At 45.0% G+C, this 144,179-nt stretch overlaps 2 protein-coding genes across 5 annotated transcripts in view; one reads left to right on the forward strand and one right to left on the reverse strand.

Annotated features, from left to right (window-relative positions):
* Window positions 1–20,289: 20,289 nt before the first annotated feature.
* On the forward strand, window positions 20,290–83,187 carry MTMR4 (myotubularin related protein 4). 2 transcript variants are annotated; one of them, XM_066599789.1, is made up of 19 exons: window positions 20,290–20,435; window positions 24,213–24,244; window positions 43,764–43,850; window positions 50,117–50,233; window positions 52,590–52,672; window positions 61,818–61,984; window positions 63,004–63,100; window positions 65,436–65,549; window positions 67,050–67,249; window positions 67,769–67,897; window positions 69,054–69,165; window positions 70,020–70,215; window positions 70,292–70,477; window positions 70,734–70,904; window positions 71,228–71,382; window positions 72,949–74,029; window positions 75,023–75,133; window positions 79,091–79,179; window positions 80,696–83,187. In XM_066599789.1, the coding sequence occupies exons 2-19, from the start codon at window positions 24,242–24,244 to the stop codon at window positions 80,871–80,873; spliced, it is 3,276 nt and encodes a 1,091-aa protein (XP_066455886.1). In that variant the 5' UTR covers window positions 20,290–20,435; window positions 24,213–24,241; the 3' UTR covers window positions 80,874–83,187. The 2 variants fall into 2 exon arrangements, with proteins under 2 accessions (XP_066455886.1, XP_066455885.1); XM_066599788.1 differs by lacking the exons at window positions 20,290–20,435; window positions 24,213–24,244 and adding an exon at window positions 40,659–40,817.
* Window positions 83,188–128,147: 44,960 nt separating this feature from the next.
* The window catches only part of RPS6KA3 (ribosomal protein S6 kinase A3), a 134,289-nt gene continuing 118,257 nt past the window's right edge, over window positions 128,148–144,179 (reverse strand). For all 3 annotated transcript variants that reach the window (XM_066599792.1, XM_066599791.1, XM_066599793.1), the window contains 6 exons: window positions 143,478–143,636; window positions 140,446–140,607; window positions 133,747–133,823; window positions 133,498–133,615; window positions 133,081–133,221; window positions 128,148–131,618 (listed from right to left, as the gene is read on the reverse strand). In XM_066599792.1, the coding sequence (XP_066455889.1) occupies window positions 131,493–131,618; window positions 133,081–133,221; window positions 133,498–133,615; window positions 133,747–133,823; window positions 140,446–140,607; window positions 143,478–143,636 (783 nt within the window). In that variant the 3' untranslated portion in view covers window positions 128,148–131,492. The remainder of the gene's footprint in view (window positions 131,619–133,080; window positions 133,222–133,497; window positions 133,616–133,746; window positions 133,824–140,445; window positions 140,608–143,477; window positions 143,637–144,179) is intronic.

A 144,179-nucleotide genomic window follows, 5' to 3' on the forward strand; every position in this document is an offset into this window, starting at 1 on the left:
AGGGAGAGCGTTAGGAGTGATTTTAGGCTTCAAGAACCCCAACGGTCCTTCTTAGGCCATAGAAATCACAGATCGCACCTATGTGCGATCTGCGATTTCTGTTCTCTTCTCTATATGCGCTCAATGGGGCCGGCGGCAGCAGCGCCGACCCCATTGAGAACATATAGAAGACAAATCATTCTTCTCTGCCACAGCTGTAACAGCTGTGGCAGAGAAGAACGATGTTTGCCCATTGAATTCAATGGAGCCGGCAATACAGCAGGTTCCACTGAAAGCAATGGGCTGCCGGCGATCGCGGTATGAATTGTCGGGAAGGGCTTAAATATATAAGCCCTTCCCTGCAATTCATCCAGAAATGTGTTGCAATAAAAATATATACCGGCGTATAAGGCGACGGGGCGTATAAGACGACCCCCCAACTGTCACCTTATACGCCGGGAATACAGTGGAGCAAAGAATAAAAATCATTACTCACTTCTCCTGGCGTTCTGCGCCGCTGCTGCAGGCTGTCGCTCCCTCCTGGTTCCCGGCAGAGCATTGCTTTCTCTACGAAGGGCTTTAAATCCCCGCCTCCAGAAACACACGTGCCTTCAGCCAATCACAGCCAATGACAATGATGTCATTGAATGGCTGTGATTGGCTGAAGGCACGTGTGTTTCTGGAGGCGGGGATTTCAACCACTGCGTCCAGAAAGCAATGCTCTGCCGGGGACCAGGAGGGAGCGACAGCCTGCAGCAGCGCCGCAGAACACCAGGAGAAGTGAGTAATGATTTTTATTCTTTGCTCCACTGTATTGCCGGCGTATAAGGTCGCCGGCAGCCCATTGCTTTCAGTGGAACCTGCTGTATTGCCGGCTCCATTGAATTCAATGGGCAAACATCGTTCTTCTCTGCCACAGCTGTTACAGCTATGGCAGAGGAGAACGATCTTTATGCTGACAGTGGGGGGGGGGGCACTCTTGCCGCTATTGTGGCTTAATAGTGGGACCTGTGAACTTGAGATGCAGCCCAACATGTAGCCCCTCGTCTGCCCTATCCGTTTCTGTGTCGTTCCCATCACTTTCTTGAATTGCCCAGATTTTCACAAATGAAAACCTTAGCGAGCATCGGCGATATACAAAAATGCTCGGGTCGCCCATTGACTTCAATGGGGTTCGTTACTCGAAACGAACCCTCGAGCATCGCGAAAAGTTCGTCCCGAGTAACGAGCACCCGAGCATTTTGGTGCTCGCTCATCTCTAATCTTTTTTAATGTCCGTATTACATCTGTATTCACCGCATTTTTCACGTGCACAAAAAAAAAACTAAACGCAAGAAGACCCAACTGATGCCCCTTTGTTATAACTTGAGGAAGAAGTCATTGAGCTCAGCGAAGCCCATCGTTCCATCGCCTGATTCGGTGAAGAAAGACCTCCATGGGAAGAAGCGATCCAAGAAGAGGCATCTGGGTTCTTCAGTGGGAGAAAAGGACCCACCTGAAAAGATACAGAAAGAAGACCCGGGAGGCTCAGGTACAGCTGGACAACTGGAAAGGTTTGGGTACAGATCTGCTCCAAAATCCACATGATTAGTGCTGCAGATTTTGGTGTTGATCTGTGCCGAAATTTGTGTCAAAATCTGAACCCTATGGTGTCGTTTTGGATGTGGATTTTGACACTGATCTGCAGCAGATTTCACCTTTTCAGTTGCAGGGATAAGTTCACCAATGGGGAGAATGTTTACTTAAATATTGGTGCAAAACGTGACACAGAAAATCTGCAGTAAATCTGCTACATGTGGACACATCCTACTTAGTGAGCCTGCTCGGATCACTAAGCAGTTACTCGAGAAGAGCGATGCTTGCTCGAGTAACTGCCTTACCGAGTGAGCTTGCTCATCTCTAATTGTAATAAATTGTACTTATTTACATTGTATAATATGAAATGTTACTGATTTATAGGTATTCTGGTTAAATGTACAGTTTTCTGGTTGTCTACTCCCAATTCAAGGACAAAAACAGACAGCTGTATGCACAGCTATGCTCGCCACTAGGGGGTGTAGTTGCACATGAGCATTTTTTTTTCTTTTACTTTCTCCATGCCATAGAGCAAGAGTTTCAGAAAGACTGCAGCAAAATGGGTCCTGCTCCATCTTTCCTGTATGTAGTTAATACTATATATAGGTTCTATCTTTTCTCTTCTGTACTATTAACGGGTGGGAATACCGCTTATGATAATGGAACCATTGAAATCAAAGGTTTTGTTTTGTCTCGTTATACCGCCGCATAATGGGACAAAATCACATCCATGAGTTTAAGCCCTTAGGCCTCATGTCCACGGGGAAAATCAGGCCCGCTACAGATTCTCCATGGAGAATCCATAGCGGGTCCCTCCTGCCCCGCGTACATGAGCGCTGAAAATAAGAATAAACTCACCTCTCGCCCGCTCCGGATCCTTCCTTTGCCGCGGCGTCATCTTCTCTGCGTCGCGGCCGGATCTTCTTTCTTCGGCCCGGCGGATGCGCAGGATGATGTCGGTGACGTGCCCCGCGCATGCGCCGGCCCGAAGAAAAAAGATCTGGCCACGACGGAGAGAAGATGGCGCCGCGGCAAAGGGGAGAACCGGAGCGGGTGAGTAAATTCCGATTTTGGTCTCCCGCGGATCCAGACGGCTTCCATAGGCTTCAATAGAAGCCCGCGGGAGCCATCCCCGCGGGAGACCCGCACGAAAATGGAGCATGGTCCAGATTTTTTCATGCTCCATTTTTAAAAAAATCCCTTTTATTGACCATCTGCGGGTATTTATCTACCCCACGGGTGGTCAATGCATCCCTATGGGGTGCGGATCCGCATGCGGGAGAAGAGTTGAAATCCGCTGCGGATTTTAATTCTTCTTTTGCCCGTGGACATGAGGCCTTAGGGTGTCAGGAATATGGAGCAGTTCATTTATCGGGGTCCTCCACCAACTCCAAAGATAAAGAAGTTGCTTACATGTTATGGCCTCATTCCGGTGGTCTCTTTTCAGATAATGATTAGACGCAGCATTTTTTGCCACAAAAATTCGATAAAAGTGCCAACATTACAGTCACCAAGAAACTGATGTTTTTGAAAATAGCCTATGGGGCAGATTTACAACGGGCAGCAGGAGGGCTCAGCGGGTTGGACTGATGACTTTCAGCACTGGGGTCCGGGGGTTCATATCTGTGTGATCATGGGCTTTCTCTAAAAAACAGCCCTGTAGCTGAATATAGATTGTGAGCCCCCATGGGGACAAAGCCCAATGTAACTGATGACAAACTGTACAGCGCTGTGGAATATGTAAGTGATATATAAATGTGTGCAATAAATAAAAACATTTACTCCGGAGTGTTTTATCTGCTGTAGAAGTCTAATGTGCCCGTAATTTATGTATGTTAATAAAGTACATCTCTGACCGTGCCACAACGCTGAGATAGAGTTCCACTATCACTTACGCCACTTTCTGCTATAAACTATGGTAAGTGTGACGCCCCCTACTGGTGAACCCACACACCTTTTTAAAAAAAGGATGAGGGTGGTGTCTAAACAGTCTAAATTTTTTATACAAATATGACAAATGCCAAAATGTAATTATTCTTTTTTTTTTTTTTTTACACAAAAATCGCAACACTCGTGTTAGCGTGGCCTAAGGCTAGTTTCACATGGGCGATCGCAATTTTGCCGCGAAAAAATCATGACGATTTTTGAGCGTCAGTGATGTTTTTTTTTGTTTAGGAAAATGAAATTCGGGAGCCCGGACTTTATGAAGAAATCCTATATGCCTTTATTCAGTGCTTGTTACAAACATTAAAATCCATAACGTGGAGTACGCGCTTCAGCTTATATGCAAAGCCTTGTTCACCTCATTCATCTGTTGTTACCCCCGTCCTTATAAGCATTGCTCATTAAGGACCATCTTATCTTTAACCCCTTCTTGTTATATAACAATTTTGTTCAAATGCTGTTTCACTCTTGCTCCCTATGGGGAAGCCTCATTATTGTACGTTGTTAATAAACTTTTGCAGATTGTTCAATAGATTCATATATGTATGTCATAACATTCATTATAATAGAACAATATTTCGTATGTTCCAGTTATTATTAAAACAGAAAAAAAAAATTAGTTTTTTTAAAAATATTTCAGCAACAGAAACTTTTATCAAAAAACGGGTTTTGCCATAATATATAATAATGTTAGGCTCTATCTAGAGTGGGGGAAAAAAAAAATTTTTTCATTTACTATATACTTTTTTACTAGAGATGAGCGAACGTACTCGGATAAGCACTACTCGTCCGAGTAATGTGCCTTATCCGAGTACCGCTGTACTTGTGCTGAAAGATTCGGGGCGCTCCGCTGCTGACAGGTGAGTCGCAGCGGGGAGCGGGGCAGAGCGGCCGGGAGAGAAGGAGAGAAAGATCTCCCCTCCGTTCCTCCCCGCTCTCCCCTGCAGCTCCCCGCTCCGCAGCGCGCCCCGAATCTTTCAGCACGAGTACAGCGGTACTCGGATAAGGCACATTACTCGGACGAGTAGTGCTTATCTGAGTACGTTCGCTCATCTCTATTTTTTACCCTTTCTCTTTCAGTAGACATACAGCAAGTCAGTTTTTTTGCTTGGACCATCGGGAAACCGTGTGCCTAAGGGCGCATTCAGACAATCATATATCGGCTGGGTTTTCATGCCCAGCCGATATACGGTGTCCCTCCCTGCAGGGGGAGGAGGCTGGAAGAGTTGGGAGCAGTGCTCTGAGCTCCCGCCTCCTCTCATCCCCCTCTCCACCCCTCGCCACTATTTGCAATGGGAGGGGTGGAGAGGATGTGGGAGCTCAGTGCACTGCTCCTGGCTCTTTCAGCTTCCTTCCCCTACAGAGAGGGATGCCGTATATCGTCAGGGCTTGAAAACCCAGCCGATATACGGCCTGTACTTGAACTTTTCTGTTAATTACCTTTTCAATTCCATAATAAATGAAGTTATCCAGCTTTTTTGCATGATGTTCTATAAAATGTTTAGTGGCTCCCGAATGGTTGCTGTTAGAGTTTTTTACATGTCTGATGTGCTCTGGGATTCTAGTTCTCAATTGTTGTTGTGCATCCTATGTAGTACTGATTGCACAAAGTGCAACAGATGACATATACTATGTTCTCTGAATCGCAATTTATATATCTGTTTATGTGGAATTCCTTTATTCCTTTGTCATCAGTGAACTTGGTGCATTTTTTTGCTAGATAGCACGTGCTGCATCGTGTGTTGCCACATTTGGAAAAACCTTTATGTGGCAACCATTGTGCTTTATTGGATTGGCTGGAAAAATAACTGGGAGACAATAAATTGCCAAGGCTAGCCCCCTTTCTGGCTACCATCAATAATCCTTCATTTAAGGGCGCATTCAGACAACCGTATATTGGCTGGGTTTTCACGCACAGCCGATATACGGCGTCCCTCTCTGCAGGGGGAGGAAGTTGGAAGAGTCGGGAGCAGTGCTCTGAGCTCCCGCCCCCTCTCCAAGCCCTCTCCGCCCCTCACCACTATTTGCAATGGGAAGGCGGGAGCGGAGCTAAGTTCCCAGGCGTAGCTCTGCCCCCACCCCCTCCCATTGCAAATAGTGGCGAGGGGTGGAGAGGGGTTGGAGAGGGGGCGGGAGCTCAGAGCACTGCTCCTGGCTCTTCCATCTTCTTCCCCCTGCAGAGAGGGACGCCGTATATTGGCTGGGCGTGAAAACCCAGCCGATATACGGTCGTCTGAATGCACCCTAAGATGGTATCCGTTACTGTAGCTTGTCGCAGGACTGGTATGTATTTATAAAATAATTTTTTGATTCCATCATAATTATCACTGAACCTTGTTGAAAACACTATATTCTTTCTTTGTCTGATGGAAGTCGTTTTTTTACCTTCTATGAGTGCGTTTCTATTAATTTCCTCCACCTTTTTAACCGAATTTTTCCATACAAATTTGTTATAGCCTCTTTCCATTAACCCCTTAATGACATGGCCTATTTTGGCGTTGAGGACCAAGCGATTTTTTGGTATTTTTCCATCTCCATTTTTCAAAAGCCATAACTTTTTTATTTTTCCGTGGACGCGGCCGTGTAAGGGCTTGTTTTTTGCGTGGCGAGCTGTAGTTTTTATCGGTGCCACTTTTGGGTATATAGACAATATCGTAAATTTTTTATTTATTTTTTTTAATGATAACAGGGAGAGAAAACGCATCAATTCTGCCATAGATTTTTTTTTTTTTTTTACAGCGTTAATCATGCAGCATAAATGACACACTAAAATTTTTCTGCGGGTCGGTACGGTAACAACGATACCAAAATTGTTATATTTTTTTTAGGTTTTTACACTTTTTTGCAATAAAACCCCCTTTTTTTGGAAATCTTTTTTTTTTCTCTATAGCTGCATTCAAAGTCCTGTAACTTTTTTATTTTTCTATGTACGGAGCTCTTTAAGGGCTTATTTTTTGCGAGACGAGCTGTAGTTTTTATTGGTACCATTTTGGGAAATGTACGGCTTTTTTGATCACTTTTATTGCATTTTTTGTGAGGCAAAATGCTAAAAATTAGCATTTTGCCTCTGTTTTTTAGCGTTTTTTTTTACGCTTTTTGTCGTACAAAATAAAAAGCGTGTTCAACTTTTTGTACACGTCGTTACGGACGCGTCAATACCCAATATGTGGGGTTTTATTTTTTTTTCCCTTTTTTTATGCTAATATTAGAAAAAGCATAAAAAAGGGGTTTTTTACATTTTTTTTTTTACATTTTTCTTTTTTTTACACTTTTCTTTTCTTTTTTTTTATACTATTTGAGTCCCTCTGAGGGACTTACATCACTGTGCCTATGATCGCTGTCATAAGGCATGGCAGAGCTACTGCTCTGCCATGCCTTATCGCTTGTACAGCGATTATAGGCACAGGCAATACAGGACGCCAGTGTCTGGCGTCCTGTTGCCATGGTGACAGGCCGGGCTCTCGCGATAACATCGCGAGTTCCGGCCGGAGACACACAGGGATCGCGATCCCTCTGTGAACTCTTTCCCTGCCGCGATCTACTTAGATCGCGGCAGGGAAGAGGTTAACAGCGGCGGGCGCATCTCCGATGTCCCCCCGCTGTTGGAGCGGGACGCCGGCTGTGACTGACAGCCGGCTCCCGCTGCGGGATAGCGCGGGATCACATGTGATCCCGTGCTATCTCCAGGACGTACCAGGTACGTCATGTTGCGGGAAGTACCAGGCTGCCATGACGTACCAGGTACGTCCAGGAGCGGGAAGGAGTTAATCTCATTTTTATTTCTTCTTTCGTGTTGTTATAATCATTTTGGTGGTGCATGCTCGTTTTGCTCTTATTTTTTTTTTTTTTATTAATCTTGCATCGCATCGCTGGCGCCCGTGATAAAATCACGCAATAAAAACGCACAATTTTTTTATTGCGAAAGTCAATCGGACTTTCGAATGTTAAAATCGCATTGCATCGCAATGCAAGTTTGTTGTGTTGCAATGTGATAAAAAAGGTGCTAGAGATGTTATAGAGAAAGATGGGTATTAAAAAAAGGGCAAAATGCAGAAAGATAGAGCAGGCCATGATTTTTTTTCTCTCGAGTGAAAACATTGCTGATGGGAAAGAAATCATTGGATCCAATAATCTACTTTTTTACTGACTCTTGCAACAGGCAAAAATCAAGTGAAAATCACGAGAATTTCTCACCCGTGTGGTAGCATATATTAAAAACGGCGGCCGATATATAATCATGTGAAAGAAGCCCTAAGGTGTGTTTTGACCGGCTGCATTGCGGCTCAAAAACGCATAAACAAGAGATAGTCGCGACCACGTCATGGCTAAATATTGTGTATTCTAGCCCATTGACACGGCTGGGGTGGAGTATAGACGCTGCAGCCTGGAATTCTTTCGGCCAGCATAAATCTTCAGCATGGCTCAGTAGAGCTAGCTGACATGGTTTAGCAGTGCTAATTGCTGTTAAACTCACTCCCTTTGCCAGTAACTCCCATAGAAGTCTACAGGAACCACCAGCTGATCACGGGAAAGATAGGGGAAGACCTATCTTTTCCGGCCACGCTGTCCTATTATTGCAGTTGTGATATTTTGATGTGACTAAAAAGCAGCCATCTGAATGAATGCATTGGAATCCAAGGCTTCATATGGTTGCCATTTTCGGGCGATGTTTAATCGCAGCATAATAGCCGCAATAAAATGGCCGTGTGAATAAGGCCTAAATATCTGTGCTAATTATGGCTCTTACCCAATGGCGATAGACTTTTTAGCGATGCGAGAGCGAATTAAAATGCATGATAATGAAACCAATGATTTTCAATGGTTTCATTCTCATTCGCGATGTCTTCACTCCAGCCTCGAAGCACTAAAAAAAATCTGAGATAGTGCTGGCCCCATTGAAATCAACAGGAGAAGATCGAGAAGCAGCCTAGAAATTCCCCCAGAGAGAGGAGAGAGAGGGAGGTGGAGCTACAGGGGATCTTTGACATATCTTCCCATATTTGGAGAGATAGGGGGCGGGGCTAATTAGCTTTCCGGAGAGGGGACGGGGATAGAGGGGTTATCATAGTGATCCCTCTCTAGCCAAGTGAGGGGACAGGGCTAGTGGGATCCGCCTGCTAGCCCTACCCCCTAACTTGACTAGAGCGGGATCACTATGATAACCCCTCTAGCCCCGCCCCCTCACAAGCCCCACCCATGCTCTCAGGAAAGCCCCCTATCTCTCCAAATATGGGGAGATATGTCAGAGATCCCCTGTAGTTCTGCCCCCCTCTGTCTGGGGGATTCCTAGCCTGCTTTGTGATCTTCTCCTATTGATATTAACAATGGGCGATAGCGCAGATTTTTCTAAGCGCTGTTAGGCTGGAGTGAGGACATCGTAATTGAGAATGAAACCATTGAAGATGATTGTTGTCATTATCATGCGTTTTCACTCACTCTTGCATTGCTAGAAAGTCTATCACCAGTGGGTATGAGCCTTTGTTGTGCAAAATACAACATGGTGGGTCTGTACCCCGGATGTGTGAGGACTGTAGCGGTACGTGCGCGGGTGTCTGCAAACCCCATTCAGGTGAATGATCTTCAGTAGCAGAAATTTCACCAACAAATCTGCAATGCGCCAAAAAGTGAGTGCCTTTATTATAATGTACTGCAGAAAATAATTCCAATATACATGGGACGTGTGAAAATAGTTCAGGCTCCCTCTAATTCAACCTTGCAAGGTTATTCACCTCTACGGTGCAGATCCCAGAGGTGGCCAGCGCCCCCATGAGGCAGGTTGAGATAATCAGGCCCAGCGGACAGCACACAGCAGGGCAGCAGGTGTAACAAGTATAATATGTAAAGGAGCTATAGTGCCCAACTATTAATTATGAATTGTTCCAAATCAGCAGAATTCCTTTAATTGTGTAACACATATTAGATATATCATCACTTCTGCTATTATGTTCCCTGTTAGGAGGACCCAGCGGTGTTCGGCCAACTGGCTCCGGTAGCACCGTCTCTACGATTATCAGAGATAGACTGCGGTTCTGTCATGTGCTCGGCCAAGGAGCCTACGGGAGTGTCGTGCTGGCAGGGGACACCGCCATCCGCCAGCAATATGTCGTGAAGATCATCTGCAAGAGCGGCCTGCTAGCTGAAATCGATTTGCGAGATGTGATGGTGGAGAACCGCATGTTGCAGCTAACAGCTGGCAGTCCCGTCCTTGTCCAAGGACGCTTTGCATTTCAGACCAAGGTATAGTTATCACATGTCACCAAACTCCACCGCTATGTGCACTGTAGATGTGGACTGTAATATTATAATGTTATAATGTCATATTAACCAACCTCCTTATCGGTCTCTTCTGTATTACAGATGCACGTTCTGCTTGGACTTGAGTATCTCAGCTGCGGGGACTTTGACAACTTCTTGCAGTTAAACGAGCCCCCTGACATCACAAGTGCAAGGTGAATATTGGAAGTGGTTTGATACGGGCAGATGATTGCTAGTATGGGGAGGAACGGTCGTTATCATGATCCTTCATCCACATATAGATAGCATTCGTTAGCAGCACATCCCGCTGTTTACACGAGTAGATGTGCTGCCGATGAGCCAACACTTTTATCCCCGCATAAAAGATCTGATTGCCCAACAAACGAGCATTTATATCTTGTTGCTCCTCATGACATTAAATTGACTCATTTTCTTTCTGACAGATTCTACTCTGCGGAGATGGTGTGCGGCATCCAACATCTCCATGCCAAGGGGATCGTCCACAGAGACCTGAAGCCCGAGAACATCTTGGTGGCTGAGACGGGGCATCTGAAGATCACCAATTTCGGTCTCGCCTTGGACAACATGCATGGAGACCGAACCGCCACCGACTATGCTGCAAGTGAAGGATATGTCGCTCCTGAGGTGCGAGGAAAAGAATCGGTCCAACATTTGTTGGGTTGTGGATCGCGGGAGTTTTCAATGATGTAAAACTTATTTATGAACTGTTTTCTCTCTATGGCAGATTATGGCTGAGGAGGAATACAATGCTGGAGTGGATTGGTATTCGTTCGGTGTCATCGTTAACTAAATGATAACTGGAGAGTGTAAGTACCACCCAACACTCTTCCATCGGTCCACGCTCAGCGCAATAGTCAGCATCATACAGGTAAGTGCGACACTTTTACTTTTTGTGTAAGTAATTTTGTAAAAATCACTTCTAATGATTTTGTCTTTTTAGTCAGTTTCTTGTGATTATAGTCAATAAATAATAAATACACTTCTCATTTCAGCTCCTCCAGAGAGATCCGGCCAAGCGCTTAGGAGTCCATGGTAACATCCAACAGCACTGCTTCTTCCAGCCTATAGATTGGGACTCTGTGGAAACCCTGAGGATGGCCTCACTGCACATCCTTGCACCATCTAAGCCAGAATTCCATCAGCAATTCAACTTGGACACCATGGAAGCAGATGAGGCCAAGCAATTCCCACTGTCACCAGAAGACCAGGCCAAGTTCAGAGGGTTTTCATTTTCCAACGTGAAAACCCTCTAAGACGCCGGCTCTAAGACCAACTGAGCGAGCGGCCCTCCTGAGCCCCTGCAGCAACATCTCGGGGAAGGATAGCGAGGGGCCCCTGAGGAGAGAGCCAGCAGTACGACCCAGCTGGAGATAAGTACAGGCGCCAAGACATTTGCGCCCCATATGCTCATAGACATGTGCTATATCTAAAAAATTTTTGTTTTCTTACAAGTAAATGGATTTCCAGCAACCAATGACAGTAGCAGCTGATGGTGCTGCCATGGGTGGGGAGAAATACATTGGTGCACGATGGCCGGCTATTAAGGGGTGGAAGGAGGCCGGATTTTTTTTTTACTTTATGACATCTTAGCACAGGTCTATGATAACATTTACTGGTAATTGCATTTCCTCACACATATAACAGTATTTTAAAGGGGTTGTCCCGCGCCGAAACTGGTTTTTTTTTTTTTTCAAACCCCCCCCCGTTCGGCGCGAGACAACCCCGATGCAGGGGTTAAAAAGAACACCGGACAGCGCTTACCTGAATCCCCGCGCTCCGGTGACTTCTTACTTACCCGGTGAAGATGGCCGCCGGCATCTTCTCCCTCGGTGGACCGCAGGGCTTCTGTGCGGTCCGTTGCCGATTCCAGCCTCCTGATTGGCTGGAATCGGCACGTGACGGGGCGGAGCTACACGGAGCCCCATTGAGAAAAGCAGAAGACCCGGACTGCGCAAGCGCGTCTAATTTGGCCATTAGACGGCGAAAATTAGACGGCAACCATGGAGACGAGGACGCCAGCAACGGAACAGGTAAGTGAATAACTTTTGATAACTTCTGTATGGCTCATAATTAATGCACAATGTACATTACAAAGTGCATTAATATGGCCATACAGAAGTGTATAGACCCACTTGCTGCCGCGGGACAACCCCTTTAATGAGCGCTGGGGAAATGAGGTGTGTAATGGCTGGCTATTAAGGGGTGGAGGCCGGATTTCTTTTTTTTTTAACACATGTGCATATCTGCTGGACATGTATGGTGGGTGTGCAATGGGGTTTGTATGAAGCGGGCTTGGAAGCCAGGCCCACTCCACACACTAAGGACACTTTCACATGGCCGAGAAAATTGCGCCAGATTTGTGCTTTTTGGGACACACAAATCTCGCACAAATATGAACCCCATTCTTTTGAATCGGGTCATATACATGAGCGGTTTATTCTCCCACATGGCATCGCAATGCGGGAAAAAAAATTGCGGCATGTCCTATCTTTGGGCATTCTGTTGGAACTGCTTGCCCATTGTTTTCAATAGAACCAGAAAACACATCGCACGGCATGCGAGACACGCAAGGTTATCCATTGAATTCAATTTTACTGAAGTGATAGGAGACATATTTAACAGAAAAATGCCTCCCATCCGCGGGGACATCGCACGTATCACAGTATATTGCAATATATTGTATCACAGTATATTGTATAAGTGATCATAAAGTTCAAGTCCCCTTGGACGAATAATAGTTTTTTTTTAATAATTAGAAAAAATATCAAAAGTTAAAAAAAAAAGCCTTTTCCCATATTTATAATAAAAATCGAAACAAAGAACATATTTGATATTGTCACGCCTATAAAATTCCAATTTATTGAAATAAGGCATTATTTAACCAACACAGTGATGTAGTCGGTAAAATAATATGCAGCGCCAGAATTTACTTTTTTTAGTCACTGCATCTCCAAGAAAAAATGTAATAAAAAGCAATCAAAAATAGTATGTACCCCAAAATAGTACCAATAGAAATAATATATGGCATTGCCATTATATATATATATATGAATCAATACCTCTGCTTGCTCCTTCTGAAAGATATTTCATTTTTTAAAAATAGTACAACAAAAAATACTATACAAATTTGATACCAACGTTATCGTACCGACCCACAGAATAAAGTTATCGTGTCATTTTTGCCACAATATGTGAGAACAAACCCCCCAGAAATCGCACAATTTCATTTTTTCCCCATTTCACTCCATTAATACATTTTTTAAAGTCTTTCAGTACATTATGTGGTATATTAAATCGTACCATTGCAAAATGCAACTGAAATCCTCAGACAGCTACATCATTGGAAAAATGTCTTGTGCCTTAGACCCCAAGCATCAATTACACCAGAATGTACCAAATATATCAGAACATTATGATGCACTCCTCATAAAAATCTAGCACCCCCTGAAGCCCTCCTCTTGTACCTCATTGACTGTTGTCCCACATTCAACAGCGAAAACCTAAAGGGATTAGCCCAGCAGGCCTAAAGAGAGGTTAGTGTAGTGTAGGTCCCATCTACAAGAGGTCACCTTGACGTGGCAGATGGGCTCACATGTTTTGATCAAAATGTGTGCTAAGAACCTCACATCTTCATATGTCAGTAGATATGACAAGAATGTAATATAAATTCAGCTATTAAATACACATATACATCCACTGGTCTAGTCCACCCTGGATTACCTTAGGGACAGGACAGTAAACGGGTTATTCAAAGCATATCACACCCTACATGTTCCCATACATATTCTTGGATTACATTAGACACGCTACCTTTATATTCTTGCATTCCGCATTCGATAGCTATACAGGCAGTAAAACTTTACTGTTACGATCATGTGGGCAAAATTAAGCACGGGGCCCACACGATCGTACCCAAAGAGGACTGGGTACGCACACAGGTTGCACACGGGTTTCAGGCAACTGACCCTGTGCTACCGGGAGGTTGACCTGGCCCTACCTAAGCGGGGACATTGCCCCAATAAGGGCAGCCCAGCGGTCTTCGAATCTGGGCCCTAGCTGATCGTAGGAGCCACGCACCAGAACAGGACGCATTCACATGCCACATAACAGGGACTGAACAACAGGACACACAGCATACAGCAGCCAAAATGCAACCACTAGTAACAGATGATAAGCTGAATATAAATACCAGGTATTAGTTGACATTTTATACAAAACGTGAAAGTTAGCTGGCCACTTCACGGCTCCTGGTTATACCGCTAGTCCCTATACCAAGCAGGAGTCCAGCAGCACCAGACACAGTTCACACAGCAAGCTGCAACAGGACAGGTCACACAGTAAGCTTACACAAAACTGACAGAATATAAACGAACAAACGGACATGAACCAGCAATACACAGATCACACAGCAAGCTGCAACACAACAGAGAACAAGTAACAGGACACATGTCACAGATACATCCAAACAGTACAAGACCAGCTTCAGACTGACCAGGAGCTGGGTTTATATGTGAGCCCAGACCCAGGGGATTGGCTAGCAGGAAGAACCACACCAAGCCAGCTCAATCGTTAACCCTGAGAGGGCTGTGCTGCTAGGAAGCCTAGAACTACAGATCCCAGCAGCACACGTAATATTCACCTGTTAAATTTACTGGATCTAATAAAGAAACCTGCAAATTTATCGTTTCAACGACATTCTTCATAATTATTTCAGGTTTAATTGCACTTTTTATTCACAAATCCAGGGATCCCCAATGAGCTCAAAATTTACACCATCCCAATTTTAGTTATGGCCTATTGGGAAGAGACATAATTCTTTCCTACATCTGATCCATATGATTCTGTAGCACTGCTGCTCTGCAGAGCTGGAGGTCCAACTCTGACCGAGGGCAACATCTGGATGAGCTTTTTATGTTTTCTTTGGGTTTTTTCTCTCATCCAGAGCAGCAGGCACAAGTGTGGTGGCTTAGTTGTTAGCACTGCTGCTTTGCAATCCTGCGCTGTAGGCTTAAATCTGACTGAGGGCAACATCTGAAGGAGTTTTCAAAGTCCATGCAGATATTATCCTTGGTAGTGGTATTTGAACCTAAGACTCCGGCACTGAAAGGCAAGAGTGCTAGAAACTCAGTAACATTCATAGAAGGTATAATGTCCAGGGCTTAAACCAGATGCCCCCTGCCTGGCATTAGGCAGAGCGAGACAGCCACCATCTTACAGACCAACACTACTGTTATAGGAAGGATGTAGGCGTCTATAATAGGCTTTATTCACTCAAGCAAATATCAGCCGCCGTTTTCATGGCCAGCCGATATACGCTACCATCTGATGCATTGGATTCCAAGGCATCAGAACAGGCGGGCGATTTTCCGCCACGTAAAAGCACCCGGACGGTCAAGATAGTGCATTTGGGCTAGGTGCTTGTACGCCAACCAAGAAAGATAGTCCTGGAACAATTTTCCTAGCCAGAATACAGCGGCAGCTCCCATAGACTCCTATGGAAGCCTATGACAGCAGCCGGGGAGAAAGGAAGTGGGAGGGAGTTTAGCAACGGGACCACTAAACTCCCAACCCCTTCCCTCCTCCCCTCTGCCCCTTGCTGGCTGTATGCAATGGGGGAGGGCGGAATGGGGCGGATTTGCATTGTGAAATTCGGAGCGGGATTCCACCTCCGGATTATGCAGCAAATCCAGCCCATAGTATGCTATGGCAAAACGCGATTTCCTGCCCACAAGCGGAAATCGATTTGCAATTTTCCACTTGCAAGGAAGAAATCACAGCATGTGGGCTACGCTCAGCCGGCTTCCATTGAAGTCAATGGAAGCCGTCCGTCCCGTGGCCATTCTGCAATCCTCATTGCAGAATGGTCGCGGCAGCCGCGTTATCGCCATAGAGACTGCGTAGCATCCTCTGTACTACGTATGTGCGTCCGCCAACACATCAGCAGCAGAGGAGAAGGCGCCGGACAGGTAAGCAGGGTTCACCGGTCGGGTACTGGGTGGAATTCTGCTGCGGGAATCCTGCATGCAGGGTCCAACCGCCTGTATGCGGATAGCCTTAGACCGGCTTTGCACGAGCGTATGAACATTTGTACGCGCATGAGCACAACATTTTGGTGGAACAAACGTAGCTTTTCTGTGCATGCTGCAAGGCATGTTCATTTGTGTGCTGCAAACAAGGCTGCACCAATTAAAATGGCTAATTAGTCTTAATGCATTTCAGTGTTCTTTTTCCAGTGGAATCACGCAGTGTTTCACGCATCTCCTTGCGTATTGTGCGCACATTTGTGCACCTCCCCACCATTTACTTTTATGGGGACCTTTGGTGCGCAAATATGCCTAAGGCCACTCTCCCACATGCGTTCAGAAAACGTAGCTCAATATCACGGCATTTTACCATGATTTCGAACAGCGTTTGACAGCGCTTGTATAGTGTTTGACAGCGCTTGTATAGTGTTTGACAGCGCTTGTATAGTGTTTGACAGCGCTTTTTAACACACCCCATCATTGTGATGGGTGATGAGGTGTGTTAAAAAATGCGCAAAAATAGAATAAATAGCGCTAGAAAATTGAAGCATTAGAGTGCAGGTCTATGATTGGTGCATCCAGCGCTGGCTGTGCTGGCTCAGCCAATCAGAGCAATCTCTTGCTGGAGGCGGGGTCTTCAACCCCCGTCACTAGCAAAAGATGCTCTCTCGGCAAAGACTAGTGCCCAGGGCTCTGGAGAACAGGAGCAGGGACCCGGACAGCGCCAGCTAGGTGAGTACTGATTTTTTTTTTTTAGGTAGTGCAGCTAGTGCTTGTCTTTACCGCTGTTAAAAACGCAGTACCAAGTTGTGCCACGTTTCAGAAGCGTTGAAACCGCTGCTCATGTATTTCAATGGGCGACACAGGGCTAAAAACGGCCAAAGATAGAACATGCATCACTGTCAAAGCGCAGCATCTTGACGCTTGTGTGACCAGCCTCATTGAAATGAATGGGAGTGCTGTACAGAGTTTAGTGCACATATATACTATATTCTGCTAGTCAGTTGAAAGAGCCAGTTCAGTGCAGAACTGCATAGCTGTCCAGTGATGTACAATCCCCTACTACCCCTAGGAACCCACATGCAGCACCATAGACAGCGCCCCGGCAGTCTAGTTTCTTCCCTTGTCCTATAACTGCTAGGGTTGGCATCCAACAGATGTAACATGACAGGTCCTAGTTGAATAGCCTGGTCCATACACTATTAACCCCTTAAGGACCAGGCTTTTGTGTACCTTAAGGACCAGACACTTTTTAGGGATTTTACTCATGTGGTGGTTTTACTGCCCTATTTTTTTTTTCTTCAACTGCCAAAATGATTTTTGCTGTATTTCTTTTCCTTGACATACAGGGCTATTTTTTAATATCTTTTTACTGACTTTTTTCCCATTTTTCAGTTTTATTGGGGGTAAAAAGCTAAAAAAAGTTTTTTTAATTTATAGTTTATTTTTAAAATGAGTATATTTAGGCTTAAGTATGGGAACAGGTTCCTCATTTTATTTTGGATGTTTTGATATGTATAGTTTTGGATTACAGGGCGTGTATGGTGATGGTTTTGGTTGGCGTTGAGTCATTTTTTTTTTTTTATATATATATTTTTATTTTATTCTGTAATTTTTTCTAACTTATTTTTGTAACATTTATGTCCCCCATGACCACATATAAGACCTCTTGGGGGTCATTCACATTGTTTTTTATTTCATACTTTTCCACTGTAGCTGGGGCATCAATAGGAGCCCCAGTTATAGGGGCAAACATCCCCCTGTAGTGACAATTGTCACTGGCAGAGCTGATCAGGGTCGCCTAAGGCCCTGCAGCTCTGCTGTAACAGGGGACACCCAGTGGTCACGCGAACGCCAGATCACATAGCTACCCCTTCCACAAGATTTACCCGTACCTTGAGTGTTTAAATCTCTCTGCTCCGCGTAAGACCCTGTCTGACACTTCCATTATTTACAGCTGGTTGCCCTCATTGATACCCCCATTTTTTTAAATCTAAATAGGAAGCAGATCACTTGGCCGGACCTCTAATTCTTCTCGATACTAGGAAATGAATTAGAAGTTGCTCATCTGGTGGTACGTGGTCCTGGTGGTTCTGAACAAGATGTTCCCTGGGGTTTCACCCCTATGTTGGAGAAGAGCCTGACACCCTCCTTCATGGTTCCTGGACTTTCCCCCTGCTTTCTCCCGTCTGGGAGGAGGTTCCTCGCGTTACCTCTGATATTATTGGCCGGTCTCTGACCTGGGATGTAGGGTTTTTTTTCATCCATCAATTAAAAGCGCTCTCTATTGAAGCTTCTCTTGAATGCAGCCAAAACCAGTGTAACCCACCTTTAGAAGTGTTCTACCCCGCCTACAAGTGGATAAGATTAGGAGGCTGGAATATCCGACTGGCTTTGGGAAGAAACACATGGACATGGTGGAAGGACTTTTCAGAAAACACTGCTGAGTACTATTGACTCTGGGGTTCCCAAATTTGATGCCCCCCTCCGTTTTTCCCCCTTCTTACTTTCTTTTCTCCTTCACTCTTTACTCTTAAGCTACATTTAATCTTTTGCCCTGCTGAATATATACTGGTTTAGTGTTTTGCCTAATTGTTAGTTCGCTTTGTACATGACTGCCAGTCAATCTCCCACATCATGACCAGAATATACCCTGTGAGAAAAAACACCACAAAACAATCCGTACTGTTTGTAGTGCGTTTCGTAATTCTCTACTGAGCTACAGCTGACATCTGGGCATTTTTTGCTACCAAAAGAAAAAAAAGGTATCAAAATCTCTGAAATCGCTGTTTAAAAAAACAAAAAAAACCCAAACAATTCTCAAACGTATTATTAACGAGCGAGAATACCGCCAGTGAAAACGAAACCCTTGAAATCAATGGTTTTATCCCGTAATGCGGCCAGGATTTTCACAGCCGCATGAGGGAACAAAATCACGCCCATCTGGTTAAAGGGGTTGTCCCGCGCCGAAACGTTTTTTTTTTTTTTTCAATAGCCCCCCCGTTCGGCGCGAGACAAACCCGATGCAGGGGTTTAAAAAAAAAAACAGATAGTACTTAACCCGAATCCCCGCGCTGCGGTGACTTCTTACTTACCTTGCTAAGATGGCCGCCGGGATCTTCACCCACGATGCACCGCGGGTCTTCTCCCATGGTGCACCGTGGGCTCTGTGCGTTCCATTGCCGATTCCAGCCTCCTGATTGGCTGTAATCGGTACACGTGACGGGGCGGAGCTACGAGGACCAGCTCTCCGGCACGAGCGGCCCCATTCAGAAGGGAGAAGACCGGACTGTGCAAGCGCGTCTAATCGGGCGATTAGACGCTGAAATTAGACGGCACCATGGAGACGAGGACGCTAGCAACGGAACAGGTAAGTGAATAACTTCTGTATGGCTCATAATTAATGCACAATGTACATTACAAAGTCCATTAATATGGCCATACAGAAGTGTATAACCCCACTTGCTTTCGCGGGACAACCCCTTTAAGCCTGTAGACACGAACATTTTTACACGGACTGGTGATCTGAGTCGCAGCATGTCCTATTTTCATCCATTTCTCGGACAAGAATAGAACATACAGTGTTTAATGCCTGCGGGGCTCGGAGACAGTCCGCCGCGAGTCGCGCCATCACACGCACGTGTATATAAGCCTCTAACGCTGTGTTTATTTTACAGACATACTTACAATTATTATCTAAAGCTTCCTATCATTACGTGGCAGCAATCTGCGTTGTAACAACAGAGGATTAAGGCGGCCTCACATGGGCGTATTTGCGCATGCAATACGCAGAGAATAGAAGCCATCGATTTGAATGGGTTGCTTCACATTTTCGTATTTTGCGTACGCATTTCGGTTGTTCAAAAACAATGGAACATGCTCTATTTTTCTGCATATGTGTGCACCAAAGGTCACCGTAGAAGTCAATGGGGTTGCGCAAATGCATGCGCAATTCGCAAAGGAAAGAAAGAGCACAACTGGAACTCATTAGACTAATTTGCTATTTAAATCGGCACGTCTTTGTTTACCGCGTGTACAGTAAAGTATGATGATGCACATGCAAAAAAGCATTGTTCATTCCGTAAATTAACCCTTTAAAACAGCTGGGCTCTAAACCGTGCGTATTACGTGGCGTACTAACTCTCGTGTGAATGAGCCCTAAATATAACGCTTTAGGCTTTGTCGAGAAGGCTGTAACGCAGGCATAAGCCTCCCACTACAAGCACGTCCCTGCCTGCCGCCACCTGTCACACAAATCTTCATGGTTGACAGCTTTCCGTCCTCCATGAACCGCCCTGTTCTCTATTGTACGACATTACAGCAGCTGGTGGACTACATCTCCCACAATCCTCTTCTTCTAGGTCCTGCGGGTTCAGCCAGCGCGGAATTGTGGGGCTTGTAGTTTTTCATGGTAGCGAATGACAGGCAGCCTCCAGAAGTCTTCCATGTTCGGGCGGCCGCGGTGGTACGTGCGGAGTGTCATGGGGAGGTGAGGGGGCGAGGCCTGACTACAACCCGAGCGTCATTGGAGGGCGACTCCATCAGGAAGTGATTAGTGAGAAGTATGCGGAGGAGCTGTCCGGTGATCTGCGCCGAGACATCGTGCAGCCAGCGGGCGGAGTAGTGCTATCCCGGGCGGTAAGTGCTGCGGGGTGTCTGCTGCACCTCTAGGGGGATCCTTCTTATTCTTCACACTCCTACACCCTGCTAATTACTGTGCACCCCCCCAACCTGCATCTGGGGGGGCTGCTGTGCATGCATGTCACTATTAACCCTTGCATATCCGGACAGTAAGAATATGTGCACGCGCTGCAGAGTTTGCATCCGTTTTTGCTTGCAGAAGGTCCACCATGTATTATGCTGCGAGCAGAAGGGATGCGATATTAACAAATCTCATGCACACTGTGGAAAAATGTGTAAATTGGCGAGCGGTGCAAACTTTACATTGCTGCATGACTATTCTTTCTGCATATTTTAAGGATTTAACCCTTTCCAATGAAATCCGTGGCGGGGAAAACGTGCAGATGTTGCAGTGCAATTTGCAGCAAAACCCATAATGATTTTTTTTCCATCCGGTGTGGATGTGGCACGTATTCTGTGTATCCGCCTGGATCTTAGGGGCAAATATGTTGTAGGGTCTGCATACGGCGCTTCTGTAAATCCTGGTATTCCCTATAAAATAACAGTTCTGCAGCATCTCGTCTTAGGATCTGTGTTGTGCTGTTCCTCTGTTGTTCCTCCTGGAAAGATAGGAATACTTTGACAGCTGGGTGTTACCAGTAGGGGGTGTGTCACTACACTGCCAGTCACCGACCTATCAGTGCTGATGTAGGGACACACCTCCGTGATTAGTGGCTGGCTCAGTGAAAGAAAGCAGAGGGGGTTATTAATGGTACATACTCTGATTGATTGGGTCACCATTACTAGTGGGGTACCACGGGCGGCAGTATTACTAGAGGGATAGCACAGGGGGCAGTACTGGGCCCTGTTCTTTATAATATATTTATTAATGATCTGGTAGAAGGATTGTGCAATAATTTGTATCAGTATTTGCAGATGACACAAAACTATGTAAAGTAATTAACACGAGAGGAAAGAATGTGGTTACAAATGGATCTGGATAAGTTGGGGGCAAAAAAGTAGCAAAGAGGTGTAACACTGATAAATATAAGGTTCTGCACATGAGCAGAGGAAATACATGTCACCATTACACACTAAACGGGAAACCCCTGGGGAATACTAACAGGGAAAAGGACTTGGGGATTTTAGTTAACTGTAAACTTAACTGGAGCAACCAGTGTCAGGCAGCTGCTGCCAAGGCAGATAGCACATGACAAGATCATTGTTCTTCCCCGTAACAAGTCACCGGTCAAACCACCCATGGAATATTATATACAGTTTGGGGCAACGGTACCCAAGAAGGACATTTCAGAGCTTGAGCGGGTACAAAGGCGGGCAACTAAAGTAATAAATGGAATGGGCAGACTACAATACCCAGAGAGGCTATCAAAATTGGGATTATTTCGTTTAGAAAAAAGACAGCTGAGTGGTGAACTAATAACTATATATAAATATATCAGAGGACAATACAGAAATCGCTCCCATCATCTACTTATACCCAGGACTGTGACTGTAACAAGGGGGCGCCCTCTACGTCTAGAGGAAAGTAGGTTTCTACACCGACATAGAAGGGGGTTCTTTACTGTAAAAGCAGTGAGACTATGGAACTCTGCCTGAGGACCTGGTGATGGAGAACTCACTAATAGAGTACAAAGGGGTCTGGACGCCTTACTTGAGCGTTACAATATTACATGTTCTAGTCACTGACTACTTCAGAAGGGTGGTGATCGGGGGATTGTTCCAATTGTCAGATTGGAGTCAGGAAAGAGGTTCTTTTTTTTCTTAAATGGGGAAAACTGGCTTCTACTTCATTTGAGTTTGTTTGCCTTCCTCTGGATCAACACTGGGGGGTTATAAGCTGAACTAGATGAACGTGTGTCTTCTTTCAGCCTAAGTTACTATGTCACTATGGTGACACCCACTTGTCAATTTATTGATACATTTCTAGCACAACAGCGGACAGGGCATAAATAGTTTAGTGTCAGAAGACCCCTTGGAGTATAGTCTGTTAGCCCCCAGTTTAATATAAACCCCGCACAGTTGTTATGCAGTTTGGAATATCCCTGGATAGTAGAATCCCCTTTTTAAAAACTCCCTGACTTTATTCCTGCAAACAGTAATTAGCTTCTCGTGCCTTCGTCATGCCACCACTTCCCTGTATGCGGGCTGGCACAGTGGGTGTGGCACTTCTGCCTGAAGAAGTGCGGGTACTGTACGTGCCGAGGTTTTTCCGAGCTTTCTTGACACATTTAGGTAAGATATCCACTTCAGACTGGGGCGGGCTGCTGTAGGACTTATCAGTAAATGTGAGTTCCATTAGGACAGTTTTGGTGGGCTCTGCGGGCGCTGCACGGTCCTGGCGGGCTATGCGGGCGCTGTAGGGTTCTGGTGGGCAGAAAACATTTGATTGCTGGCAGATCCCTACCAGAAACTTTTCTCCGTGAGAACGTCCAGAACTCTAGATCCTTCTCTACACGCCACACTTCTATAGGGCATGCCGCCATACTGCTGTGTGTGTCTGACCACCCTGTTGTCACTTGTATACCTACTATGTATTAGGCATTTGGGTACATACCTTGATGTTTGTGCACCGCGTTGCGGTTTTTAACACCGGTTACGCCAAGGGCAAAATTTTGAATCTGTAACAGAATCCGCCAGCCTTGCGTGCAAATTTGTCATGGATATTCCTGTGGGTTCGCCACGGAATTCACGCCGCTCATTGAGAGAGATGAAATCTGAGGTGACAGTCTTCAACAGATAACGTGCTGCCGATTCTACGTGGATTTTCTTGGATTCTGCGTGGATCTTCACTTTCACAGCACGTGAATGGCATTAACGCTGCTACTGTAACGGTATATTCGCACGGCGGAATTCACTGTGGAAAGATTCCACGTGAATTACGCCTCTAAAATCTGTGTCAAAATACGGGTCTTTTTGACACATTTTCTCGCACGGATCCACATTCGGAGTTTGCCCTTCGAATTGCCTTATTGATGTGGAAATAAATAGAAACAAGATCTTCAACGAGGAAATTCCACATACGGATTGTGAGCATTGATGGGTCACACTTCTTATGTAAATCTGCGCCAAAATCTGAGAGACATGTATTCTAGAGGCAGAATTCACTGGGAATCCTGTAACCCTTATTAATCAGAATATGAGCTTTTATTGTGTGTGCGGGGGGTTAAAAACTAGTTCTTAAAGGGGTTATTCCAAAATCCTTTTTATCACCCGTTCTATGGCTAGGTGATAAGTCTGATTGGTGAGGGTCTTATTGCTGACACCCCCACTGATCTTGAGAACACCCCTATGGTGACCCCGCTCTTCTCCTCACTGAGGGCTCACTGCACACACCCATAGGGAGATGGAATGCAGCAATGGTCATACATGCGGGATGCCACTGCATGCCGTTCAATGGGCTGATGGAAATGGCCAAGTACAAGCACTGCTACGGCAGCCCCATTGGGGATGAATGGAGTGGCACTGCGCATGTCTGACTGTTGCTCCATTCAGAGGGTCCAGTGAGCCCACAGTGAGGAGCAGCGGGGACAGGGGATTCCCACTCTCAGGATTGGAGGGGGTACAATGGTGAGACCCCCCCACCGATCAAACCTATCCTAGGAATGGATGATAAGTCAATTTTGGGATAACTCCTTTAACTCTGAAACTGCCATCATATTGCCATTTAGTAACCTGTCGTACCACCAGTGTCTTGTGCGGAAAGATGGCAATCACATAGAAGTAGGTTGATATTTTGCTTTAGCAGGTTTATTGACTGTGTCCTCTTTCTTGTAGGTTTGAGTTGGATTGACTAAGAGCACATTATGGTGAGTAACCTTCCATCTTCCACACTTTAGTAAAAGCCATTTATCCTGTTGGGGCATGTGGATGCAGTAAAGGTTGGGGTCTTCCTCTCGACATCCATGTATTGGGGTCTGTGCAGGCATTTCGGAAATTTTCAGCAAGGAAATTGTCACATGCAGATTTCGGCCTGCGATCCCTCTCCGTGACATAAATGTATGTCCTAAGGAGTAAAAAACAAGGTTTGGGGGTATTCCATACCAATTACTGTGTAAGTCTGGGCTTTAAAATCTGTTACCCTTTTCACATATGTCAATGATCCTTTGGGAAGTTGTCCTGCCTTAATACGTTGATGACCTGTTTTTGGGATAGCCCATCAATAGTACAAAGGTAATATAGAAAAAGTTGCTTGACAAAGACCTAACAACAACAGAGGTCAAAACGTTGCAACTATGCTTTTGATGGAGGAATAAAGCAATTTTATTTATTTATTTTTGCATCGTGGTGCTGCCGTGGATCTTTTCCTAATAGTACAATTGTAGGTGTCCCTGATGACTTGTGCGATACTGACTGAATCTGGTTTCTACCGGGAGCAGACATCTCTGTTCCCACTGCAGTGGCCCAGTTTGGTATGACATGCAAAGTTTCTATTCACTTCATTGGCAACTTTGCCTGTAATATCAAGCTGGGTCACTAAAGTGGGAACAGAGCTCCGATCAGTGCTGCACATCTGACTGCCGGGGGTCCTGGGTGGCAGATGCCCACCAATTTACTATTGAGGTGCTATTCTGAGAATAGGCCATCAATAGATTAAAGCAACCCTTTGATTTTGGGACCAAATTCTGTCCTCGAATCAGAGGGTATAAGGGATATATTACTTGCAATTGATTTTATCGGCCGCCGTTTGGTTCCACCAGTTTAGAGTCCTATTTCCTGGGCAGTCAAAATCGCCATCGCCATCTCCTAATTACACTATGCACTGGTATAGACCTAATACAACCAATGCACTATGGGCAATTCGATAGTCTAAAGATTTTGGCGGCAGAAAATAGGACCTGAGTCGATGTAACCGAACGACTTCCAATCATATCCACTCTGGGTGATATACACTCTCCAATCCTGGGACAGAATTTTGTCCCCAAACCGGAGGGTCACCTTAAAATTGGACAAACCCTTTAAATAACTAAAAAAAATGACTATTGAGTGAGTGACTATCTGAAGTGTATGGCCGTCTTTCTAGTGACTCCAGGATCGCATTTCACATAAACTCACCAGCTGAACTATTACATAACAGGAGTACAAGGTTAGGAGGCATAATAGAAAAAAAAAGCAAATGCTTCTGACCTTTGTAATAAAAACCGGCAAGCGCCCAAAGGAGACGGGTATTGTAAAATATTAATCATGCTGTCACCTTGATTCGTCAGTCATTAACAAGCAGCGTGCCATACTTTCATCTGACACAATCACGCACAGAGTAAAAATAATACTTATGGGCGCAATGTTTATTCGCCAGCTGAGACATTGTGTCTGTACGGTTGTCCGTGGCGTTCTGTGATCAGCGAATACCTGCAGTACTGTACTACTGTATGTGACAGGATGTTCTGTACGGAGAGGCAGCCTTCTATATTCTCAGGTGGTTCTTTTGGCTCCTCGCACGTACGGACTTGATGTTGGCTTCTAGTTTGTTTACCCCCGGGGCTGCAGAATTTAGCTTTGACGTTTTAAATAGTTTGATGTCCGCTGTGTTTTTGATCACAGATATACTGTACATACGTGTCTGAAAGCTGAGCCGTGACCTGAGATTACAGCTGTCGGGACCCCTGCGGTAGTTTAAGTTAAAGGGACACTAAACGTAGAAGTGAATGACGAATAGGATATAATCGTGCCCCTAGTGTTGTAGTACGCCGCATGTTCCACGTGGTTTGGCCAATTTCACATGAACATTTATGTACCTGTGTCCTGGTCCGACCACGGATCTACTGACCCAACCTCAGAGCGTCGAAGGGGTCTATAATGCTCTATTTCAGGTTAGTTGAGCCGGGACATTCACTGTAATAGACTTGTGTTCAACTGGCCTAAGGGTACCTTCACTCATATTGGTCATGGGAAAAACACTATGTTATTCCGGATGTTTTTTTGTTACTATTTTTTTCACTTGCTGTGTGCTGCAAGTCAATGCAGAATTGAATTGTAGCACACATCAAGTCAATCCTGCATTGACTTGCAGCACACAGCAAGTGTTTCTGGCATGTTCACACAGTATTATGATTTTTAGGCCCATTTACACGAGCAAATAATCGCTCAAAGGACAGTTTGAGTGACAGCTTTGAGCGATTATTTTGCATAAAATGATGTATGCAATATGTATGTTAATGAAGCCTTCGCTCAGCACATGCTAATAGCCCTAGGCTATTACCTGCACTCAGATCCTTTGTTCTCCACGGGGGAAACAATGCTATCAGCACTTCCCCCGTAGAGAACGACTGATAAAACTGATTGCTAAAATCCAGCTCACTTGATTTTAACGATCAGTGAAAAGAGCCCAAAATGCGGGTGCCCCGCGCCCATTTACACGCACCGACTATTGCTGAAGCGATCCCCGATGAGCGAAGTTTTAGCGATAATCATCCAGTGTAAATGCCCTTTACTAGTAGTAGTTTTTCTTTTAAAGTGCCAAGGCGCTGCACATATGAATGTACCATAAAAGTCTGGTATGGGTGGGTCCCAGAACACCCCCCCCCACCCCCAAGGCTCTTGTCCCGCCTGTACATGGCGTCAGAGGGTGGTCGAGATTATAGAAACAAGTTTGCAGGCTTGTCTTGTGCCATGACCATACATCCCATAGAGTGTACCAAGAGTGGTTAAACCATGGACAGACATTCAACAGAAGATCACAAAGCAACAGGCTATGTGTGGTTGGTTCTAGAGGCAAGTGTCTTGTGGCACGTCTGGTATCAGTGATGTGCCACAGTAGACCAACTAACCCAGCAGTATAAATTTCCGCAATGACGATGCATCGTGCTTTGCATCAACTGGGGTTCAACAATTGAAGACCAAGAATGGTCCCCCTGATAACCCACTTTCATTGCCAACAACATCTTGCATGTGCCCAGGAAAGACCTCAGTGTTCCTTTGATACATAGTAGGTCGTCATCTGGAGTGACAAATCCCATTTGCTGTTGAACCATAAGAATACCCGGGTCTCTGGCCTAAACAGCATGAAGATGTTGTCTCATGGGTACACTGTTGGGTTCAACAGACTGCCAGTGGTGGCGTCATGGTCTGGGGAGTGTTTTACTGGCATGACCTACAAGCGGCTGATAGTTGACCATCTGCACCAATATCTACAGGAAGTCTTCCGCAACCCCAGTGCCATCTTTCAACAGGACAACACTCCATGTCATTGAGCTTGGATCACTAGGAAGTGGTTGGAGGAACAGGACAATGAATTCTCCAAACTAACTTGGCCCCCAAACTCACCAGACTGTAACCCTATTGGACAAGTTTAGGATATTTGTATTAAACTCCATAACTTATTAGCATATGTACAAATCAATAGTTTGTAAAGTTCCAAAAGTGCACCTACAAAGGAGAGAACCAAAGTTTGCTTCCAATTCCCTAATTCTCCAGACTTGTACCTTTTCGGAGTGAGCACAATGTGAACGTGCAAGTTTGAGCATGTGTTTTTTTGTTGACAGTCATTGCATGGCCGGATCAGTTTCGTGTAAACGCGCTACGCTGTATATAAAGCAGTAACCTGATCTCACTCCCGTAGTGAATGTACAGTATGTAAACATTCGTGTACATGATGGAACTTGAGAACTTTGGCATTTTATTAACCTCTGCATTGCTGTCCAATCAAACATCATGAGCCGTCCTAAACCTTTTTCCTGCCCTCAATGCCAAGACTGTAGACTGTGCCAATGTGAGCGTTGGGTTGCCTCTAAATTTGTGTAGGCAGAAACAAAACAAACTGCTATTGATAGTTAACATAACGCCTGCCCCGGGTCAGGGTACCAGCTGGTAGAAGGATGGGAAGCTCAAAATATTGCAGGAATGTAGTTCATGTTTATATCTGTAATCTCGATGGGTGTGTATTATCCACTCCGCTTGACCGGAGCCGCCATTGCAGCCAGGTGTTTCTCCAACGCTTCTGCTTTCGGAATCTCGATGCTCACACAATAAGTTTTTACACGTACATGTGTTGGTTTTATGGCCTTATTTTTCTGCCATGACGAGGGTCACCAGTCATATGCCCGGTCGGGTAGAAGAAATGGCACTGCCGCTTCCTCTGTTCACTCCATAGTGCTCATTCTACACCATGTGGGCTGGAAAAGAGAAGTAGAAGTGGTTTAAAACTTCTTTTGTCTTCTACTTGGGTTTGACAGCCAGGCATCGACCTGCTCCAGCTAGACTGCAGAACAAGAAGCTTGAAACCCTCGATGTATATTTATATTGGCACAGGTTTAAAGCCCAGGACCAAGTGCGTATATTTATGGCAGGTAGTCCGAATCAGTTAATATAGTATTCGGTTGCCGCAGTCATGTGAATGCAGAAGAGCATGTGACAGCTGCAGGAGTTTTTGGAAGTCCATCGGGGGAGTAGTTGTCCATTCTGTGCAAGTTTTTGAAAACTCCCTGGAAAAGCCCTTTTAAAATGCCCCTTTTTGCCATAACTCCTGTCTAACTTGCACATCCTATGACTCTTCTATTGTCACAATTAGGTCAAATAGCAACTTATAAATGTGCATCTGCCAAATATCACTTACCAAAATTTGACATTTGACTAGAATATTTTTCCGTGAGACCAAAGAGATCTGTAGTAAAGGATTCATCAGATGCCTGGCACAGATACGTTCTCCCGTGTATTGCTGCCCTCTGGGGTTTTATGACTGTACTGGCTAAAGTCCACAGGGATTGGCTATGTGCTGTTACTAGCGAGCATTGACTTTTACCCACATGAGTTGTTTTACATAAAGAATACATGCCTAGTGGAAGTTCACTTAAAAAAAAAAAAAAAAAAAAAAATTATTTTGTTTTATACATGGCTCTTCAAGTTTTCTTACCAAGGACATGGCCACAAATGGACTCAAGGCAGATCTTACCCATCACTTTACAGGGTTTGACGGGGTAATCGGCTACAAACAAGCAATTTTTTTGAACGGTAATCTTTTTACAATTGCAGAAGCAGATGCTTTGGCCCTTTTGTTAGCAGTCAGTCCTACAAGTTTCTGCAGTCCAGACATATGTCCTCTTCCACAAGGCCACAGTAAGGTGGTATAGGATATGGAACCGTTAATTTATTGGGACCTCCAATTAACTCTGGTCCCTCCAGCAACATCATACAAGATAGACGTCGCTTTCACATTTTAAGCCATATAATTAAGAATATACTGTATAGCTTGAAAGACATGAGACTAATTTACTGATCACATAACCATGTGAGTGCCGCCTAAGGTTCTCATTAGGAAAAAGTCATCTAAGTTATGACCACTTGAACCAGAATAGAAAGGTTTTCTAAGATTCGTATTGCGCTACAACTTAGAGCAATCAGTTCTATGTAATCCATGCTCTATGGTGATCTATGCTTAATTCAGTAGAACTGTATTAAATAAAGCAGACCCTAAAATGTGTCTGCAAAACGGCCTGTTAGGCTCTGTTCACGTCATCTTTATACATAGGTAGTAGTATCACATACGTGTCCATAGGCACCCATCACATACCAGAACCCTGCTCTATTTGTATATGCTGGACCTGTATGTGGAAAACTTATTTTCAACTATGAAGCAAAGCATAGTCTACTACACTTTCCTATGCAAAAAACAAAAATGGATATATTTTATTATTTTGTTAACTTGCAAGCTTATAGATGATGTTTCCCACTAGATGCCTTCCATCCTTCATACATATATCTCTAACGTGGGCTCGAAAAGAGATGTGAACTGAGAGATGTGAACAGAGCCTAAGTCCAGTTCAAGTTCTGAGCTAATCAGACACCGTTACAGAATACATTACTACATCTGGTGGCTTACTTTACAGCGATTTCACGTCTTCTCCAATTGAAAACGCTCTTTCTTTTTCTTCTCCATCTGACCCAGACTAATTGATGATTGCAGAGTTTGCTGCCCAGACTTCTTTGGCTTCTTACTTCTGCAGCCCTCCCCACCCTGTAATACTGCCATCCTGTTTCTACTACCAATATTGTTCTAGTTGCTGCCCCATGTGCCATCATTGCTCTACCTGCAGTACAGCCTGATTCCTCAAATATTTCAGATATAGTAGTGCTTCAGGACTTTGATGAAAATGAAAGTAGGAGCGTAACAACAAAATGATGGGTCTCGGACCAAACCGTAAAATTCAGACCCCTGATCAGACCTCAAAATTAATTCAGACCCCAACCTGCACCCGATGCCAATCTCTTTATTCTCAATACTGGCCCCCACGTTCCTTTCCTCTCTTGCATGCTGCTCCTCATGGCACCCTCCTCTGTGGAGTCAGAGACGAAGTGCGGCCTGAAGTTGCTGCGCCAATGATAATCCAGTCCTGCATGTTCCCTACCTTATTTTGGAGATCTCTTAAGTTTGCAGCGCCCCAGAAGTACCTATTTGCCCATCTGGCAGGTGAAACCCTTTCATAAGGTGTTTGTTTTTAGGTTTAGGGATTCTTAAAGGAGATGTCCCGCGCCGAAACGGGTTTTTTTTTTTTTAAACCCCCCCCCCCCGTTCGGCGCGAGACAACCCCGATGCAGGGGTTAAAAAAACCACCCGCACAGCGCTTACCTGAATCCCGGCGGTCCGGTGACTTCAATACTTACCGCTGAAGATGGCCGCCGGGATCCTCTATCTTCGTGGACCGCAGCTCTTCTGTGCGGTCCACTGCCGATTCCAGCCTCCTGATTGGCTGGAATCGGCACGTGACGGGGCGGAGCTACACGGAGCTACACGGAGCCCCATAGAGAACAGCAGAAGACCCGGACTGCGCAAGCGCGGCTAATTTGGCCATCGGAGGCCAAAAATTAGTCGGCACCATGGAGACGAGGACGCTAGCAACGGAGCAGGTAAGTAAAAAACTTTTTATAACTTCTGTATGGCTCATAATTAATGCACAATGTATATTACAAAGTGCATTATTATGGCCATACAGAAGTGTATAACCCCACTTGCTGCCTCGGGACATCTCCTTTAAACCCGAGAGCGGTTTCGCATTTTGCCTTTTGGAAATTTTTTAACTTTTTAAATAGACTAATTTAGAAGGCGTTGGGGAAGTTATTAGTTATGTGTAATAGCGGAAATAAATAAGAGGAAATTACTTCTGGAAATTCCATCTACTGAAAGCTAAAGTAACTGTATGTGGGAGTGCGTTCTGTAACCATAGATGTGAGACTTCCATCTAATAGACTAGTTATGTGAATCGGCAGTGTACAGAAAGAGTGGAGATCATCATCATACCGGTGTGTGTGATTAATAAATATATAATATATTATAATTATCATTAGTCTAAATAGGTCCTGAGAAAAATTGGTGAGGAGCAGACTTTTCCTGGGGGGCTTCTCAGTACTATACTATGGTCAGCCTGTCCCAAGTGCAGTATGGCTGCTTCTATAGAAAATACTTTGAGTCATGGAATCCATGTCCCAGGCATTGCGACTCGGTGAACTTCTAACTTGTGTGAGCCTTTCACTAATTGTGACTTGATGTCTGGCAGCTACTTATCTTGTATACAATACAGAGATATGGATGAACCTGTTGAAACCAATGGGTTCTATTCTTTGCATATTGGGTGCCTAAATTCTGTGCGTGCAAATACGCCCGTGTGAAGGAGCCCTTACAGACGTGTTTATGGGGGCAGCCACCGAGGATGGCTGTTTTATGTTTTGTGGAATGAAAGCTGAGCTCTGATTGGTTGCTGTAGGCAATAAGGACCATTTTGATAATTGCGGCCTAATTTTGTCTATTCTACAAGCTAGAGAGAACTGGATTACTTCAATACATGTTTAAGTTGTGGATAGTAGCAATTAAAATTAAGTATCATTTAAAAGCTGATGACTGTGGTCTACATAGAAAAGATGGGGCCCCATAGCAAAAACTTATATGGTTCCCCCATTGGGGTGTCCAATTTTGCAATCCAGAACAATCTATTTCCTTTAACCATGGGCCATCAGGGCTGGGGCCCCCTCACTCTACAAGGACCCCATAGCATGGTCTTTTTCTATGGTACGTAGGTCTTTGGCCGGTAAGCATCAGGTTTGTCCCCCTTTCTCCTTGTGGCCTTCGAAAGGAATCCAACAGGAAAGGGAAGAAACTGTTTTGGGGTCATTATTTTAGGGAAGCTGCTATAGGGATGACTGTGATTACTATATGTAGATTCAGACGTTGGAGAGAAGAGGGATGAAGGATGAAGTCTTGACATCAGACGATCAATCATGTCCAGACCGGAGAGCTAGAGCTAGCATCGGCTGCCGCAGCATGGTTTTACTTTGATGGATGTGACCAAAGGCTATGGCTACAGAATACTGTAGCTGTGACTCTTTCGCTCGCACCCTGTTGCATAGAAAAATTCTCCATCTCTAGCATTAGATTTTACAAAATATGTCTTCAAGAATATTATGTTCTTTAATTAGGGAACATATGCCAGTATAAGGAAACATTGTGCAACTAAATTTGCAGAATCTCAGACAAGTTCTACCCAACAACTCTATAACATCATGTTCTAAGTAAGCAAATAAGTGCTATCGGTATACAGGGACCGTTTTAGAAGAGCAAATGTCCTTGGGCTTCTTGATGCCACTAAATCTATTATATTAAATGTAGATTGCTAAACGGTGTCATAAATTGCATTCGTGGCCTGTGCCCTGCTTGGACATCAGTATGACTCTTGGCACGTTGAATATTAGTTGGTGATTCTAGAATATGACTACATTGACACTGAAGGGTTGCTTATAAGTCGTTAATAAGTTTCATTCAATAATTGGTGCATGGATCTCTGTAATAGCAAATATTCACAGAATAGGTCTGTAATGTAATCCCTGCATGTTTTTCATGCACTTGGGGGAGAGAAGTGATCAACCAGTAAAGACCTTCCCCAAGGTTGACTATCCTTTGATGGTCAACCGGTTTTCACTAGTTGGCCATCCATTGGATTTTCTGCCTCTTAATGAGCATTGATTGACCACAGCATGTCGTTCTATGCTTGTTACTGCCTTTTAATATGCAGCAGATCGTCACCGGAATGAATGATCGCTATTGCAATTGTTCATCTGCATGCAGTTTGCAGTTTTCATTTGTTGGCAGCACATCTTCCCATGTAAACAGATAAGCACGGATTTTTTTTCCCCACGTGAACGATTCGATCAGCCTTATTTGTGTGCTGATCGTGAACATGTTTAAGAAGGGCTGATGATCGGGCAAATGGACCAAACTCAATACATAGATACAATACCAGAACCAAGTTCCTAACACAAATACAGTACCAGAACCAAGCTCATAACATAAATACAGTAGCATAACTAAGTAACTGTGTTGCAGAGGCTGAGGGGGTGACGATAACCTCTCAGAATATCACAAGGTAGAAGAGGGAGCCAGGAGGATGAGGATTCATCTAGCTCCAGAAGACACTGTTGAATGGAGGAAGATGATCATCTGGCTGGGTGGACCTAAGGGGAGGGATCACTCCCTGTCTACATTCGCCTGTACAAATCCATGGTTGCATGTAGCGAAGACCAGCCATGATGTTATACATATGGAAGAAATTCTATACCATAGACAAGATAAATTATAGACACTATATCCCATACATAGATTTTTTTTTATCTGGAGGGTACAAAAAGTTGCTGGGATAGGGATAGTACTATAGGTTCTCTTGAAGAACACATTGTCCTTTCTCCTTATCAAAGTGCCGCGGTGTCCTGCCAGAGCTCTATTTTCCGGTTCACAGGGAATAGTTGGCAGTGCAGCCCATTGAGTAGAACAATAGAAATGATCGTTAGAGTTGTTGTGGCTTCCGATTACAACCAAAAATTCTATACTTTTTAGACTAGTCATATAGACAACACTATACACTCTATAAGGGTATTATATTGTACTTTTTTTCACTTTTTTTTTTTTTTTACAAAACTTATAGAGGTTGCAAACCACAGTGATGAATAATGGAGAATGGTAGCAAGCTGACCACATTATCAATATACATTGCAAGTCGGTTATAGCATACATTGATGGTGATTGATATAATCTAGGTGGTGTAGGTTTTTTACGTCTTGCATTAGTGAAGGTTACTCTTGAGGTGTTCCATTTGGAGATATCAAATGTATACTTGAGCTGATGGATAAGAGTACATGGCCATTATGGAAGAAATCAAGGAACCACCAAAGCCAAACTTTAGGAGCACCTCCTTAAGGTGACCCCATGTACAAGGTTGAACGCCTTCTCTGTCCAAAGTAAGAAGGTGTTCCATGGGCTGACATCGGTGTGTGCCGTCAATTGTTTGAGTCCTCTGAAGAATCCTACCTGATCTTTCGCAATTAAATTCGGCATAACTGTTGAGAGCCTGCTTGGCTTTTAGCATATAGTTTGTATCTCCGTATTTAACAGGAAATGGGTCTAAAATTAGGGGGGGTAGTCTGGAGTTTTGTCAGGTTTAGATAGGATAATAATAAGTGCTTCAACATCTCTGGTCGGGCGTATCCTTTGGTGACTATTTCATTAAATGCTTTAGCTAGGTAGGGGGCTAAGGTGAGTCTATGGGCTTTGTAATACTTATTTGGAAGGATCGGGAGAATTATGAGGTTTAAGAGTTTTGATAGCACATCTTCGGCAGAATTAAACGACTAGAATAGGGCATTCTACTCAGCCGAAGATGGTGTGTGTAAATTTAGTTTGTTCAAAACGGAAGATATGTTATTCTGCGTGGGTCGGACAGTAGTTATCATCAGTTAAATTATATAAGGATTTATAGTAGCTCGCTACATCAGAAATGCCTTGGGGATTGAATATGTTATCTTTCGGCGTCGTGAATGAAGGGTTTACGAAGTTTAGCTGCGTGAGTTTTTGCTTTTTTTGCTCATATAGCCCCTGGTTTATTACCGTGCCAATAATATGTCATTTTCAATTTCCTTAAAGCTACATCGTGTTCGTGAATATTAAGCCCTTGAAGTTGCTGATGTATAGCAGATATTACTTTGGTTCTATCTGAGGAGTAAGATGCTTTGTTCAATCTATGTAATATACAGAGTTGTACTTGCAATGATTATAGCAAAGCGTTCCTGTGTTATTTATCATGAGAAGCTTTTTTTTTTTTTTTTGCAAAATGGCCTCTTATTAACTCTTTGAGGGCGCACCACCGAGTAGACCAACAGACTTCACCGTTATCATTGAGTTCAGAACAGTGTAGAAGCGGTTGTAGTGAGTGAGGAGCGTATTTTGGATTTTGCAAGATATAATTAAGACGCCAAATCTTGGTGATTGATTGGTTAAATTGTTCTTGAATTGACATGGTTGTAGGGGCATGGTCTGACCAGGATATAGTGCCTATCATTGTAGAGGTGATACTATTTATAAGGTTTTTATCTATTAGGCTATAGTCAGTTCTACTACATACCTTGTGAGGGTGCGAAAAAGAAGGTATAATTGCGCTCAGATGGGTGTTGTAGTCACCAGTAGAGATGAGCGAGCGTACTCGCTAAGGCAAAAATATGCGAGCGAGTAGTGCCTTATGCGAGTACCTGCCCGCTTGTCTCTAAAGATTCGGGTGCCGGCGGGGGAGAGTGGTGAGTTGCGGGAGTGAGCAGGGAGGAGTGGGGGGGGAGAGAGTGAGAGAGATTCCCGCCCCCACCCGAATCTTTAGAGATGAGCGGGCAGGTACTAGCATAAGGCACTACTTGCTCGAGTAGTCACCAGATGTCGAATAAATTGTTATTAAAAAGGGAGGCAATAGAACTTGGACAATAAACGGGTCCGGTGGTGGATGAACCCATTGAAGGCCAGAAAGTTTTGTTAAACTTGTCTAATATATTAGGTAGCTCACTTTTGGATTGATTATTATTTTAAGTATTTTTTAATAAATGTATGTTGTCTAGAGTTGGGATTATCCACCAAAGCTATCGTGTGGTTAGTGTTACTAATGGAGGAAATCAAACGACCTATCGCCAACTATTATCAACTATCTTTTTTTGAAGAGAGAATGCAACACAGGCTTTTTTGGTAGTTATAGATAATCCACATGTTTTATGCTTTGCAGGGGAGGAAAAAATATGAGGGAATAGTTTATGAACTAGCCTGAAGATATAAGTGCGTTTTTCTTGAATGTATAAGATGTCAGTACCTGTTATACGGGCTTCCTTCCACACCATTGATCTTTTAAAGGGCAAGTTTAGACCCTTGGCATTAGAAGAAATTATTTTAAATACCATAGTGGTGAAGAATAAATCTGTTTAGGCTAGGAAAGAGCCCGAGAGACTCGGGAGGAATCGTCTCCACCTTAGCGGGCTCCCTGGGTTCTCTCTTCACTCCTCCACTCCCCCCCCCCCCATCCCCCCTAGTCAAAAGAAAATTGTATAGATGCGCCCCTGACTAGTTTAGGAGAAGCAACCGTGTACAATCAATAAACCAAACAGTGAGTCTTAAAACAGAGACTGAAGAGGTGAACAGAGTAAATGGTCTGTATATAACCATAGTCCTGTTGGGGACCTGGGTTTACCAGTTTCCAGTGGATTACATGCCAGATATGGCAAATTAGTAAAGAGACAACCCAAATTTGAGCCCTCAGATTTGTAGCAATACTGTTTCACTTTGATATGAAATCAGGTTCACTTCAAGCATCGTTTACCATCGGAGTTTCTTGACCGTTCCTCTCGAAGAGATGGGGGAACTTCTCTTGTGTTTCATCCAAGGTGGCTCTGCAAGATAAGATTCCTCTCTCTGCAGAGTTCTAAGGCTTCCTCCGGACACTGTGCAAGGAATTTCGTTCCATTTTTTGTGATAATAAGCTTCACTGGGAAGCCCTACTTTTATGTGATGCCTTGATCTTGTAGTACCTTGGTACTTGGTGCAAATGCCCTCCTCTGTAAGAGCGTTGCTGTGGATGAATCCGCAAAGAGTGAAATATTTTTGAAATGATCTGTAGTTGCAGTTGATGGTCTAGGGACTTCCATTAACATGTCTTTTATGTGAAAAAAGTGTATGCGGGTAATGACATAAATACAGGGTGAGATTTCAGCTTGGGGAGTCTATGTGCTTGGTCAATTGCTAGGTCGTACTGGGTGGCATTGGGAAGTAGAACTGTAAAGAAACCAGCAAGAAATTCTTAAAGTTTTGACCGACTCGGGAATACCTCTAAGTCTAATATTGTTCCGTCTGGATCTATCTTTAACGTCAGCGAGTTTCAATTTCATGGCCTCCAGTTCATCTTCCATAGAGTTGGCAATATCAACGAGCTCGTTATGAGCCGACGTCAGTTCTGCTATTGTATGTGGAGGTGTAATTTCTATTTGCATTGAGGAAAATGCTTGTTGCATGTCATCTTGTAGAAAGTTTGAGGTCTGTTAGTAAGTGACGCATCATTGTTTCAGTAATGGGTACATTTGATGCAATCTGAGCAGCCATGTGCTTTACTGGAGTATTGCGCCAAAACGGTTTTTTTTTTTTTTAAACCCCCCCCCCCGTTCGGCGCGAGACAACCCCGATGCAGGGGTTAAAAAACCCACCCGCACAGCGCTTACCTGAATCCCGGCGGTCCGGCGTCTTCATACTCACCTGCTGAAGATGGCCGCCGGGATCCTCTTTCTTCGTGGACCGCAGCTCTTCTGTGCGGTCCACTGCCGATTCCAGCCTCCTGATTGGCTGGAATCGGCACGTGACGGGGCGGAGCTACACGGAGCCGCTCTCTGGCACGAGCGGCTCCATAGAAGACTACAGAAGACCCGGACTGCGCAAGCGCGGCTAATTTGGCCATCGGAGGCCGAAAATTAGTCGGCACCATGGAGACGAGGACGCTAGCAACGGAGCAGGTAAGTATAAAACTTTTTATAACTTCTGTATGGCTCATAATTAATGCACAATGTATATTACAAAGTGCATTATTATGGCCATACAGAAGTGTATAACCCCACTTGCTGCCTCGGGACATCTCCTTTAAGATCTCACCCTGCTTTCCCCAGGAGTGTGGGGTATAGGGAAAGGAAGGGGTTAATGCTGCCGAGCTGTGGATATAGGGCGGTTTGGTCAAGAGGTCAGTATCAATAAAGCCTCAGAGGGGATCGTCGGATCACTTACTGCTGGAGAATGTTTATAGGAGGCATCGCTGAAGGAGGAAGTTGCGCAGTATTGATGCTGGCCGGCGCTAAGTTGGGTAGTCTTGCTAGCTGGGAAAAAGTTTCAACGGACTCTTCTTATTCCTGCGCGCAGACCATCGTCACCCTGGGTGTCTGCGCTATCAGGAGAGCAGAAGGTGAGACATAGAGCGGATGGAACGGGTGCCTTTTGTCTTGTATGTGCCGCTTTAGAGCAATCTGTTCTGCCTGGGAGAGATTATGCGCCCTCCGCCATGCGCCACTGGCTACGCCCCCATAAAAAACTAATAATTGAGACTAGAAGACAAATACATCAGTGTTCTCCATATGTCAGACTTATTTTGCTCTTTTCTTATTGCCCCTTTTATGCTTTTGTTTCATTGAGAGCCCCCTACTTTGCTCTTCGTTTCTTAGGGCCTATTTGCACAACCGTATCCACGCAGGTATTTCGACGCATTAAAAAATCGTGCATGCGACGCCTTGGATTTCAATGAAAATCAATGATGAGCATCATAGCCGAGTGTATAATAAAAACAAATGCATCACTCTTGATGCTCCTTTATTCACTCCAGAAGCATATACAACGTTTCAACCCCAGCAGGGGTCTTCGTCAACTTGGATTTCAATCTGTTCATTCAGACAAATTATTTTTGTTTCACCGTGTAAAAAAAAAAAAAAATTGCGCCTCGAAAAATAAGACATATTTTATACATCGCATAAAAAGATAGGTCTTGGCCTGTCTTTTGACGTGATACGCAGCTCGCCCTAATTAGGCATTATTTTTCATTTTGAGTATTTTATAGCGATCGATTGTTTCCATCACTGCAGCGTATTTTTTAACATTCACGCAGCAGCTCCCCGTGCGAATGGCATGAAATACGCAAATAAAAATCGGGACTTAACAGGGTCAAATATTCATTCATGCGAATATACGCTGCGTACAGGCGAACCTAAAAACGCATACGGTTGTGTGAAGGAGGCCTTAGCAAGCTTAATATGCAACGTATTACACGCTGAATAAAGCCCATTAATTTCAACACATTCATTCACCGCTGCGTATTTTTCAAACGCAGCATGTTCTATCTTTGTGCGTAATATGAAATAAGTGGGCATGTGTAAATATGGAGGAAATACATATACAGACATGCAATTTAAAGCGATTTTGCACGTTCTTTTTTTACGCGCACAAATGCGCTGTGCATTTACGTGCGCAAAACGACTACCAATAAACAGAAAAACACAGGGCGACAGCGTATTTCATCCCATGAATATGCTATATATTCACGGACTGCAATATGCATACGCCCGTGTGAGTGCACCTTAATGTCAGTCTCTTATGAATGCGTGTGCTGGCGTGCTGCGCAGCAAGCATGCAATAACATGCGTACTAGCTGTGTGCCACCAATCCCCATGCACATAATCTGCGCCAAAATAATGCATGCCGCGGTTTTTTTACAAATCAATACAATACAAATCAGTGGGCTATTGGCATCGCCTGCTGTACGTGAAAAAATTGCGCTCTGACAATACGCCCATGTGAGACAGAAATGGGTCCTTTCTGTGATTTCCGATCGTTGTGTGCGATTACAGGACGCTCACAGAGTTTTCTTGAGTAGCAAGTTCTTTTGTTTGGACTTGGAAGACAAAAGGAGCTTGTAAGACATTCCAGCTTCCCTCCGGGGAGAAGACTTCGCCTTCTCGCAGTTGATGTACTTGTATCCTCGTGCTAAAAGGCATCTCCGTCCGGATTTAAAATGAATCAAAATGCATTTTTATGTTCTAATTAAGAATAACTGATATTTAAGACTAGATTAAATGAGCTAATTGTTGCATTATCCCTTTATCATGCCTCGAGGGACGGCGCTTGGAAGTAACGAAGGCATGGCGTATTGTTTTGACCTTTAGACGGAGGCGGCAGATGGCATGTAGTACACCGAAGTGAGCGCATTTACTATAAAAGCTCCGGCTTGGGATAAAATGATGAAGCATTTCTCCAGATTCCTGAGCAGCTCCATTTTTGAGCAGCTCTTGGTTGCTGTGCCTGTCGAGGCCTGGCTACCGGCAGATGGGAGGGGGTGTGTGAGTCCATGCCAGGGGAGGGTGCAGACAGCTGAAGCACCTGCTCCTCCCTCCACCTCCTCCCTTTTGCTGTGCGATGGAGAGGCTGCAGTGAGCTGGCTCTGGGTGCAGAAGCTGAAGAGGAGACGCAATGGTTACACCGGCCCAGCCCTTGCGTGCGAGCTGCGGCCGGACTGTGCAACCCTTGCCAGCATGACTGAGCCCTCTCCGCGCCCCCACTGTTCGGTGCTCAGCTGCTTTGTGAGTCTTCGGAGGTGGGAGGGTGGGCTTCTTCTACATGGTAGAGATCAGGGGTGGGGAGGGTGCCGATGGAGACCTGGGCATCTTCTGGGCATGATCTCCCGTTGGGTTTGGCATTTGTTTCGTTATACGGTCGTAAGGGGTCTTAGACTTGGCTGCTAAGACCACCTTGGTGTGTTGTGTAGCGAATAGTTCTGGAAAATCCTTTTTAACCACTCCCTTCCAGGGGAAACCCTGCTTTTAGACGTGTCTTTGTGTGCATGCTATTGTATACATCGGGGATACCCATCGTGACGGGGAGGGGTGTGTGCCAATATGATTGCCCGTAGTCACAGGACACAATAATATTGGAAGTGAGACAAAAGAGGTTTTTATTCCGATTGATCTCTCGCATGTCCGTTCTCAGGAATATTGTGTTCTGCTTGTTCACGATTGACTGAGCTGGGGCAAGTACGTATGGCTTTAGTGGTGCAGCGGTCTTACCTGTCTAGGCCCAGTGACAGCTAACCGCCCGTCTGCCAAGTACATCGTCACTTGGCAGGTTGTGCTGTTTGGATGTGGTCCGGATGGAAACGATTGCACTGCAAAGCCTTCACATTCCCAGTTATTTACGAGTATATTTAACGTTTTATGGTACATTTAGTAGATAAATGTCTTGCTTTGTTTTCCTCCGGGAAAGTGCGGAGGTTAATTTCAGAACTTCATTTTTCTTAAAAGCTTTTGTATCTAGCCAGAAGATTGCCCAGTCCTGGAGGTTTAATTCTTGAGTCTATTGCATAGCCATATAAATTTGCATGTTGTAAATCCATTAAATATCTCTTAAAGTGACCCTCTCCTCCTTACTCTAGGGGTCATATGTAGAGATGAGCGAGCATACTCGCTAAGGACAATTGCTCGATCGAGCATTGTCCTTAGCGAGTACCTCCCCGCTCGGAAGAAAAGGTTTGGCTGCTGGCGCGGGTGACAGGTGAGTTGTGGCAGTCAGCAGGGGGGGGGAGCGGGGGGAAGAGAGGGAGAGAGAGATCTCCCCTCTCTCCCCCGCAGCTCCCCGCTGCTGCCGGCAGCCGAATCTTTGCTCCCCAGCGGGCAGGTACTCACTAAGGGCAATGCTCGATCAAGCAATTGCCCTTAGTGAGTATGCTCGCTCATCTCTAGTCATATCCTTAGTGTATGTGTGGCAATTACCTTATAATCAGCTTTTTCCAATAGGAGAATTGGGGTCCTATTGCACTGGGTGGCTTGTGGGGATCAGATGCCCGACAGGTCGTCCCAACAATAATCGTTCCTGTACCTTTACACAAGAACTAGCATAACGTGAATGGAGGAGGATCATTTCGGCCCACCTGCTCCATGCACAGTAAACAGGCAGTTGTAAACAAATGCCTGTTTACACGGGCAGAAGCAGAATGATGAATGAGAAGCAAACGAATTCTCGTTTGCCGTTCATTCGGGGCATGCATTTACACTCAACGACAATGGTTCCGGTTCTTGCAGGATGTGGGAGTAGGTACTTTCAGTCATTCTAATAGAATGTGCACATATGTATTCAGAGTACAGACATAGTAGAGTAATAGAAATTATTTGGTGTTAACAGAATATAAAAAGATTCTGATATTTTTTCGGCTGTCCATTTGGTTTGTCCAACAGTTGTCTTATGTGTGTGCCAACTGTAGTGTTTCTCATAATCATGCCACCCTAGGAGTGCTATCATGCCAATCCCAGCCTTTAGCCCCTTTCTGTTTCTGACTTTGAGTGAACTGGCTGCAGCAGGATTCCACCCCCCCCCCCCCCCCCCTCTGCTCTATCTGCAGTAAAAGGAAGATTAAAGGGACTATTTCAACAAAAAATTGTTGTTTCACTATCTGGTTGTAATGAATACATTTTCCATTTTTCGAATCTGTTTATATTTTCTGATTGTAGATTTTTTTTATTCTATTGTCCATACGTGACTGAGGTGGTGGCCATCATTCCTAAGCTAGATTTAACAGCATTTAAAGCTTATAGAAGATATGCTTTACAGCAGCCTCATGGGCCATTCACGCAATGGACAGGAGGAGGAGACCCATTGACTTCTATGGGAGGCTGTTCTGGACATGTTCTGTGACCTACACAGAGGTCATTTTGCAAGGAGGGGAGTAGAAAGTCACAGCTTATACCTATGGTGGATCCTGTGTTATCTACATAGAGGTGTTGCCTTTTTAGTGTAATCCTGCCTGTGATGTTTAGGGCCATTTACACGGGACGATTATCGTGCAAAATTCGTTCAAACGAATTAAAATGCGCAATAATTGTTACGTCTAGATGCAAAGCCATCATTTTATTTTCGTTTGTCGCTCACTTTCAACCAGCATAAAAATCAAAGCTGGTTCGCTGACTTCTCGCTGCGTTTTGGCGCTCCCCGCTTAGAGCTTCACATTAAATGAGTGATACTCAGCGATGATCTGCCTGTCTAAACGCTCTGCACAAGTGTGAACAACTAGCGGTGACGTCATTCGCTGGTGCAGATCGTTTAACAGACAGTCGTCCTTTGTAAATGAGGAATTGGTAAGATGGGATTCGGATGTGACAGTGTGGTCAGTGTGGAAAATGCAGATTTTTAAAAAAAAAAATCTAGATTGTAACCGAAAATTTAAAAATCACCAAACATGCTTTTTTAAAAAAAAGGTTTAACGCGTAAATGTGATTTATACAATAGGTAATTTTCTGATGAAAACTCCCCTAAAAGTCCCAAACCTTCAGTCATTCACAAAAGGAAAATGTAAAAGATCAGCAGGGTATTAACCCTGTGTGCGCTGCAGATCTTTACAAGACGGGCAAATGCGGAAAAGGCTTGGGACTGTCACAAACGGGGGATAACAAGTTTAATTTTAGAGGAACGCTAATTGCAAGAAAAAAGTAAAGATCTACAAGAAGTCACTTATATAACATTTGTCTTGCTTTTTTCAGGGTGAAGAGCCCCCCAGTCTGGAATATATCCTAGCGAAGGATCTGTTCCCACCCAGGGAACTGGTGAAAGAGGAGGATAAGTTGCAGGTAAGATCTTGGAGCTGAGGGATGGAAAGAATGTAACATGTATAGCCTGCAGGAAAGAACATAGTGGAAAGCTTTATATATGCTAGAGGTATAAACCCTAGAACAAGGGGGCTCAATCTGAGATTAGTTGGGGTGGGGGGTGGGAGATAAGAAGCAACGTCAGGAAATATTACATTACTGAAAGAGTAGTAGATGCTTGGAGCAAACCCCCAGTAGATATGGTCAATATTTGCAGATGCTAAAAAACTATGTAAAGTAATTAACACGAGAGAACACAAGGCAACACAAGGCGGGTGTAAATGGATCTTTCTTGGGCAGATAGGTAGCAAATGAGGTTTAACACTGATAAATGTAAGGTTCTACACATGGGCAGGGAAATACATGTCACCATTACACACTAAATAGGAAACCACTGGGAAACACTGCCATGGAAAAGGACTTGGGGATGTTAGCTAACTGTAAGCTTAACTGGAGCAACCAGTGTCAGGCAGCTGCTGCTAAGGCAAATAGGATAATGGGGTGCATTAAAAGAGGTCTAGGGGCACATGATGAGAACATTGTTCATCCTCTTTACAAGCCACTGGTCAGACCACACATGGAATATTGTGGACAGTTTCTGGCATCGGTACTCAAGAAGGACATATCGGAGCTTGAGTGGGTTCAAAGGCGGCAACTATAGTAATAAATGGAATGGGCGGACTACAATACCCACAGAGGCTATCAAAATTCGGGCTATTTAGTTTAGAAAAGAGACAGCTGAGAGGTGACCTAATAACCATGTATAAATATATCAGGGGACAATACAGAGATCTCCCCCATCATCTATTCATACCCAGGCCTGTGACTGTAACAAGGGGGCGCCCTCTACACTGACCTAGAAGGGGGTTCTTTACTGTAAGAGCAGTGAGACTGCGGAACTCTCTGCTGGAGGATATGGTGATGGAGAACTCACTAATAGAGTACAAGAGGGGCCATTGGAGTTGGGAAGAAATTTTTTCCCCCTAAAATGAGGAAAATTGGCTTCAGCCTCATCGAGATTTTTTTCCTTCCTTCGGATCAACAGTGGTGGGGTGGGGGGTGGAATTGCTGAACTGGATGGATATGTCTTTTTTCAAACTAAAATACTATGTTAGTATCATTGGAAAATCAACAATAGATGCATTTAAGCTGACTGTTATAAATCTAGATCTATTCTAAGGGAGAAATAAAAAGGAAATAATATAAAGGCAGATTAGATGGACCGGGGGTCTTTCTCTGCCCTCTGTTTTGGCATCGTGCTATGAGTTGTACTAGTCTTGGTACAAATGTTTCAGGAGGCAACACTAAGTAAGGATAGGCTAATGGTCCTTTTACTTGGGCTGATTATCAGGGCATTTGCCCGACAAACAATTGAATTAGTGATTGTTTGTCCTCATCTGTTCTCAGCCTGTGTAAAAAAAAGAAAAAATTTTTTTTTATATATATATATATGAAACAAGCGCTGATCGGCGTTGATTGGCACTCGTTACAGTGGGCTGATGTCTCGGCTGTGTAAAAAGGCCATTACTGTAGATGTAGGTACCAGGTTTCACTATCTTTCTGTTCAGTTCTGGAGACCTCACCTACAAAGACAGTGATGAAATAGAACCCGTACAGACACTGGCTACAAAAATGGTGGTGGGTCTTAAAGGGGTCTTCCCTCCCTCCCCTACTTTCTCCCCTCCCTGCACAATGACCTCTGCAGAGGTCACAGAACATGCCTAGTACAGCCTTCTATTGAAGTCAATGGGTCCCCTCCTGTCCATTGTGTGAATGGCTCACGAGGTTGTTGTATCGCATAGCTCTAAATGCTGCTCAGTAAGACGGCCGCCCACATAGTTATGTACAGACAATAGAATAAAAGAAAATCTACAACCATAAAAAAACAAAAAGGAAAAATGAAAAATGTATCACTGTCTGGTTTTAATTAGCAGGAAAAATAGGTGTTCTAGTCACTTTAAAGAAGCCGATATATGGATAGCCTGGAGGAAAGAAGAGAAAGGGGGACATGATCAAAACCTTTTATATATCTGAAAGTCTTAAATAAGGTTGAGCAGAGTTGTATATAGTCGCTTTATAAGTATTGGATAACTAGTATGTTTGGCTTTTGGCTCTAAGGCGTCACTAGGGTAGGGCGCCCCATATTGCTGTTTTTTTGGTCCTCCAATCTTAAGTCTTGTGTGAAATTAGAAAAACATGGCAGTTTATGGTACAGAATGGTGACCCCTTATTAATGAACTGTGTACGGTATTGCAGTATCACTTTAATGAGACCGAGCTGTTATATCGGGCAGCCCATGGATAAGACTGCCGCTGTTTTTTAGCAGGAAGCAGCTTTTGGTTTTTAACTTTTTCATACAAAGAGGACCTGTCATCGATTGAATCAGTGGAGTTGGCTGTGTGGCTTTGCTGACTCTATCCCAATTGGTTTTTTTTCGCATACTCTCCTGCATTCTACCAGATGGTCTCTTCTTTGCTCCGGGTTCTGACATGGTCAATGTGCCAAGTCTATGGTCCCCACTGCCGATCAAGTTTGACACTTGCCATTGAGAGTCACATTGACAGTGCCAGGAGTCAGACCTAAGAAGAGTCGGTCCAGACAAAGGGAGGTGAATATAGAGAAAAACAATGAGGATAAAGTCAGCAGTTGTGTTGAGACAACTAAACCAGTAGAACCCTGCTTCGGGTCGAATTTTTTAAAAAAATTCAGTTCAGCAAGAACCAGAAGATAATAAAAACCCCTAAAACTAGTATTAAAGACTATCAAAGAGCCTCTAAACCGTCGGTGGTGGTTCTTCTAATGGGTGTGACTCGGAAGTTAACACTGTTGCTTGCAGTGCTGGAACCCTAGGTTCAAATCTGACCTAGGACAACATCTATATGGAGTTTTACCATGTCGATGCAGATGTTGGACTCAACAGTGCTAACCACTGAGCCACATCCATTGAAGAACCACCATCAGGACTCTTAGTCTGCATTCAATACGAGTTTTATAAACTTCTGTTGGGTTTGCACTAATTGTAACCAAACGCATTCACGAAAATCGGTGAAGTGTCTAAACCAAACTATTGAAAAGTTCACTTATTTCTGGTTGGGGTGTGTGGGGTAACGGCTGCAGAGCCATGTAGCCAGCCGCACTTCTACTATCCATTGACTATGATTTGGTCTCTGGTCAGCTGCCCAGCATCTTACGGAAGAAACCATGCTGCGTTCTTTCTTCCGGTATTTTTTGCCGGATCTGTGCGGAGGTTCCATCGCGGATGTGAACCTGACCTAAATGCTGCCAGGTATGTTCTACATAGCAGAGCTGTGTATTCAGTCTTCCTAGTACAATGCTGTGTACAGTGTGACATTATACTCTAGCCATGTTGTTACTGTTGCTCCTATGTCACTGCTGCTTTAATTAAAGTCCTCCTCCTGTGCCATCTTCTATATATATGAAATGTCGCTGTACTTTATGGCCTTGTGCTGTGCATCCTGATGCAACTAAAAGAGGCCAAGCAGAAGTGTATTTTTATTCTTGGCCAGTTTATATGGTTAATTATTCATGAACACAAATGTTTTGCGCTGTGCCCGCACACTGGTGGGGTAATTGCCAACATAAAGATTCTCGCTGACTGTTATAGCTTTCTGGGGTGCTAAAAATGGACACATTAAAGAAATGTATGAAATGGAAAAGTTGAACATCGCACTTTAGGGTCGTTTCACACGGCGGTTTTTCAAAAACAACACATTTATAATTGTGCTTTTCCTCTCTCTGTGTGTTTTTTGTTGTGCAAAACCTAAAAGAGAGAAGAAACAACTCCTTGCGTCTTGTGTGCACATTTGCGCACATTGACTTTTATGCGGACGTTTGGTGTGTGAATATGCAAAAAAATGGAACCCGTTCTAGGTTTCTTTTTTGTGCGCCCGAAATGCACAAGGAAATATGAATGAAATCAATGTGTTCTATGCTCTGCGTATTGCACGCGCAAATACGCCCGTGTGAAGCCGGCCTTACGCTGTGAACAGATGTTAGCGGTAAGTCAGAAGGCAAATATGCAGAGCACTGCAATCGGTGCATTTTTTGGCCACCAGGTGTTTTTCCATAGGCCTCTCATGGGAGATAGAACAACACCTGAAAATAAACATGTCAAAAACATGTAAATTAAAAAAATAAAAATAATAGACACTGGGGGAAAAATGGTGTAATTTAGAAGTAAAAAAAAATCCACAAATAAAAGTGAATTTGAAGGAAGTCTTAAAGGGGTTGTCTTTTTCTAGGAACAGCCCTTGACATTAAAGGGATTGGCCAAGATACCCCACCCCTTTTGAGAATGTTGGCCGGGGTTGATCAGCTGATCATCCCAAGTCCTACTTTCTACATCTCCGTCAAACAGCTGATATTGCTGGGGAAAGCCCCACGGTAAGGAGGAGACGGCATGGAGCTTCAGTCGCCCAAGCGTGCCGCTGCTTCATTCACTTTCAGGGAGCTGCTAGTGTTTAGGTATTCCGTCTGTCCAATTGAAATGAATGGATTGGCAGCCACGCATGCTTAGAAGCAACCCCGCAGTTGCCCCTGTTTGGAGATCGGTGGGAATTTCATCAGGGACACCCCCATCAATCGGCAACCTAGCTATGCTGTGGCTAGGGAATACCTTGTAATCCTGGTACATGGCCTTTAAGGGCATACCTTGTAGAAAACTGTGGATGGTTTCCAATCCTAAATAAGTGTTTATATGTAAATTGCCAAAACTGAACCCCCATGCATGTGATTCTGTAAGTCACTACTCCTGTTTTAGTCTAGTAGGGTTAGAGTACATACTTCCCATTAGTATTGCCCTCTGAATTGCACCTCGGCAGATGATCCTTGTGTATCTGTCTGGAAATTCATCTTGCCTGTTATGCAGGAGAGAAGACGTATATAGTTGTTGCAGAAATCCTCTTTGCAGCCACTAAACACGTAGTGGAAACGTTGGACAGATAATAATTACCTTCATTATGTGATGAAATTGTTCTTTTCTCTTTCCATTGTCCCTCTCGTCCATGTGCGAGCGCTTCTCTACTCCCAGTGTGGAAAGCACAACCCTCTACCATTTATCACTGGGACTGTCTCAGGTGGAACATTAAAGTCCCAAAGCAAGGATTCTTCAGACTGCTTCCATCTGTAAAGAGAGAGCGAACATTTTCTGTATTGATTCTGTGATTTAACGTATCGTAATGGTTGGAATCACCCGCTGATCGTTGATATCACAGGTTACACTGTCGACCACATAACATTTTTCTCCTTATACAAGTTGTAGTCTTTCATACTGTTTTCTGTATGGAAAGTTTGAGAAAATGCCAGTGCCTGAGTGTTCAACAAGTGTTCTAAAATATAACCGCTTCTCCTTACCCGCTCATTTGCTGGTGTTTGCACCCAGTTTCATGTTTGTAAGTTCTGATTTTCAGATGGTCTTGCTGTTTGCAATCCACTTTTCAGGAGGCATGTAGCAAGCCTACTTTTCTGCCAGTAGTTCATTGTCCTGTACTTCCTTTCCCTCACTTCCTACATTGCATTGTTCTGCCTCTGGCCCAAACAGAAGAGAGGCAGTATTCTTGGGATAGGCCATCAATTATTGCCAGGGTTTACTGCCCAGGACCTCTTCATTGGGTGGATGCGCTCATGCGCTAAGCTGATTTTTGCAAGAAGCAGACAGCTCTGTTCCCACTGCATTGGCCAGGCTTGGCATAACACACAACGTTCCCATTCACATCAATGTAAACTCTGTAATACCAACCCTGGCCACTGCAGTTGGAACGGGGCTGTCTGCTTCCTGCAAAAATGTGCTTAGTGTATGAGTACAGTATCCTGGCAAACAACTGATCAGTAGGGGTCATGGGCAACAGTCCACCCGCTGATCTACTATTGATGGCCATCTTGCTGTTGCTGTCAATAACCTATAAAAACTTCAGTAATTGGTCATTTTCTGATGACACATTCCCTTTAAATCTTGAGAAAAGTCTGCAGGGTGAAGGCTATTTATAAATAAAGTACTTTGACGAGATAATACATCAGCAGCCATCATAGAATGTGTCGTTTAGTACAGAACATCAGGATGGTATATGGTTCATGCAAATTAGGACATCGGGAACAGGAGCGTCTCGCATTGAAGATGGACTGTGCAGGAGCTGTAGTACATTATTCATCAACTGAAATTATTTTCCATTGCATTTAATTATGTTTCCCTTTAGAGGTAATCAGTCTTCTCTTTTGTCATCTTCACACAGGTACCCTTCCAAGTGTTGCCGGGCGAGAGCGTGGAGTATTTAGGAAGCGCAAACGATGCTGTCATAGCGGTCTCCAACTATAGGCTGCACATCAAGTTCAAAGACTCTGTCATCAATGTAAGTCGTGGATATAGCGGGGCTGTAAGAGTATATTCACAGACTGCAGAGTTGGTGCAGAAATTACTGCAAACCGATTCCATCCGTCTGAATGGGGCTTTTCTTGCACATAGATTTCTGCAAACTCCCTTCAGATGACTGGGTTTCTGCAGTAAATCTGCCACGTGTGAAGGGTCCATGGCTAAAGTGGACCTTCTGTAAAAGGTGATCAGTCTCTTTCCTAGTTGCTGTTTGATACTTATGTTTTGTATGGAATTCTATGTCTTAAATACAATGGCATTGACTCCTTAGTTTGCGCATGCAGCAAGTGCACAATGACATGTGTACTTGCTCGTGACGCTAATCCCCATACACTATTTTGGCGTGTAATATGAGCCAAGGTAGGACATGCTGAAAAAAAACTTTTCTGTGCAAGTAATACACATGCAAAAAAAATCGCAGGTGTAAGTGGCCCAACAAGCAATGACAATACACCTGTGTGACTCTGCCCTTATTCTGTATCTGAGCTCTATTATAATGAATACTGTAAAAGGGTTTTCCAAGAATTTATGGGCAGTTTAAAACTATGGGACAAATATTAACCCTTTGAGGACTTGGGAACATACATTTTCATACTGGTACGCTGCCTTTTCTTGGTACGCCTGAAGAGTAGCTGCTTGTACTTTCATGCAGTCACAAGACATGGCCCTATCTATCACCGAATCACTATCTAACTTGATCTTTTTAATAGGTTTGTCGCATGAAAAGCACACCTGTCCATATGCTCTATTACGGTATATGGACATGACAGAGGGGTTGCCCACTTAGGACCCCCCTTTAAGAGCCGTCCTCTCTATACAAACAGCTCCTGTCCTGGTGAACTTCAGCAGTCGTTATATTAGATGGTCATGTAATGTATTTCATTGGCCTGTTGGGAGCATAACTCAGACTGATCAGCCGATCACCCAGGTTGTTGTCACCGATGAGACAGTTCTTTCTTTAAGGGTTTTTTCTGGACTAGCACTATTGATCACTTGTCCTTAGAATAGGCGGGCGCCCACCAATCAAGTAATGATGATCTATCCTGAGGATAGGTCATAAATTGTTTTGTGTGGGAAACCCTCTTTTCCATCTCTGCCCTCCTCACCTCATTGCCTGTCACACTCTAGAGGTGTCCTCTGTGTATTCCAGTAATTTTCTTGCTGTGCACCCCCTGTCTGATGCTTATCAGGCACCTTCTTGAAGCTGAGACTTTTTACTTTCAGTTTCACATCAATCTCATGATGCATCAGCACATGATTAGCTGAGGCTGTACCATTGTGCCTACTGAGAGGACAGTTTAATTATCATTACCTTTTGTATTCACCTAAATCAGCTACAGACCAAGGGTGTAACTATAGAGGATGCGGTTGTACCCAGGCTCAGGAGTCTTAGAGGCCCATAAGACCTCTCTTCTCCATACAGGGATCCCAGTACTATGAATAAAGCATTATATTTGGGGCCCCTATTACAGATTTTGCATTGGGGCCCAGAAGAGTCAACGTATGCCTCCGCTACAGACCATAATTATACAGTCAGGAGAATGAGCTGTCATCTCCTCTATTATAGCTGTATGATTGGAGCTGTGTGATCCTCATCGGTACATGTGATATGAATGACTGTGCCCCCTATAGGCGGTTTCTGTGATAGATCCATGTAACAAAATTGCACATATTGATAAATTAATTAAAAAGTAACCTCAAGTGGATCTGAGCTGGTCAGAATTGAGATGGCATGACCAGCTGAGAAAAAAGTGGCTGGAGGTGCAGACAGAAAGAAATAACTAACCAAGTTAATACCAGCCCAATTATATATACTGTTTGGGGAGCAGTTAAGGGGAATCCCCGCGGACGAATGTCTTGGAACAGAACCAATCAGCGCCGAACGGACCCCATTGACCATAAAGTGATCCGTTCGGTTTCCGCTCAGCTGCCCGGCTTTTAGACAGAAGAAAAATCCCTGCATGCAGCACCTTTTCTTTCAGTATTTTGAACCGGATCTGCGACAGAACCTCCGGACGGAGCTTCATACGCAGATGTGAAACCGGCCTTGGTTGTGTTGAGCTATTTAAATTATTCCTGTTTGATTTTTTTTTTTTTTTGCAAACAGCTGAAAGTTTATAAATTTGGCAAACAAACACATTTTGATTGCAACTGTAGTGTAATCTGCTACTCTGACCTATCCAGTATATAAATAGGATCTGGATGGACGATCTATGACTCAGTGAGTTGGGAATGTCGATGTGAAATGGATCATGACTGATCATAAAAAAACAGATGCCATGACATAATTACTGTACAGTTCATTAATACTTACCCTTTTTAAAATGTTTTTGAAGGTGCCTTTAAGGATGATTGAGACTGTGGAGAGCCGTGATATGTTCCAGCTGCAGATTATATGCAAGGACTCCAAAGTAGTCAGGTAGATAGAATTTTGTATTTGCTAGAATTTCTTTGCTTCATTACATAGTCTTCATGTTTGACTTTATATATTATTTGCAAAGCGTGAAGCAACATTTCTGTTGCCTTCAGAAGGCTTTCTTTAACCCGTTAGTGGCCGCCCCAACAGCTTTTTACAACGACTACTAACAGGTAGAGATGAGCGAACGCGTTCGTCCGAGCTTGATATTCGTGCGAATATTAGGGTGTTCGGGATGTTCGTTATTCGTGACGAACACCATGCGGTGTTCTGGTTACTTTCACTTCCTTCCCTGAGACGTTAGCGCGCTTTTCTGGCCAATTGAAAGACAGGGAAGGCATTACAACTTCCCCCTGCAACGTTTAAGCCCTATACCACCCCCCTGCTGTGAGTGGCTGGCGAGATCAGGTGTTCGCCTAATATAAAAGTCGGCCCCTCCCGCGGCTCGCCTCAGATGCGGTGTGAGTTAGATGAGGGACAGTGCTGTTTATACCGGAGCTGCTGTAGGGAAAGAATTGGTAGTTAGTGTAGGCTTCAAGACCCCCCAAAGGTCCTTATTAGGGCCACTGATAGCTGTGTGTTGGCTGCTGTTAGCAGTGGGATTTTTTTTTCTTTCTCAAAATCGCCTCTGCAGACCGTTGCACCTGGCATTAGGGACAGAAGTGCTGCATAGGCAGGGAGAGTGTTAGGAGTGAGTGTAGCCTTCAAGAACCTCAACGGTCCTTTCTAGGGCCATATTTATCCGTGTGCAGTACTGTCCAGGCTGCTGTTGGCTGTGCTGCATTTTTTTTGGGCTTCTCAAAATCGCCTCTGCAGAGCATTGCACCCTCCATTGATACTGCAGGGAAAGAATTGTATAGGCAGGGCCACAACACAGTTATTATTCATAGAATATACGCAGTGCTGCCTGTTGGTGGGAAAAAACTGAAAAGAAATCTATTTGTCCAGCCTGTGTCCGTCCTTACGCCTGTGGAGACGTGTGAGCTGCGTGAAAAACATTGCTAAATCATACGCAGCCAGCTACGCTTTACTGCTGGGTTCGCCATTTGCTTTCCTTAATTGGGGAAAAAAATACCTGCTCTCCAAGAGTTATAATAACTCTGCTACCCTCACGTTCTGTGACACATAAGCAGGGACACAGCGCAGTTATTAAACTTCGCAGGTTCATTGAATATACGCAGTGCTGCCTGTTGGTGGGAAAAAACTGAAAACAAATCTATTTGTCCAGCCTGTGTCCGTCCTTACGCCTGTGGAGACGTGTGAGCTGCGTGAAAAACATTGCTAAATCATACGCAGCCAGCTACGCTTTACTGCTGGGTTCGCCATTTGCTTTCCTTAATTGGGAAAAAAAATACCTGCTCTCCAAGAGTTATAATAACTCTGCTACCCTCACGTTCTGTGACACATAAGCAGGGACACAGCGCAGTTATTAAACTTCGCAGGTTCATTGAATATACGCAGTGCTGCCTGTTGGTGGGAAAAAACTGAAAAGAAATCTATTTGTCCAGCCTGTGTCCGTCCTTACGCCTGTGTAGACGTGTGAGCTGCGTGAAAAACATTGCTAAATCATACGCAGCCAGCTACGCTTTACTGCTGGGTTCGCCATTTGCTTTCCTTAATTGGGGAAAAAAATACCTGCTCTCCAAGAGTTATAATAACTCTGCTACCCTCACGTTCTGTGACACATAAGCAGGGACACAGCGCAGTTATTAAACTTCGCAGGTTCATTGAATATACGCAGTGCTGCCTGTTGGTGGGAAAAAACTGAAAACAAATCTATTTGTCCAGCCTGTGTCCGTCCTTACGCCTGTGTAGACGTGTGAGCTGCGTGAAAAACATTGCTAAATCATACGCAGCCAGCTACGCTTTACTGCTGGGTTCGCCATTTGCTTTCCTTAATTGGGAAAAAAAATACCTGCTCTCCAAGAGTTATAATAACTCTGCTACCCTCACGTTCTGTGACACATAAGCAGGGACACAGCGCAGTTATTAAACTTCGCAGGTTCATTGAATATACGCAGTGCTGCCTGTTGGTGGGAAAAAACTGAAAAGAAATCTATTTGTCCAGCCTGTGTCCGTCCTTACGCCTGTGGAGACGTGTGAGCTGCGTGAAAAACATTGCTAAATCATACGCAGCCAGCTACGCTTTACTGCTGGGTTCGCCATTTGCTTTCCTTAATTGGGAAAAAAAATACCTGCTCTCCAAGAGTTATAATAACTCTGCTACCCTCACGTTCTGTGACACATAAGCAGGGACACAGCGCAGTTATTAAACTTCGCAGGTTCATTGAATATACGCAGTGCTGCCTGTTGGTGGGAAAAAACTGAAAAGAAATCTATTTGTCCAGCCTGTGTCCGTCCTTACGCCTGTGTAGACGTGTGAGCTGCGTGAAAAACATTGCTAAATCATACGCAGCCAGCTACGCTTTACTGCTGGGTTCGCCATTTGCTTTCCTTAATTGGGGAAAAAAATACCTGCTCTCCAAGAGTTATAATAACTCTGCTACCCTCACGTTCTGTGACACATAAGCAGGGACACAGCGCAGTTATTAAACTTCGCAGGTTCATTGAATATACGCAGTGCTGCCTGTTGGTGGGAAAAAACTGAAAACAAATCTATTTGTCCAGCCTGTGTCCGTCCTTACGCCTGTGTAGACGTGTGAGCTGCGTGAAAAACATTGCTAAATCATACGCAGCCAGCTACGCTTTACTGCTGGGTTCGCCATTTGCTTTCCTTAATTGGGAAAAAAAATACCTGCTCTCCAAGAGTTATAATAACTCTGCTACCCTCACGTTCTGTGACACATAAGCAGGGACACAGCGCAGTTATTAAACTTCGCAGGTTCATTGAATATACGCAGTGCTGCCTGTTGGTGGGAAAAAACTGAAAAGAAATCTATTTGTCCAGCCTGTGTCCGTCCTTACGCCTGTGGAGACGTGTGAGCTGCGTGAAAAACATTGCTAAATCATACGCAGCCAGCTACGCTTTACTGCTGGGTTCGCCATTTGCTTTCCTTAATTGGGAAAAAAAATACCTGCTCTGCCACAGTTAATAACTCTGCTACCCTCACGTTCTGTGACACATAAGCAGGGACACAGCACAGTTATTAAACTTAGATAATTCATTCACTAGAGGCAGTGGGGCCTTTCGTTTTCCAAAAAGGGCAAAAATTATATTTGGCCTGCAGTCTTGCGCCAATTTATTTCCTGCCTGGGAAATCTAATCACTGGTAATACAGCATGCTGAGGGGTAGGGGTAAGCCTAGAGGACGTGGACGTGGACGTGGCCGAGGACGCGGAGGGCCAAGTCAGGGTGTGGGCACAGGCCAAGCTCCTGATCCAGGTGTGTCGCAGCCGACTGCTGCGCGATTAGGAGAGAGGCACGTTTCTGGCGTCCCCACATTCATCGCCCAATTAATGGGTCCACGCGGGAGACGGTTATTAGAAAATGAGCAGTGTGAGCAGGTCCTGTCCTGGATGGCAGAAAGTGCTTCGAGCAACCTATCGTCTACCCGCAGTTCTGCGCCGTCCACTGCTGCCAATCCGAATCCTCTGTCTGCTGCTCCTCCTTCCTCCCAGCCTCCTCACTCCACTACAATAACACCTGCTCAGGAGCGGGAGCACTCCCAGGAACTGTTCTCGGGCCCCTGCTTAGATTGGGCAGCAGCGGTTCCTCTCCCACCAGAGGAGTTTATCGTCACTGATGCCCAACCATTCGAAAGTTCCCGGGGTCCGGGGGAAGAGGCTGGGGACTTCCGCCAACTGTCTCAACAACTTTCTGTGGGTGAGGAGGACGATGACGATCAGACACAGTTGTCTTGCAGTGAGGTAGTAGTAAGGGCAGTAAGTCCCAGGGAGCAGCGCACAGAGGATTCGGAGGAAGAGCAGCAGGACGATGAGGTGACTGACCCCACCTGGTGTGCAACGCTTACTCAGGAGGACAGGTCTTCAGAGGGGGAGTCAAGGGCATCAGCAGGGCAGGTTGCAAGAGGCAGTGCAGTGGCCAGGGGTAGAGGCAGGGCCAGACCGAATAATCCACCAAGTGTTTCCCAAAGCGCCCCCTCGCGCCATGCCACCCTGCGGAGGCCGAGGTGCTCTAAGGTCTGGCAGTTTTTCACAGAGACGCCTGACGACCGACGAACAGTGGTGTGCAACCTTTGTCGCGCAAAGCTCAGCCGGGGAGCCAACACCAACAGCCTCACCACCACCAGCATGCGCAGACATATGATGGCCAAGCACCCCACAAGGTGGGACGAAGGCCGTTCACCGCCTCCGGTTTGCACCCCTGCCTCTCCCCCTGTGCCCCAACCTGCCACTGAGATGCAACCCCCCTCTCAGGACACAGGCACTACCGCCTCATGGCCTGCACCCACACCCTCATCTCCGCTGTCCTCGGCCCCATCCAGCAGTGTAGTTCAGCGCACCGTTCAGCCGTCGCTTGCGCAAGTGTTCGAGCGCAAGCGCAAGTACGCCGCCACGCACCCGCACGCTCAAACGTTAACCGTCCGCATCGCAAAATTCATCAGCCTTGAGATGCTGCCGTATAGGGTTGTGGAAACGGAGTCCTTCAAAAGTATCATGGAGGCGGCGGCCCCGCGCTACTCAGTTCCCAGTCGCCACTACTTTTCCCGATGTGCCGTCCCAGCCCTGCACGACCACGTCTCCCGCAACATTGTGCGCGCCCTCACCAACGCGGTTACTGCCACGGTCCACTTAACTACGGACACGTGGACAAGCACAGGCGGGCAGGGCCACTACATCTCCCTGACGGCACATTGGGTGAATTTAGTGGAGGCTGGGACAGAGTCAGAGCCTGGGACCGCTCACGTCCTACCCACCCCCAGAATTGCGGGCCCCAGCTCGGTGCTGGTATCTGCGGAGGTCTATGCTTCCTCCACTAAAGCACCCTCCTCCTCCTCCTCCTCCTCTGTCTCACAATCAAGATGTGTTAGCAGCAGCATGTCGCCAGCAGTCGGTGTCGCGCGGTGTGGCAGCACAGCGGTGGGCAAGCGTCAGCAGGCCGTGCTGAAACTACTCAGCTTAGGCGATAAGAGGCACACGGCCCACGAACTGCTGCAGGGTCTGACACAGCAGACGGACCGCTGGCTTGCGCCGCTGAGCCTCCAACCGGGCATGGTCGTGTGTGACAACGGCCGTAACCTGGTGGCGGCTCTGCAGCTCGGCAGCCTCACGCACGTGCCATGCCTGGCCCACGTATTTAATTTGGTGGTTCAGCGCTTTCTGAAAAGCTACCCACGCTTGTCAGACCTGCTCGTAAAGGCGCGCCGGCTCTGCGCACATTTCCGCAAGTCCCACACGGACGCTGCCACCCTGCGCACCCTGCAACATCACTTTAAGCTGCCAGTGCACCGACTGCTGTGCGACGTGCCCACACGGTGGAACTCTACGCTCCACATGTTGGCCAGGCTCTATGAACAGCGTAGAGCTATAGTCGAATACCAACTCCAACATGGGCGGCGCAGTGGGAGTCAGCCTCCTCAATTCCTTTCAGAAGAGTGGGCCTGGTTGGCAGACATCTGCCATGTCCTTGGTAATTTTGAGGAGTCTACCCAGGTGGTGAGCGGCGATGCTACAATCATTAGCGTCACCATTCCTCTGCTATGCATCTTGAGAAATTCCCTGCAAACCATAAAGGCAGCTGCTTTGCGCTCGGAAACGGGGGCGGGGGAAGACAGTATGCCGCTGGATAGTCAGGGCACCCTCCTGTCTATTTCTCAGCGCGTACAGGAGGAGGAGGAGGAGCATGAGGAGGATGAGGAGGAGGGGGAAGAGACAGCTTGGCCCGCTGCTGACGGTACACCGGCTGATTGCCTGTCATCCTTTCAGCGTGTATGGCCTGAGGAGGAGGAGGAGGAGGAGGAGGATCCTGAAAGTGATCTTCCTAGTGAAGACAGCCATGTGTTGCGTACAGGTACCCTGGCACACATGGCTGACTTCATGTTAGGATGCCTTTCTCGTGACCCTCGCGTTGCACGCATTCTGGCCACTACGGATTACTGGGTGTACACACTGCTCGATCCACGGTATAAGGAGAACCTGCCCACTCTGATTCCCGAAGAGGAAAGGGGTTCGAGAGTGTTGCTATACCACAGGACCCTTGCGGACAAGCTGATGGTAAAATTCCCAGCCGACAGCGCTAGTGGCAGAAGGCGCAGTTCCGAGGGCCATGTTGCAGGGGATGTGCGTAGATCGAGCAGCATGTACATCCCAGGCAGTGCAACAGTCTTTAAGGGCCTGGCCAGCTTTATGGCTCCCCACCAAGACTGTGTCACCGCTCCCCAGTCACGGCTGAGTCGGCGGGAGCACTGCAAAAGGATGGTGAGGGAGTACGTAGCGGATCGCACGACCATCCTTGGTGACGCCTCTGCCCCCTACAACTACTGGGTGTCGAAGCTGGACACGTGGCCTGAACTAGCCCTGTATGCCCTTGAGGTGCTTGCTTGTCCTGCGGCTAGCGTCTTGTCGGAGAGGGTGTTTAGTGCGGCTGGGGGAATCATCACCGATAAGCGTAGCCGCTTGTCAACCGACAGTGCCGACAGGCTAACACTCATCAAGATGAACAAAGGCTGGATTTCCCCAGACTTCTGTTCTCCACCAGCGGACAGCAGCGATACGTAAGCAATACGTAGGCTGCACCCGCGGATGGAAGCTACGTTCTCTCTCACCATCCAAAACGGGGACATTTCTGCTTCATCAATCTGTGTCTAATATTCCTCCTCCTCCTCCTCCTGCTCCTCCTCCTGAAACCTCACGTAATCACGCTGAACGGGCAATTTTTCTTAGGGCCACAAGGCTCACTCAAATAATTTTTCTGAACAATTTTTCTAAGTTTCAATTAGCTTAAAAGCGTTGGAACTTTAACTTGAACCAATTTTTCGTTACACTGGGCTGCCTCCAGGCCTAGTTACCACTTAAGCCACATTAACCAAAGCGATTCACCTGCCATCTTGATTGGGCATGGCCAATTTTTACTGAGGTACATTAGTACTGTTGGTACACCAATTTTTTGGGGCCCTCACCTACAGTGTAATCATAGTAATTTCTATGTTCTTCGCCTGCACTCATGGTACAGAAAGGTGTGTGGGGTTGGCCTACAGTTTAGCTACATAAATGTCACTTGTGCCTTGGCTATACTAAGGCTACTGAAATGGAACGAAGACTGCGCTCCCGCTATACTGCTGCTTCAGAATTGTTACTGGGGCCTGTCTTGAGTGCTACTATTGCTTACATGGAACGAAGACTGCGCTCCCGCTATACTGCTGCTTCAGAATTGTTACTGGGGCCTGTCTTGAGTGCTACTATTGCTTACATGGAACGAAGACTGCGCTCCCGCTATACTGCTGCTTCAGAATTGTTACTGGGGCCTGTCTTGAGTGCTACTATTGCTTACATGGAACGAAGACTGCGCTCCCGCTATACTGCTGCTTCAGAATTGTTACTGGGGCCTGTCTTGAGTGCTACTATTGCTTACATGGAACGAAGACTGCGCTCCCGCTATACTGCTGCTTCAGAATTGTTACTGGGGCCTGTCTTGAGTGCTACTATTGCTTACATGGAACGGACACGTGGAGAGGACACGTAGTGCCTCAAAAACATCCCCCTCCTCCTCCAACAGGGAAAACATTGTTGGCAAATGCCTTTGCATTGGTTCGTCTGGCGGCAGTCCAAGAATTTCACCTTTACCGACACTACTAGAGAGCCCCCCCACCATCCCCCCACCACGGCCCACTTAATCCTGGCCACATTCCGAAAACCAACAAAATACAACCGTGGTACTAGGTCCGCAGTCACCACCACATTACCACCAACGCGGTTACTGTTAAGGTGCATATAACCACGGACACGTGGAGAGGACACGTAGTGCCTCAAAAACATCCCCCTCCTCCTCCAACAGGGAAAACATTCTTGGCAAATGTCTTTGCATTGCTTCGTCTGGTGGCAGTCCAAGAATTTCACCTTTACCGACACAACGAGAGCCCCCACACCATCCCCCCGCCACGGCCCACTTAATCCTGGCCGCATTCCGAAAACCAACAAAATACAACCGTGGTACTAGGTCCGCAGTCACCACCACATTACCACCAACGCGGTTACTGTTAAGGTGCATATAACCAGTCTGACTGGGGCATGCAGACACCTTGACAGAATGAATAGTGTGTGGCACATAGGTTCCCCATTGCTATGCCCACGTGTGCAGCTCCTGATGGCGGTGGCACAGGATTGTATTTCTCATTGCTTCTGTACAGCATTGTGGGCTATCGCCCCGCCCCTATTAAAGAGGGTCGCTACCTAGCCGTGCCAACCCTGTGCAGTGTGTGCCTGCGGTCCCTCGTCGTGGCAGACGCACTTCTAAATAGACGTGAGGGTGGTGTGGCATGAGGGCAGCTGAAGGCTGCGCAGGGACAGTTTGGTGTGCGCTGTGGGGGGGAGGGGGTGCGGTTGGGCAGCATGTAACTCAGGAGAAGTGGCAGTGGAGTGTCATGCAGGCAGTGATTGTGCTTTGTTGGAGGTAGTGTGGTGCTTAGCAAAGGTATGCCATGCTAATGAGCGCTTTTCAGAAGTAAAAGTTGTTGGGAGGGGGGGGGGGCCCACTCTTGCCGCTATTGTGGCTTAATAGTGGGACCTGTGAACTTAGGATGCAGCCCAACATGTAGCCCCTCGCCTGCCCTATCCGTCACTGTGTCATTCCCATCACTTTCCTGAATTGCCCAGATTTTCACACATGAAAACCTTAGCGAGCATCGGCGAAATACAAAAATGTTCCGGTCGCCCATTGACTTCAATGGGGTTCGTTGTTCGAAACGAACCCTCGAGCATCACGGGAAGTTCGTTACGAATAACGAACACCCGAACATTTTGGTGTTCGCTCATCTCTACTAACAGGCTTTCTTCCAAAGCAAGTGCCTTTTACAGTGTTGCATTGAAGGCCTATCATGGGGGTCCTGTGCCGGGAGGAGCGGGGACTCGACCAGGTTTTAACATCATTTTCTGTACCTGTATTGCACTGTACATCACACTGTACCATCCGTTCTGCACCATTCAGCAACTATTATAAGATTATTGCATGACCTGTTTTTTCCTAATATGCCCCTAGCATTCACAACATATTACTTTGCTTTGTTTTTAGATGTTACTTTTCCACATTCAAGCAATGCCAGGAATGGCTGAAGAGACTGAGCAGAGCCTCGGCACGGCCAACCAAGCAGGAAGACTTGTTTGCATTCGCTTACCATGCTTGGTGCCAGGGAATATGCACCGATGATGAAGAACATCATGTTCACCTCTGCGGCCCAGGTAAACTGCATGTGTGCCATTATGGAGTAGACGCTAAATAGACGTGAGCACCGCTGTAACATGCTTATGTATGTAGGGCAACTAAATAGTTTCGGAGCAGGACCCTACCTTACCTTGGAATCTATTAAAGAGGCTATCCAAGGTTTAAGCTTACCATCTGTCCAAAGCATAAGTGTCTGATTGCAGGGAGTCTACGGGCACTTCTACACGGGGCGACCATCAGGCACATAAGCGCCAACAGTCCTCTCAGGATCGTTCAGCGAATGGAGGCAGAGCGGAACAGAAATTGTTCCGGCCGCCACCATCATTCGCAGTCAATAGGCCATCGTTTATAGATGAACGGCTGCCAGGCCAATCGTCATTTAATTTTTATGCCTGCAGAAACTGAAGGACAAACAAATTATCATTCGGCGTTCAGTCGCTGCTGGCATTTACACTAAATGATTATCATTCAAGTTTAGAGAATCTGAGCAATCATCGTTCAATGTAAAAGGACCATTACTGCCGGTACTCCCACCTGTCACCAGACCGGGTAGTCCGAGAATGGAGCAGTGGCAGAGCATGTGTGTTGCTACGCCGCTTCATTCATCTCTATGGAATATCGAAGAAAACTTGAATACAGCACTTCTCTTTCTCCAGTAGTCCCATAGAAATTATTCGTGTGCCCTTGCTCCGTGACCCCTGGAAGACACGGGACTTCCATTGTGGCCGATGAGGGTTCAGTGGTCAGACCCCTGCTAAGAAGACCTTTTAGCCTTTATTTGGTGGATAGCAAATAAGGTTTTAAAACTTGAGACAACCCCTTAATAAAGCTAATGCCAACGCTGGTTGGCATTGAAATCTGAATTCAAGCTGTAATGCCAAATCTTCTAGGCTGTCCTAGCACCTGCTTTAGTAGATGCTGTAATTACAAGACTGCTTTCAGGAGTCCTAGATAAATGTTCTAGACCACTCTATCTATCCATCTTATCCTCCGGGCACGTTACTCATTTACATGGCTGTGACTGCCTTTGTTTCAGGTGACAATGTGAAGGATCGCTTCCAGATGGAGCTGGTGCGGATGGGTTTTGATATGCAGAATGCCTGGCGAGTGTCTGATATCAACCACAACTACAAGTGAGGAACTACAAGCATACATCATACTTTGTCTCCTGTTTTCTCTCTAACTCAATATGTTTTGGCACACATTACGCCAATTTCTTTTGGCGTGCTAACCCCTGTAATTATCATTGGCACCAATGCGGGGAAGGAATGTTCTGCAGGCTCAGGCTCACACATAAAGAGGACATTTAGGAAACATGGTTAAGAGGAAAAGCAACGCTGTGGACCTTGGCAAACAATCAGTTTTCTGCTTGACGTTCAATTAAACATTTTAGTATAAAAATCAGAACCTGATTGTTGCCATATTTTTCCTTTATTGGCACTAGTTGTAGAAATTTCCCTCAGTTAGTAGATACAGGAGTCTTGCTTTTTTACCTTGTCCTATGAATCCTTGAAGATATTGGTTGGGCATATACTGTTGTGACCCTGTATTGGTGTGACTTTGTCCGTTCTAGCTATGACATTCCCAGTATTTCTGCTATTTCTCAAATTTGCCCTGCTTGACAATGGAAAATTAGTCCTTTCCTTGAAACTGTTCTCTCCAGTGAATAACTAAGTGGGAATGCTGGCATCCATGAATTTCACTGAGCACTTCTGAGAGGGACGTGATGACAGCTGGTTGTGTGGGGTCCATAACCTGGTTTCCCGGCAATCATTATGTGATTACTTAGTGAACCTCTAATCATCCATCATGTAATCAAACAGACCCCAACATCCTTTTATTGGATGGGTGCTGATAAGTCCTTGGCTTTGACCACAATAAACTGGCATAGAACAATGAATTTTCTGTTCTACATAGTCCTCTTGGACATCAATGCACTTCTGACTGCGATGTTGCAACTTCTTCAACCCATCTAGATAGAATTTCTTTGGTTGGTTGGCCAACCAGGTGTCATCCGATGCAATTAGGTCAATAGTGGAGGCACATTTGGTTCCCTTGAAGTCCTTCTTCAAATTAGATAACAGATAATAGTCAGAGGGTGCAGATCAGTAGAATAAGGAGGATGATCCAGCACCTCGAAGCCTAGGTCAGCCAGTTTGCTCTGGTTGATGGCTGCTGTGTGGAACAAGGAATCGTTGTGCAAGAACACAACACCTTGGGTCATCTTTCTTTGCCATTTTTACTTCAATGCCTCCTTCAATTTATCAAAAAGTGTTGCGCAATACACGGCCTTAATAATAGACCCGTTCAGACGGTAGCCCACAAGCAGTGTTCCATCATTATTCCAGAAGACCTATGTCCTCACCTTGGATGATCACTTCTGCACGCAACTTCTTTTGGATGCGGGAAACCACTGTCTCCGTTCTTCTGACTGCACTTTTGATTCAGGATTATACATAAAAATCCACATGCCATCAATCATCACTAGTCAAAACAGGAAAGCATCAGCATCCTGCCGAAAACTCTACGGGATTCCCTGGGATACTTACACTTGTGCATACTTTTGATCTGCTGGCGAACATTATGGGACCTACTTGGCAGATGCCTTCCTCCAGATGAATGTGAATTATAGGTCCAACTCTTTTTTTCTGGAAATGTTTAGAGCCTTAACTATTATCTTAACAGAAATTTGCCAGAATCATGTCGCGGATGACGTCTCTGGTTCCTGGAATGGTCACCACTGGAGATCTCTTTGAATAGTCTTAAAATTTGGCACCCAGTTTTTCACTGTGGAGTTCAAAGAGTATGTGTTTGCACCATGTCACCGTCAATGTCTTTGACCGATATCTCTTTCAGAAACAAGAACTTCATCAGGGCTCTGCTCTTCTTTGCAATGAACTCGGCTGCAGGGTCCTCAGTGTTGTCCTCAAACCTGGAGATCATGCGCAAATCTCATGTAGACATTGAGCTTACAAATGATGTAACTTTCATTGCTGTGAAAACTGAAAAACGTAAAGCCAAGGACCTATCAGTACCCCATTATATAATAGTAGATGATTATTATTAGTGCTCTTGCTAATAGAGCGTTGTGACTCAGGAACTCCATGTACCATTACTATGAGTATGTTGCTGCAGTTTCATTCCCTACGTTGAAAGGAAAAATCCGCAGCAGAAATTTAAATGCTGCGAATGTAAAAAATCTGCATTGCAGATTACTTTCTGCATGGATGTACGGTATTCTGCACTGTATGAATGAGATTGATTAAATTCTCATCCACTTTGCCGTTACTACATTTCACTGTGAATTTTCCTTGTATAGTTTTGCACAGAAAATCCTCCGCATTTCAAGTACGTGTGAATGTTCCCTTTTATTCACATAAGTGGCAATAACAAGCAGAGTAGCGTTTTTGTTAATTTTTAGTGTACCATATATTATTTCACTAATAATGAGTTCTGATTACTCCATAGACTGTGTCCAAGTTACCCCCAGAAGCTCCTGGTTCCTGTTTGGATCACCGACAAGGAGCTGGAGAATGTTTCTTCTTTCAGATCGTGGAAGAGGATCCCTGTTGTGGTGTACAGGTAGGACCATGTGTCAGCAACTGTCTTTAGTTCACTTCCTTTTTCTTTATTGTTCTCTCCTCCTTAACAGAGCTCCACCAAACAACCATCTAGGCAAATGTGTGGGGAAAGAATAGTTCTTCACGTGTTAAAATGGTAAATGTATGATGACAGTAGGGTTTTCAATATATTGCCTTAATGATGCAGCCCCCCTTTTTTTCATTTTTGGTTTTTCCTCCCCGCTTTCAAAAAATCTTTTTTTAATAACTTTTTTATTTTGCCATTAATGTAGCTGTATGAGGGCTTGTTTTTTGCGGGATGACTTGTATTTTTCAATGGTACTATTTAATGTACCCTATAATGGACTGAAAAACTTAAAAAAAAAAAATTCTAAGTGAAGTGAGATAGAAAAAAAAAACTGTGTCAGGGCTCATTTTTTGTGGGATGCCCTGTGGTTTCTAATGGTACCATATGACTTTTTGATCGCTTTTTATTAAATTTTTTTCTTGGAGACTGGGTGACCAAAAAAAGCACAATTCTGGCGTTTAATTTTATTTTTTTTCTGACAACGTTCATGGCATGAGATAAATAATGCATTACTTTGATAGATCAGAGTTTTATGGACGAAGCAATGCCAGATATGTGGGTTTTTTGGGTGTTTTTTGATTTTCTGTTTATTATAAATATGGGGGAAAGTTTTAACTTTTTATTACCTTTTTTATTTTCTAGAATAATGAATAAAACTTTTTTTTTTATTTCAAATTCGGGACTTGAACTTGCGATTGTTTAATCACTCATACAGTATAATGCAATACCATAGTATTGCACTTATACGACAATCTACTAAGACTTGCCACAAGCATGTCTTGATAGGCAATCAATCATGGCAGCCTTGTAGGCCTTCAGAAGGCCCAGACTACCATGGCAATCGAACAGTACATTGCAGTCTTTTGGTAGGCGAGCTGTTGGGGACTCCCGTACACTGATTAGTGCATTTAAAGGATTAACAACCGCAATCAGGAAGGATTAACAACCGCGATCAGGATTTACACTGATCACAGCTGTTGTGGGCAGGTGTCGGCTGTCAAAGACAATCAATACCTACTATGGCGTGGGCTGATTCTGCTCCAAACATGCACCGCACACTTAGGATGCCCTGGGGCGTGATGGGGTTAAAGCACTCTTTTTCTTTTGCTGTCCTAATATAGAACCTTAAAGAAAAAACACGGTATATGTGGACTTTTCCATAATTTTCAGTAGTTTTTAAAGTATCATCTGGCTACAGCATTTTTGTCCAAATAATATTTTTAGAAAAGACAACAAAAATTCTGTGTGACTCCGTCGTAAGAAAGGGAATCGTCAGGTAAAATAACTTATCGCTGTGAACCTCTGCTCATGTGAAGATTCTCTTGGTAACTGAACTTGTATAGTTGCACTTCCATAAATTAGGGTAGCATTTTTGTGCAATGTTTTTGATCCTGAGTAGACCTGGATCTCATTCCTTACTCTGCTGTGTTGTAGACATACAAGAACCGGAGCAGTGATCGCACGTTGCAGTCAACCAGAGATCAGCTGGTGGGGTTGGCGCAATGCTGATGATGAGTATTTAGTCACTTCTATTGCAAAGGCCTGTGCACTGAATCCAGGCGGCCGCGCTGCTACCGTTAACTTCAGTAACAGAAGTAGCAGTGATGGAAATGAAAGCGGAGACACGGACTTCGGTAAGACCTTGCATTACGGCACTGTTTGACCTTTAAAGGGAGCCTGTCGGGGTGCATTCACACGGGCGAGTTTTATTCTGCAAGTCCCGTCCGATAGCGATATGAATGGAACTCGCACATGTAAATAGCACATCGATTTCAATGTGTTTTATTCACATGAGCGATTTTTATCTTGCAGCGTCGCAAAGACAGGAAGAATTGCATGTCTTGTCTTTGGGGGATTCTTTGCAAGTGATCGCCTGTTATTTCCTAGATCTTCAAAAAAAAAATCGCACTCGCATGCCATAGGATTCTCATTTTCGTGTGCCACGCTGACACCACGGGAAACAGGGATCGTATGCGCATAAGAAATGTATCGCCTAGCTCCCTGGCACCTCGCCTAACAGCACCATAAGTTAGTTTATGGTGCCGTGGGGACGTGACAGGTTCCCTTTAAATGATAAACAGTAACCTATAATATTCCTTAGTCTTATGGCTATTGTTTTTAGTGAAAGTGACTCTTTTGAATGCCGTCTGCAGACTCTTCTCTAACTGCTTGTCCTGGTATTGAGGGGAGCGGGGCACCTCAGAAACTCTTAATCCTGGATGCTAGATCGTACACGGCTGCTGTTGCAAACAGAGCAAAAGGTGGAGGCTGCGAATGTGAAGGTAACAGAATGTCAAGTCCGAATGAAATCTGTATGATGGATAGGCAGAGAATATTGAAATTCATGGGCTTACCTCTGGATCTCCTACTCACTTGTACGAGATGTGCTTGGCTCCCATTCCTTGCAGCAAGGTCGTCGTCCATGCTAAACCACTTTCAGTAGTTTTATTGTATTTAATTGGGAAAACCCTTCAATATGAAATTAAACCTGTATCTTTCCTACTTGTTTTTTTTTTCATTACAACAAAACATATCAACTTAAAGTAAGCATTAGAGATGAGCGAACGTACTCGGATAAGCACTACTCGTCCGAGTAATGTGCCTTATCCGAGTATCGCTGTACTCGTCTTAAAAGATTCGGGGAGCGCCGCGGAGCGGGGAGCTGCAGGGGAGAGCCGGGAGGAACGGAGGGGAGATCTTTCTCTCCTTCTCTCCCGCCTGCTCTCCCCTGCTCCCTGCTGCAACTCACCTGTCAGCAGCGGCGCTTCCCGACTCTTTCAAGACGAGTACAGCGATACTCGGATAAGACACATTCCTCGGACGAGTAGTGCTTATCCGAGTACGTTCGCTCATCTCTAGTAAGCATGTCTGCAAATAGTGATCAAACCTATAATACTATTTTATAACTACTGCTCCTATGCAGATCTTTGTGAAGCAAGTTGATGCAACTGTTGCTCCATGCAGAGGCGTAACTTGAAGCTCCTGGGCCCCAATGCAAAACCTGTAACAGGCTCCCAGCTATAATGCATTCTTCATAGTACTGGGCTCCCTATATGGAGAATAGAGGCCTTATGGGCCTCCTAAGGCTCCTGGCCCCGGGTGCAACCGCATCCTCTATAGTTACGCCAGTGGCTCCATGGTTGCAGGCTGCGTAGTCAGATTCTGTGGCTGTGTATTCTCTCTTACCTGCTGCTGAGCCCACAACTTCACATGCAGTCATATCAAAGAACTACTGATATGCTTGCTTGGCTGTTTGCGTAACCCTCATAGATCAGAAGGGGGAGGGCTGGGCAGCCCCCTATCTAGTCTTTCTCGATCTGGATGTAGCATTCTGCATCTACGACATAAATACACATGGCATGTCCTTATAATAAGTTGGTAATGACCCTTCTTTAAAAGTATTGCGGTGATTTACTATGTCATTCCTTTCTCCTTTAGAGTACTATCCAAACTGTGAAGTCGCATTTATGGGAATGGCAAATATTCACTCCATCCGGAATAGCTTTCAGTACCTGCGAGCTGTGTGCAACCAAGTGCCTGATCCAGGAAAGTAAGTTCTGTACTTGAACACTGGTTGTAATGTGTTTGCAAAAGTTTTAGCTTCTTTACTTCTATACTATTTTGTTGGGCCAAATGTCTTCTGTACCTTTTTAATTATACTTTAAAGGGGTTTTCCTATTAATAACCTTTCCCGAAGGCTATATCATCAATAGTTTAGTCCTGGAAAACCCCTTTAAGTATTGTGACTTTTTCAGCACTTCTCAGCTAGTAGTTATTAAATTAAGACTTAAACATCAAATCATTGTAAATTGTTTTTCTTAATCCACTTCAATCTATCAACTCTATAAAAGGGCATTTCCATCTTATAAAGTGATGACTTCTGAGACTCCTACCATTGTGGAGAACGAAAGGTACCTAGTTTAACAGTATGTTCCCTTCTAAGTTCTCCTTGCCCGAGGATGTGCCCTGACCGTGCACCAAAAAAGTAGCTGCTCACTATTCACCTAAAGGGGTATTCCAGAGACACAGCTGCAAATTACTGCACAGCTTCAAGACCCCAACTAATACTGACGTTCTACTATATCCTAGTAATATGCCATCACTTTAGAAGGTGGGAAAACCTCTTTTAATAGCCGATTAAATTAACTATAAAACAAATAAATTAAAACATTGTAAATCAGATGTGAAAATTTTTTGGCAACAATCAAAAAGTAAAAATCAGTAAGAAACGGTTAACACAAACTTTATAATATATTTGCATTACTTTCTCTGGGTTTTTCCCCCCTAATGATCCATGGCCTGACCATTTTTTCCATTTCCATCAACTAATGCCATCATGATGATCTTTCTCTCTCAAGATGCCACTTACCTGCCTAGTGGTGAAACCCTTTGTGTGTTTTGTAGCTGGCTATCAGCATTGGAAAGCACTAAGTGGCTGCAGCACCTCTCTGCCATGCTGAAAGCTGCCATTGGTGTGGCCAACGCTGTGGATCGAGAAGAGCGTCCAGTGCTGGTTCACTGCTCCGATGGTTGGGACAGAACCCCACAGATCGTATCCCTTGCAAAGCTTCTCTTGGACCCATATTACCGAACATTGGAGGTAAGCAGTTGGGTCAAAAGAAAGTATTTATTAGCAACCATTTGTGATGGTAATTAGGGCTTTCTTTTTTTTTCAGGGCTTTCAGGTCTTGGTTGAGACAGATTGGCTAGATTATGGCCATAAATTTGGGGATCGCTGTGGTCATCAGGAAAATGCCGAAGATCAAAATGAGCAATGTCCTGTCTTCTTACAGTGGCTTGATTGTGTCCACCAACTTCTCCACCAGTTTCCTTGTCACTTTGAATTCAATCATGCCTTTTTGGTAAAGGATAAGTTGCTCTGTAGTGTCAATAAACATGTGTTGTTGTATTGTTATATTTTCTTAAACCAAAAAGAAGTTGGCGTCTTTTTATCAGTACGCTTAATCTAGTGTCGGCGCTCGAGAAGTATATTGAGAAAAAGAGGGGCCATTTTGAATTACCTAATTTTTAGTTAGAACTTTTTGGGGCAATTTAAATGCCTATCATTGTAAAATATCTTTACGCAATAGACTATAACAGCATGTTATCTATGTGCAGGTGAAGTTAGTGCAGCACACCTATTCATGCCTCTATGGGACTTTCCTCACCAACAACCCATGTGAACGAGAGGCACGAAACATCAACAAAAGAACTTGTTCTGTTTGGTCCCTATTGAGAACTGGTAACAAGAACTTTCACAATCTGCTCTACATGCCGGGTGTTGAGATGGTAAGTCTAATGCAATAACATCTCTTCTGAAATAGAAGGAATGATGAGGCTTCTGTAGCTTTTGGGGGTAAATAATACAAATGTCTACTTAAAAGAATTCTATGGGATTATAAAAAAGTGTTTGACGTAGGGAATATCCAAAAACAAAAAAAGACAAAAAAAAAGCTAAACTCGCCTGTTACATCTGCTTCCATCTCAGTGACCTCCTCATGGTTTACTCTGATAATTGGTAATATCACATTTGAAGGGTGTTTTTGTTATAAAAAGTTTTTTTTTCAGCCTGTTCTTGGTATGACCAAAATGACAGTGCTCTCCTTCTACAGGTTCTACACCCAGTTTGCCATGTTCGGGCTCTACAGTTATGGACCGCTGTATACATTCCTACATCTTCACCTTGTATACCTATTGCTGATGAAATGGAACTGTACCTTCCTCCGGCTTCCCAAGGACCAGACTTTAATTCTCGATCGCTAGACAGGTAGAAAATTTCAACCAGAAACCTTGTTTTTGGACTTGATTTTTTTCCCGCCAATTGTTTTTTCAGTGGTGTTTTTCCTCAGACCTTTTTGTTTTGTTTTTTATCTTTAACTGCCAGACATTTTGTTGGTTTCTCTTTTTTGTTTTGCTCATTCCTGGTTTCCAAGAGCTTTAACTTTTTTATTTTTCCATCACCTAGCTGTGTCAGTACTTGTTTTTTACAGGATGTGCTGTATTTTTTTTAGTGGTATCATTAAATGTACCTTATAATATATTGGAAAATATTCCAAAAATTTTAAGTGGGGGTGAAATGTAAAAATCCGGAAATGCACAATTTTTGAGGGAAGTATTGAATTTGCGATTTTCATGCTGCAGTAAAAATGTATGTTGATTAACATACATCCAACATAACATACATCCAACTTTTTCATCATTTTTTTACTCCATTTTTATTAGAAGATGGGATGACCAGAAAAAAAAAGACTTATTATTATTTTATACAGCCTTCACCTTGTGACATAACTAATGCAATTCTTGACTAGTTTGGATTTTTATGGGCATAGCTATGTCAGTCATGTTTGTTATTTTTTTTGTATTATTGTTTTGTGGGGAAAATGTTTTTTTTCTTTCTATCTTAATTCATTGTAGTTTTTCATTTTTAAAAATTGTATTTAACTTTTTTATATTTTTTAATTGTTTTTAGTCACCTCAGGGGACTTGAACTTGTGACCTTTTTCCACTTCTACAAGATACCTTAGTATTGCAGTGTATTAGATTTTTAACCTTTACATATTATATTAAGGTCTGCCACATACAGGGCTTAATAAGGTTAACTACATGGCAGCCTTGGGCACTTGCACTAGGCCCAGGGCTGCAATGGCAACCATCAACACCCCACAATCTCATCACGGGGAGCTAATAAAAGAATAAAGCCGCAGGACAGCAAGATTTCAATGGTGCAAGACTTTAAAACATCCCAGAGGATGTATATTTATTGCTCACAATCGGGTAATGCAGCGACGTTTCGACTGCTTGCAGCAGTCTTTGTCGAGCTGCCGCCCCTTACATACCGCTGATTGGTGGTGAGTGCCGGCAGGAACTGCTGCTGCTCCCCCAGCTCCACCAATCGGCTTCTTTCCTTCCTCGACCCATACATTAGTGCCGCTGTTTCAGAGCTCTGCTGCTTCTTCAGCTCTGTCGTCCGGTACTATCCCCTGCACTGTCCCTGGTGGAGTTCAGAATATTTTTTACCTATTTTCCACCTCTAAAACGTGGGAGCTTCTTATTGTCGGGGCGTCTTATAGAGCGAAAAATACAGTATTTCATATGCATTGGGCTAATGAAAAATGAGTGGATATTCTTTCACCTGGTCACACATACAGTCATTGAAAGTTCCCACCAGCTGTCTTACCTGATGTTCCCTCTGATGTTTCCCAAATCAATCAGATAAGCAGCCTGATGAATCTGTTGCAACCTAAAGTGGCAGAAATGCCATTGTTATGTAGCTTACTAACATTCTAATTATGCCGTAATCAAACTAGTTTGTTTTTGTTTTTTTTCTCTATAGGTTACCGAAAACCCGTTCAATGGACAATCTTATGACGGCTTGCGACAGTGGGGGAATACTGACACGCACTTCTAGTGACCCTAACTTAAATAATCATCAAGTTAGCTTAGACTCGCGATGCAGTAATGACGACGGCAGTGATACTGAAAGTCAAGGTCCTCACCAGCAAGCCACAGATGTCAAAATCAAGGAAGAAAAGGTGCATGATGATCATAATGCTAGCGGATGTAACGAAGGAAATATGCAAGAAGTCACTGAAGCCCATAATAATAATAATGATGATGAGGAGGAGGAAGTGATGAAACCTTCATCAGATCCTAAAGCCGAATCTCCAGACTTGAAATGCGACAATGTTCAACCTGGCCTGGAGAATGGCAAAGATACACAAGAGCAGACTATTACGATATCTATCACCGATCAGGAACAACAGGATTGTCCTACCTTGACAAAACCTCCTTGCCCAAACTTAGTGGGCGATATGTATGTCAATACATTGTGTAGAGATTTTACCAAATCTGTCAAGATGGCAAAAGAAACATGTAGGACTGATAGGAAAGCAGTCTCCCAAATGCCGAGAAATGATAATTCTTTCCTAACCTCTAACTGGGAGAGTTTATATGGAATGATGAAATCTGTTCCTGTTGGTGAAATTGGACTCCGTCGTCATTTGTCATATGAGTGCCCTACAAGAAGCCTTCACAGTAAGCATGGAAGACATGCAGCTGGTTCATATGTATCTAGAGATGCAGCAAAGATTCCCTACAACTTCCCTGCCTCAATGCACTGTTCTGGACCCTCAACGAAAAGTTATAGAGGGTCCATAGCGTCTCATAACAGGCCTCACTCTGGTAGAGTCTTTCCTTTGGTTTGTCCTTCTCCTGCACCTCTTATATATCAAGATGACGATGGTTTACCTATTCCCAGTGATGTTGTGCAACAACGGTTGAGACAGATGGAAGCTAGCTATAAACAAGAGGTTGACTTGTTGCGAAGGCAGGTGTGGGAATTGCAACTACAGCTGGAAATTCGACAGTATTGTGCTCCACCTCCAGAACCTGAGGCTGATTATGAAGATGATTTTGTGAGTACCTTACGTGAAGCTACACTAAGACCAGATTCAGATGAATGTATTATGAGCACATTTTTGCTCCTGTTTTGAGGCAGAGTTTCCCAGTCTGACCATTAGTCCGCTGACCTGATCTCACAATGTCATAAGTCCCCATGATGCTTTGAGTTCTGTTCAGTAGACCTTGAGCCTAGTGTAGCACAGAGTGTTTAGGCAGCAGAAATGCTCTCACTCACGACCTGAAGCTTGTGGGTTCAATCCCCACGTGGTTCGGCTCAAGTCTTCCATCCTTCCGAGGTCTGTAAAATGATTACCCAGCTCGGGGGTAAAAGATGACTGGGGAAGGCAAACCACCTTGCCAAGAAAATGTCACCCAATGAGTCAGTCATGCGCCTTGGAACTTTACCATACCAGTAGACCTGCAGTCGGCTGGGATACTCTTCCGTAATACTCTCATCTGAAAACGGCCTAAGAAGGTTGAGTCAACATGTGATGGAAAAAGATTTTGTTGATTTTGCTGTACATTAACTGTGAATTACGCCCATTACATTGAAGAGGTAATATCTGCTACATAACGAATATGCTGCAGGTTTGTAAATCCGCAATATGCTTATTTTTCTGCTACTTGTCGATTTTTGGATACTCTAACCACACGCACTGTACTGTAAATTGCTGCAGATTTGCATCTAAATGGACCCAAATTGTTTAGTTTTCATGTCCTCTTTTGTTTATGCAGCATTTTACTTATTGTACTATGTTAGGAAATATTGTGATCCGCCATTATTTCACATCTACTGTAGCCTACGGGTATGTAGTCATTCCCCATCCTGTATGCTGAAGAAGTTCCTTTCTTTTTAAGGACTTTACATGACTGTCTATTGTTTGTAAATAATCTTGACCTGAATGCAGTGCATATAAATACAGGATTTCCTTTTCTACATGGGCAAAAACAAGGACTCCGCCTTTATCAGTGGTATTCGTTTAATATAAAATGTTTTCTGTCAACAGACCTGTGTAAAAGAATCGGACAGCAGCGATATAGATGACCTGTATTCTGATAAAAGCGAGGACTGGCTTTCAGAAACCAGTTGGGAACCAGTGGATAAGAAGGATACGGAGGTAATTATGGTCATGGTTGGTCCCTCTGTACATTTAGTATGAAAACGAATATGAACTAGTAATGTAACAAGTTACATAAATATGTAATTAGTATTTCTATCTGCTGTACTTAGGCCTCATGTCCACGGGCGGGTCGGATTCCACATGCGGAAGCCCATAGCAGAATACGACCCTGCCCATGGTCAAGGACTGTTCTTACCTGTCCGGGTCTACACTGCGGATGTGTGCAGAAACGCGGGCCGCTGCACATGCGCAGTAGAGATTTTAAATTTTTTTTTTTAATTCCCTGCTTTCCCGCGGAAACCGCGGCCCGTCCGCAATTCAATTGACGTCAATGGAAGCAGTCTGTGCAGGAACCGCAGCAAAATGGAGCATGCTGTGATTTTGTTTTCCGGACCAGAAGGTTCGCAGAACAAATCCGTATGCTTTAATTGGGCTGTGAACGCCCATGTCTTCCTATGGGCGCCTTGAATTGTGAATCCCGCAATTCAAATTTGCCCGTGGACATTGGGCCTATCTTTTCTATGGTCACTGCGTTGACGTTAGATGCTGAACGCACGACATGTTGTCTCCTTTTCTGGCCGCGACCTTCGTGCGCTCAGCGCAGCTCTCCATCTGCATGTGGAAATACTTTCATTTAGAAAGCATTGCCCACAGCCATCGCGTTAGATGCAAGCGTTCAGAGCCTGCGTCTAACGCGATGAACAAACGCCTGTGGGTAAGGGGCCGAAGACCCCACTTTTTCTGAGAGTCGTTTTGCCTGGAGCAAACCTTATTGGTGACAAAGAGTCACCTCACACTTTCCAAAAGTTTCTAGAACTTGTTTAGAAGTTCATTAGTGCCTCGAGCAAAACTACACCCTGTGCCAACACAGAGGAAAGGGCAGAACGTAAAGAAGGACAATCTGGTCACCGGGCCACAAGACACGTTTCATCTTTATAAAACTCGATATTACATCGCCTTAAACTATCGATGTTACCGATATATCGGGCATAACAATATCGATGAAAAGTATCGCCAAAGCATTAGTGATATATCGGTTTTCGATGTCCCAACCTTACTCTGCGCCACACGAGGCACAAGAAGAGCTTAGATAGGTGTTCAGCTCTCTGTCCTGATGCAAGACTGTCCTGTGTTTAGCAGTAGAGATGAGCGAGTATACTCGTTTCGAGTAATTACTCGATCGAGCACCGCGATTTTCGAGTACTTCAGTACTCGGGTGAAAGATTTGGGGGGAGGCGTGGAGGCACGGGGGTAGCAGCGGGGAACAGGGGGGAGCCCTCTCTCCCTCTCCCCCCCACTCCTTGCTGCAACCCCCCACTCACCCACGGCGCCCCCCGAATCTTTTCGCCCGAGTACGGAAGTACTCGAAAATCACGTTACTCGGGCAAAAAGGGGGCGTGGCCGAGTAGACTCGCTCATCTCTATTTAGCAGCCATTTCTATTCCCTAATAATGGTCCCCCAGATGAAATGTGCAGTTAGATATAACGATCTATTTATATTACTGAGTACACTGAACTTTTTCGCTATTCTATTTTCTTTCAGTTTCTGATACCATCCCTTTAAGAATGATGGATGGATGAGGGGTTGTTTAAAGAATAGAAATGAACTGATGAATCCATAAGACTTTTAGCAGACATCCTGATTATGGCATGAGACTCAGAACCTGGTTAAATATTACTTTCTGCCATGCTGATGCTTTTGTATAGATCATGCAGATCGTCTCCCTCCCCTCTGCTCTAGCGTCCATCCAGGAGACTACTAGAGTTAGCACTCAAAAGCAGTCTATGAATAGCAGAGGGGAGGGGGTTGGGTGTTTTGTTCCATTCTGCTGCCAAAAAAGGTATATTGGCCCATTGCAGATCAAAACGACACTATTCACTTCCATCAGGTGAATTTGGGACTATGGATACATTTCAGCAAATAAAAACTGATTTCTGTTTGCGCAGGAAAGCAAACAGATACTGGAAACCGTGTGAAAGTAGCCTTACTTTATACTTGGTTCTGCGGTCTGTTAGCTTCCTGAGGACCCTGCACAGTGAAGCGTCAGCCCTGCTTATTAAGAGGGACACACTATAAATCCAGTATAATTTCTGGTTGAAATTATAGCATGTCTTGACAGGCCGCGGCCTGCCCCGTCCTCTACTGCTGGGCCCCACCCACATTGTAAAAAAGTGTTTGGGGGGCAGTGTAAAATATAACGTGTGTCGAAATGTGTAACTTTTTTACACCAGAAAACTGGTGTTTTGCATAGTTTCCCTTCCCCACATATCTGAGTGGATCAGGGCGACGCAGCAACAAGTTTCAGAGAAGTCGTATGACTGACTGTTTCATGTTTGATTTGGCTGCAAAAACAAAGCTGACAAATAGCAAGCGAGTTGTTGTAGTTGAGGGAGCGGAGCGACTTCTATAGACACTGTGGATAGAGGAATTACTCTTCCATGTAGACCCAGGCTAAAGTGCTGCCTGTCCACTGATCGCCAACCGTGTGGTACGGGGCACAGTAATTGGGCTGGAGGAAAATATTGAAAATTGTGGCCTTAGAGGCACAACTCTTGTAATCAGCAGAGTAATTTAACCTGGTTCTTCGTTATTCAATAGTTTTATTAACCCCTTAGTGACCAAGTTGTTTTTTTTTTGTTTTTTTTCGTTCTTCCACTTTCATTCCCCCCCCCCCCCCCCCCCCCCCCCCACACACGCTTAAAAAGAAAAAGTTGTGACTCCTGTATTCATCCATCGACGGAGCTGTTTGAGGGCTTGTTTTTTGCAGGACGAGTTGTATTTTTCAACTTTAATCTGTGGGTCAGTGCGATGACTACAATACCAAATTTATATAGTTTTTTTCCTTTTTTTATTTTTCCTTTTATTTTTATTTTTTTGCAGACATACATTTTTTTAAGAATTTTTTTTTCTGCCACCATCTTCTGCGCGCAATAACTTTTTTATTTGTCTGTCCACTTAGTTGTGCAAGGGTTCCCTTTTTGCCAGACGCCCTGTAATTTGTGTTAGTACCATTGTGGATTACATGTCACTTTTTGATCGCTTTTTATTGCATTTTTTTCTTGCAGGCAGGGTGACCAAAAGAAGCTTATTTCTGGCGTCTTTTTGTTTGTTTCGGATGACATTCAACGTGCAGGATAAATAATGCGTTAGATCGGATTTTTACAGACGTTAAAGGGTTAACAGTCCGATGAGCCGCGTGTATTCTCGGGGCTGCTGGTATCAGCTGTAATAAACAGCCTGTGATGTATAAAGAGAGATCACCCTCCGATCTTTCTTCATATGTAGGCCTCTGATACAGGCTGTCCAAAAGGCGCATCGGCGGTCACAAAGGGGTTAGAACCAGTGAGTATTAACATTTTTTGGGGACCCAGACCTTTCTTCAGAAATGGCTGTGAGATGGCAAAGTTAAAACCGCATAAAAGTAATCCAACATGGAAAGCCCACAAGAAGCTGTGAAAATAAAACTTGTGCTGAGCGAAGGAGGGCTTTCCATGTTGGATAGCTTTTATGCTGTTTTAACTTTGCCATTTCACTTTTCACAGCCATTTCTGAAGAAGGGGCTGCGTCCCCGAAACGCGTTAATATTCAACTTTGCCATTTCACAGTCGTTGATTATAACCGTTGCTCCTCTATGTCCACGATTTTCAATATATTTCCTCCAGCCTGTGCTGGCAAAGACTCATTCGACCTACAACCAAAAGTCCCACAATTGCTTACTTTTTTTTGTGGCGGTTGCATGATCACAATACAACCACACTAATTAAATGTGATGCTGCAGTGCAACCAAGCGTCTAGTCCTAACCTTGAATAGCGTTCTGTCACCTGTAGGAATTTCTTGCAGCGAAAAAAGCAGCAAACCCGATGAAACAGAGTATGATCCTATTTGGAACAGAGCCGTAGACTGAACTAATATAGAACAATCTAAAAAGAATATATTTTTCTTCAATAACCAGGTCACCAGATGGGTCCCGGATCACATGGCTTCACATTGTTTCAACTGTGACTGTGAATTCTGGTTGGCCAAACGGAGGCATCACTGCAGGTAAATTATGATCTGCCCACAGTGCATTACATCATTACTACTATTCCATGTATGTTGAAGCTATAAGCAGACATCATATATTTAATGTCCTCTCCCCTTGCACCCCATTAGTCACAGGGGAGAGGAGTACAAATCACCATCTGTGTGTGTACAGCGTTATCCTGCGTTATCAAGGCCTCCCAACAGTAAAACATAGTTGTTAAATAAAGATGACTCTGCTTATCCTACCCTAATCTATGTGGTAAAGCCGATATGTGAGGTACAGAATAAATAAAATTGCAGTCTAATCTGGTCATTGTGGAAATCCCCCTATTTCAGGATTTTTTATATGAATATTTGCATTAGAAGTACATCTGATATTAGTAATTTTCCCTGGTGTGTATTTCTGTACAATGCCTATTAGGGCAGAAATGATACTTACTGATCCCTATATGGATAAAGAACCCCGTTCAGATTGGCGATGGACGATGAGAGTCAATATACTTCTTATAGGGATTGATAAATATACTATATGCCCTAGTATGGTCTGTATGTCATTTGCACCCTGAGGGTGGCTTCACACGAGCGTGTTTTTGTGCTTCTGTTAGAACCAATGCATTCCCTATGGTATGTTCACATGTCCGTGCTTTACAGGCGTGCATCTGCAAAGATAGGACATGCGTGCACCACAGGGAATGCACACATTGTCTTCAATGGAGCCACAGCTGCTGCCGGCAGCTCCATTGAAGACAATGGTCTGTCGGCACCCTGTAGTTATTTTTCAGGGAAGGGCTTTAAATATAAGCCCTTCCCTGAAAAACAAGGCAAAGTAGTGTAAAAAAAGAAACCTACTCTCCTTCCTTCAGCTGCCAGGGCTCAGCCGCATCTTCTCTGCGTTGTACCCGGCTCTGCAATGCAGTTCTTTGAGCAGGCGGCTAAGTGCCTCAGCCAATCACAATCAGCTCTTTCAGCAGATGGGGATTTTAAATCCCCGCCTGCTCAAAGAACTGCATTGCAGAGCTGCAGACAGCGCAGAGAGGAATGCAGCTCAGCCCTGGCAGCTGCAGAAAGGTGAGTATGTGTTTTTTGTTTTTGTTTTTTTATACTACTTTGCCTTGTTTTTCAGGGAAGGACTTATATTTAAAGGATTTAGAATTCCTTTGCCGCTTTTGTCACAGATGTGACAGGTGCAGCAGGGAATTCTTTATTCTTCATCTTCATCCTTGCGGGGAACGCGGCAGCGACAGACAGGTAAGTAGAGAAGAGCTTATATTTAAAGCCCTTTCCTGAAAACAATCCAGGGGTTCCCAGCAGACCATTGTCTTCAATGGAGCCGCCGGCAGCAACCACGGCTCCATTGAAGGCAATGTGCGGACCTTCATACACCTATTTTTGCACGTATAGGGGTGCACCCATGTACGCACACACTCGTGTGAAGCCACCCTGAGGAATGATAAAAAGTTTTTAAAAATTTCTAAGTCCAGTTTATCTTTTTTTTTTTCCACTGTGTACAAGTAACTCTTTATGATTTCTCTAGAAACTGCGGAAATGTGTTTTGTGCTGGCTGCTGTCACTTGAAGCTTCCAATTCCCGACCAACAACTCTACGATCCTGTTTTGGTTTGCAATACTTGTTACGACAACATCCAAGTCAGCCGAGCTAGGGAACTTATGTCCCAGCAGCTAAAGAAACCCCTGGCTGCAGCGTCAAGCTGAGTCCTGACTAATGTCCGGCTTTAAGCTCCACCTTTAGTTCCTTGCAGCCAAGATGAAGATTTAAGAAACCCGCGTGACTTCTCATATGTAAGCATGTCGGTGAACGCTGTCTTCGGTTGTAAGCACCACACCGGCTTACCTTAGCATTACATTTCTGCACCAGGACAGGGTTGTTCCCCGTGTAAAGTGTAGGATTTGTGATGGTCTTTTTGGGGTCTCCGTAATAATTAAAAGGTTTTGGTATTCGATTCCTCTTGGCATGGTTAGGGTGAAACTCCTTTTGTTGATGAAATTTTTAGGAATGTGGACAGACAATCTGGTTGCACAAGAGCCCAGAAAAGAAATATGACAAGAATTCAAGCTGCATTTTTTTCTGTACATGAATTACTTTATTTTTATTTTTTTTAATTATAGATATTTTTTTTTTTACCTTATCCATTTTTTTAAAGGTCTGAGTGGCTGTATTGTGGTCTGGGTTTTGCCCCCGCTGCCTTTTGTAGTAAACGAAATTCTATGGTTAGAATGTTCTGGATTGGCCCTTTCACCATAATGCGCAGGGTTTACATGTAAATACTAGGGTCAGAGAGTGCTACCAAACTGTGAATATGTAACCCTTTTCTTGGTGGAGGAATTTGCTGCAAATGGTAGTTGGCCTCTTGCTGCTAAGGGTTTAATTGGCGTTCCTCCATTTGTATGTCTTCAGCTTTAGGGCAATTTATACCCTCTACTGGTATTCTCATCTGTGTCTAGACTTCAACTTTTCTTTTTGTTTGTCTTTCTTATCTATGTTTAACTCTTTTTTTGTTGTTTTATTGTCCTTTTAAAACTTGATTCCTGAATGGTTCAAGAGTCTTCTTCAAGTCTTGGCTGTTCTCCGGTTTCTGTTTGAGGGGCTTCATGTTAAATGCTGCTATTTGAATTTTTTGTGCACTTAACCAATATAACCCAGACAAGGGATGAAATGTTGATACCAAAAGGTTTTGCCAGAAATGGATATTTTATTTGTTCTACTGTTAATCTGTAAAGTGCCACTTTGTTACGTAAATCAGCCATGAGGTGTCATACTTTTTTTTTTGCTTAGCATCATTGTAAATACTTGGTTCTCGATAGCTCTTATTTTTTTTTTTTTTTTTTAGTAGTCGTAAAAAGCCAACACCACTTTGGCGTTTGGGCTTGGTTTAAGGAGTGAAACCATTCTCCACTTTGAAAAAGCCAGACAAAGATGTAGCAGCAAGATTGCTGGCTGTGGAGCCCTTTTTACATGAAAGTAGTTTAGATATGAACGCACTATGCTCTTTTGGTGACATCAATTGTGAGGTCATTCCAGAAGCAACTTGTACAATTATTTCTATGCAGCGCCTATCTTACCAATCTGCTTAAACAACCTTGGTACAGTACGGTTCCGTGTAGTAGAATCTTATTAGACAGCATTGTCTCACCCGACTTGCATGGCTGCTTCCTGGGAGGAGATAGATGAATATTCGTACGGTCACCTTTTGAAAGACATATACCATTTTTGATATGGTTTAAAGCACTTAGGTAAGTGTCTCCTCACTAGGAATGGTTATTTTAAGTTTTACATTCTTATCTCATGTGTAGTTTTATCATACATGCAGTAAAGCATAAGCATGTAACGTAGCCCGCACCCCCATGAAAAACTCAACCATTCCTTAGATGTGAATTCAAGTCATAACCTTGACACTTTTCACTAAAAAAGCCGATTATAGGCCTCATGTATAAGGAACCCTTGCCAACAACAATCTAGATTGTGGGTTTAGATTTCCGTCGTAGACATTAGGGTTGGTTCATACCCAACTTATGGTTGCCCCAGAAAACAAACCAGAAATGAGATCAAGTCAATCTTAAAGCACCACTGATTATAATTCTAGGGTTAGATTTTGCCATGTGGACTTAATTTAATCACCCAACCACCAAATCCATTTTCATTTGCAATCCGATTAATGGGAGAATCGATGGAAAAGTTTCCGTTATCGACGCCTCATTTCAGAAGAACGTGTCGCGTTCCCTTCCCAGGATGATATTTTATTGTGATGTGGAAATGTTCATGGAAAAGTATTCCATAACTGTGTACTGTGGAAAAAAATACATTATGTATGTCTCCCTCGTCCCTCAAAACAAGAGTGTTTGGGAAGGGAAGAAGTATAACAGGGATGCACCAAAATTAAAACAATCTAAACCGATGAGTTAATGCAAATAACATGTTAATATTGAATACATCTCTGTAAGATATTATGTGTTCAACCTGATATGTGCTGTGATAATAAGACACTTCAAATAAAATAATTATACCAGACTTTGTCTTTATTCAGATTTTGTGTTCTGTGTTCGCATCAAAATCTCACAGACAAAACATTGGCAATCCACTCAGCTGTTTTCCTTGGAAAACCTCTTTTATCACGTAGACACTTTTTTTTTAACCTATTCTATGGCTGATTGTTCACGTATGAACGGCGTTGTGATCACGAGCACTTGACAATCCCATAGAGATGAATGGAGCAGCAGTATGCATGCTTGACCGCTACTCCATTCAAGCTATCACATTCAGGGCCCCTATCCTCGTGATCGGTGGCAGTTCCAACAGTTGGACCCCAGCAATCATACATTTAGCAGCATAGGAGATAGGCTGTTCTTGGACAACCCCTTTCAGAAATAATCGTTGTGCACTTGGTATGCATACATTGAACCAATGTCACAAATATTTTCAGCATTTTTTGTCGATGAGCCCAGTTGATTAACATAACTCAATGATTTCTGTCTACTCGTACAATCGTACAGTTGCGATTTCTAGACCGATTTCCAAGACAACGGTAGACCTTATAAGCTACTTTACAGGATAACTTGCCAGCATAAGATTTCAGTTAGTTATAGTTTCTTCTTTCTACAGTGGCTATAAAAATCTAAACACCGCTGTTAAAATGCCATGTATTTGTCTTGTTAAAAATAAATATGACAAAGATTAATTTTTTCAGCTTATTTCCACCTTCAGGGTGACTCATAAACTGTACAATTCCATTGAAATCTTTTAGGGTTGAAAGATTAAAAAATAATGTGGTTGCGTAAATATACACACCCTAAAGCTTGTATTTTGTTGATGCACCCTTTGACTTTATGACAGCTTTCAGTCTTTTTGGGTAGGTGTCTATTAGCATGGCATATTTTGACTCGGCAATGTTTGCCCAATTCTTTTTGCAAGAATGCTCTAAATCTGTCAGATTGCGAGGGCATCTGGTGTGTACCACCCTCTCAAGGTCAACCCACAGATCCCCAGTGGGATTCAGGTCTGGGATCTGGCTTCGCCAGAACATCAGGGTCTTGGAATGGCTCAGCCATTTTTTTGTTAATTTGCAAATATGCTTTGGGTCGTTTTTGTGCTGAAAGGTGAAATTCCTCTTCATCTTCAGCTTTTTAGCCTGAAGGTTTAGTGCCAAAGTAGAGTGATATTTGGAACTGTTCAAGGAAGGTGGTTGTCACATGCACTACACAACCAGTACTTGCTAGAAATTCCTGCAGCTCCTTTACTGTTGCTGTAGGCATCTTGGCAGCTTCCCAGACCAATTTTTTTCTGGTCTTTTCATCATTTATTTTGAGGGATGCCCAGTTCTTAGTAATGTCAGTGTTGTACCAAATTTAATCCTCTTGATGACGTCTTCATTGTGTTCCACGGTATAGGTAAATGTTTTGGTTCCCTTATCTTGTCTGATACCTTTCACCAATCAGATCCCTTTGATGTGCTTTAAGCCCTTTACGGACCATCACTTGTGCTGAAAAATGCAAGTAAGAAAATGTCAGGAAAATCCATCTAGAAGAGCCGAACATTATATGGGGTAAATCAGAATCCCTTTAAATCATGGCAGCGGACTACTGACTATTATTTAACATGAGTTTTAATGTGATTGACTATTTCTGAAAACAACCACATCCCCAAATATAAGAGGGTGTTCTAAAATAATGTGGCTGCATTTTCAGTGATATTGTACAGATAATGGGTCACACTGAAGGTGGAAATAAAAAAATTAAAAAAACCACAAAGATGAATCCTTTCACATTTAACGTGACAAAAACATGTCATTTTAACAGGGGTATATAGACTTTTTATAGCCTTTGTGTATTGAATTTTGTGGCTTAATGATAATGAACAAATTTAAAGGAAAATTTCACCCAGAAGTAAAGCTTTACTTGTGATTCATTAACGTGATTGTGCATAAAGCCACAACCCTTTTCAGATTGCAAGGCCCGGGCACACTTCCGATTGTATCGGTTCCTGCTGCAGCACTCCAAGCAAAAAGCTAATTTTTGCTGAGGAAGTTGTAGCCAGCCAGACATTTTCCCTGCAGATGTAAATGTATTATTCCAGGTAGGTCATTCAGATGAATGGCCATCCTGTAATACAGTGATGGCGCAAACTGTACCCGAATAGGAGCTGCTCCTACAGAATGTCCTGCTGGCAGCCAGAGATGGTACTGGCCCTAGCTGCCTGTGTGATGCTCTGCTGAAATATCATGAGATTGATAGCATGGCTCAGAAGTGAAAGCTGGCATACATCTTAAAGCAAGAAAATTAGAAGCAGGAGGCTGAATGGCAGAAAACTGAGGAAAATATACATAAGTTAAGTCCTGACTGTGATGGCCAATTGGAAGATGAGGGGCGCAGTGGTGGAAAGTTATGTTTCCACTGGCAGGCCTTTCCCATTCATGAGACGTGGTACAAAAAGCTACTGAGCAAAGAGCAGAAGGAAAAAAAATGGAAGAAGAGCAATAAAGGATGGTGAAGCAAATGAGGATCAGCATCCTAATCAAGGTATTGATGTGGAGGGCATTTGGGTAGTGAGGAGAGCAGAGTCCAGAAAGCTGTTTCATACTCACCGGGCTCCCCATTTGTTGCTCTGTGTTCTTGCAATGTTGGACTTTTTCAGACACGTCTGTCTACCTACTATCCTGTAAAAAGTCCGGAGAGGGGTATCGTCTCTCCTTAAGGAGAGCACCTAGCAGGTGTGTGAGAAGACTTATAAGGTCATGCATGCTCCTCTGGGAGATATATGCAAAGATGGAACAATACTTCTGCAACTCCACTGATTTCTCATTGACACTGCCCAGGAACAGGACAGCCGGTAAATATAAAAAGCAGAGCTCCCCAGACTCGCCGTCTCCTCAACTTTGTGCCCCATACCATATATGAGGCTCAAAAGTGATGATAGGTTCCCTTAAAGCACTTACTTCTGAAGCTATGATGTGGGTTTTTTCTGCAATGGCTGAATAAAAGAATAGACATAATGCACACAATGCAGAAGCAATACAGCGTTTTTTATACGCTGCAATGCAACTTTCATAGTAAAGTCCTACATTTGTCCCTTAAAATAAACCCTAAGAGGCGCTGTCTGCTCCGCCGCACTTCTCTTCGCAGGTCCCTGGTGCACTTGCTTGTAGTTTTCCCTCAGCGCTTCCTGGTCAGGGGTTCAAAAACCCCTGACCATATTCACCTCATCCTAAGGGCTTATTCACACGAGCGTATATCGGCCGACGGTTTCACGGCCGGACGATATACTCTACCATGTGATGCATTGGATTCCAATGCATCAGATCACACAGGCGGTTTCCCGTGATGTGCCCGGCCAGGGGGCTTTTACGTCAGGCAGGAAACTATCTTGCTGGCCAGACTATGGCTGCTGCCCTTGACACCTATGGGAGCCAATGGCAGTGGCTGGAGAAGGGAGGTGTAAGGGAGTTGAGCATCAAGACTGCTAAACTCCCTCCCCCTTCTCCGCCCTTTTTTGCTGTTTGCAATGGGAGGGGGCTGAGCTAAGACCCGCCCCCTCCCATTGCTCTCTGTGGAAAAGAGGCAGGGGTGTAGCTTCGCCCCTATCCCACCCCCTCCCATTGCAAACAGCTGTAACGGAGAAGAGAGGAGGTGAGCTGACAGCATATAGGCTGAGCCCGTGCATCAGATGGTAGCGTATATTGGCTGACTGTGAAAACAGCGTCCGATATCCGCTCGTGTGAATAAGCCCCAAGGGTGGTTTTACACTTGCATTTGAAGTCCTTTTAAAACTGTTCAGTTTTTAACTGAATGGGTACTGATTACAAATTAAAGCAGAAATGATGCATGCATACAAATACCTTATATAAAAAAACTGAAGCAAAGACTGAGGGACAAATGCAGATGTGAAACGCGCGATTGCATTTTTTGTTAACCCGATTGTCAATGGGACTTTCTATTGTAAAAAAAAACGCAATGCAGTGAACGCAACTGCGTTTTTGGTGCATTGCGTTGCGTTTTTAACATTAGAAAGTCCCATTGAAAGTCCCTGTATTTCCTGACTTCCAGGTGCATGCTTTCTGCAGTCCTATGTGATGACACCGGGACCACAATATCGGATTGCCGTTCCCCTTTGTGTAATTTCACAAAGGACAGAGAAAATGTGCAATGTCTGGGTCAAAACTGTGTGAGTGCAGGACTAATAGCTGGACTTGTGCTGGGGGGGGGATTAGCCTACTAGTCATTAGTGAGGGACGGTATTATTGGAAGCTAGTGGTTTGACAGGAGAAACGCCCTTCTCGCACCCCTAGCTCCCAATAGGGTCAAAGCAGGAAGGTCCTAGCAGCAGCGTGTGCATTGATGACTGTGTGCCCTGCAGATTTAGGCTCACTGTTACTTCTCTATTTAGGCTTACATTAACCCCTTAAGGACCAGGTTGTTTTGTACATTAAGGACCAGACACTTTTTAGGGATTTTACCCATGTGGCGGTTTTACTGCTCCATTTTTTTTCCTTTAGTTACCAAAATTATTTTTGCTACGTTTTTTTCCGTGACATATAGGACTATTTTTTTTATATCTTTTTCACTGACTTTTTTTCAGTTTTTTAGTTTTATTGGGGGTAAAATGCTAAAAAATTTTTTTTGACATTTATAGTTTTTTTAAAAATTATTTTTATATTTACACTAAAATAAAGTATGGAAATGGGTTCCTCTATTTATTTTGGACATTTTGATATATAGTATGTATGGTTTTGGTTTATAGGGCGCATAGGGCGACGGTTTTTGTTGGCGTCTGCTTTGTGTTATTCTCTTTCTTATGTATGTATTGTTGTTTTATTCTGTTGTTTTGTTTTACTTATGTATGGAATTGTGTATTTTACTATCTATGTCCCCCATGACGTCATATAAGACCTCTGGGGGACATTCACTTTTTTTTTTTTTTTTAACTTTATTTGACACTTTCCCACTATAGCTGGGGCGTCCATAGGAGCCCTAGTTACAGGGGAAAGCAACCCCTGTGGTGAAATTAGTCACCTGCAGAGCTGCCAGGGTCTAAGTCTGACCCTCCAGCTCTGCATAGCAGGGAATCCCCCCCCCCCCCTTCCAGGCTCCCGTAGTGAAAGTATTTCTTACTTTCACTTTGCCCATGAAGTGGTCATTGAGCACTGTATATCGGGGAAGCAGAAGCCAAAAAGGGTTAAAAACCCCTCCTGCCTTCTGCTCCAGGTTATCAGCTGTCACTAACAGCTGATAACCTGTTCCTGCCTCTGACTGATTGCAGGGCAGGAGACTTAGAGCACCGCCGTATTTTTACTATCGGCGGTCCTCTAAGCCCAGGACCAGCCGCCGTATATATACAGTGGCTGGTCCTAAATGGGTTAAAGGGGTTTTGACATGAAAAAAAAGTTTTTACTTCCCTTGCCTGGCCAGGACTGATCATTAGGCATGTCCCCTCCATCGGGCATCATCTTCTGTGGCTTCTAGAAGCAGAGCTGGAGCAGTCAAAATGACCGCAGTCACCGCAGCCCCTCTGCTTCCGGACGGCGACTCCCCCACTCACCACTCTGAATCTTGCCACTGCCTACGCATGTGCTCTGCCGCCGGGACAGCCTAACTGACCGCAGCCTCCTCTCGGCTACGTCCCGGTGAGCTGCGTTCCGGCTGCCGCCTGTGTGATGATGGCCGCTCACTGCTCCTAATGCACGCCGCGCTTGTGGTCTGGAGCTGGGAATCCTTAGTGGCCTTGCAGGATTTACAGACCAACCACATGTGCAGCCAATCACTTCAGGGGGTGTCACCCCCCCCTGTCAATCTTGGCTCCACCAGGACTTCCTGGTGGCATCAAGATACAATAATACCGTGAGGGACTTTTATGTTAAGTAAGAGCCAGACGGGCAGACTTTTATTTGTGATTTTTCCTGACGCAAATGATGTCTATATTGCTGCTCCTCAAGCCAAGAAAATAAACATCATTTTGAGTTTGGAAGACCCGTGTTCACATAAACACTTCCACATTCAGTTGCCTGGCTCCCCATTGATCACTATTATAAAGTAGCTATGGAGCTCATATTGTTTTTTGGCTCCTGTTGCCTTCACTTGCAGAAGATGCTATCAGCTGTGCATAACCTTGAGTTACATGCTGGGAGATCTGCAAGTGAGAAAACATAAAAATAATTTAGTATCTGCAGAAACACATGGCAACAACACTCATATATTTTCCTAATCAGAAAAAGGTATAACTCTGATATAGATACACTAAGCACATTAACAAATGCAAGCTTCTTAGTATATGGTTTGATCAAAGTATACTGGCCAAATCCACCAGCGTCCAGGTGACCATGCTTTTGGATGGGTCCTTACACTTTGATCAAGCTATACATTAACAACCTTGCATTTTCTTAATGTGGTGGGATCCTGCAGTTACAATGGTAACAAAAATAACTCAAGATTTAAAGGGCTATGGCACTTCTACTTATTAAGAGTGAATTTTCCTATATTTGTATATATGTACTGGAGTAGGGCAGTATCAGAATGGCCTACAGAGGGAGCTAGACAGGCATTCTGATACCTGAAAAAGGAAAAGAGGGGGTTAACACCCGGGGTGTAACCAATTCCTGCTACAAAAAGAACAGTTCCTGACAGAAGCGGGGAAGGAAGGGACGCGGGCTGCTAGCCTGAAGTCCAGTGCTGTAAAGGCTGGAGTCAGACAGGGATGACAACTAGAGATGAGCGAGCATCCTTGTCAGAGCTTGATACTCGTTTGAGTATTAGGGTGTTCGAGATGCTCATTACTGGAGACGAGCACCACGCGGTGCTCGACTCCATTACATTTCGTTCACTGAGAAATTTGCGCGCTTTTCTGGCCAATAGAAACACAGGGAAGGCATTACAACTTCCTCCTGTGACATTCCAGCCCTATCCCACCCCCCTGCAGTGAGTGGCTGGGGAGATCAGATGACACCCGAGTATTTAAATCTGCCCCGCCCGCGGCTCGCCACAGATGCATGCTGACAGAGATCAGGGAAAGTGCTGTCTTGCTGTAGCTGCTATAGGGAGAGTGTTAGTTGTTATATTCGTCTTCAAGAACCCCAACGGTTCTTCTTAGGGCCACATCTGACCGTGTGCAGTACTTTTGAGGCTGCTTTTAGCAGTGTTGCACTATTTTTTTTTTTTTTTTTATATCGGGCGTGCAGACCATAGCGTCCTCAGTCTGCAGTCATTTTACAGAGTATAGGGGCAGTACTGGTGAGGCAGGGAAAGAGGTATACTGGCTATATAGGCAGTGGGCTTTTTTTTTTTTTAGCCTTGCGCATAATTGTTTCCTGGCTCTGCTGTGCGTTCCGTACGCGAGGTCAGCCTCCAACAGGGAAATCGAAATACAGTGAATATCAGACGCAGTGGGCTTTTTCCCCAAAAGTTTAAAAATATACTATATTTGGCCTGGCAGTGACCGTCTTCAGTTTACTGCGTGCCTGCTGGGGGGAGTAGTCGGTGATTAATACCCAGCCTTGCGCATAATTGTTTCCTGGCTCTGCTGTGCGTTCCGTACGCGAAGTCAGCCTCCAACAGGGAAATCGAAATATAGTTTATATCAGAGGCAGTGGGCTTTTTCCCAAAAAGTTTAAAAATATACTATAATTGGCCTGCCTGTCACTGTCTTCAGTATACTGCGTGTCTACTGGGGGAGTAGTCGGTGATTAATACCCAGCCTTGCGCATAATTGTTTCCTGGCTCTGCTGTGCGTTCCGTACGCGAAGTCAGCCTCCAACCACAGGCCAATAAGCGGCACATTTAATTACAGCGTTCTGTTTCTGCTCTACTCGTAATACACCATGCTGAGGGGTAGGGGTAGGCCTAGAGGACGTGGACGGGGGCGAGGACGCGGAGGCCCAAGTCAGGGTGTGGGCACTGGCCGAGCTCCTGATCCAGGTGTATCGCAGCCGACTACTGCGGGATTAGGAGAGAGGCAAGTTTCTGGGGTCCCCAGATTCATCTCACAATTAATGGGTTCACGCGGTAGACCTTTATTAGAAACTGAGCAGTGTGAGCAGGTCCTGTTGTGGATGGCAGAAAGTGCATCCAGCAATCTATCGACCACCCAGTCTTCTACGCCGTCCACTGCTGCAACTCTGAATCCTCTGGCTGCTGCTCCTCCTTCCTCCCAGCCTCCTCACTCCATGAAAATGACACATTCTGAGGAGCAGGCAGACTCCCAGGAACTGTTCTCGGGCCCCTGCCGAGATTGGGCAGCAATGGTTCCTCTCCCACCGGAGGAGTTTGTCGTGACCGATGCCCAACCTTTGGAAAGTTCCCGGGGTCCGGGGGATGAGGCTGGGGACTTCCGGCAACTGTCTCAAGAGCTTTCAGTGGGTGAGGAGGAGGATGATGATGATGATGATGATGAGACACAGTTGTCTATCAGTGAGGTAGTAGTAATTTCAGTAAGTCCGAGGGAGGAGCGCACAGAGGATTCGGAGGAAGAGCAGCTAGACGATGAGGTGACTGACCCCACCTGGTTTGCTAAGCCTACTGAGGACAGGTCTTCAGAGGGGGAGGCAAGTGCAGCAGCAGGGCAGGTTGGAAGAGGTGGCCAGAGGTAGAGGCAGGGCCAGACCGAATAATCCACCAACTGTTTCCCAAAGTGCCCCCTCGCGCCATGCCACCCTGCAGAGGCTGAGGTGCTCAAAGGTGTGGCAGTTTTTTTACTGAGAGTGCAGACGACCGACGAACTGTGGTGTGCAAGGTTTGTCGCTCCAAGATCAGCCGGGGAGCCACCACCACCAGCCTCACACCACCAGCATGCGCAGGCATATGATGGCCAAGCACCCCACAAGGTGGGACAAAGGCCGCTCACCGCCTCCGGTTTGCACCACTGCCTCTCCCCCTGTGCCCCAACCTGCCACTCAGATCCAACCCCCCTCTCAGGACACAGGCATGACCGTCTACCGGCCTGCACCCACACGCTCGGCCCCATCTAGCAATGTCTCTCAGCGCAGCGTCCAGCCGTCACTAGCGCAACTGTTTGAGCGCAAACGCAAGTACGCCGCCACGCACCCGCACGCTCAAGCGTTAAACGTGCACATAGCCAAATTGATCAGACTGGAGATGCTGCCATATAGGCTTGTGGAAACGGAGGCTGTCAAAAACATGATGGCGGCGGCGGCCCCAAGCTACTCGGTTCCCAGTCGCCACTACTTTTCCCGATGTGCCGTCCCAGCCCTGCACGACCACGTCTCCCGCAACATTGTACGCGCCCTCACCAACGCGGTTACTGCCAAGGTCCACTTAACAACGGACACGTGGACAAGCACAGTCGGGCAGGGCCACTATATCTCCCTGACAGCACATTAGGTGAATTTAGTGGAGGCTGGGACCGAGTCAGAGCCTGGGACCGCTCACGTCCTACCCACCCCCAGAATTGCGGGGCCCCAGCTCGGTGCTGGTATCTGCGGCGGTGTATGCTTCCTCCACTCAACCACCCTCCTCCTCCTACGCAACCTCTGTCTTGCAATCAAGATGTGTCAGCAGCAGCATGTCGCCATCAGTCGATGTCGCGCGGCATGGCAGCACAGCGGTGGGCAAGTGTCAGCAGGCCGTGCTGAAACTACTCAGCTTAGGAGAGAAGAGGCACATGGCCCACGAACTGCTGCAGGGTCTGACAGAGCAGACCGACCGCTTGCTTTCGCCGCTGAGCCTCCAACCGGGCATGGTCGTGTGTGACAACGGCCGTAACCTGGTGGCGGCTCGGCAGCTCGGCAGCCTCACGCACGTGCCATGCCTGGCCCACGTCTTTAATTTGGTGGTTCAGCGGTTTCTGAAAAGCTACCCACGCTTGTCAGACCTGCTCGGAAAGGTGCGCCGGCTCAGCGCACATTTCCGCAAGTCCAACACGGACGCTGCCACCCTGCAGACCCTGCAACATCGGTTTAATCTGCCAGTGCACCAACTGCTGTGCGACGTGCCCACACGGTGGAACTCTACGCTCCACATGTTGGCCAGGCTCTATGAGCAGCGTAGAGCTATAGTGGAATACCAACTCCAACATGGGCGGCGTAGTGGGAGTCAGCCTCCTCAATTCTTTACAGAAGAGTGGGCCTCGTTGGCAGACATCTGCCAGGTCCTTGGAAACTTTGAGAAGTCTACGCAGATGGTGAGCGGCGATGCTGCAATCATTAGCGTCACCATTCCTCTGCTATGCCTCCTGGGAAGTTCCCTGCAAAGCATAAAGGCAGATGCTTTGCGCTCGGAAACGGAGGCGGGGGAAGACAGTATGTCGCTGGATAGTCAGAGCACCCTCATGTCTATATCTCAGCGCATTGAGGAGGAGGAGGAGGAGGGGGGGGAGCATGAGGAGGAGGGGGAAGAGACAGCTTGGCCCACTGCTGAGGGTACCCATGCTGCTTGCCTGTCATCCTTTCAGCGTGTATGGCCTGAGGAGGAGGAGGAGGATCCTGAAAGTGATCTTCCTAGTGAGGACAGCCATGTGTTGCGTACAGGTACCCTGGCACACATGGCTGACTTCATGTTAGGATGCCTTTCTCGTGACCCTCGCGTTACACGCATTCTGGCCACTACGGATTACTGGGTGTACACACTGCTCGACCCACGGTATAAGGAGAACCTTTCCACTCTCATACCCGAAGAGGAAAGGGGTTCGTGAGTGATGCTATACCACAGGACCCTGGCAGACAAACTGATGGTAAAATTCCCATCCGACAGCGCTAGTGGCAGAAGGCGCAGTTCCGAGGGCCAGGTAGCAGGGGAGGCGCCGAGATCAGGCAGCATGTACAGCGCAGGCAGGGGAACACTCTCCAAGGCCTTTGACAGCTTTATGGCTCCCCAGCAAGACTGTGTCACCGCTCCCTAGGTAAGGCTGAGTCAGCGGGAGCACTGTAAAAGGATGGTGAGGGAGTACGTAGCCGATCGCACGACCGTCCTCCGTGACGTCTCTGCTCCCTACAACTACTGGGTGTCGAAGCTGGACACGTGGCCTGAACTCGCGCTGTATGCCCTGGAGGTGCTTGCTTGTCCTGCGGCTAGCGTCTTGTCAGAGAGGGTGTTTAGTGCGGCTGGGGAATCATCACGGATAAACGTACCCGCCTGTCAACTGACAGTGCCGACAGGCTTACACTCATCAAGATGAACAAAGCCTGGATTTCCCCAGATTTCTCTTCTCCACCAGCGGACAGCAGCGGTACCTAAACAATACGTAGGCTGCACCCGCGGATGGAAGCATCGTTCTCTATCACCATAAAAAATGGGGACCTTTTAGCTTCATCAATTTGTGCATTATACTCATCCTCCTACTCCTGCTCCTCCTCCTGAAACCTCATGTAATCACGCCGAACGGGCAATTTTTCTTAGGCCCACAAGGCTCAGTCATATTACTTTTGTAAACAATGTTTATACGTTTCAATTCTCATTAAAGCGTTGAAACTTGCACCTGAACCAATTTTTATTTTAACTGAGCTGCCTCCAGGCCTAGTTATAAATTAAGCCACATTAACCAAAGCGATTAATGGGTTTCACCTGCCCTCTTGGTTGGGCATGGCAATTTTTCTGAGGTACATTAGTACTGTTGGTACACCAATTTTTTTGGGCCCTTGCCTACAGTGTAATCCTAGTAATTTTTATGGGCTTCGCCTGCACTCATGGTACAGCAAGGTGTGTGGGGTTGGCCTACACTTTTGCTACATAAATGTAACTGGGGCCTTGTCTATACTGCAACTACTGAAATGTGAAAGAGACTGTTATCTCCCTAAACTGCTGCAACGGGAATGTTACTGTGGCCTGTCTTGACTGCTACTACTACTGAAATGGAACTAATACTGTGCTCCCCCTATACTGCTGCTTCGGAATTGTTACTGGGGCCTGTCTTGAGTGCTACTATTACTGAAATGGAACTAAGACTGCGCTCCCCCTATACTACTGCTTCAGAATTGTTACTGGGGCCTGTCTTGAGTGCTACTATTACTGAAATGGAGCTAAGACTGCGTTCCCCCTATACTGTTGCTTCGGAATTGTTACTGGGGCCTGTCTTGATTGCTACTATTACTGAAATGGAACTAAGACTGCGCTCCCCCTATACTGCTGCTTCGGAATTGTTACTGGGGCCTGTCTGGACTGCTACTACTACTGAAATGGAACTAATACTGTGCTCCCCCTATAATGCTGCTAGTGATATGTTACTGGGGCCTGTCTTGAGTGCTACTATTACTGAAATGGAACTAAGACTGTGCTCCCCCTATACTGCTGCTTCGGAATTGTTACTGGGGCCTGTCTGGACTGCTACTACTACTGAAACGGAACTAATACTGTGCTCCCCCTATAATGCTGCTAGTGATATGTTACTGGGGCCTGTCCCTAATGCTACCGCTGAAATGTTACGAATTCTGGGCTCTGCCTATACTGCTGCTAATGCTATGTCACTGGGGTGTGGAAACGGAGGCTTCCCAAAGACATGATGGCGGCGAGGCCATTTCCCACCAACGCGGTTACTGTTAAGGTGCATATAACCACGGACACGTGGAGAGGACACGTAGTGCCTCAAAAACATCCCCCTCCTCCTCCAACAATGAAAACATTCTTGGCGAATACCTTTGCATTGGTCCGTCTGGTGGCAGTCCAAGAATTTCACCTTTAACGACACAACAAGAGAGCCCCACCACCACCACCCCCCCCCATGGCCCACTTAATCCTGGCCACATTCCGAAAACCAACTAAATAAAACCGCGCTACTAGGTCTGCAGTCGCCACCACATTCCCAGCAACGCGGTTACTATTAAGGTACATATTACCAGTCTGACTGGGGCATGCACTGTGAGCCGAAGCCCACCTGTATTGTATGTGATGTTAGCTCTGCTGTCCAGGGCACTGCAATGGGATTTGTTTATGTACCGCCGGTGGGTTCCAGGGAGCCACCCATGCTTTGGGTCCACACGGACTTCACATTAGGGATTTGTACCTGCCTGTGTCTATGCATTAAAAACCCCGGTCAGACTGGGGCATGCAGTGTGGGCCGAAGCCCACCTGCATTTAATCTGACGTTACCTCAGCTGTGCTGGGCAATGCAATGGGATTTATTTATGTAACGCCGGTGGCTTCCTGGGACCCACCCATGCTGTCGGTCCACACGGAGTTGTACCTGACTGTGTCTACTTATAAAGAACCCCGGTCTGACTGGGGCATGCATTGTGGGCCAAAGCCCAGCTGCATTTAATCTGAAATTAGCTCTACTATTCGGGGCACTGCATTGGGACAAACTACAGGATCAATACAGCGCTAAATTGACGTGCACAGCTACGCTAGCATTAGAGTCCGCTGTAGGCACGCGATTGCTGAGGGTTTGTGTAGAGGCCTATGTCCTGGGTGCAGTGAAAGTCCGCTTCCAGCATAGGATTGCTGAATCTGTGGGCCGAGGCCTATGCCGTGGGCACGGTGCAAGTCTGCCATGTTTGGCCGCTCAGATCAATTTTTTGTTCACGTCTTGGGTTTCCTAGGACCCACCTATGCTGTTGGTGCAAACTTAGTTCCCATTGCGGTGTTTGACCTGTCTGGCACAAAGGCACTGACTGACTTGGGTAGGGGGCAGAGCGCTGACAGCTTTCCCCTTGCAGTGTGGATTGAGCTATGCGACACCTTGACAGAATGAATACTGTGTGGCACATGGATTTCCCATTGCTATGCCCACGTTTGCAGCTCCTGACGGAGGTGGCACAGGATTGGAGTTCTCATTGCTTCTGTACAGCATTGTGGGCTATCGCCCCGCCCCTTTTAAAGAGGGTCGCTGCCTGGCCCTGCCAACCCTCTGCAGTGTGTGCCTCCGGTTCCTCCTCATGGCAGACGCACTTATAAATAGACATGAGGTAGGTGTGGCTATGAGGCCAGCGTGTGGCATGAGGACAGCTGAAGGCTGCGCAGGGACACTTTGTTGTGCGCTGTGGACACTGGGTCATGCAGGGGGGTTGGGCAACATGTAACCCAGGAGAAGTGGCTGCGGAGTGTCATGCAGGCAGTGATTGTGCTTTGTTGGAGGTAGTGTGGTGCTTAGCTAAGGTATGCCTTGCTAATGAGGGTTTTTCAGAAGTAAAAATTGTTGGGGGGGGGCCCACTCTTGCCGCTATTGTGGCTTAATAGTGGGACCTGGGAACTTGAGATGCAGTCCAACATGTAGCCCCTCGCCTGCCCTATCCGTTTCTGTGTCGTTCCCATCACTTTCTTGAATTTCCCAGATTTTCACAAATGAAAACCATAGCGAGCATCGGCGATATACAAAAATGCTCGAGTCGCCCATTGACTTCAATGGGGTTCGTTACTCGAAACGAACCCTCGAGCATCGCGAAAGTTCGACTCGAGTAACGAGCACCCGAGCATTTTGGTGCTCGCTCATCTCTAATGACAACCGTTGACTCACACCCAGGTGGGGTGCGGATAATACGGACTCTATGACTTGCTATCTCTGAGTTTGACAGGGACGACAACCTTAAACTCACACCCAGGTTGTTTGTTAAGAATATTATATGGGCTGTGTTTGTGATGTGCCGTGAATAAATGTTGGCGGGTGCCAGATATAGAAAATCCACGTTTCCTGAGCAGTTTCTGTGCATGCGGTGGCCATTCCAGACTGAAAGGTGGCCGATCCGCAGACAAGTGTATCCCAACTTGTCACAGTACATACATAAACTGGCATACACTAATACACCCTTAGGGTGCATTCAAACGCTCGTATATCAGCCGGGTATTCACGCCGGCTGATATACGGCGTCTCTCTCTGCAGGGGGAGGAGGCTGGAAGAGCCGGGAGCAATGCTCTGAGCTCCCGCCCCCTCTCTGCCTCCTCTCCACCCCCTCTCTGCCCCTCTGCACTATTTGCAATGAGAGGGTGCAGGACTAAGTGCTGTGGAATTAGCTCTGCCCCTGTCCCACCCCCCTCATAGCAAATAGTGCAGAGGGGCGGAGAGGGGGTGGAGAGTTGGCAGAGAGGGGGAGGGAGCTCAGAGCACTGCTCCGGGCTCTTCCAGCCTCCTCCCCCTGCAGAGATATATCGGCAACGTATATTGGCCAGCGTGAATACGCGGCCGATATACGGTCATCTGAATAAGCCCTTATTGACAAAGTCATCAAGTTTAGGCCTCCTGCACATGGGCAAATTTACATTTCGAAATCCAGAGCGGGATTCTGCCTCTGGATTCTGCCACAAATCCAGCCTATAGCATGCTATGGCAAAACGCGATTTCCTCCCCACGAGAGGAAATCACTTGCGGTTGAGAAATCTCAGCATACTGCAATTTTGTGTGGGATACACCAATATTTACCGTGTTGACCCTTTTTTTTTTTTTTTTTTCAAGACTTCTGCAATTTACCCTGGCATGCTGGATATCGGCTTCTGGGCCAAATCCTGAGTGATGGCAATTCATTCTTCCTAGTCAGTGCTTGGAGTTTATCACAATTTCTGTGCTTTTAATGAAAATGTAAAAACTTATAAAATGCTTATAATTGTACTTAAGTAACCATAGAAACATTTGACTAAAAGATCTAAAAACACTGAAGCAGCAAACTTGTGAAAAGCAAAACTTGTGTGAGTCTCAAAGCTTTTGGCCACAATTGTATACAGAACACACAAAGAGGATGAAGATTCCCGTCTGATGAAGAGGTGCAGACAGCAGTGCATTCGTGGCTCGCAGCTCAGCCTAAAACACTTTTTAATGAGGGAATATGACGGCTTGTTGACAGCTGGACAAAGTGTAGTGAGAAGCAGGGAGATGACAAAGAAAAAATAATGTATTTGTCTTTTCTGAAAGTTGATATATGAGGGCGAGTCAAAAAATTCTTTATTGGAGATGCTGTAACTGAGTCTCCCACCGTTCTCTCTATCTGGACTGCTATTTAGAATGCCTACTGCCACCTGCTGGTGAGAGGTGAAAAACACCTATACAATTTTCCCCAAGCTTTTCTTACAGACCATACAGACTGTTCAAACATCCAGAGTCAGGGGGCTGAGAGGGGATGGTCGACAGCACAAGGGGGAGGTTTTAACTCCATAACACTTTATATGCTCCTGCCTACATATATACTGTATATACACATATATACACATTCACCATCTAAAATTAATCAGACCCTTGACTGTAATTATGACGCCTATTTACTATACAAGTAAAAATCTCAGGTAAGTGTGAATAGGTTTCATTTGAAATTAACCTATAACTGTGGACATGGGGTCTCAGAGACCCCTCCCGGTTCTAGATTTCCGAGAATCATGTACTTCCCCACTCTTTATTATGTAACATTACTAAAATACATTAATAAAAGTTGATTATTTCCACATGTTTTTTTTATTTATAACCGAAAAATTAATAAAAACAAGTTATTGTAAACATCCAGTCCCTTATTGCAAAAAAAAATTAAAAATCAATGACAATATATAGGAGAATGTGAGACAGAAGTGTAACAAATAAATCCCATGCACAGTTGGAGGTTAAGTATACTAATCATTCCCTATCCCATATATTACATGTCATGTGAGGATGTAGCACAGTCCACCTCATCCTGATTCTATGGTCCTCTTCCCATCTTACTTGCTGTATTGTTGGATGAAGAAACCATTCGCCATCTCTACTCACCTGTTCCTATTCTGGGTAGCTTTGTCTCTGCTATCCTTCGTCCTCTTCTGGGGTTTTCCTTCTGTGGTGTTTCGGACTCTCAGACCTACAGTAGGGAGGTAGTGATTGTCTTCAAGTGGTTCAGCCAAGACCTAGAATGTGGTGATGCCATCATACCACTTATGGTTATCGTGAGGTTGAAAAACTGGTGTTCTACAAGTGATTAATGGGATTTAGCAGATTAGAAAAACATGGCTGTTATCTTCCAGAAATATCATAAACTGCAATACCACTCACAACCTGTGCAGAGGTGTGGTGCTGTTTTTTTTCCCCCAAGAAGGTGATATTTTGCAACAATGCAAACACCAAATCCATTTTGTGAAAAATAACTTTTCATCACAATGCCATAATAGCATACAGTTAAAACAAAACTCCATTCCTCGGCTGGACCCTGCCTAAAATAACAAATGAGGATATAACCACCTCTCCTTGGGCGCTGGGATGCAGACGGACCAGGCAGAAGCATGTGATCGCTACAGCCAATCACAGGCCGCAGTGGCACGGTTAGGGCTCCTGGGATTAGTGCTCATATCCTGGCCACCATGATGCCAGGATTTGGTGACGTGATGCTGCAGCTTCTGATTGGCTGCAATGGCCACATGCTTCTGCCCAGCCCTTCTACGCAGAAGTCACCGCCAATGCCATCTTCATTCCGGGGCTCCAGGAGAGGTAAGTACACTCTTTGTTATTTTAGGGGATGGAGTTTTATTTTAATAACAAAACCCCTTTAAGGACTGTCGCCACATCGCACTTGTAGTCCATATCTTCATACAGATGCAAGGCGAGACAGCAGAGGCAGGAGTCGACATGAACGCGTACTCTGGCAGCAGCAACATTTTGGGGTACCTCTTCCTTCCTCAGGCACATGCACTCGCCACCAGTTCAAATCATGAAAGTCACATGACATCATCCCTTAAAAATAATAATAGAAAAACAATACTAAAAGGAAATTCACATACTTCTAGTAATAATAGATGACTGTTATTCACATCCTACCACATCATACAAGCAACTCCAGAACCGCCTGCTTCATTTAACCCCTTTAGAACAATCGAATCCAAATAAAAATTCTGTATTCCACTTGGTGTAACAATCTAAACAAGCTTAAAGGCCTTTTTACAAGGAACAATTAGGCTAACTTCGTATGGGCGAGCATGATATGTGGCCGTGAATCCCGCCCGCCCCCATATTGCGCTCGCCATCCATTGGGCCAAAGTTTCTCGGGCCGATATTTCACTTGCCTCCATATTGGATTTACCATGTACTGGGCAACTACTGATCTGTCCAACAGAAAATACCACCAATACGGAAGTAATAAACGGACAAAAATAAGTCATGCTGTGTTTTTTTAAAAACATCTTTGAAAAATATGACCATGTGAATAGATACAAATAAAGACCAAATATAGAGTTAAAATGCGCACTTCTGAAAGCGGCCTTAGGTAAATGCTAATAATCTATATCATTGCTCAGTAGAGATGAACGAGCACCAAAATGCTCGGGTGCTCGGTACTCGGGTCGAACTTTTCGTAATGCTCAAGAGCTCGTTTCGAGTAACAAACCCCATTGAAGTCAATGGGGGACCCGAGCATTTTTGTATGGGACCGATGCTCCGCATAGCTGATGACTTGTCAAACACCAGAAAACATCCGAAAGTCATGGAAACACCACAGAAACGGATAGGGAAGGGAAGGGCAGGGGCAGCATGCATGGCTGCATCTGAAGCTCCCAGGTCCCACTATTAAGCCAAAATGGGGGTAAGAGCCTGGCGGTCACCCCCCTAACAATTTACTTGGGACAGACCCTCATTATCAAGGCACACGTGCTGGCACATCTTAGCTAAGCACCACACTAGCTCCAACCAAGGACAACCACTGCCTGCGGGTAACACCGCTGCTTCTTCTCCTGCTGGATTACATGCTGGCATTGCTATCCAACCCCCCCCCCCCCCCCCCCGCACGACCCTGCGTCCACAGCGCACATAAAATTTTCCCTGCGCAGCATTCAGCTGGCCTCATGCCACACGCTCGCTTCATAGCGACACCACCCTCATGTCAATTTATAAGTGCGTCTGCGATGAGGAGGAACCAGAGACACACACTGCAGAGGGTTGGCAGGGCCAGGCAGCGACCCTCTTTGAAAGTATGGGTGATAGCCCACAATGCTGATGAGAATTGATGATAAATTAATGTACGATCATCATTCCAATCCCGTGCCACCCCCGTCACAAAATTGTCAGGAGCCGCAAATGTGGGCATAAAGGGCACTCAGGTGCCAGCACTTCTACACATCTTCACAATGCAGCAGCACATACTAACACCAAAGATTGGTTTGAAGCAGGAGGTGTCGCAAAAGTAGCCACCACAGGTATACAGTGACCCTGTGAAAGTCTCATGAAATCACTAACACTGCCTGTGAATGCTCCAATTCAGTATCTCGGATAACTGTGGTAATTTGTAGCACGAGAGATAATACATGCCAGCCAACACAGATCCCAAGACCACAAGCAGGAGGAGGAGGTGGCATAATAAGCCCGAGAAACCGTAACCGAGGTAGGACCCGCTGTACTCTGTGTGGGAAGCACGTGAGCAGGCCCTGGGTCAGGCTCAGTCCCAGCCTCCACCTTGCGTGACCCAAGGTGCCATGAGTTACATAGCAATGGGAAATCCATGTGTCCCTACACAATTCATTCTGTGTAGGTGTCAGATAGCTGAACACCGCAATGGGAAAGCCTTCTGCGCCCTAACCAAGTCATTCAGTGTATTTGTGCCAGATAGCTTAAACACCACAATCGGAAATCTTTGTGCACCCACAGCATAGGCGAGCCTACGAAACCCAAGGAAAGTATTAAACATGAAGCAATTACAGTGCCCAAGCATGGCAATGTTTCACCCCGCCCAGGACCTCGGCCTCTGCACACACCCTCAGCAATCATGGGCATAAAGCAGACTCAGATGCTAGTACAGCTGTGAACGTTTCATTAAATCAGTTACGGTTGCTTTCATCGCTCCAAAGACTGGATGAACCACAAAGAAGTTCCACAGGCCAAACCTGGTGCAGTTGCATCCCCCCCCCCAGGACTTCGGCCTCTGCCCACACCCTCAGTAATCGTGGGCATAAAGCGGACTCGGATGCTAGTACAACTGTGACTGTCTCATTAAATCAGTTACAGTTGCTTTCAGTGCTCCAAAGACTGGATGAACCACAAAGAAGTTCCACAGACCAAACCTGGCGCAGTTGCATCCCCCCCTGGACTTCGGCCTCTGCCGACACCCTCAGCAATTGTGGGCATAAAGCGGACTTGGATGCTAGTACAGCTGTGAACGTCTCCTTAATTCAGTTACACTTCTTTTGATTGGTCCAAGCCAGTGTCTCAGATAACTGTGGTAACACGAGAGCAAATACATGTCGACCAACGGTGATCCCCAGACCCCAAGCAGGAGGAGGAGGTGGCTTAATAAGCCCGGGAAACCATGACCGAGGTAGGACCCGCAATACTCTGCGTGGAAAGTACGTGTGTGGGCCCTAGGTCAGGCTCAGTCCCAGCCTCCATCTTGTGTGACCCAGGGTGCTGTGAGTTACATAGCTATGGGAAATCCATGTGTCCCCACACATTTCATTCTGTGTAGGTGTCAGATAGCTGAACAACGCAATGGGAAAGCCGTTTGCACTCTGCACCCTACCCAAGTCATTCAGTGTATTTGTGCCAGATAGCTAAAACACCACAATGGGAAATCTTTGTGCACCCACAGCATAGGCGAGCCCATGAAATTCAAAGACGGTATTACACATGAAGAAATCAGAGTGCCTACACATGGCAGAGTTTCACTCCGCCAAAAACCTCGGCCCACACTTCTGCCCTAGTCATTCAGTATATTTGCGCCAGATTGGTAAAACTCTACAATGGGAAAGCCGTCTGCACCCTACCTAAGTCAGTCAGTATATTTGTGCCAAACAGATAAAACACCGCAATGGGATGTCTTTGTGCATCCACAGCATAGGCGAGCCCATGAAACTCAAAAACAGTATAACACATGAAGAAATCAGAGTGCCCACACATGGCAGAGTTTCACCCCACCAAGGACCTCGGCCCACACTTCTGCTCTAGTCATTCTGTGTATTTCTGACAGACAGCTGAACACCGCTATGGAAAACCTTTGTGCACCCATAGTATAGGCGAACCCCTCAAACCTTTCTGTAGCAAGTGTATAGGCAGACTCCCCCAAACCTCTTAGTAGCAAGTGTATAGGCAGACCCCTGAAACTTTTCTGTTGCAAGAGTATAGGCGAACCCCTCAAACCTTTTAGTAGAAAGTGTATAGGCAGACCCCTGAAACTTTTCTGTTGCAAGATTATAGGCGAACCCCTCAAACCTTTTAGTAGCAAGTGTATAGGCAAACCCCTCAAACCTTTTAGTGGCAAGTGTATAGGCGGACCCCCCAAACCTCCTACTACACTTTTTAGTAGCAAGTGTATTGATGTACCCCCCCAAACCTCTTAGTAGCAAGTGTATAGGCGAACCCCTCAAACCTTTCAGTAGCTAGTGTATAGGCGGACCCCCCAAACCTCTTTGGAAGCAAGTTTATAGGCGGACCCCTGAAACTTTTCTGTTGCAAGAGTATAAGTGAACCCCTCAAACCTTTTAGTAGCAAGTGTATAGGTGAACCCCTCAAACCGTTTAGTAGCAAGTGTATAGGCTGACCCCCCAAACCTCTTAATAGCAAGTGTATAGGCGGACCCCCCAAACCTCATAGTAGCAAGTGTATAGGTGGACCCCTGAAACATTTCTGTTGCAAGAGTATACGCGAACCCCTCAAACCTTTTAGTAGCAAGTGTATAGGTGTACCCCCAAACCTCTTAGTAGCATGTGTATAGGCGAACCCCTCAAACCTTTCACTAGCTAATGTATAGGCGGACCCCCCAAACCTCTTAATAGCAAGTGTATACGCTGACCCCCCAAACCTCATAGTAGCAAGTGTATAGGTGTACCCCCAAACCTCTTAGTAGCAAGTGTATAGGCGAACCCCTCAAACCTTTCACTAGCTAATGTATAGGCGGACCCCCCCAAACCTCTTAGTAGCAAGTGTATAGGCAAACCCCTCAAACCTTTCACTAGCTAATGTATAGGCGGACCCCCCCCCCCAAACCTCTTAGTAGCAAGTGTATAGGCGAACCCCTCAAACTGTTTAGTAGCAAGTGTATAGGCGGACCCCTGGAACTTTTCTGTAGCAAGAGTATAGGCGGACCCTGAAACCTTTTAGTAGCAAGAGTATAGGCGGACCCCCCAGACCTCTTAGTAGCAAGTGTATAGGAGAACCCTTCAAATCTTTCAGTAACAAGTGTATAGGCGGAGCCCCCAAACCTCTCAGTAGCAAGTGTATAGGCGAACCCCTGAAACCTTTCAGTAGCAAGTGTATAGGCGGACCCCCCAAACCTCATAGTAGCAAGTGTATAGGTGGACCCCTGAAACTTTTCTGTTGCAAGAGTATACGCGAACCCCTCAAACCTCATAGTAGCAAGTGTATAGGTGGACCCCTGAAACTTTTCTGTTGCAAGAGTATACGCGAACCCCTCAAACCTTTTAGTAGCAAGTGTATAGGTGTACCCCCAAACCTCTTAGTAGCAAGTGTATAGGCGAACCCCTCAAACCTTTCACTAGCTAATGTATAGGCGGACCCCCCCAAACCTCTTAGTAGCAAGTGTATAGGCAAACCCCTCAAACCTTTCACTAGCTAATGTATAGGCGGACCCCCCCCCCAAACCTCTTAGTAGCAAGTGTATAGGCGAACCCCTCAAACTGTTTAGTAGCAAGTGTATAGGCGGACCCCTGGAACTTTTCTGTAGCAAGAGTATAGGCGGACCCTGAAACCTTTTAGTAGCAAGAGTATAGGCAGACCCCCCAGACCTCTTAGTAGCAAGTGTATAGGCGAACCCTTCAAATCTTTCAGTAACAAGTGTATAGGCGGAGCCCCCAAACCTCTCAGTAGCAAGTGTATAGGCGGACCCCCAAACCTCTTAGTAGCAAGTGTATAGGCGGACCCCCCAAACCTCTTAGTAGCAAGTGTATAGGCGGACCAATGAAACTTTTCTGTTGCAAGAGTATAGGCGAACCACCGAAACATTTCTGTAGCAACTGTATAGGCGAACCCCTCCAACCTTTTAGTAGCAACTGTATAGGTGGACCCCTCCAGCCTTTTAGTAGCAAGTGTATAGGTGGACCCCTGAAACTTTTCTGTTGCAAGAGTATAGGTGAACCCCTCAAACCTTTTAGTAGCAAGTGTATAGGCGAACCCCCCAAACCTCTTAGTAGCAAGCGTATATGTGGACCCCTGAAACCTTTCTGTTGCAAGAGTATAGGCAAACCCCTCAAACCTTTCAGTAGCAAGTGTATAGACGGACTCATGAAACTTTTCTGTAGCAAAGGTATAGTCGAATCCCTGAAACATTTCTGTTGCAAGAGTATAGGCGAACCCCTCAAACATTGGTGTACCAAGAGTATAGGCGAACACCTGAAAAAATTTGTTTGCGAAAAGTATAGGCGAAGGCAGGGAAAATTTGTTCGCTAAGAGTATAGGCGAGGGCCTGAAAAATTGGTCTACCAAGAGTACAAATGTATGCCTTAAAAATTGCTTCACCCCGATGGCAAGTGAAACTCATAAACATTTTTTTAAAGATGCAGCTTGTTGTTGCTTTATTTGTAACAGAGCCTGGAGGCAGCCCTCTGAAAACATTGGTTTTAACAGAGCCTTTTGGCCCGCTGAAAAATTGGCGGTTCAGCGTGATGACATGCTGTTTTAGGAGGAGTAAGTTCAGTAAGGGATAGACCAAGCTACTTCTCCCTTTTTTGGGGGTTAGAGAGAGGATGCATATTTCTCCTGTTGCACCCGTGGAGAAGAGATGTCTGAGAAAACCAGCCTTTGTTCATCTTTATGAGTGTAAGCATGTCGTCGCTGGCAATTGACAGGCGGGTACGCTTATCCATGATGATTCCCCCAGCTGCACTAAACACCCTTTCTGACAAGACACTAGCGGTGGGGCAGGCCAGCACCTCCAGGGCGTACAGCGTAAGTTTGTGCCACGTGTCCAGCTTTGACACCCAATAGTTGTATGGAGCAGAGGGATCACGGAGGACGGTGGTATGTACTCCCGCACCATCTTTTTACATTGCTCCCTCCAACTCAGCCTTGACTGGGGAGTGGTGACACAGTCTTGCTGGGGAGCCATAAACCTGCAAAGGCCTTGGAGAGTATTCCCCTGCCTGTGCTGGACATGCTGCCTGATCCCCACGCCTCTCCTGCTAGTTGGCCCTCTGAACTGCGTCTTCTGCCGCTAGGGCTGTCGGATGGGAACTTTAGCATCACTTTTTCCACCATGGCCATGTGGTATTGCATCACTCTCGTACCCCTTTCCTCTTCGGGAATGAGAGTGGAAAGGTTCTCCTTATACCATGGATCTAGAAGGGTGTACACCCAGTAATCCGTGTTTTGGCCAGAATGCGTCTAACGCGAGGGTCAAGGGAAAGGCAGCCTAACATAAAGTTAGCCATGTGTGCCAGGGTCCCAGTACGCAACACTGTCCTCACTAGAAGGATGACTTTCAGGATCTTCCTCCTCCTCTTTAGCCCATACACGCTGAACAGATGAGAGGCAAGCAGGTAGGACCCGCTATTCTGGGTGTGGGTAGGACATGAGCGGTCCCAGGCTCTGACTTGGTCCTAGCCTACACCAAGTTCACCCAATGTGCCGTCAGGGAGATATAGTGTCCCTGCCTGCCAGTACTTGTGCATGTGTCCGTGGTTAAGTGGACCTTCCCAGTAACCGCATTGGTGAGGGCACGGTTTATGTTGCGGGAGACGTGCTGGTGTAGGACGGGGATGGCAAACCGGAAAAAATAGTGGCAACTGGGGACCGAGTAGCTCGGGACCGCCACCGCCATCATGTTTTTGAAGGCCTCCATTTCCACAAGCCTGTACGACATCATCTCCAGGCTGATTAATTGGCAATGTGCACGTTTAAAGCTAGTGCATGCGGGTGGGTGGCGGCGTATTTGCGCTTTCGCTCCAACGCTTGTGTTAGTGACAGCTGAACGCTGCGCTGAGAGACATTGCTGGATGGGATGGAGGACAGTGGAGGCGAGGGTGTGGGTGCAGGCCAGGAGTCGCTCATGCCTGCGTCCTGGGAGGGGGATTCGATCTGTGTGGCAGGTTGTGGCACAGGGGAAGAGGCTGTGGTGTGACCCGGAGGCAGTGAATGGCCTTCGTCCCACCTTGTGAGGTGCTTGGCCATCATATGCCTGCGCATGCTGGTGGTGAGGCTGGTAGTGGTGGCTCCCCGGCTGATCTTTGTGCGGCACAGGTTGCACACCCCTGTTTGTTGGTCGTCTGCGCTCTCACTAAAAAACATCCACACCTTTGAACACCTAGACCTCTGCACGGAGGCTTGCCGCGAGGGGGTGCTTTAGGAAACAGTTGGGGGAATCTTTGCTCTGGCCCTGCCTCTCCCCCTGCCCACCCACTGCCTCTTCTAAACTGTCCTGCTGCTGCACTTGCCTCCCCCTCTGAAGCCCTGTCTTCAGTAGGCTTAGCAAGCCAGGTGGGGTCAGTCACCTCATCGTCCAGCAGCTCTTTCTCCGAATCCTCTGTGCGCTCCTCCCTCGGACTTACTGCCCTTACTACTACCTCACTGACAGAGAACTGTGTCTCATCATCCTCATTGACAAAAAGCTCTTGAGACATTCACCGGAAGTCCCCAGCCTCATCACCCGGACTCCGGGAACTTTCCAAAGGTTGGGCATCGGTCACGACAAACTCCTCAGGTGAGAGAGGAACAGTTTTTTCCTACTCAGGGCAGGGACCCGAGAACAGTTCCTGGGAGTCTGCCTGCTCAGAATATGTCACTTTCATGGAGTGAGGAGGCTGGGAGGAAGGGGGAGCAGCCAGAGGATTCAGAGTTGCAGTCCCTAGGCCGGGAGTTGTGGACTGTGTAGAAGACTGGGTGGACGATACATTGCTAGACGCGTTTTCTGCCATCCACAACAGGACCTGCTCGCACTGCTCTGTTTGTAATAAAGGTCTACCACACTGACCCGCAAATTGTGATATGAAGCTGGGGAGCCTAGATACTTGCCTCTCTACTAATCCCTCAGCAGCCGTCTGTGAATCACCCTGCCCAGGACCTCGGCCTGTGCCCACACCCTCACTTGGATGCCTGCGTCCACGTCCTCGACCCTTACCCCTACTCCTCATCATGGCGGATTAAGGATAGAGCAGGGCCCAAATAGATTACCCCATTGTACAGCTCTGACAACTGTGGCTAATTCACCGCACACAGAGACTTGTAGATAGCAGAGGCTCTATGCTGTGACTTGAAAAAATTAACCCGCTGTCTTGCGCTGATACCTAGGGGTAATTTACCGCTCGCAGAGACCTTTAGATAAGAGAGTCTGTATGGAGTGGGAGAAAACTCTAAAGCCAGTGGATAGTGCTGGTAACTGCGGCGATCTCAACCCCCCCAAGGAAAGTGTATTGTGAGATGCTCTGCACAGTGGCATAGCTGAAATACTTTGTAGTGGCCCAGGAAATATTAGAGTACTGTTTTGTGGTGAGACCTCTGTCTAATGCACTGCAGACTGAGAATGGTATAACTTAAACGGCTTTGCAGTGGCCTAGGAAATATTAGATTTCTGTTTCGCGGTGAGACCTCTGTCTAATGCACTGCAGACTGAGAATGGTATAGTTGTAATGCTTTGCACAGACCTAGATGCTTTAAAAAAAAAAAAAAAAAAAGTGTGCACTACTTCTTCCAGCCAGCCACAACTGTAATGCACACGATGATGAGTAGCCCTAAGAAGGACTACTTGTAGAGAGGATACCGACTGTAACACTTTCCCTATATAACAATCAGCACTTTCCCTAACCACTGCCAGCATGCGTCTGAGGCAAGCCGCAGGCGGGACCACTTTAAGTACTCGGCGGTCACCTGATCCGCTCAGCCACTCACTGCTGGGGGGTGGGATAGGGCTGGCACGTCACAGCAGGAAGTGGTAATGCCTTCCTCACATGTTTATTGGCTAGAAAATGGCGCTAAACATGCGGGCAAAGAAAATGAAATTGACTCGAGTACCGTGTGGTGTTCGTCTCGTAAGGAGCATCTCAAGTACCCTAATACTCGAACAAGTCGCAAGCCCGGCAGAGCATGCTCGCTCATCTCTATCACTCACTAATCCTTCATTTTATGTGGTCTTGTGCTAGTATTACTGCAATGTTTTACCAGCAGAGTCTTTCCGTCTTATGAGCGTTGCCTTGGCCTCCTGTTTTATCGCCAACATTGATTATGTGATACATTGGGAATTTTATGGAGTGCAGTAAATGTATTCAGTGATAGACACATTGTGCTCCTAATGAGAGTTCCTGCTTTTTACTTCCTTTTATCGGCAGCTCATAAAACATTTAATCTATCCTCCCATATAAGGGAAACGCATAGGCAAATAATGGCCTACTACATGACACGTATGGGGAGAGGCAATAAATAAAACTGGAGATTTCTTTTAAGGAATTCACTGACTATTGATCAATCGATATACACCCTGTCAACATATTCCAGCCCCTAGAAGAAGTTGTGGTTTTACTGCAAAACTCAGCATGCAGTTACATCTCAGGCAGATATGCAAGCGATTAGAGTTGAGGCTTGATTAGATGAACGGTCTTGTCATATGAGGCCCTAAAAGTCGTTCTACCCTTCTTTGGTCCACACATTGTAGTATTACTTACCAGAGCTCTGATGGCCCCCATCCTCCCCTCCTGAAATCTCAGATTAATTAGCTCCTTTCTCAGTTACACAATGGTCATAATTTTGTCCCATAATGTTATAGGACTTAATTCTCCCTTCAAGAGGCGAAATGCTTTCATTCAATACCTCAAATTCAATCCAGATGTTATTTACCTCCCTATGTTATTAGACCCACCTCTCTTATCTCCTTTGGCCCCAGGGGTGTAAGTAAAGGCTCAGGGGCCCTGATGCAAAAGGTGAGCTGGGCCCCCCCCCTCTATCTGTATCTGTACCTGTACCCATACCTAAACCATGCTGCACAGAGACATAACTTGAATCTTCTGGGCCCCAATGCAAAACCTGTAACGGGGCCCCCAACTATAATGCTTTATTTATAGTACTGGGCTCTCTATATGGAGAAGAGAGGCCTTATGGGCCCCCAAGACTCCTGGGCCCGGGTGCAACCGCATCCCCTGCACCCTCTATAGTTATGCCCCTGTTTGGCCCTATATATCTTCACTTCACATATTCTCGGGTTTACTCATCGGTGGCTTCTAATAAACACCAAGGTGTATCCATTCTTTTATACGAATTCACTTCCCCTCTCTATCGAGAAAGCAGAGAAAAACTCACATGGTAGCTATATTCTTCTACAAGGCACCTTGTATGACCAAAACGTAGTATTAGTCCATTTGTACATACCTGTCGCTAACCCTGTTAAACCTTTCTCTTATTACTAATAAGATTCAAACTCTTCACAATTATGTACTGTGAGACACTGAAGGGGTTAATAATGGACGGTCGGTATATTTCACCTGGGTTCAGGTATTATGCCCAGTAGGTATGAAGGGAGTTTGTGTCTCACTGAGACACGGGGGAAAAAACAGCGTGTGACGTGATCTCTATCAAAGGTAGTTGCTGGAGATGCTTTGGTAAAATGTGTTTGGGCCTGTTTTTGGCGCACATTGGAAACATTTTCAGGTTTTTTTTTAACCATTTAGGAGACATACAAGTTTCACATCAATTATTAACACTTTGAGGAACACTTTATTTTTCTGCACCAAGCCAAGATTGCAAAGGCTCATATGTGTCAGAATGATAGATACCCCCATAAATTACCCCATTTTAAAAACTACACCCCTTAATGTATTCACTGAGGGGGGTCAGGAGTATTTGGACCCCCGGGTTTCTTTTCAGAAATTAATGCAATTTAGACAAGAAAAAATGCAATTGCATATTTTTGCAAATATGTAATTTTGAACACAGGATTTTTTTCTATAGTGCACATGAAAATGAGGATTTGCACCCCAAAATGGATACCCCCGTTTGTCTTGAGTTCAGAGACATACCCATTGTGGCCCTAATCATATGTCCTTATGCACAACGGGGCCCAAACCAAAAGGAGCAGCTGGTGGCTTTCAGATCAGACATTTTGCTTGAAGGCGTTTTAGGCCCCATTGCTCACTTGTAGAGCCCTTGAGTGGCCAAAACGATGGAGAACCCCCACAAATTACATCATTTTGGAAACTAGACCCCTTAACGAATTTATCTAGGGGTGTGATGCGTGTTTTGATCCCGCAGTTTTTAAATGAATCTAAGCAAAGTGGAAGTAAAAACTTACGATTTTTTTTTTTTAGCAATTATGTCATTTTAAAAATGTTTTTTTTGTACAGCATACATAGGAATGAAGACTTTCACCCCATAAAGGATTCCTCTGTTTGTCCCGTGTTCAGAGATATACCCATTGTGGCCCTAATATTATATCTGTATGCACAACGGGGCCCTAACCAAAAGGAGCAGCCGGTGGTTTTCAGAACAGGCATTTTGCTTGAAGGCGTTTTAGGCCCGTTACATACTTGTAGAGCCCTCAAAATGACAGAGAATCCCCACAAATGACCCCATTTTGAAAACTAGACCCCTTAATTTATCTAGCGGTGCACTGCGTATTTTGACCCCACCATTTTTGAATGAATCAAAGCAAAGCAGAAGGAAAAAATTACAATTTTAGTTTTTTTGGCAATTGTGTCATTTTAAAAATAGATTTTTTTGTACAGCATACATAGGAATTAAGACTTTCTCCCCAAAATGGATACTCCCGTTTGTCCTGTGTTCAGAAACATACACATTGTGGTCCTACCTCGGCAATCTGCAGCTTTTGCACCTGCGTCCGCCATTTTGGGGACAAAAGCGTGCACACAAGCCGGGGTAAAGTCTGTGTATAAGTCCGGGGGACTTAGGTACCTAATTTCATCTCCCCTCACGGATGTGATCTATGAAGGGAGATGAAGCAAACTTTTTTTCTTTTTTTTTACACTTTTTAAACTTTTAAAACTTTTACATGATCGCTGTTATCCATTGGATAGCAGCGATCATGTGACCAGGAACCGCATACAGCAGCTCCTGGTGACAGCTCCCTGCTCTCGGCTACTCATACCAGCCAGGAGCAGGGAGTTTTTTAATTTCCTGGGCCTCACGGCCCTCTGCACATACAAGTGACGTAATGCGTCTGACGCACATGCGCAGACGCTGGCAGCAGGTCTGGGAAGGACTATAAATATGCCAGGTATCACGGAGGACAGGGGTGAGTATTCTCAGCTCCACTTACGAATCCGATCCATAAGGGGAGCTGAAACTTTGACTTTTTTTTACTGGCCATTAACCTTTACGCGATCGCCGGTATCCACCAGATCGAGAATAGGGTCCCGCGACCCGGGATGACAGCTCCATGCTGTCGGCTACCTCCAGTAAACGGTAGCATGGAGCTCTCACCTCCAGAGCCTGCAGGGCTGTCATTCCCAGAGGATGCATGTTTTTACGTCCTCTGTAAATTAAGCTCAGCGGGCCTGGACGTAAAAACACTATGGGCTGGTCACTAAGGGGTTAATATGGCTCTTTCTCCTGCCTTGGACTGCTCCCCTACTGCCTCTACAAGCTTAGTTCATTGCAGAGATCCTCCTTGGGCTCTTTGTTAAGGGATTTGGATTTAGCATTTCTGTGGTGGGAGGCACATGGCGCACAGAGGGACTATACTTTTTTTGCAGCTCCACATAAATCCTACCACCCATAATGATTGGATGTTAGTCTTTACATGTCTTCTGCTATCCCTAGCCCAGGTGAGACATATCCTGTGTGCGTCATCTGATTGCCATAAAGTAATGTCTCACTTCCTGGTCTAGTTCAACCCATCCTTTCCTAAATGGTGGAGACTCAGTGAGGCCTTTTTTAAAGACCCAATAACTCTCTGAAAAATATCTAAACAAGTCACTTCTTATTTTGCAACGAACTCCAAATCCCGACCCATTTAGGTCTGGCTTGCCCATAAGGCTCTCATTAGGGGTCAGACCTCTCAGATCACATGGGCGGGAGAAATGGATGTCACCAATATACACTAAGGGCTTCTGCACACTTGCTCGTTTTCTTCACGTGATTGTCAATGGGACTTTCTAATGTTAAAAACGCATTGCAAGTTGGTGCTTTGTGATTTTTGTGCGATGTGTTTTTAATATTTGAAAGTCCCATTGACAATCGCGTGAAAATATGCAGTGATATTGCGTGAAAAAAAACGTGCACTTGTCAGGCCTCACATGGAATACTGCGTACAGTTATGGACACCACTACTCAGGAAAGCTATTGCAGTGCTGGAGGGGGTTCAAAGAAGGGCAGCTAAATTAATAAACAAAATGGGAGGACTGGAATACCCAGAGAGGCTATCAGAGTTGAGATTATTTACCCTAGAAAAAAGGTAGTTAGGGGGAGAAATCCCAGACCCTACTTGCTTTGGAAAGATGTGTCACCCTCTTAAAACTGGCTAACCAATGGCAACTATATCTTTAACTAAGGATATTAGAAATTTGGGGGCATGGCCTAGTTAGCAAAGAAGGAAAATGTGCTCAGGAGAGCTCCGTTCTGTGGCCACCACAATCAAAGGCATACTGTACCGCCTGAGCCCAGGAAAGCCTCCTAAAGCCCTGTGCCGACTTCCCCAGCTTTGGGGGAACATCTAGAGACCTTTTAAAGTCTCCTCTTTGGAGAACATCTGCAGTGGCCTTCTAGACCTCTGAAGCCCTGGGCTCGAGTGCCGGTGTACGCAAGAGATCAGCTAGAGCCTCCCCTGCTTGGCAGATCGGAGCAAGGACTGCATCAGAAGCACCCACGCAGGTAAAGCGACTGCCTGCCCTCCACTGCTGCAGGACTGGGTGAGTGACACTGCCGCCAGCGGCAGCTCCAGCACACTCCCGGCCTGATGGCATCTAGCTTGCGGGTCCCTGCTGTCTGGCCCATGCAGTGTAGAGGGGGGAAAGACCTTTGGACGGTGTGGGGGCAATGTGAAAGCCCCAGAGGGCTCCTGGCATACTCTCCCTGATAAACAGTCACCATCCCAGCACCAGTTGGCATCCCCAAGGAGACTGGGGTCCCCCCCCCCCTCCCTTGCCAGATGCCATCTTAGAGCAGGGAGACAGGGAGGAATAATTCCTTGCCAGCATTCCCACAGCAGGAAGAATAGAAGGGGAGAAGAGGAGACATGCTGTGGAGGTGGAGAGTGGCAGTGAAGGAGGGGTGAGGAAGAAGAGGAACACTCTGGGATACAGTCCCATCCCAAAAAAGCCGTAGCCTCCTCTGCATTAATAGTTCTCCCCTTCTGCCAACCTCAAGGACTGTTCCATATATATCTATAAACTGTCTCCTAGCTGCTCCTTGGCTGCCACCTAGTGGTGGTGCGGCAGTGGTTCACTGGCATTACTACATTATGAATGTACACGAATATCTATGCATTAGCGCTTAAACTGCATGTGAATCCCCTATGTGACACTTTATAAGTTTGAGTCTATGGATATCTCCTACTGTAACCTTCCAGCGAGATGGCGCCCACTAAACAAGCTAAAATAACCAACACACTGCAGCAGTATGCCCGATCCAGCACCTCGATGGACTCACGATCTAACAAGCCCTGCAGCCCACAAGGAGCATCCTCTGAGGGGGCCGTACCAGTTTCACCTCCTGCATCCAGCCCGAGCATTGCCGACGTTCTGAAATTACAGATTTCCTCACAGAGAAAATTGATGCCTTGCAGTCAGACTTCAGTCTGTTGTGGGTAGATGTCCAAACACTGAGGGAACGCATGACCAAGATCGAGAAGCAAGTCTCTAACCTAGAAGACACCACTACACCACTCTTGGATCGGATGCAGACCCTCTACTCCAGCTTAATGGTGCAGGAGAAGAAATTAGATGACCTGGAGGATCGACTGCGACAGTGCAATCTCAGATTCATAGGATTGCAGGAGGGTGCTGAGGATAAAAAAATTCCTGTGACTTCCTGGAATCGCTCCTCAAGCAGGTGTATGGTCCAAACTCTCTTTCACCTTTATTCTGTGTTGAAAGGGCCCACCGTATCCCATCTACAGCTCAGCCGCCTGAAAGACCACCGTGTACCTTCATAGCCAAGCTGCTCAATTACAGGGACAAAATCCTGGAACTTAATTGTGAGATCTGCTAAAGGTTGGAGGGCAAATAGTTTGTATTTTTCCGGACTTTTCCTTTGAGGTGCAGCAGAGGAGACAAAAATTCACAGAAACAAAGAAAGTGCTGCGTTCAAAACAGTTTGTTTACGCCATGTTATACCCTGCTAGGCTGAAGGTGGTCAAGGACAATCGCTCCTATTTCTTTGAGACTCCGAGGATGTCCTAAATTGGCTCGTACAAAATTGAATTACGTCATGAGACATTAAAAAAAAGTTTTTGCTGCTGCCGACCTGCTAATTTTTCTGCACTTCAACTGCTGATGGTGCTTTTTCACCCCCTCACCCTTTATTTTTTCTTCTTCTCTTCCTTGTCTCTCTACCCCATCTTCCCTCCCCCTTCTCCCCTATTTGTCCCTCCTCGTTAGGTCTTCAGGCTGCCCGCTGACAATAATACTGTTGAGATAAGATGTGGGCTGCGAGTAATACTACTTCTCTTATTTGCTTTTCCAGGTGACCTGGCTGGACTGTAACCTGTAATCTTCCTCGGATGGTCTCCCCCCTTGAGGCCTGTGGCTGGGGGGCTCCTTCTGAGAAACTAGCTTATAGTAGGACACACCAGGCATGTATAGCCTATGGTGGAGGAGGCCACAACAATAGGATTCTGTCTCTGCTCCCTCACAGGGGGATTCTATGTCTAAGATTGGTTTTGTTCTCTCTGTCTTAGCTTTTCTGTTAGCTCTCTTGGGGTAGGCCTCACGCCCCTTACGAAGTTGTGAGTTATGGGATCCAAACCTGTCATACGTTTGGGGGAATGGGGGGGTTGGTTAGGATTAGTAGGCGTGAGCTGACTCTTGCTTGCTGTATCATTTTTCTTGGTGCAACTCTTTTTTGGATGCTGGGCAGGTGATCTATGTGAATAATGTCCAGCTCTACAGTAATGGCTAGTATGTATCTCAAGCTGGTCTCTTTGAATGTCAGCGGCCTGAATCCTAAATTTAAAAGAGCACTGGTCTTCAATTTCCTCAAAATTCACTTCCCCCATATAATACTATTCCAGGACATGCAGCTCAAGGGCTCGAAAATACAGGCACTTAAGCGGGCCGCTATAGGTTCTGCGTACCATGCTACTTATTCTAATTACGCTTGAGGGGCCACTATATTAGTGGCTAAGTTAGCCCAGTTTGTTTTCTGACAAATACATTGACCATAGGGGCCTTTCTTGATCCTTCAGGGCACTTTCCATGGGCTGCCTTTAAAGCTTTTACCAGGGGGTCCTTTATCTCTGCCATAGCCGAACATCGAAGTTCCCTGCAGGTCATCCGATTGGATTTGGAGCACCACCTTGACTCAGCAAAAGCCAAACACATAGCAGATCCTTTCCTGGAAACTTCCTTAGCTTTTAATGACCTTTGACGGGAATATAAACTACTACTTATTGAGTATACAAAAAAGAAACCTCCTTATTCCTGTCATCAGGTTTTGGACCAGGGGGATAAAAATGGTCACCTGCTTGCCTACTTGGCTAGAGAGGATCAGTCACTACCACCAATTACAGTGGTGTGGGATGACTTAATACATGACCCCAAACTTCCCAAAATTCCCAAAAAGTTTATTACCACGCTTCGAGGGATTGTACTACGTATTTTGTAGAGAGGCACCCTGCCCAGGATTAGATTGGAGACTCCGGTGTGCCTTCCGGTGACCTGGGAAGGATTAGCATTACCCCACCTCTATTACTTTTATTTGGTTGCTGATGGGACGCTCATGCATGTGTTTTGGGAGTGTGCCAAAAAAGTTATTTTACTAAACTGGAAACACCCAGCGAGGCCGACCAGGAATGCATGGATCCAGGTAGTAAATTCTGCAATCCCAATGTATAAGTTAACATATCTGGCCAAGGGGTGCCCAGAGAAATTTTAGAAGATCTGCGGTAACATAGTATGTTAAGCTCAAGGGAGACAACGTCCATCAGGTTCAACCTGTTTCCAATCCCCCTTGTTGATCCAGAGGAAGGCAAAAAAAAAACAAACAATGAGGCAGAAGCCAAATAGCCCTTTTGGGGGAAAAAATTATTCCTGACTCCAAGATGTCAGTCAGAATAATCCCTGGATCAATGTTTGAAAATCCCTACCTGACTCCAAGACCTGGATCAACAACCCAGCTGGTTATTTAATGTCTATATATAATATTATAGTGCTTTAGAAAGGCATCTAGTCCCTTGAACTCCTCTATCGGTTTTGCATTGCCATGTCCTCAGGCAAAGAGTTCCACAATCTCACTGCTTTTACAGTAAAGAACCGCCTTCTGTATTGGTGATGAAACCTGCTTTCTCCCAAACATAGCGGATGCCCTCTTGTTACTGTCGTAGTCCTGGGTATAAACAGATCATGGGAGAGATCTTTGTACTGTCCCTTCATATATTTATACATAGTTATTTGGTCTAGGGTGAATAATCCCAATTTTGATAGCCTCTCTGGGTATTCCAGTCCTCCCATTCCATTTATTAATTTATTTGCCCTTCTACCTCTTTTAATGCACCCCAAGACTTTATTTGCTTTTTGCAGCAGTTGACTGGCATTGGTTGCTCCAGTTAAGTCTACAGTCGACTAGTACCCCCAGGTCTTTTTCCATCACTTTTCCCTAGCTGTACCCCATTACGTGTATATTGGTGACATCCGTTTCTCCTGCCCATGTGCATAACCTTACATTTTTCAACATTGAACTTCATTTGCCATTTGTCTGCCCAAGCCCTTAGCTTATCCAGGTCCGTTTGTAGCCGTACATTGTCCTCCGTTGTATTAATTATCTTGTATAATTTTGTGTCCTATCAGTTCATTGATAAATATATTGAATAAATTGGGGCCTAGTACTGAACCCTGTGGCACCCTGCTAGTGACGGTGGCCCAATCAGTGTACAAACTATTTATTACTACCCTCTGCTTTCTATCTCCGAGCCAGTTCCTTACCCAACTACATACGTTTTCGCCCAGACTGAGCTGTCTCATTGTATGCATCAGCCTATTATGTCAAATGCTTTAGAAGAATACTAATAGAACATGTATGGGACTTTTAGGGATGCTAACCTCGACAGCCTACAGGTTTGCATGATCTAAAGGCTCAATTGCAGCAAATGTGGACCGATAGGCTGTAGGATACCAAACAAAATGTTTATACCTCCATGCCCATCTATATCACATCTTGTATCCAAGCTAGAGGTGGTACAACAGGGTACTAGGGCCTCCATGCTTACCCGTATCACATCTTGTATTCAAGCTCGAGGTGGTACAACAGGGTACTAGAGCCTCCATGCCGCCTGTATAACATCTTGTATCTGCCGCATCCCGTAGGGTGACCACAGACACATGGCATATTCTGAGGAGCTAGGAGGGCATGATGCTGGCTTGTCACGACGGCACTTACCACGCTCCCTCCTGGAGGGACACATGCAACCAAGGCTAGGGCAGCGCTGGGCCTTTTCAGGAAACCCCCAGCATGGGGATGCCCAATAAACATTAGGACAGGTGAAAGGGTTGTCACTGTTGACGCCATCGTTTCGGCACCCACTGGCATGAACATCGGCGTGGAAATAACTGAGCCACAGACAAGGTAATAGTACCTCAGGTCTCTGGGAACGGTCAGGGCCTGGAATAACTTTACTGAGTAATAACTACAAATGGTACAAGGCAAATAATCAGCAGTATTCCGGGTGCAGGCAAAATGACAGATATATACATACAGACTTGATGATGAGTACCTCCACACAGCGATCCCAGACTTCAGGATGCTTGTGTGTGTGACAACTGTGGATGTGTACCTTCACCCAGCGGTCCCAGACTTCAGGACGCTTGGGTGTGAACAGTTGAAGAAGAAAGAGTACCTCTGCACTGGGCCTTGAGAAAGTCTTACTCACTGATTGCTCTCTCTCTCTCTCGGGGGCTCACTCCATCTTCATGACAAAGACAAGCACTCCGGGAAACCTCTCCTCCTCTACTATGCTTCACTACATGAGGGCTGAAGATGCCCCCATGTAGCTGGACCTCCTGACTCTGACTCCAGAAGACATGAAACCCCTTTGCCACTCTCAAACACTCGCATTTATACCTTATCCCACAACACGTGACAGGATAGAATGGATACATTTACAGACAGTCAGCTCACTCTTTGCAGACATTAACTCATCATTTGCTGCAGCTGTGCAATACACATACCAGAATGACCAGACACTTTGTACAGTGCATCAACAGAAGACATACATGTATGACATTATGGAGGGGGCCAAGAAAGCATGTACTGGGCCACTACATATCCAAGCTAGAGGCGGTACAACAGGATCCTTTTTTTTTTTTTTACGACGAGTGTATGTATCTATGACCATTGATTATAAGATAATTGATAAGTAACAGGGGACTTCAGGTGTGGCAGACTGCCCCTCTTAGGGTGGCCCGGTCACGCCAGGTAAGTCATCTTTACTTCTACCTGGATATTAGAAATTCTTTACGTTCCCACCCACTGCCTTTCCTCATTATACACCCCTGTCCTAATCTCTCAAGGCCTCCCCCTATGTAACCTCTAATCCTCACAAGACCTCCAATTTAGGGCCCCTTCACGTGGCCTTTTTTTCTGTCCATGTGCATATATTATGCAGCACACAGATCCGTTATTATATCCTAGGAGGACTTTTACATGTATGAGTCTTCACACGAGCAGATAGTATAGGTGAAAAAAAATTGCATCATGTCATATTCTGATATGTTTCATTGTTAAGAGCAGGACATGAAAATGTGCCGTGTCCCTCAGATCGGACAATATACAGACGGGGTGCCCATGTTCTGTCCAATGCAGATTCTGCCTGAGAATTTCATGCCCAACTCGCACACAACTGTCTGGATGCAGCCTTATTGTCTCCTTCCCTTGTAGATTGTAAGCCCCCGCAGCCAGGGCTCTCTCTTCTTCTGTATTAGTTTGTCACTCTTTAAGTTCATGTTCATTGTATGTGACTTTCTTGTGCAATAGGCTTAATCCTCTCATATGACGGTGCTTTAATCTTTCTTCTTAGTTCCACTAATATTTGATAACCACTAGAGGGCGATGGTGCACCATATATACAAAATGGGAAAGTGTGTGTTTTCCAAAGTAGGCTTCCTTCACTCAGGTTTTTTTTTTTTGTTAAAGAATTATTTCCTAGTTTATATATATAAAAAAAAAAGCACCATGAATTTCATTTTCCGCAAATACTGCGCCAAAAATGTGGCACAAAACTGGCGTCAACTAGGCCAAATCATAGTTGATATAAAAGAAAAAAAAGTGTATAAAAATTTATCATCCAGCATGATCTGGTATGATAAATATGAAGGGGGCACAATTTAAAGGGGCTGTCTAGGGAGCCAGAATCTTTAATCTGGACTTGTAGTGTCACTCCATTTATAGACAGATTCTAACACAAGGTTTTGTGGCATGGACTCTCTCTCTGTTCATCACATCACTGAGGGGGGGGGGGGGATTCTACTCATTTTAATAACTCAGCCAGCCCCCTTCTGCATTGGCCGTGACAGAGAAATTGTCTGGCTTAGTTATTAAGCTAGCCCCCTCCGATGACGTGATGGGCCTCAGATAGAATGCGTAACATGTGACCACGTATTGGAACCAGGCCAGGAGTGGCGGTTCTGGCAGAGCAGGTCCTAGAACAACCCCCTTAAGACTATTAGACCGCATTAGTAAATGTGGCTCAATGAGCTGAGCACTGTAACTGTAAATACATTTCTTGCATTGCTCCTCACTTTGCAGAGCTGCATTGGAGACACAACTTTAATAGCGCTAATGAGAGAGTTAGTCATCTAGTTTACTACTGAGTGATTGATCTAGAGACTACATCTCATTGAATGAAAATCACCAAAGCAACATTGTGGAGAAGTTGAGACAGCGATGAATAATGCAAGATTTCAGCACTGAAACTTATGGAATTCTATGAGCAGCTCTGAACTGTAGTGAAGACTAACTCCGGAACAGCATAAGTAATGTAACGTATCCAAGCTGGGTGCAGGGCTTAACGCCCCTTTACATGGGCTGCCATTTCGGCGCTTGCATGGGAGTGGGAGTTGTTCAAGTGAATGTAGGCGGAGCGTGTCGGGATCGTTCCGACCGCCCAACTCCATTTATATTAAACAGGAGTTGCTCAGACATTGAAAGACTCCTGTTCATACGGCCCGACAGTCGCTTAGTTCTTCTAAAAACCAAGTGACTCTGACAAGTGAGCAATTTCTTACCCAGTGCCCTGTCGGCGGCCACATGTACACAGAATGATTATTGCCTAAATTTGCCATTTCCAGTGAGAATTCGGGTAATAATTGCCCCATGTAGAAGTACCGTTTAGACTAGCGTGTGAAATACCGGTCTAAGTAAATACGCGTCATTGTTTCTATGCCAATAGGATGCAGTGTTGCACCCTTAAAGATGGTCTACTAGCCTCCTCCTTACTGAAAATAAGTTTCATGTTGTCCCTATTACACTGCACGGATTGTCAATATAGATCACGATGACGTGAATATCCACCCTTAATCACCAATTACCCTGCCGAAACATCAATTTAAAGGGAAGCATTACTCAAAACGAATGGTCGTTTTATATGGGCTGATTATCGGGCCTGAGCATTCCTCCAAGTGCTCAATCACCATACAGAAGGTACAAACAATTAGCCAATGATAAGCAATTCTTCATTCATCATTGGCTCACTCATGCGAGTATATAAAAAGGCGTGCTGATCACTGGTACATCTTTCTGTGTCAACAGCCGGCTTGTAGGGATGAACAATTGTATTAGCAATCATCCGTCCCCGTAAGATGATTCTGGGCCTGTGTAATATGCGTGTTGATCGGCGCTTGTTACATTGGCCCATGTAAAATGACCATGAAATTCTCCATGCAGTCCCATAAGGAATTCCATGCATCAGTCTCATTGCGGTTCCATGTATTGTGGTTTCTATCACTGATAATCAAAATTCAAGCATGCAAGAGAAAGATATTGATGACGGTCACATGTGTAATGCCATAACATATGTCTAGAAAAGATGTATGAAATTCGCCCACAGCAATCTGGCTTCAGCAGTAACGATGGAATTCGATCTTAAAGCTCCTGGAGACCCATCCACATGGCTGAATACAGTCTTGTATAAGACCTGTTACAGGAGTTTCCTCTTAACGGCGAGCTGGGAAGGGAATAGGCACTTGTCCCTAAATATGCCCAGTGACTAAATCCGCCTTGGAGAAACATGCGGCCCTGAAAATAGCAAATCCACTGACACCCTGAAAGCTAATAAGCCCTGTATGACCCTATTCAAGGTACATACCAGCAGTGACAGTATAACAAAAAGGACCATACTTCATAAAAGAAGGTTCTAACGTATTTCATCCTGCCCACGGACTCATCAGGGGACCAATAGTGTGTGTGTGTGTGTGTGGGGGGGGGGGGGGGGACAGTACAAAGCACTGATGGTATTAGAAAAAGTTCTTTTTTTTTTATCACAAAAACGCTTTTAAAAAAAGGCAGGTACATGCATGATCTTAAATGAAACATAATTACTGCACAAAGTTACATAGATTGAAAAATGCCAAGATGTACAATTATGCAGGATCTGAACAGTACAAAAGCACTGATAGAATTAGAGAAAACAATGTTATCAGCGCTCCCTTGGAGAATCAGTGTGTTGTCCCTATCAGCTGCCCGGCCGAAAGATGGATTTTAAACTCAACATAAAATCATTGTTCAGCCGAAAAGCTAACAATGGTAGCATTTACACGCGATGATTATTGCTCAAAAGACATCGTTTGAGTGAATTTTAGGCACTAATCGTCCCGTGTAAATGGGGCTTAAAAATGAGGTGAGTCTTGGGTTCATTTGTGAGATCCATTGTGACAGGCTTCCTTTCTTGGATGGATGGACTTCCAAATCATTGAATGATGAACTTGGCACTAAACCCACAGCCACTAATTCCCTCCTTCGCAGGAGCAGCGGTCATCTGGCCCCTCTAAAGAGAGGGATATCTTTTGGCCAGTACCTGCATTTAATACGATAGGAAGGATTTCATTAAACAGGAAGGGAAAATGCGGCAGCGATTCCTTGATCAGGGTTATCCTGACACTATCTTGCGATGAGCATGTCATAGAGCCCTACATCAGGATAAGACTACTCTTTTACGTGATACACAGCGAGATAAGAGTCTGAACAAATGATCCTACTCATTAGCACCTTTGATGGAGCTGCCCAACATGTAGGAGAAATTCAATCCACATTGGGACATACTATGTATGGAGCCGGATTTAGAGGAAGCTGTTGGCACCTACCCCTCCATAACGGTAGGGCAGATCGTTACGTCACAGATTGGTGCATAGCCACTTTGTGGCTAAACGTTCTGATATGTCGTGGCTGTGGGCACATGTGTGGCGTGCCCAACTATACACCAGGGCCATACTTTAGAGTGAGCAATCCAATATAACATAAAAATTGTTGAACAATTGTAAGTCTAAATTTTCAGTGCTACTCATGAACCAGCTGAGAGGCTTCTGAAATGTTGTTTCCACCGTATTTAACTTTGAACAGGTAAGTGAATAGGAAACCAACTAAGAAATACTCCTGACTTTGTGCTGCGTTTATCAGGTGGGTGGTGTAATCCTTCCAGCTGTTGGATACTCATGAATTTTTCAATATACATAATGCTGGGCAGTAATATTTTTCCATTGTGATCATGCCTGTTTCTGCCTTTTTTTAAAGAGTTTTTGTTGCAAAAAAAAATAAATAAAATTTTCAGCTGCAGTCCCACAGGAGAACAAAGCAGATGTATGCAGATAACAAACCACCTGCTGTTATCTGCATGAAGCCAAGGGAGGCTCATTTACATGCAAATGAAGCTAATAAGCTACTAATGGGCATTAGTGCCCATTAGATCGCTCAAACTGTCATTCTCCCTATCTTTTGAACGAAGTTTGTAAATGGGGCTTATGTCTGTTGACAAATTCCAAAAAGGCACTCTTATCACCATCCACATCACAAAAACACCATCTATGTAACAAAGCCACAAACCAACAGATTCCGTATCCTCCACAGCTGGACCCCCTAACACCAATGTCTTGTCCTACAAGCCCAGGGGCACATAAGCATACAATGGGGCACAAGAACTCCCCAGCATGGTGCCACTGATCTGGTGGAAGACATGCCCATTGAAGAAAAAGGTATTCCTTGCAAGGACAAATTGAAGCAATGGTAATGTAAACTGATTATGTGCCCTATGGCGACACCCCTGGCCAGACAAGAAATGAGCCACTGCACTTTGTCCAAACTCATGAGGGATGGAGGTTTAAAGTGACTCAATATTAATGGAAGCCAATCATATGTTTGAGTCAATGGAGATGCCCTCAATACGTCTCAATAAATCACCTGTAGCTTTCATAAATGAAGGCAGAGTGGAAACAAAAGGAGACAAAATGTGATCTATGTATGTGCCATTATTACCACTTATGGAGGCATCATATTTCTTATTTTCATTCTATTGTCTTAGTACAAGGATCCATACCAATTGTAAGGTTCCTTTGGGATCTTCTGGTTTCTACCACTAAATATCACACTGGAGCCATTGCATAGCAACATGGTGAATCAGGCATGCAGTTTCTATAATAACTACTGATTAGATGGATTCCTGCCACACAGTTAAAATGACGATCACAACTCAGCCTCCCCTGACTGTATAGTTATGTTCACATCAAGTTTGTGATGTGTTAAGCGTGTGCGCCAGGAGAGCTCTTGATGCACACGCTAAATATGTTGAAGTATCATTTTGCCCTGGGTTTGTCTATTATACACCGAATCACCATTTAATTAGGAACACCCATTTAGTAGCACATTGGATCTCCTTTGGCCTTTGGAACTGCAGTAATTTTATCATGGTATAGATAAGTGTTGAAATCGTTCTTCAGTATATTGGCTCATGCAGACAGAATAGCGTCTTCCAGTTATCACAAATTAGACGGACATGCTCTAGACTCATCTCAGCTTGATAAAGTGGCGCTGGAGGGTCGAAACGTTGCTGTTGTACCATGGGAATAAAGGTTTTCTACTTTTCTAAGTTATGCACCTTTTAGATGCTCCTTCTTCTACAATTTGACTAGACTGTTATTGTTGACCTTGGATCCAATCCTTTTGAGGCGTGCATCTTTCATACATGCACTCCGCCAGGTTGTGGCATATTGGAGTGCTGCTGTTTTTTTTTTATACTTTATTGAATAGTTCTAGCACTGTCTGAGGCACTGACAATAATTGCATGACTTCTGCATTACTACTGTGTTGCCCCAAAAATAAGACCCCATCTTATTTTTTGCCCAAAAAGAGGCTCTTATTTTCGGGGGATATGCTTACCTAGCAGGCACCTTCCGAGTCTCTCCCGCTGGTCTCCGCAGTTTTGGCAGGCTTCCTTACAGTTCTCATCGCTTGCTGGTAACAGGGTTTGAAAACCCTGCCTCTAGCAAGCGATTGCTCTGATTGGTTTCTTGAGCACCGCTGTGATTGCCCAAGCCGTGGCACTCGAGAACCAATCACAGCCATTCACTGCGAGCGTCACGGCTCAGCCAATTAGAGTAATCGCTTGCTGGAGGCGGGGTTTACAAATCCCGTTACCAGCAAGTGATCTTCTGTCGGTGCTGAGAACTGGAAGGAAGCCTGACGGAACTGTAGAGACCAGCGGAAGAAATTCGGATGGCGCCTGCTAGGTAAGTATTGCTTTTTTTTCCGTGTAACTTAGCTAGGGCTTATGTCAAGCGACAATCAGGCTAGGGCTTATTTTCAGGAAAACACGGTATGGACATCCTAAAAGCCTGGTACCTGGCTCAGGGTTTCCTTGACGATCAGGGATGTTGTCTCGCCAATCCTTGGTATTCAGATCAGCTTTTATCAAAAGAAATGTCTAGCCCATTGAGGAGCTCACGTCTGTAGGGCTAATCCTGTGCTCTGCAGTTTCTCACCCATCAGGGAGTATCCCTTTCACCTCACTCCACAGCATGGCTAAACACACTCATGGGGTTATCCCTAGCTCCCCACACTGTATCATAGCTGCACAAACACAAAGGAGCATCTCCTGCATACAACACTGCAGCATAGCTGCACAGACTACTTCCTGTATCTTCCCTCCTGCTCAAAGAGCTGCTCCTCATTCCCTCCCCTCTTTAAAGTCACAGAAGTTTACAAATCACTTACACAGCAGATCATCAAATGAACAATTAACAACCATACCCCCTTTACAGTAGCAAGATATATTGCCCTGCTGAAAAACTGTCCTTCTGCCATAGGGTAAACAACTGCCATATAAGGATGAACTTGGTTGGCCACAATGCTTAGGTATACCCTACTGGCCAAATGTCCAGCCCCACATGGGTATCAAAGGAACTGATGTGTGCTAAGAAAACATTCCATACACCATTACTCCACCAACTTGAACTGTTAACACCGGACAGGAAGTATTCATCGACTCATGCTGCTTGTGCCAAATTCTGACCCTCCAAACAGCATGATGGAAGAGAAGTCTGAATTAATCTACCCAGATAAGTTTTTTTCCACTGCTAGTTTTAGCACTCTCTTGCCTACTGGAGCCTTGCCTTTCTGTTTCTCTTAAGCCTCATTAACATAAGCATTGTCTTTTCAGATCAGACTTCAGATGTGGATCTGATCATTTAGTCCACAGCACAACTCCGTAGATTTTGATGTGGATCTGGGGGCAGATTTAGCCCCTCATCTCAATGGAGAAAATTCAGCTTGATGTCCATTCTTGGCATATTTCCACATGGAATCTACATGTCATTTTTTCCCCCCCACAGCGCAGATTTAATAATCCGCAATGTGAGACCTGCAGTGAGGATTTTCACAGCATTCAATATACAGTAGTGCTAAAACAATGCAGAGCATTCTGTTCTCCTCTATGGTTGTTTGGATGCAGCTTTCTGCAAGGACTGACTGAAACCAGGATGCAACCGCTGCTGGATGCTGAAGACATGAGTGAAGAGCCTGGAGTTCCACATTTTTCGCAGGCCCATTCAAATTTTTTTTTTATTGAACAGTCATAAATCAGACGATAAACCGTATTCATGTAGGTATTTGAAAGTTTATTATATAAATGTCTGTATTTTCTTTAGAAGATTACAAAACTGATTAAAGAGAAATGTACAAGCAATGATTACCATTAAGAATCAATCATAGTGGATACATGATAACGGTTAGATTTCTTTCAAGGAAGGTGGCGAGAGATATTCTTACTTAGTTGTACTATGATGTTGTGTTCTAGTTTACTGCAATGGAAGCCATGAGAAGCATCTTCCCAAAAAATTGGATGGCAAAAAAAAAAAAAAGGGGAGGTCAGAATTCTACTTCAAGTATCAGAATTGTACTGACATGCCATGCGAAATTTAATAGAAAGAATGATTGTACATAACTGTAGAAAAATAGTCTCTATGATTCATAGTTTAAAAAAAAAGTTACACAGCCCCTCCCACCAGAGATACAGTAACTGCAAAATAATTACATCCCTTTGTGTACAACGTCCCTTTACTCTGTGTTGGCGTTACGTCATAATGGACATTGTTCTCACGAGAGAAGACTCATCCGTTATACAACACAGTCTCATCTTGAATTCTCTCCTCCGCAGTGATTATAAAAAGGAGAAAAAAAAATATGTTAATGCCAAAATGATTATTAGAAAACCAAAAAAAACCCACATACCGATGCATCAATTTAAAAGAAAATAATATGTCCATCCTAAAGGAAATCTGTCCGGTGCTTTACGCTGCCTCTTCATAGGGCAGCAGTGTACAGCACGACACTTGGATTACAGAGGTCGGCTACTTATAAAAGTTATGTTAAAACTTTGCGCCATGCAGCCGCAGAGACGAATATGATAATATGCATGCACCGCCCGCCCTCCAAGGCACTGACTGACTGGTCTCTCCCTAATACCGGACAGACCTATCCATGACTAGAGGGCATACCATTGTACTCATCTCAGGCAATATTGGTCGCACGCTGCAAGGTTCAAAAGGGTTGTCTGGGTATGAACGATCATGTGCCGTTCTCCTGGCAACACAATTCAGATGCTGGCACCCATGACGCCAATAGAATGGCACATGACCACAGTGGCCTATCATTGGCTGCAGCAATCTGTTTATGAGTTGCTACCATCTAAGTCCAGGAGGACCATGGGTGCAGTAGAGCTGGATCGCCAAGGGAATGAACAGGCGAGTACGGCTTCTTTTATTGTTTCAATACATTTGCAACCACTTAACTAATCATCTGCACATGGACAACCACTTTAAACCTTGCAGTGTGCCACCAATACTGCCTGATATATGTACAATGATATGCATGCTCCCCCTGCCCCTCAGGCACTGATTGACAGGTCTCTCCCTAATAATCAGTTGCAGAGACCCATCAGTGACAGAAGGGTGGTGGGTAGGGTGGGGTGGGAGAGTACATATAATTTTCATCTCATATTGGGCATTATTGGCCCTGTGCGGCGCGGTTTAAAAGGGCTGTAGAAAGAGCAGCTGTACCTACCTGTTCATTTCCTGGAAACCCAGTGGTGCAGCTCCCTCGGTCTATGAATGGCTACCACCCGACTACCTCGCAGCCACTCAGAGGCCACAGCAGTTCACTGGCATCACAGCTCAGATACTGGGAGCCATTATCCCAGGAGAACAGCATATGACCACTGTGACAACTGATGGGCTGTAGTATTCAGGTTGTGGCTGTTCATAAAGACATGAAGGACCGCAGGAGCTGCACTGTTGGAACAAATGGGTGAGTATGGCCGCTTTTTATTCTTCTAAACACATTTGCAGGTTTTTTTAAACTGCGCACACATGGACAACCCCTTTAACGTGTACGGTCTAAACTGCTGCTGCAATCCAGCATGTTTGTCACCACACTGTTGCCCTCAGAGAGGGCAGTACAATAGATCTAGCAAGTTTCCTTTAAGTTCAAAGGAAGAGAAGGAAAAAAAAAAAAACTTTGAAAGAGCAATAGAAGGAAAATCCTTCACAATAGCAATTGATTGTATGTAGTTCAAGCAGCTGCGCTAAAACATGCTCTTGGAATAAGTTAGGTTCCGCCTTTGTATATCATCCGCCGTAACTCCTTTTCCGCACCGCTCAGTCATAACTCATTCTGAAGGCTTCGCGAGATCGGCAACTTTCATCATGCCGATACAAATCAATGGGCGCTCACAAGTTCTATGCAGAGGTAAAGCGATACGACAGAACATTTGTCTCCCCGCTACTTTTATAAACGGGGCAGAATAGCCGATGGCGCCCTGAACGCCAAGAGCAGCTGTAATAGGAGTCGTTCCTATTGCGTTTACTGCAATAGCATTGTTGCTCATGTAAGAGAAGATGTAGGTTATCAATAGCATCTGTGATGTGAGTATCTCTGCATGCGATCATACGGATAACCCACAAGAACCTAATCGGCTTTTGAAGCTTTGATCATTTCCCTTGCTTATACACGGCATGGTTGATTTGCATGTCATCTATGCAATTTGCATGGCAGCTAATGGCTGGACTAAGTCTTAGCAGGGAGCTTTTAAATGGCTATATTGAGCCGAAGCTTCATGACGTTGACCCCCAACATGTACAAATATAGTACTATAAAAAAAGGCAGTAAATCATGAACCTAACAGGATACTGACAGACATAGGCTGTACATGAGATACCAAGTACTGCTGCTGTGGTAATGCACGGCACACGGACCGATCAATACCACCAACTGTCACTTCTCTAGAGGAACAGGCTCATCATATTCTCCTCTAAGTGTTGGATCGCGTTACATTCAGGTGCAGTGACATCACCGCACTATTCCAAGTACATACAGTGACACTGGTGGATAATGTGCCGTCTTAGAACGTATAGAACTACATTATCAAACCAATAGAAGGCATAAAGACCGACTGAAAAGGGAAAAAAAATAAAACGGAGGTAACTTAAGAGCACAAGAAAAACTGGCAACAAATCAAACATATAGAAAATAGCCATGAAATAAACTGAAACGTTTGCATGGCACGGAGTACGAGAATTTAAGGAACACAGCTTCGAAATCACGTTAAGTGCTCAAAATAAAGTTCATCTACAACCCGCTGACTAAAACCGCTCCCTATTGTTTCAGTGTATTCTTCATGCTAGGGAGGAGGAAAGTCTTATTGCTCCGCTCTGTTGGAGGACCAGTCTTTCATATTACAGGCTGGTCTTTCGAGTCAGTAATGTAGAAGGCTTGCCATCAACAATGGAAAGAGAGAACAGACAAAAAGCAGCAGCATTGATGGTGAGCCGGCAGGGAGCAGGTGCCTGCCGCCGCCGGAGGGTCTCTTTTTGATATGTGCTATCTCTGTTGGCTTGGTTTTGTGCTGTGGATCTTCAGCGCTAGCACTCTGTAGACATACGAGTTCACAGGGCGGTGGAAGTAATCTTCTTTATACCTCTTCTTTGAGCGAGAGTGGAACGGCCAACAGGTTCCAGCACTGGAGACAATGGATTGAGGTTCAGAGCAGAGTATGTAGCGGCCATCGCTCCCTACAGTGAAACAATAATCATGTCAGTTTAGAAACAAGAGATAAAATACAAAACATTTTTAGCGGCAAAACCCCTTAAAAAACTTACCAAACAAAAAAACCAAAACATGGCGGCTATCTTATGCACGCTGCCAAGCGCTGTGATTTTATTTATTCTTTTAAATCCCCGCTTTGTCTAATAGCGGCGTTGCATATGCATCACACCACCCATATGGAATGTATTGCATATGGACAGCGTTGAATACTCAGCCCACAGAGAATAGGGCTGTAGGCACACAATACCTGGTGAAATAAACGTGCTGCGTGCTTTTTCATGCGCATATTACATGCAATGTATCTATGCGAATGGATAAATGAAATTCAACGTCACCGCGTAATATGTGGTGCAATCACGCTCGTGGGAATGAGCCCTTAGCCGCCCCGACATCTATTACCCCCCTGTGCTTTCACGCAGCATTATTAGTTGTTCATTAACTTTAGGCGAGACTCACTAGTCGCTTCATTACAGTCAGCTGAAATGAAGCGACGAATGAACGACTTCTCACTCAGTACCCTGTTGGGTTCCATGTTTACACAGAACAACTGTTGGGCAAAACTGCTCATCGGAGTGATTTTCTACCAAGCGTTGTCCCATGTAGAAGTACTATCAGAGTAAACGGATACCTCCCCCCTAGACTGCTTCCCTCTATGAATGGGCATTCACTACCTTTACACTGAGCTGTTAGAGGGCTGTATGCCTAACATAGCAGAGGAGAGCAGGTGATTGACTAATATTAAGAGGAGCGTGCGCTGGCCCTTTAAGAAATGGGACAGAAGCATAAGCAAGCTCTAGGGGAGGTAGCCTAGGAACAAGCAGAAGAGTAGCACAAGCCATGCAGAAAAAAAAAAACTGACCAAAAACCCCGGAGCAGGTGAGTAATTGGGTTGTGCCGTGACAGCATTTGTATGCAAAAAGGTCCAATTTGCATCAGATTTATATGAGCTTTTCATGAGCGTGAAAAAACAAATTGTTCTAATTCCAGCCGTTATAATACAGCCAGCACCAGTGAGTGATTGGTCGGGTATTGCTCCTTTGGGCATATCATCACTGTGCGGTAACAGTACAATGGTTTGTGAGAATGATCTAATAGCATGCCACATTGAACAGGGCACTGGGAGGGTTTTAGAGGTAGTCCACTTTGGCCAATCCTTAGGAGGGTCTTCCTAAAGTAAGCTCATCACAGCGGGGTTTGCTGCTGGGAGTCTGTAATCAAAGTGTTTTCTATTCCCTTGGGGTGTCGCTATTGGGAAAGTGAAGCTGTGCACAGTTGTCCTTGTAGCTGTTCCTAGAAGGCCCAGATATGCCGGATACTCGAGAGACATGCTATTTGTAGCTGCTCTTCAGAGTCCGATGACCTAATCTGCAGTACGCCATCTATTCTGAATCATGCCTACTTGAGAAGGCTATACGCCGTATTCCTTACCTTTACTAGGTGGGGAGCATCCTGGCGGTTGAGCTGAAATTGAGGCAGCTGGTCACAGTGCACTATCCAGGGGTGCTTCAGTACCTGGGCTGCTGTTAACCTTTGATGTGGATCCACGTGAAGCATTTTTGACACCAAATCCTATAAAAGCACAAACCAAATCTTACAGTTAATCAGACACATAAAAAAAAATACAGACAGACATCCTCCGCAAACCTGCAAACTATAGATGACTGTTCAGACGTGCGACCTTCAGAGGTCAAAGGGAGTCTGACATACCCTGGTGTATCCGGCTGCTAATGGGAGCATTACTACTACTCTAATACATGAGAGCAGGGTCCTGGAGATGGCTGGGTGTGAGGGGAATAGAAAGGAAGAACATATTGATTTATAGTGATGGAAGGACAGACAACTGACCTTAGCAATATCGGAAACTGAATTCCAGTAACCGCCACTTAGAGAGAACTTGCCGCTACCTATTCTCGCTAATATCTCTTCAGGAGTATCGTCAGGACCGTTCGCGAATGGTGTGTATCTGTAAATTGGTACAATAGAGTAGATGTCAATTTGGGAAAGGCTGAAATAAAAGAGCATTTACATCAACTACAGCTCCATGTTGTGGATAAATGGCAGTTGTGTAAGTAGATATCACTATACAGCACTTACCCAGTAAGCATAGTATAGAGGAGGACGCCAAGGCTCCAAATATCACATGCCGCATCATAACCCTGACGCTTTAGAACCTGGAAAACAGAAGTAGACATATCTGTAAGCAGATGTATCTGGCAATGATCCAGTCATTTCAGTAATTACATACACTGAATGGCCACTTGGAGACATCGGCCCCTTCACGATTGGAGCTTCCCTGCATGGAAATCGGACATGTGATCCCAGAAAAGCAGAATAAAATTTAAAAAAGTTTTCTATAGATTAGTTTCAGTGTGAATCCGCATTGGAATGTGAAAATCAGGTGACATCCAACAAGGCCTGGTCATTGGTGCTAGACTAGCCGGGGACAGCATTCCAAGAGCTGCCGACACGGAAGGGTTTCGTGTGCAACGGTGTAGAGCGTATACATGGAATGGTGTGATGGAGGAAAAACATCCAGCGGAAGGCATCCTGTGAATGTAAATAACTAAAGGGGTCAGAGGAGGACGTTAAGAATTGTTCTGATGAACAGATGGTGCAAACTGCAGCCAAATACAACAGTGGGGCTCCAATTAACACTACTAGTCGTTTCTGAGCAATGGATGGACTACAAGAACAGATGACCGGTTTGAGTGTCCCTCCTGTCTTAACCTCTTAAGGACCATGTTGTTTTGTACCTTAAGTATCAGAAACTTTAGGGATTTTACCCATGTGGCGGTTTTACTGCTCTATTTTTTTTCCTTTAGCTATCAAAAATTATTTTTGCTGCATTTTTTTCCCCGTGACATATAGGACTATTTTTTTACCTCTTTCACTAACTTTTTTTCCCGTTTTTTAGTTTTATTGGGGTTAAAAAGCTAAAAAAATTATTTTTTTAACATTTATAGGTTTTTTTCTAAATTATTTTTATATTTACACTAAAATAAAGTATGGGAATGGGTTCTTCTGTTTCGGACGTTTTGATATATAGTATGTATGGTTTTGGTTTACAGGGCGCATACAGCGACAATTTTTGTTGGCATCTGCTTTGTGTTATTTTCTCTCTTATGTATGTATTGTTGTTTTATTCTGTTATTTTATTTTACTGATGTATGTAATTGTGTTCTTTACTATCTATGTCCTCCATGACGTCATATAAGACCTCTGGGGGACATTTACATATTTTTTTTTCTTAATTTAACACTTTCCCACTGTAGCTGGGGCATCCCTAGGAGCCCCAGTTACAGGGGAATGCAACCCCTGTAGTAACATTAGTCACTTGCAGAGCTGCCAGGGTCTAGTTTGACCCTCCAGCTCTGCAGTAGCAGGGAATCCCAGGAGGTCACATGACCCCCCCAGGCTCCCGTAGTGAAAGTGCTTTTTACTTTCACTTTAAGTACACAGCTCTCATTGAGCACTGTGCATCGGGGAAGCAGAAGGCAGAAAAGCTTAAATACTAGAGATGAGCGAGTATACTCGCTAAAGTCAATTGCTCAAGCTAGCATTGCCTTTAGCGAGTATCTCCCCCGCTCCAGACAGAAGGTTCGGGTGCCGGCGCGGGGGAGCAGTGAGTAGCGGCTGTCAGCGGGAGGGAGCGAGAGATAGATCTCCCCTCCGTTCCGCCCCGCTCTCCCCCGCAGCTCCGTGCCCGCTGCCGGCACCCGAACCTGCCGTCTCGAGCGGGGGAGATACTCGCTAAAGGCAATGCTCGCTCAAGCAATTGCCTTTAGCGAGTATACTCGCTCATCTATATTAAATACCCCTCCTGCCTTCTGCTCCAGGTTATCAGCGGTCACTAACAGCTGATAACCGGTTCCTGCCTCTTATTGATTGCAGAGCCAGGAGACTTAAAGCGCTTCCGTAATTTTACTATTGGCGGTGCTTTAAGCCCAGGACCATGCGCCGTAAAATTACTGTGGCTGGTCCTAAACGGGTTGAGCTAGAGCTATGTGCAACTTCAATGCCGATATGGGTCAGGCGACTAAAGACTGTAGTGTAGCCCTGTAGTCTCCTAATTTAACCCCTTGAGGACCAGGCTGTTCTGTACCAAAAGGACCAGATACTTTTTAGGGATTTTACCGATGTAATGGTTTTACTGCCCTATTTTTTTTCCTTCTGCTGCCGAAATTATTCTTGCTGCATTTTTTTCCCGTGACATATAGGGCGATTTTTTAATATCTTTTTTTCCACTGACTTTTTCCCCCTCCATATTGTAGTTTCATTGGGAAAGGGAGGGGGGCGCTTAAACAATCTCTTTTTTTACCCTTTCTTTAACATTTATAGTTATTTTTGTAAATTAGTATATTTACACTAAAATAAAGTATGGGAACGGGTTTCTCATTTTGTTTCAGATGTTTTTATATATAATGGGTATAAGTTTTGGATTACAAGCTGCATATGGAGTCTTTTTAGGTACCGTATATACCGGCGTATAAGGCGACGGGGCGTATAAGACGACCCCCCAACTGTCACCTTATACGCCGGTATTACAGTGGAGAAAAAAAAAATCTGTACTCACCTCCCCCGGCGTTCTGTCGCGCTCCGGCAGGATGTCGCTCGCTCCTCGTCCCCGGCGCAGCATTGCTTTCTGAATGCGGGGCTTGAAATCCCCGCCTCCAGAAAGCTAATACACACGCCGTCAGCCAGTTACAGAATGGCTGTGATTGGCTGAAGGCGCACGTGGCTTCAGCCAATCACACTATTCAATGACATCATTGAATGGGTGTGATTGGCTGAAGCAACGTGCGCCTTCAGCCAATCACAGCCATTCAATGCTGTCATTGAATAGCTGTACCGGCTGACGGCGTGTGTATTAGCTTTCTGGAAGCGGGGATTTCAAGCCCCGCATTCAGAAAGCAATGCTGCGCCGGGGACAAGGAGCGAGCGACATCCTGCCGGAGCGCGACAGGACGCCGGGGGAGGTGAGTAATGATTTTTTTTTTTACATTTTTTTTTTTTGTATTACCGGCGCATAAGACGACCCCCGACTGCAGAGCAGATTTTTCGGGGTTCAAAAGTCGTCTTATACGCCGGTATATACGGTATATATTTTGATTGCATTCTGTAATTCTTTTAAACTTATTTTTGTAGCTATTTTTTCTCCAACATATTTTATACGTTATATAAGGCTTTTGGGAAGCAGCATCCATAGGAGCCCCAGTTACAGGGAAAACATCCCCCTGTAAGGACATTAGTCACTAGTAGAGCTGATGAGGGTCTGCTAGGACCCTGCAGCTATGCTGTAACAGTGGGCACCCGGAGGTCGCACAGAGAAACTTCCACTTCTTAGTACATAGTGCTTATTGACCACTATGTACGCGGGAAAGAAGGCAGAAGTGGTTAAGAACTGATTTTGCCTACTCCAGGTTCTCAGTTGTGACCAACAGCTGACAACCCGACCGGCTCCTGCTTGATCGCAGCAGCTTTAATCCCACGCTGTATTTTTGCTATCAGCCAGGATTAAAGCCCAGGATCAAGCGCTGCATATTTACCGTACTTGGTCTTTAAGGGGTTAATAGAAGTCAATTCACAAGTAGCCGTGACAGTGACTCACAGATCGCAAGTAGTCCAGCGAACTTGGATTCCTTGCCATCTTTGGGTCACAACTACTTACCCTGTGTTGCCATGTGGCCCTAACCCCAAGAGAAAGAGATAGGAAAGACTCCAGTGGGCAAAGGAGTGGAGTCACTCAGCAGTGGAAAAAACATTGCCCGGACAGATTTCTGTAGCACCATGCTGATGAGGTGGCCAGAATTTTGTGCAAGTGGCATGAATCAAGTTAACACTTCTTGCAGTTGCTGTAAATTAGATGCAAGTACTACCTTGCCCACCTCAACCAACATTCCTGCAGAATTCTTTCAACATCTGCTGGAATCTTCACCACGAGGAACTGCTGTGTTTCGGAAGGTCAAAGGAGGTCCAACATGCTACTAGATGGGTGTCTCTAATCAAGTGGCCATTCAGTGTAGGTTGTACAAGTATCAGGAGGAAGACAGCACAGCACATATGGTAGTTAAGCAATCCAATTCCTCTCTTGATGAAGGCTCTTAAAGTAAAAAAGATGAAACACTTGTCTATACGATTACTGCAGCACTTTGACATGGCCTTCTAAAAGGCGGCTGTAAGGCACGTTTGACCAGCTGTTACCCTTGTAGCTTCCGCTTTTTGCAGCAAGGGGCTTGGAGCTGAATCATAACCATCTCAAATAATAGAGCTGTATGATTGTCTTTAGGGGGATCGTCAGTGTTTTCATCCTGTGCAGATGCACTACACGGTAGACATGCATTAAAGAGGTTGCTATATGCATGTGAAAGGCAGGCTAGAATTCGGGTGAACGAACCTTTCTATCAAACTATAAGATTGTGGGGCGCTGGGTTGCGTCCGGGCTAGAGAATGTGGATGTACCTTTTGAAGCAACACCGACACCTCAGTGTCCACTGAAGTAGCAGTCCAGAATACGAGACATGGATCTGCTCCGATATCTGCTCAGAAATAGAATCAAAATGGGCTATGTATAAGGCCGGGCTCACACGACAGTGTTGGTATAGCATATTCAACTCGCAGAATACGCTGTACCAGTCTCCTATAGGTGACCATGTTTCCTCACACTCACAAATTCAACGTAAAACGCACGCGTGAAAAACAGCATGTTCTATCTTTGTGTGCGTAATACGCACCTACATGCCAAGATAGTACATGGCGATAAGCAGCACGCGGCAAGTACGCAATGTCATTATGTACTTGCTGCATGCCGTGCCTCTCACGACCGTCTGGGCCCGGCCTTAATAGGCCAACCTTAGTGGCCGTATTACATAACTAGAGCTGATTGAGTGGGAGGAGATTTTCCATTAGAGAGCACCCTCTAAAGCAAAGGGGAACTGCTTTTACCATATGAACCTACCCCCTGAACAAGTTCATACAAGTGGACTATGGGTGAAAAGTGATCAGAACGATTTTGGAATGGAGAATTTTCCATTAACTGATCTGTTATTGACTGCAGAACTCCTCACTTAACTGAACAGAGCAAAAGTTGATAAAACTACAGAACTGCAGATTATATGAATGCATCCAACTCAAGTAATAAAGAAAAGGTGACCTTTCCCACTGAAGATTTAGCAGAGGAACTCTGGCCACCAGTTTCAGTGCACACTTTTCGGCGTCTGTTGCTTCATACGCTACAGTTCGGTTCCGGAGCGGAGATCTCAGAAACTAAACTAATGTCAGGTTGTTCGTTCTTTCTTTAACTGAGAACTAGAAACTTTGTGCTCCAGACCCGTCACACTGGGCATCTGCCAACCAGCTGTGTAAGTCAACTATGGAGTCAACATACGGCAAGAGGGGATGTATAAGGTCAGCAAAAACAGAACTACAACTAGCAGATTTTGTCTGTACTCAGGTGAACCAACTCATTTCTTACATTTATCGATCATAAATCGAGCACTTTAATCTTTTAAGGCCAGAGCAATTTTTTTTCCAATTTTTGGTTTCTTCTTGCAACTGTCAAAAACCATAACCCTTAATTTTGCATTGGTGCAGCTGTCTGAGGGCTTGTTTTTTGTGGGACAAGTTGTATTTTTCAGTAGTACTATTTTAATGTGTACCATATAATGTACTAAAACAAAAAAAACTTTTAAACCTTTCTAAATGAAGTGAAATGGCCAAAAAACAATTTTGCCATCTTTCTTTGCGGTGGTGGGGGGGATTGACAAAATAACGTGTAAACAACTTTCTTCCTATCACTAGTATTCCTTTAAAAAAAAAATAATAAAAGTCTTCAGGATGTACTGAACCCAAATATATTGGCTGCATTGCTCCTGTTCTTCCTGGTATTACGGTGCCATATACGTTAGGCAGAAGTAGGTTGATGGACTAAAGTGTTTATGGCTGCAAGTCAGCCGTCCATGGTTGTTTAACCATGTTGGCTGTTAGTTGTTTAAACTGGCCACACATGTTCAATGACACAGTGGATGGACAAAAGGTCTTTCAGTAAGCGCTCCTTCAAAGAAGAAGAAAAAAAAAAGCCGCAATCTTCAGAATGAAAGATCTTTCTCCCAATTATTGAAAGAAAATTTCAAACGAGCCTTACTCTTTCCAGACTATGACCATCTTTGATCGTTTGGCTAAAACAGTTGCCATAATTTCACTTAACAAACGATTGTTCCATTTTCATCAATTTTAGTTTAATGTGCATTAACACCTTTAAGACTTTTAGCATAGTCAAAGACTACAAATCCCCCAGTGTCAGTCCTCCTCCTCTACCACGGTCATCTCCACCACCTACAGGCTCCAAGGTTCTTTTCTAGTGTGGGGGCAGCAATGCTGACGGAGGCTGGATTAGCGGATGAAACCAGAGTACCAGCTCCTTGATGTCACTAGCGACGTGACTCGAGACACAGGAAAGGGGTCGGATCCATGCCATATGTGGCTGTGATGACACACTGTAGCTTACCACGAGACTATGGGACTTATGTGACTGCTGCACAGATCTCATGATTCCTATAGTGTTTGTAATGAAGGTCTATTTGTAAATTCTTAGATTTTACATTTTAGGAGTAGAGCTCAGGATACTCCCTTCAACATTGATAGCTCACAAACACCTAAGCATAACATTTGTGGGCAACGCAAAAAATATAAAACCTAAAATAAAAGGTTCAAGAATTGCATACGAGTCGGTGATCAAATGGCTATGGAGACCAGAATATTCGATTTCATGAAAATAAATGAGAAGCAGACAGTTACCTCTGGAGCAACAAAGTTAGCAGTGTAACAAGGAGTCATTAGCAAACCATTTTCTGCCCTGAGTTGCTTCGCAAACCCAAAGTCACAGATTCTAATAGATTCTGGATTTCCAGACTCATCTACGTAAAGAATATTGCTGGGTTTTAAGTCTCTGTGGACCACCTGCAAGATACAAAAGTGGAATTATAAGTACATTCACCGAGCCTACAACAGAAAAGACTCCGCTATAAAGATGAATGTCATGCGAGAGCCATGCTAACGAGGTTTAGAAAGGTGTGTATACCAACTGCACAACAATTCGATCGCTCAGTGGTGCCATACTCAGAAATCATCATCCAAGGGCCAACAATCGTCTCTACGAACCCTTAAGCCTTACATTGTGCCAAGTTCCTACAACATTCTGGTAATGTGTTAACGGCACATCCTATTTGTGAAGAGAGAGATTTGTGATTAAATTAAAAATAATCTATAGCTTTTATACTAATGCTACTTCCTCTGCAGAAGTACATCTGTGAAAGAGAAAGGGGAAAAGTCACAAGTGTTTTTAAGCATTAATGATTCTGCTCTTCACAAAACAGAGTGTGCGAGTTAAAATGTTAACAAATCAAACTGGATTCAATTAACAGATTATTAAATGCATTCAATAAAGCTGAAATATGTTCTAGGCCACTATTACACAAGCCTAGGAACTGCCGCTAGTTCTCATATTTTCCTGACAATTACAGGGCTGCACCTGAAAGTGCAGCAGCAGCCCAAAATTCATGCTATTAGATGAGCATTAAAGGGGTTCTATCATGGAAAGTTACCAGATTTTCTCCTGTCTCCCAAAAGCTCAGTGAGAAGAATTGGCTGGTAGACTGACGGGGAACAAATAGGCAAGCATAGAATTTTGTATTTTTGTTTTAATGACCGAACCCCTTTAACGGCAGGGCTGCACTTGCACAGGTGCTGCTCTCCAATTGTTGTGTAATACCAGCCTTAAGGGTTTGTAGAGACATTTTCTTAATGTATGACTCAATGTGGTCTATTGGTTAAAATTAATGGTTTCATAAACTGACATGTAATTTTGCAATATGTTGTTATAACTTGTTTTATGGAGCTGCAACAATATGGCTTTGCTTGGTTCTCCATTGGCATCGAATGGTTATGATCATGCCTGACCAGTAAAACAGCTGGGTCTACTGAACAGTGCCTTCAAACTTCTGTAATGATGGTACGGTTTGTACAATTGTGATTGTGCACTCATCAGTAACTAGCAATGGGGCATTCAGGGAGATGTAGTTTTGCACTTCCTGGCGGCAATTTTAAATTAAGTGGAAATCTGAAGGCAGTTGGAAAGCAGTGATGCAAGTCAGCAAAAAAAGGTACTGGAGTTCAGCTTGATAATTTAGATGGAGATTTTGAATAATGGCAAAAAATGGAAACATTAGGAACATTTTGCTCAGTTTCCAGAATACCCCTTCAACCCACATTTTCTCCTCCACTTTTCTATTACTTTCCTTCCCTCTGTTTTCTATTACTTAACACTATTTCCTTTTTACTCTGTTTTTGTTTAATAGCGATGCCCTTGAAGTTGTTCCACGCTATTTTGGTCGAGGCTCAAATCACTGATTAGCAAAGTATCATTACATTTTCCCAGGAGACTGTATCTGGATCTTTGATCAATGTCTTCTCTTTATACACTCATTGTCAAAAAAAAGCCAGCACCTAGGAGGGGTTCTCAGAATCATATGCACAAAGTTTCATTCCATTCAAAGGTTGATAGAAGTAAGTGATTATAGTATCAGAGAAAAGGTATAATTTATTTTTTAAAACTGAACACAGAGAGGCTCTAGTACCCTGTTGTACAGCCTCTAGCTTGTATACAGGATGTGATAAGGGTGGGCATGGAGCCTGGAATACCCTGTTGTACCACCTGTGGCTTGAATACCAGATATGATATGAGTAAGCATGGAGGCTTTAGTACCCTGTTGGGCAGCCTCTAGCTTGTATACAGGATGTGATAAGGGAGGGCATGGAGGATCTAGTACCCGGTTGTACCACCTCTAGCTTGGATGTAAGATATGATATGAGTGGGCATGGAGGCTCTTGTACCCTGTTGTACCACCTCTAGCTTGGATACAAGGTATGATAGGGGTGGGCATGGAGCCTTTAGTACCCTGTTGTACCACCTGTGGCTTCGATACCGGATATGATACGAGTAAACATGAAGGTTCTAGTACCCTGTTGGGGCACCTCTAACTTGGATGTAAGATATAATACGAACGGGCACGGACATTCTAGTATCCTGTTGGGTCGCCTCCAGCTTGGATGCAAAATGTGGTATGAACGAGCATGGAGGCATACGAGTTCCGTATGGTATCCTGCGGCATATCCCTCTACAGTTGCAGTGGGGTTAGTGTGCAATACTGAGGTGCTCACGCCTAGGTCTCCAGAAAAACATGGCCATAGACAGTGCACTAATATATTCACTGGTCCCAACACCTCAGAAAAGTATGGTTGGAATTGCCCACATGGATTCATCAATACGACTATCCAGCCTCATACGTTCCAATATTGTACCCCTCTCAAACTCTTAAAAATCTCTTTGATTGCGTCGTAGAGGCATCTAGTGGTCAATAAGCTCTAGACAAACCAAAAAAAATGTCCACTACACACAAGTTATATCTGACCCAGTTTTTTTTTGCGACAAAGCGCCAACTTCTTCTAGATGCCGGAGTGTTGTTGTCTAATTTTAGGGAACATGTGCTCCTGGACTCGTTTACTTTGTTTATATGGTATCGATTGTGTTTGCAGCAGTCCAAATATGTTATGCTTACAACACTGAGACACTAGAGTTTCTAGTCTTTCTTGGAATTATATGCGATACTTCATATTGAGCATTTCTAGTATGCCCTTTGAATGATCCTAAAAAGGTTTGGCTTGTTTGAACAGAGAAGCAAAACAGCTACAGGGTCTGATGAAGCTAATCCTTAAAAGCCATGTGTGACAGTCTAACTTGAAGAATTCTTACAAGGTTATTGGTTTCTTACCCACTGTGAATGGAGGTATTCTACGGTTTTGGTTATAGTGTGCAGCACTGCACTTGCTTCCCTTTCCGAGAAGAACTTCTGCCGTAGGATTTTGTCTAAAAGTTCCCCTCCTTTCATTAGTTCCGTTACTAAATATACATACTTTCCATCATCGTAGACCTGCAATACATTAGACAAAAATATATATTAGTACAAAAGCCCAAATGCCCCATTATCTGAACAGTAGCAAATTAGGGGTTGGGGCAATCAGAGATGCATGTTGAGAACCAAAGCGTCTCATAAACCGATGCTAAATCCCAACAATGCGTAATGCGTTTTAAAGTAGCTAGGTCTGACCCCAATAAATTGGCAAATGTGGCGACACATATTTGGTGGAAAAGCCTAGCTAAGGCTAGGTATCCATACTGCAGTAACCTAACGCAGTGGCCAACGGCCACACAACTGTCCTGGTGATACTGCCCTTCCACACACAAGATCATGCAGGTATTGGTCACAGTGAGTTTGTTTAGTTTCGGCTACATGCTGCAACGTGGAATCCCAGCCCAAGGAGACACGTTAGCAGCGCTCTACTTTCTTTCACATGGGCCAAAAACTCAAACTGTTGTCTGCGTTACCCAAAGTAAAATACGCAAACCGACTGTAGACCAATACATGGATTTATAATGCAAGGATCTGAACATCATTTGTTGATTGGGTAGCAAT

Source organism: Eleutherodactylus coqui, chromosome 4, assembly GCF_035609145.1.
Source record: "Eleutherodactylus coqui strain aEleCoq1 chromosome 4, aEleCoq1.hap1, whole genome shotgun sequence".
Lineage (NCBI taxonomy): Eukaryota > Metazoa > Chordata > Amphibia > Anura > Eleutherodactylidae > Eleutherodactylus > Eleutherodactylus coqui.

Coding starts and splice junctions, on each gene's coding strand:
- MTMR4 (XM_066599788.1), top strand. CDS start 40,770: ATGACTGAGCCCTCTCCGCGCCCCCACTGTTCGGTGCTCAGCTGCTTT. Junction 43,851..50,116: donor AAGAGGAGGATAAGTTGCAG/GTAAGATCTTGG, acceptor ATCTTCACACAG/GTACCCTTCCAAGTGTTGCC. Junction 70,478..70,733: donor AATTCAATCATGCCTTTTTG/GTAAAGGATAAG, acceptor ATCTATGTGCAG/GTGAAGTTAGTGCAGCACAC.